This window comes from Cetorhinus maximus, chromosome 14 (genome assembly GCF_964194155.1).
Source record: "Cetorhinus maximus chromosome 14, sCetMax3.hap1.1, whole genome shotgun sequence".
In the NCBI taxonomy this organism is placed as follows: Eukaryota; Metazoa; Chordata; class Chondrichthyes; order Lamniformes; family Cetorhinidae; genus Cetorhinus; species Cetorhinus maximus.
Window position 1 is genome coordinate 3,037,195 of NC_135892.1, and position 144,179 is coordinate 3,181,373.

At 44.4% G+C, this 144,179-nt stretch overlaps 1 protein-coding gene and 1 long non-coding RNA gene across 3 annotated transcripts; both read right to left on the reverse strand.

Moving 5' to 3' along the window:
- Positions 1–19,100: 19,100 nt before the first annotated feature.
- LOC144689354 (uncharacterized) lies at positions 19,101–93,758 on the reverse strand. Its single transcript, XR_013578639.1, has 3 exons — positions 93,585–93,758; positions 91,818–91,939; positions 19,101–25,188 (listed from the first exon to the last, which is right to left on the reverse strand). It is a non-coding gene; the product is annotated as an uncharacterized LOC144689354 (long non-coding RNA).
- A 6,037-nt stretch (positions 93,759–99,795) lies between these two features.
- Positions 99,796–102,541, reverse strand: foxa2 (forkhead box A2). 2 transcript variants are annotated; one of them, XM_078556393.1, is made up of 3 exons: positions 102,306–102,541; positions 100,379–101,546; positions 99,796–100,054 (listed from the first exon to the last, which is right to left on the reverse strand). In XM_078556393.1, exons 1-3 carry the CDS (start codon positions 102,390–102,392, stop codon positions 99,990–99,992), a joined length of 1,320 nt encoding a protein of 439 aa, XP_078412519.1. In that variant the 5' UTR covers positions 102,393–102,541; the 3' UTR covers positions 99,796–99,989. The 2 variants fall into 2 exon arrangements, with proteins under 2 accessions (XP_078412519.1, XP_078412520.1); XM_078556394.1 differs by lacking the exon at positions 99,796–100,054 and having other exon boundaries at positions 100,277–101,546.
- Between the last annotated feature and the right edge of the window lie 41,638 nt (positions 102,542–144,179).

The window sequence follows — 144,179 nt, forward strand, 5'->3', positions numbered from 1 at the left end:
CCCTGGAGTGCTTAATGAGTGTGTCATACCTTGTGATCTTTTCATAAGATACTTGATAGAAAGGGTTTGCAAAAGGAGTTACCTTTAATGTTGTGCTTTAAGGCATAGGCTATTCATGCCTTATTTTTAAAATAATAGAAGTTTGGAATAATATTTAGGATGCTAATTTTCTAGCATTGACATTGCTTTCCCCATTAATAAGGAATTATTGGATTGCCTTGTCAAATTGAATATTTCACACCCACTATTTTGGAAAATGTTCGATCCTTTTTTCTGCCTGTGAGCAGCAGGGTTGGAATTTTCCGTGCCTGGTCATGATGGGTGTTGTTTGACGCCGAGGTCAGAGAATCTCGCCAGAAGGCCCTAGTCACGTTTTCCTGACAGCGTAAATCCAGGGTTGTCCTCCCAACCCCTGCCCCCATCTCAATGGTGGGCCCCATTTCCTGCCGTCGAATGTCGGGAACTTAATTTTAATAAATTTGCATCTCATTATTGTGGCCACACGTCAAATTTAAAGCCCGCGTTGGCGTGATTTTACATTGGGCGTGATTCACAACTGTCTTTCAAACCTGGCGGCCTGAACTTCGAGGGGAACTCGGAGGTGAGCGCACCCAACTTTGCGCAATGCTCGCAATGATCTTAATGGCTCCGCAGATTCAGCGGGGGCACGGGCAAGTCACCGCAGCGGCTCCTTTGTGGCTGGCTTATGGTGCCGGGACAAGGATAACAGTGCCAGGGAGAAAGGAGCCTCGGGGTAAGGGCGACAGTGCCGGGGTGGGTGGGTCATAGCAGCACTGACTGAAGTTTGAGCACAAACACAAACAGCTGGGCTGATGGTAACACATGTCAAAGATGAGCATTCCACCACAGCTGAGAGTGCTTAGCTTGAGCTCAATTGACATGCTTGGAGTCAGCCTAGGCAAGTAATTGTGCCCACTTAGTGCCAGTGATTGCTCCTCTACTGTTAACCCCTTGAGTGCATACTTCAAACTCTAATGAGTGCCATGGTGCTGCAGAACCATTACTGGGCAAGCTTGAGGATCCTGTTGGGAAAGGTGGCCATCGCACACTGATGGAGGGGGCTGCTCCTAGTCCCTTGCATTGTGCTTAAGTTGACATTGAAAAGTCACCCTGATGGTCCAAGCAAACCGCGAAGCCTTGGAGCACAGGTTAGGAAAGTGTCTGCGCCTGAGATAAAAGTTCAGGATGCAGTCGAGTGGCTGAAGCTGCTGCCACTCGGTCATGTGGTGCGGGGCGGTGCTGGGTGTGGGCATGGTGAACCATCATGTGCAGTAAGCACTGGGCATCCATGTGGTGGCCTGGACTCTCCTGCATGCATTAAGGAGCCTTGAGAGGCAGCCGCAGGCTATGGCTTGACCAAGAGTGGACCTTAGGAGACAATTGTTGACCCTTGCGTCTCTCTCTTTGACACTGCAGTGAGGAGGCCATCAGGAAAATGGAGTCTGGTGATCTCGCTGTCTGCCCAATTGTTTATAGGCAGGAGAGAAGAAGGAGAAGAAGGCAATGGAGGCGCCTGGCTCACCAAAGTGAGGAGAGAACCCTGAAGACCAAGGGATGGCACAGCATCCTCCGCACACAGAGGATGAGCCCCACAGAGCTGTCGTTCGTAGGCACATTGCTAGACCCAGGGTCTACAGGCAGCGCATGTGCTACCTGCAGATAAGCGAGAACCAGTGCTGCCAATTCCCACAAATGTCAAGGGAACTGGTCACGCACGTATGCCACTTTCTGCAGGGTTTGGCACCACAGGGACTTGGAGGGCATCCACTGCCAGTGTGGCAGTTAAAGTTACTGCCGCGCTCTATTTCTACAGCAGTGACTCATCCCAGGACTCCCTGGGGGACCTTTGTGGGATCTCACAAGCCTCCACCTACAAATGTATCCAAGAGGTTATGGACTTCCTTTTTGCCACGGCACGTCACAAACCAGTCTGACCTCTGACAAAGTTGACAGAGTTGTGTGCCTTGGCAAAAAGGGCAGCCGTGATCTCCTGGCACTGGCAAGAGCGCTGGGATTTGCTGAGATTTCCGGATTCCCAGAGGTGCAGGGGGCCGTCGACTGCACCCACGTGGCTTTTAAATCTCCCTGGCAACAGGCAGTCCAGTATGGGAACCGCAAAGGCTTCCACTCTTTCAATGTTCAGCTGCTCTGTGACCATAACAAACAGACCATGCAGGTGTGTGCAAGATACCCCGGAAACGCCCATGACTCGGACATCCTCAGCAGGACTCAGATCCCAAAAATCTTATAGGGACCACAGGGGGATACAGGGTTGGCTCCTCAGGGACAAAGGCTACCCACAACGGACGTGGCTGATGGCGCCCGTGCGGTGGTCTCAGACTCCTGGTGGGAAAAGGTACAACGAGGCTGATGGTGCAATCTGGGGTTTGGTTGAGCACACCATTGGCATCCTGAAAATGAGGTCATAGAGTCATAGATTTTTACAGCACGGAAAGAGGCCCTTCATCCCATCGCGTCTGCGCCAGTCACCAAGCCCCTACCTACTCTAATCCCATTTTCCAGCACTTGGCCTGTAGCCCTGTATGCTACGGCATTTCAAGTGTTCATCAAAATACTTCTTAAATGTTGTGAGGGTTCTCACCGCTACCAGCTTTTCAGGCAGTGAGTTCCAGATACCCTCCACCCTCTGGGTGGAAAATATTTTCCCCAAATCCCTTCTAAACCTCCTGCACCTTACCTTAAATCTATGCTCCCTGGTTATTCACCCCTCCACTAAGGGGAAAAGTTTCTTCCTATCTACCCTATCGATGTCCCTCATAATTTTGTACACTCAGTCAGGTCCCCCCTCATCCTTCTCTGCTCCAAGGAAAACAACCCCAGCCTATCTAGTCACTCTTCATAGCTAAAACGCTCCAGCCCAGGCAATATCCTGGTTAACCTCCACTACCCTCTCTAGCGCAATCACATCCTTCCTATAGTGTAGCAACCAGAAAGGCACACAGTACTCCAGGTGTGGCCTAACTAACGCTTTATACAGCTCCATCATAACCTCCCAGCTCTTGTATTCAATGCCTCACCTAATAAAGGCAAGTATCCAATATGCCTTCTTAACCACCTTATCTACCTGTCCTGCTGCCTTCAAGGATCTATGGACATGCACACCAAGGTCCCTCTTATCCTCTGTACTTCTTAGGATCCTACAATTCATTGTGTACTCCTTTGCCTTGTTAATCCTCCCAAAACGTGTCACCTCACACTTTTCAGGATTAAATTCCATTTGCCACTGTTCTGCCTATCTGACCAGCCCACCCATATGCCCTGTAGTTCAAGGCTTTCCTCCTCGCTAGTTACCACACCATCAATTTTTGTGTCATTTGCGAACTTACTGATCATGCCTCCTATATTCATGTCTAGATCATTGATGTACACTACAAACAGCAAGGAACCCAGCACCGACCCCTGCAGCATGCCACAGGACACAGGCTTCCAGTCACAAAAACAACCTTCGACCATCACCCTGCCACTAAGCCAATTTTGGATCCAATTTACCAAGTTGTCCTTGACCCCATTGGCTCTTACCTTCTTGACCAGTCTTCCATGCGAGACTTGGTCAAAAGCCCTACCTTAGTCCATACAGACAACATCAACTGCACTACCCTTATCCACACACCTAGTCACCTCCTCAAAAAATTCAATCCAATTTGTTAGACATGATCTCCCCCTGACAAAGCCATGTTGACTATCCTTAATTAATCCCTGCCTCTCCAAGTAGAGATTAATTCTGTCCCTCAGAATTTTTTCCAAAAGTTTCCCTACCACTGATGTTAAACTCACTGGCCTATAATTCCCTGGTTTATCCCTACCATCCTTCTTGAATAATGGTAACACATTAGCTGTCCTCCAGTCCTCTGGCACCTCTCCTGCGCCAGAGTGAATTTGAAAATTAAGGTCATGGCCCCTGCAATCTCCTCCCTTGCCTCCCACAGCAGCCTGGGATACATCTCATCTGGGCCTGGGGATTTATCCAGATTTAAGCCCACTAAAACTGCTGATACCTCCTCCCTCTCAATGCTAATTTGTTCACAGACCCCTTCCTTGATTTCTATACCTACATCGTCCTTCTCTATAGTGAATGCAGATGCAAAGTAGTCACTTAAAACCTCAACTACATCTTCCTGCTCCTCACACAGATTACCACTTTTGTCCCTAATGGGCCCTACTCTTTCCCTGGTTATCCTCCTGTCCCTAATATACTTAGAAAACGCCTTTGGATTTTCCTTTACTTTACCTGCCAGTGGTATTTTAATGTCTCCTTTTCGCTCTCCTAATTTCTTTTTTAAGTAATCCCCTGCACTTTCTATACTCCTCCTGGACTTCTGCAGTTTTGAGCGCTCAGTATCTACCAGAAGCTTCCCTTTTTTCCCTTATCCAATCCTGTACATTCCTCGACATCCAGGGTTCTCTGGACTTGTTGGTCCCACCCTTCACCTTTTATGGGAACATGTTGACCCTGCATTCTCACTATTTGCTTTTTGACTGACTCCCACTCCTTTGATGTAGATGTTCCTACAAGTAGCTGCTCCCAGACCACTTTGGCCTGATCCTGTCTTATCATATTAAAATCGGCCTACCGCCAATTCAGAACCTTCATTTCCGGTCCATCTTTATCCTTTTCCATAACTACCTTAAATCTTACTGAATTACGGTCACTATCACCGAAATGCTCCCCCATTGACACTTCTACCACTTGACCAGCTTCGTTTCCTAAAGTTAGGTCCAGCATTGCCCCCTCTCTTGTAGGAATTTCTACGTGCTGGCTTAAAAAGCTTTCCTGGGTACATTTTAAGAATTCCACCCACTCTGAGCCTTTCACACTTTGTCTATCCCAGTTATATTGGGGAAGTTGAAATCCCCTACTATTATTATCTGATTATTTTTACACTTCTCTGAGGTTTGCCTCCACATCTACCCATCTATCTCTCCCTGACTGTTTGGGGGTCTATGGTACACACCCAGCAATGTGATTGCCCCCTTTTTGTTTTTAAGTTCTACTCATATGGCCTCATTTGTGGAACCTTCTAAGGTGTCATCCCTCCTTATTTCAGTAATTGGCTCCTTGATCAATATTGTGACACCAACTCCTCTTTTACAACCACCCCTCCAATCCCGTTTCGCTGAAGATTCTCCACCCCGGAATATTAAGCTGCCAGTCCTGCCTCTCCCTCTTCTTCTATGCTTGTCTGTATATCACCCCCTATTATACCTCCACTCTGTATCCCATCCCCCTGCCAAATTAGTTTAAACCCCCATCAACAGCACTAGCAAGCCCCTCCGCAAGGATGTTGGTCCCGTTCCAGTCCAGGCGCAACGCGTCAGACAGGTCCCACCTTCCCCAGAAATGGAACCATCGATCCAGGAATCTAAAGCCCTCGCTCCTGCGCCAACTCTTCAGCCACACATTCATCTGCTCTATCTGCCTATTCCTGCACTCACTAGCAAGTGGCCCCAGGAGTAATCCAGAGATTACAACCTTTGAGGTCCTGCTTTTCAATCTGCTACCTACCTCCCTAAATTCTTGTTGCATGACCCTCATCCCTCTTTCTGCCTGCTTTGCACTGATGTCACTTTCGTCAGCCCTTTCTCATCCTGGCGTTGTTCCTGTTGGGGTTAGCTGCCGTTCCGACTGGCTCAATCTGGCCCTCAGCCCTCAGGCTTTTGTTGAGAAGCTCCACTGGTGCTGTTCACCCCCAGGTTTGCTCCACTCCGCTCCCACAGCTGCTCAGGCTGGCTCCAGGGTGACATCCAGGGCTCCGGGAGACAGCCTGCCGCTCACGATCAGCCCCTGACTGCGCTTTCATGCCGGTTGGCCAATTAACAGCCAGGCAGCGTGAAAGGCGCTCTGAGGAGCTGCTGGGGTGGGGGTGGGGGTGGGAGGAGCGCGAGCATGGAGGTCTGCGTATGTGTGGGGGAGCTCGCGCTAACAGCTCCCTGAGGGCACAGAGCTGCCTTGGGGAGCTGAAGAATTGTGGCAACCAAAATAAAGAATTTAAAAATGAGAGAGACATGTTCCCACATGTGACTCAGTCACGTGAACAGGGACATTTTAAAAATGGTGTTTAGCTTTTTAAAAAAAATTATTGTTGGAAACCTCATCCACGGGAGGGATGAGGGTTCCAAAAAAATCCAAAAAAATCCGCTTGGCCGATTCGCCCACCCACCAACCATAAAGTTGGACGGGCAGCAAGAAATACTGCTTAATTAATTGATTAATGCGCTTAAAAGCCCTCTTAATTGTCAGCGGGTGCGCTGCCGATTCTCGTGAATGCCCACCGACCGAAACATTGCACTAATGCACGATGACATCAGGATGCTTGCCTGACATCATCACGCACTATGTTACGCCCAATCAGGTTGGGCACGTGACTGCCCGCGGAATGTAAAATCCTGCCCCCGGCTCCAATGCCCGGACAGATCTGGTGGAGCACTGCAGAACACTCCCCAGAGGGTGGCACGCAACATAGTGGCTTGCTGCGCGCTACACAACCGGGCGATGCAAAGGCAGTAGGAAGGGGGGACCCAGGTGATGAGGAGATGCAAGAACTGCACGTCTCCTCCGATGAGTGGGAAGCTGAAGGGGATGAGGGTGATGAGTCCTGGAAGGTGAAGACTCAGGCGATGAGGCCATTGCACTGGTCGGATGAGACAGGCAAAGTCATGAGGTCCCCATTGCCAAAAGATTCCAGGAGGATGGTGATGAGATGCAGTGAGGACACTCCTGAGACCTTCACGTTGCATCTGGGAACGTCTGACACCTGTCTGGCTGAGGGCAGCGCACACGCTTTGGGAAGGGGCTCATATCATCGAGACGCTGCTGAGAAACAGCGGTCTCACGGACTTTAAGACAACTTGATCCTTTGGCAGGCTTCATCACCTGTTCCCACCAGCACCACACCTTCACCTGTCAGGAATGGTGATGAGATTTGGGGGAGTGGATCCCTGCCTCAAAGGTGCTGAGAGCACACAGAGAACATCACGGAACCCAGTAACGCTTGGGTACGAGATTCTTGCAGCAAACACAAGCCACATGGAGGTGCAGACATCACTGATCTGGAGAGTGACTTTGAAACTGGACAATGACTGTGCTCAGAAGGTTACACAGTGCACAGGGGAGAGGCCCTGGATTGTGACACTAGCCTTCACTTTGTGCAGGAAGCAAGGTTTCACACCTGATTGACACGAACACTGCTCAACTATGTCTTGATGCTACCCCAACATCCACAGTGGAGGTGGAGGCAGCCTGCTGACTGCTAGCCCTGTTGTCTGTGGTGACCTTGGCAGACATCCTCTGGAGGTCTGAGACCTGGAGGGCCCTGGCCTGCTTTTGGGGTTCTGCTGTGTGGCAGTGGCACCCTCCTTGGCCTGTTGAGCTGGAGCTGCTGGATTCACAGGAAATGGGGATTCGGATGGGCCGGACACTTCCGGAGTCAGCTGGTGGATGTGCACATGTTGATCCTCCTCCCTTTGGGTGCCCGAGGGCCCCTGGCTGACCTCTTAAGAGGAAGGGGCACCTCAAGTGAGCTCGAGATGCCCCGCCCACTCTCGAGTAGACACTGATGGATGCCTGCAAGTGCCTCAGCAATGGAGTGCTGCTCCTGCAGCAGTGCAGGATCAATGTCCTGGACTAAGGCCTTCATGGCAGCTGCCATCTTATCAGTATTGACCTCAGTCCATTAGCATGTCGGCACTATCACCTCAGACTAAAGGCAGACGGATTCCTCCATTCTGCCTCGCAATCTGAGGAGTACAGCGGACATCCCTTTCTGATGTTCCCGAGTTTGCCTTTGCTGCTCCAGCAATTGAGGTATGACCAGGTCCAGAGGCTCCTCATCTGACTCGGACTCAGCAGATTTCTGCCCTCCAACCTTCCTCTGAATGCCGGAAACCTGGGAAGTCCCAGCTACCATCTGCTGTGGATCAGACAGTGCAATGTGCTCACCAGATGTGACCCCAAGGTTACTCTAGAGCTAGGCCCCACCGAGGTGTGTGTCGCTGTGCTAGTGAAGGATGTGGGTGAGTGCCTGGATGGGTCTTCAATGTCGGTGTCTCTGGATTCTTCTTCTGTGGTGTCCTCAGGACTAAAGTCAAGGACCTGGCTTCTGGACCACCTCTTCTGCTTCCTAGCTGTGCCTGAGAGATAATTAGTGCACGGCAGGGGACTACAGTACAGGGGATCTCACTCAGAGCATGGCTGTCTGATGGATGTTGCACTGCTGGATCCTCACTTGGTTGAGCACCACCGACCTTGCTGTCAGCACAGGAACGGTCCAGATTGTTCCCGGCCAGCTGGATGGCTCTATTTTCAAAGTCTGTGAGGACCTTGATGTTGGGCATTCCCCCACCAGTGTGTGACCTCTCCCTGATGTTATGTGCCAGCTTGTCCTGCATGAATACAGATAGAGTATAAGCAGGAGTCGTGCAAGGCCAGATGATAAGGTTGCCTGGCATGTGTGGATGGTGAGTCGCACCATGGATGGGATGAGGACAGGTCCGCAGGTGTGTGCGAGAGAGTGAACGGTGCTGTCCCTTGCACTGGCAGTGAGTGAGATCCCTGTGGATGTGTGATGGGTTTGTGAGCGTATGAATTGAGAGTGATGAGAAGAGTGATTTACTCTGGTGGAACAGAGGAGATCATTCATCATCTTTCAACACTGGGTGGGCTGACCTCTTTTGGATTGTGTTGGCACTGCCCATGGCTGCCACTGCCTCCCATGCTGGACTGGTGACCTTGCTTGCTGGCCTTTGCCCAGAGCAGGGGCTAGAAGACTTCACGACGGGCCACTGCGTCCAGTAGGCACTCGAGGGAGGCGTCGCTAAATTCAGGGGCAGCATGTTTCTTACCTTTGGCAGCCATGACTTTCCAGCAGCTTGTGATCCCTCAGAGAGTGCTAATTCTGTACAGGGCACCCTTTCAACACGGTGCCCAGATTACTGAAGGCCTGTGGTCATGGTGGGGCGGGCAAATCAGAGGCCAACCCACCAGCGACCTGCGCGAAGCTCGTGCCTCTGCATTTTTTCAACCAAGTGCCGCACAATACTGCAGAAAAAGCCGCCATTGCCATCGGTGGGTCAAACACCAATTTCCCCACCTAATATCGGACTTTGCCGATTTCTGGGATGATTCCACCCATAGCGGCACAGCAGCTCAGTGGGCAAGTATTGATGTAGATGCTGTGCAAGCAGTCAGGCTCCTTGCAAGAGAAAGGCCCAGAGAGAAAGTCTGTGAGGAGGTATAACATAAAGGAAGTGGATAGAAATTAGTTTGTACAAATCAAGCAATACAATCTATTGATGCAGGAAAGCAAAGCGTGCTCATTATTTTCATATTATTATGTGAGGACAAGTTGTACCAATTGAACTAAGTGAATTGGATCAAAGTTGTTGCTCTGTAGATTTACTTGCTTTGAAGTAAAGCAGCTTAATGGTTCACATCAAATCCTTATCGCACAAGCTTTTGCTCAGTCCGTCTTTGAAGAAACATATATGAACGATATAAATATTTGTTCAAGTTACAAGAGGGTGCAAAATTATAGACGTTGAGATAGGACAGTGTGAGTCAACTTCCACTAGGTGACACTTAGACCACCTAATGCTACTGAACCTGAGAAATTATCTAGAGCAGACACAAATTTGTACAAGGATGCAAATAATGAACTGCTCCAACTGCATTTCTTCACTTATTTTTCAGAGTGAGATGCACAAAATTGCCCACTTTTTTTAAAACATATAATGGTCTTTAACTACAATCTCAGGAGCTAGCCTACTGTGTAAATTCTTCCAATTCTTCCAATAATTTTGGGATAAGAACTTGGCAGGAATCATTGAACTGCGCTGCTTTACTTCCGCCTCTCCTTGAACATTCCGGAACGTATCCTGTCAGGGTGCCAGCGCTTGTTTCTCCTTAAACTGCATCCCAGAGTGAATTTTCCATTCCGGACCAAGTCCTGTATCGGAGGTGAGGACGGGGAGTGTTTACCGCCACAGAGGCTGGTGGGAATTCACGTCATATCACACAACGCCAGCCTCATTAATTATGCAGTAAGGGGGCTTCCCGACGTTTCTCGCAGTGGGGTGGGCTGGATGGCTTGCGTCCCACCATCAGGTCCGGGTGCCATATTTAAAAGGATATCAACTGACCCACCAATAAAGATAGAAGGTGGAGCTCCTGAACATAGCGGATGGGACCTCCTGGGAGACTCTGAGGCTCAAAGATCCACCTGGTAGATGCTCCACCCACCCACTGCTGCGTGTTCCAGGGTCCATGGTCGCAGGAGGCCTCCATCCCAATCTCCGCAGACTGCCCCAAGCCTTCTTCAGGTAAGTACCGACATCTCTAAGCCACGTTGGTCCAGACGTGTTCTGGACCGGTGTGGTATCCCGCTGGCCAAGCGGACAATCAGGCAGGGGGAGATGATTCAGGTTGGGCCTTCATCTGCATCCCATCAACGGGATGTAAATTGGCTTCACACCAGCCTCTGCTGATCCCGCCGTTATTTTACGCTGGTGGGAAACTGAGTTTTCAGCTCCCGCTACATTGCTCCCCCCTTCCACCTGCCATCAAACCTGCTGTGGGGGGCACTGGAAAATTCTGCCCAGGACTTGAGCACAAAAATCAAAGCTGACATTCCAGTGCAATACTGAGACAGTGCTGCACTGTTGGAATGAGATGTTAAAGGAAGGCCCCAAATGCATCACGAGGTTTGGCTGAGAGCCCAGACATCCATTAGTCTGTTGAAACAGTTGCACACAAGGGAAAACATTATTTGATTGCCAATTTTCTCCCTTGGATATATTTTGTTAATTGCTCAATGTTTATTTGTATAAGATAAAGTGGTGTCAAGTGTTTGTAGTTTCTGCTATTGATACTTTAAAGGTTTGGTTGTTTGACACTTTCAAAGGGATGTAGTAACAGCAGGTTTTTTATAAATGGCTGTTTTTAAAGTTTTTATACACTTGTCATTGCTACTATAGCGTTCATTGGTCCTGTACAGTGTGTATATTGGATGAATGGGAATGGAAGTGCTATGAGTTGGCATGGAGGGTATGAGGGACAATTGGGGTGGGTGAGGAAGCATGAGTTGGCCTGGGGTGGCATGGGTAAGATCTTTTGAAGTTGTCTCTCAAAAGGTTCCCTCGCCCAGACTATGGTTCATGACGCCTCTGAGGGGCAGTGAACCACGGGTCCTTGAAAAGCTGGTCCGACTCCACAAGAATTGTGAGAGAGGAGGAGATGCCTATCTCCACAGTGGAGCCAGACAGGTCAGGAGTTCAGGATGTGTGCTTGCTGCCCAGCCCCTTCTCCCGCACTGGTGAAAATTAGGGGCTTCGAGAATGGGGGTAGGGATCCCGCAATCAGGTCCCATCTGCCATTTTTAAAGGTTCACTCAGCCTCGCCAACTCTGTAAAAATCCAGCCCAATATTGTCAGTCAATCTCAATCAGCAAGTTAAAATTGAAGGATGAGCATGAATTTAAGCATCACTCAAAATCCTCAGCGATGACCTGTTTGCTCCTGTTCAGCTGGTTGCTGTTCAGAAAGGTTATTAAACAGAGCGTTACCCATGAAAATGGCATGCAACCTCATTAATGAGTGTTAGCAACCAATTTAATTGTTAATCAGTCCCTTAAAAATCCTCCAGGTATGCATTCCTATTATACCTCTTAACCAAGTTGATGTTTTGAGCTAAATGTGCTAAACTGGCGATGCAGCTTAAGACCCCATATTGGAGGCTATTTAATGCCTGAAGTATTTGGAGAAAATTGCTCTCTTTGATCTTTAGCTATACTGACTTTGTCTGAATCTCTTTATTACGTACACCAAATTTCTCGACTGCATTCTCTCCTTCACCAATATTGCCACTTCTCCTTTGATCCCCAGCCTTTTCACTCCTAAAAATATTCTATACTGCTGTTTATTTTCTGCTACTGCCAAGTTTGTCGTCAAGTCTACTTAAGGTCTATACAATCTATGCCTTCCTGTGACATAATTGGTTCCAATTCATTTCCTGCAATCTGAACAATTCATGTACTTTTTCTTTTTTCTTGTTGGTTTTTATTTCTTCATTGTTGTTGTCCAAGCTAATGCCTTATTCCATTATCCCAGTCTTTTCCTTATCTACAACTGGTTGATTGATATTACACTTGTAATTTTTCTGCAGGTTGCTTGTGTATTAATTTAATCTATTTCCACCCATTCTGATTCGCTTTATTTTCCCAGCCCCTTTCCTTCCTTCCTAATCTAAATGCTTCCTCACTTCCCTATTAATCCATTTTGCCAGGACATTAGCTCCCTGCCTGCTCAGATGTCACCCATCCTTGTTGATTAGGTTCCACCTTCCCCATCCAGTACTAATGCTAGCACCAATAAATGGAAGTCCTTTTCCTGAGATCATCCCTTTAGATGCTTGTTTCAAGACACTCTGAATGTTCTTCCACATTCTGCCCTTCTTAAACTTGAGGTCATCCAAAACTCCGCTGCCTGTCTTAACTTGCACCAAGTCTTGTCACCCATCCTTGTTGACCTACGTTGGTTCGCAGTCAAGCAGCACCTTTATTTTAAAATTCTCATCCATGCTTTCAAAGCCATGCCCTCCCTCCCTACCTCTGTAATCTCCTCCAGCCTCACAACCCACTGACGTATCATATAATTTTGGCCTCTTGACCATCCCCAATTTTAGTTGTTCCAGCATTTCACCCTCCCCCACCCCACGCCCCCCCCCAACCCTTTCCATAATATTTTCCGATCTTTCCAAAATGTCCTTTACCTGTGAGATGTCAAAGCAGCTGTGAAACTTAGTGAAGACAGGAACACATAGTATTTGCCTTCTAAACTATCTAGTCTCCTAGTGGCACTGTGTTCCTAACTGATTTGTTAATTCCCCCAAGACCCCTTCAGTCATTGGTGGCACTGTATAAGTCATCTGGTAGTCTTGCTCAGAGTTCTTATCAATCCCATAGAAAGTCAGTGATTCAAATATTTTGGTGAGGATTATTTTGCACTGGGCTCAAGCCTTCCTCTCCTCTCTTTTCCATATATGTAGATAGCTACCATTTCTTCCTCTACCACTGCTATTTCTCTCTGAAACCCTTGCTCTTAAATATGCTCTGCCACTGCGTGTTGGATTGCCTCCAGCACTGCCTGAAGTCCTGAAATGTTCAGCTTAAGTAATTTCAGGTAGAGACACTTCCCCCAGGTGTGTTTGTCCAAGTTAACATCTAGTCAGTTGGTAGTACAGAACTTGAGTATTGCTGAAAAAAGATACATGTTTAAGTCTTGCACTCACCAAGACACTCGCAAGAATACTAATATAAGGGGAAAACAACAATTTATACTGCATGTGAAGAGAGTGCTGATTGGTTGGCAAGTGGCATTGCCATGGGGAATGCATCATTGATGGTGACTGACAGTTACCTGCCAAGCATTGCTTGAAATTTAAACTAGGTGATGCCTTGACCAATCAGGGTAAAGCTGCCTGGCTTAAATTTCAAGCAATGCTTGGCAGTTAACTGTCAGTCACTGGCAGTGGTGCATTCTCAATGGCAACACCACCTGCCAACCAATCAGCACTCTCTTCATGTACAGTATAAATTGTTGTTTTCCCCTTATATTGGCATTCTTGCGAGTGTCCTGATGGCCTGATGAGCGCAAGATGAAAAGCTTAGACATGTCTCTTTTTTCAGCAATACTCAAGTTAACAACTGCGATTCCAAACTCCCACATTCTGCAGGAGAAACATATTACTGTCCTTTCTCATGCTGTCAGTCTTATTAGAAATGTTAGTTAAGTTATAACCAAGTCTTAAGTTTACAATCTTTACCTGGTTAAATTATTCTGCTCTTCTCGCCGCCTGTACTCTTTATTTCCACTTTTCCATTTTGGAAGCTCTCACTCTGTTGTCTCTTCACCACGTTACCATATCATTCTGTGATGGGCTGGCAGCTCAAACTGCTGTAAAAGATCTCTTGGCACTATTTGAAGAAGAGAAGTGAGGTTCTCCCAGTGTCATGTCCAACATTCTTCCCAACCAATACCACCAAAATGAGATTATGTGACTGTTCATCTCAATACTGTTTGTGGGACACTGGTGCGAGTAAAATGGGAGCTGCACTCACCTACACATGAACATTGAGTGCACTTCATTGTATGTGAGGTTCTTTGGAACATGCTGAGTGATGTATTAAGACAGTATACAAATACAAGCAGCATAATAAATCCTATAAGGATTCAGCTGATCACCCACCACAACTTCAATGAAAGATCTGCACAAACCCTGGACAGATTGTCATTGTTTCCCAGTGTTGTCGCCAATCTTCTGCTGATGTTAGGTGGGAGATCAGCAAAAAAGAAGCGGCAGAAATTCTGCCCCTAGTTTTTCATTTCCAAGAGTAGCTGCTATGATTATAAACTATTACAAAGTACTATGGCACAGAAACAAGCCATTCGAACCCAATTGGTCTGTGCTGATTTTACACTCCACACAAAGCTCCTCTACTTCTCTTCACCTAACCCCTCAGCACATCCTTCTGTTCTTCTCCTCCTCAAGTGATTATCTAGCTTCCCCTTGAATGCATCTGTGCTAGTCACCTCAGCAACTTCCTGTGTTAGTGAGTTCCTCATTCAGACCGCTCTATGGGTATAGAAGTTTCTCTAGAATCCCATTTTTGATCTATTAGTGACTATCTTATATTTGCACCCCTACTTCTGATCTCACCTGTAAGTGGAAACATCAATTCGTATAATTGATATTAATAAGAATATCAATAATCTTTGATATTCAAGGTTGTCAAATCCTTTCATAATCTTGAATTCATGCCTGAGCCTTCCCTTTTCTAAAGAATCGAGCCACAGCCCGTTCAACCTTTCGTGATAGGTAAAGCTTCTATGTCCTTGTATCATTCTATGCCCACTGCTACATTTGGAGAAGTGAAATTTAAAGCTCTGATATATAAAGATGATAAATTTATTGTTGAAGATGCACCCACTTTGAGAATAACTGAGCTGCAGTCACCCTACAGAAGATTACATTACCCACAGAGAACAGGAAGTGTCTCCCAGCAAAAACAGAATTACCTGGAATAACTCAGCAGGTCTGGCAGCATCGGTGGAGAAGAAAAGAGTCGACGTTTCGAGTCCACATGACCCTTCAGCAGAACAATTCATGTGGACTCGAAACGTCGAATCTTTTCTTCTCCGCCGATGCTGCCGGACCTGCTGAGTTTTTCCAGGTAATTCTGTTTTTGTTTTGGATTTCCAGCATCCGCAGTAGCTTTTTGTTTTTATCTCAGTGTCTCCCAGCAACTCTTTCCAATACAAAACAAACCTTCCACGGAAAATGTACAGGGAGCTATTGTGGCAACGTAGGTAGTGGCACCAATCACTGTTCAGTTAAAGTTACAGCATCGGCCCACAGTATGGTTACAATGTTTATAGGTAATCCAAAAATCAACAGAGTGTTTCAAAACACTGGTAGCTCTGGCATGGCATGACTGCGAAGAGTGTCTGTTGAAATACAGCAACAGCTTAACCAGCACAATGTAGCATTTTCACACAGGAAAGATAGTATTTTGTCAGATAATTTCCCAGATCACTTACAGTGCACACATTAAGCCATCAAGCCACTGCTTACATGTTGCTGAATGATGTGCATTCTTTTTGGCTGTAATAATGTATAATTATTCGAGGTACCATGCAGCAATCCTAACCTCATGGTGAAACTAGCTTTCATATCGGGCCCGCGTACATGCCATCAAACTAATTTATATTCTTCCAGATCTTGGATATTTAATTGCATTTGGCCATCTTATTGTACTGAAACATCAGGTTTAGTGTGCTAATGGTATCTATAATTACAACAAGATTAACAAAACCAGATTTTAACTGGTAAAATACAGTCATCAAAGCATGTTTTACAATGAATGCTACTCTTTGTTTTCATCTTCTGACTTTTTTGTTTCCTGTCACCAGCCCATTGTGCCGATCTGATCCAAGGAGGTGAGCAAACGTGGCCCATAATGACAGGTTTGATTTTCTATTTCCTGGAGGGAGTGCATGGTTTGTGCTCAGTGTGTTGCTGCTGACACCAGGGCCTACTTTTCACGGTTGGTGGGGGAGGAGCATGAGTCCTTAATCTACAGTTCGATACAACAGAATTCCAGGGTCTCCACTGTTTGGGGCCAAAATTCCAATGGCTCTGTTCTGTGGAGAGGATCCTGAGTGCATGCAAAGCCAAACGTGCTAGCCCTGTCCCAGATTGTGGAGAGGGAGTCATGTGTCTAGCTAGTTAGGCCACCAGTACCTGAAAGGCAGCATCACATGCACCCAGCATAATAAATGTGGAGTAACCACATAAGAATCATCTGAATGAAAATGTGAAGCAGTGGAACTATTTGACAATTGACAAGTAATTGGTTGACCAATAGGGCCTAGAGTATTGTGTTACAGGGATTTTTACCAACCTGGAAGAATATGGGGCCCCAGGAGAGTCAGCTTTGGGACCTCTTTTTTAATATCTTTATAAATGATCTGGAGCCAGGAGGCACAAACTGAATGATTACTTTTGCAGATACACAAGGCGAATAAAGAAAGTAGGTTGGGACTTTGTCAACAGTCTTCCGCTCCTGACCTCGTAACTGGAACTATGTGCCACTTGGAATTCTCTTCCCCAGAAAGCAGGAGGTTGGCTCATTGAATTTATTCAAGGCTGAGTTTGATAGATTTTTAATAGACAAGGGAGTCAAGGGTTATTGGGGGGGCAGAGAGTAAAGTGGAGTTGAGACATAACCAGATCAGCCACGATCTTATTAAATGGTGGAGCAGTCTCAAAGGGCTGAGAGGCCTACACCAGCTCCAAACCCCTATCTCCCTATTATGCTCTCTCTCTCTTGTGCTCATTTCCCATGTAATTACAATTAAAATTCAAAGTGCCAGGGCGTACATCGAAAACGATTCAGCGGCAGAGGATGCTTTTCATTGGTGAAACCCGCTATCAGCTGACAGTGTAGCAGCTATGGGTGGGCGACAAAAGAGCCTCCTGGTCAAAAGGGAAGGCTCCATATCACAGCCACAACTTTCCTGCCCAAATCCATAGCCATTAACATGAGATTTGAGAGCACAAAGATGTTTTTCAAAATTAAATTTCACTTGCAAGTATTTCACTTTACATTGGTTTTACTTTGTTCATGTGTGCATCATTGTTATTGGTTGAGACTAGCTTAGTCAGAGAGATAAATGTACTGACACACCACATGTTTGCCATATATTGATGTTTACAGGGGAGTTGGGACATTTCAGTGATTGTGGAAGAAACAATGTTGTGTTTTATTGTTCACTCTTTATTGAATGTTCATGTTAATGTCCAGTATTATACTCACCACTCTGTGGGATGGAGGCTGAACTTCCAGGCTCAGCTGGCCCTCCCTTCTATGCATTGCAAAGGACATTGTCCAAGATCACTCTGAGCAGGGATAATTGAAATGTTTTTTGTGAACTCAAAGCCCTGTAAGGACTCTGCCAGCCAACAACCTGAGATGGACCCACATATGGACAATGCCGACACTGCCCTTTAGATGTCTCATTTGTTGACTTTGACTGATTGCTGCCAACACCAACCTCCCACCACACTCAGGATGCCAGGCCCTTCCCACTTCACTCCTGCATTCCCCTGACCCCACTCCGCAGTGCCCCTCACCACTGACTTACCTTCGCCGGTCCCAAACCTCCATGCAAGAGTCCATCCTCCTGCTTCCCTCCCTTGTGCCGTAGAGTTAAACAAGGAAAACTGCTGACCTTACAACTGCACAAAGCCGACTGATGCACGCTACCTTTAAACATTCGAGAACCGGTGCCACGAGATTCCCGTGTGCCACTTACTTTATCCTGAGGATAGGACTTTATTAAAAACTGGTTCATGCTATTGAGCATTCGTGGAATTCAAATGTCTTACAAGTACAAAGCTGCCGCAGGTCGGTGTAATGTTCGACATGCTGCTGGCTTTATCGTGTTTTTATGCATGGGATGTGGGTGTCTCTGGATAGGCCAGCATTTATTGCCCATCCCTAATTGCCCTTGTTCAGAGGATATTTAAAAGTCAACCACATTGCCGTGGGTCTGGAGTCACATGTAGGCCAGACCAGGTAAGGACGGCAGATTTCCTTCCCTAAAGGACATTAGTGAACCACTACGACAAGCGGCAACGGTTTCATGGTCATCATTAGGCTTTTAATTCCAGTTTTTATTGAATTCAAATTTCACCATCTGCCATGGTGGGATTTGTACTCGGGTCCCCAGAGCATTACCCTGGGTCTCTGGAATCTCTACGTCTCAACCCACCATCAGGAAATTGAACTTTCGCATCCCACCTAATTACATAACCCCACACACAGCATTTCCCACTCTTGTGGGCTCCATAAAATGCCCCCTGTACGGCATAAACCTGAACAGGGTAATCTAAAGAGGGGGATTTGAATATACTTTGGAATTGGTAAGTCAGGTGTCAGATGGAATTCAGTGTGAGGAAGTGCAGAGTGCTTCACATGGGAACAGAAAATCCAGGAATGAACTATTAAGTGGAAACAAAATAATGTGGATAGAAATCAGAGTTTCTGATTGGCAATAAGTTTATGCCATTGTAACAATGCTCATTGGCAATGAGTGAAGCAAATCAGATATTGAGGTATATTAAAAGCTCAATATTAAGCTGAAATGCTGAGGCGATCCTGTCCCTTCACTACCCTGAGAATAGCATGTGCCGTTCTGGTCTCCACAATACAAAAACTGCTACTTCAGCTAATCAAAGAGTACAGAAGAAAACAAAACAGAATGATTGAGAGAATGGAGGGATTGGATTACGAGGAGCGATTGTGACAATTGAGAATGTTCTCAAAGGAAAAGAGCAGGTTGAGTGAGATATCACTGCTATTTTAGGATTCTAAAGTGACTAGGTAGTATGGACCATGGATAAACTGTTTTACCTTGTCCAAAACAGTAAAACCAGAGGCACAGATGACATTTGAGTTGGGTTAAATTCAAAACTAATTTGCAAAAACATTGAGATTGATATTTATTTCCCAATGATGGGTAGAAATTATAAATTGTGAAATACGACCCAACTCTGTTGTGTAAGCACCTTTTACCGCAGAAGGGTCCAAGACTAGTCAGCTGGGCTCCTCATTATAATATTTAAACCATACTCCCAAAATATAAAAGGGAACCAGATTTCAAATTAAGAATTAGTAGTCCGATTCCCGAGGAAACCTGACAGCGAAATGGAACAACTGGACAAAGTAGGTTAGTGCCTTTTATAGTGTTCCTGGGTCAGGAAAGAGCAAGAATGCTTCCCTGATGCAAGTTTTCATACTGATTACAGCTTCTCCTCATCGACCTCTGTCCATATTCTGCTCTAAGGCCCAGATTTGCCTTCCTCCCAATTGCTGAGCGCGTCTACACCATGCACTCTGACTGCACCTATAGTGCCCCACCTGTGCCTTCCTCTAGTCAACACGTGACTCTTAAAACAAGGTTGCATTGTCTTGAGGCTTGTTTCGTCCGTTTCGGATCTTCTGAGAAATGAGCAGGAGGCAGGCACCATGGTTCTCAAGAACCTCCCTGGAGGTGCTGCGGGAAGAGGTGAGGGCAAGGGGGCATCTCCCATTCTCCAGTAGTGCCAAGGGGATTTCCAAAGGTGTTCTTCAGCAGATATGGAGTGCAATTGCTGAGGTTGCCAACTCCAGGATTGTCACTTCCCCACCCGACCTGGAATATAGTGCAGGGAGCTCTTCAGTGGGGGCATAACAAGAGTTTCCAGTGGACCAAAACATCACACTTGCCTTGTTAAGGTTGCTTCAGGCTTTTAAATCTCGCAGCAACAAGCAAAAGTTCCCAATTAAAAATAGGTGACCTCCCTACCACAATTGTTTTCCATGCAGAGAGCCCACTCATTTCATTCAAATGATGTTGAAGCCAAAAACATGCAGGTGCAGGTCCAATAGATTCCATTATTGCAGTGTTAAACATCTGGCCAAGTTTACCAAATTAGAAAAATTAGTCTTATGTGTTGAACCACCGATCATAGCACAAAATAGTCATCAAAGTTTATTTGATGTGGTAGCACATAGTGTATTGATATAGCAATATACATATAGACATTACAATTGCGGCCTGTCTTAGTCTGTAGTTCTCTGGTTTCTGACTCAGTTGTGGATCTAAAGACTGCTGTGGACTCAGTCACAATGTTCTAAGGCACCATGAATGCTGCATTGTCGGTAGTGCCACTTTGAGTGAGAAAGGGGCCCCGTTTTAAGCATAAATAGATTGAAAAGATCCCATCCCAATATTTGAAGATGAACAATGAGTTGTTCCAATCAACATTCCTCCCTCAGATAAGACCTCCAAAAACAGATCATCCTGTTATTCATTCACTTGCTGTCTTGGGACCTTGCAGTATACAGATTGACCATAGCATTTGTCTGTATAACAGTTGTAATGACAGCTAGAAAAACATAATCTGTTGGTTTGAAAGCACTGAGGATGTGATAAAGTACTACATAAATGCAAAATGTTTCTTTCTCGTGATTGTACCACCAAAGCTATTATTTTGACAGTTGTATTAGGCATTAAATACAGGGCTATGGAACAAAAGCTGGACAGTGGGATTATATTGAATAGCTTTTTCCTGGCTGCCAAAGACACAGTGGACTGAATGGCCTCCTTTAGTGCCATAAATTTTCAATGTTTCCATGTAAATGGTTACACAGGCCATTATGTGGCATAACTATAACCACATTGATATTGTTGTGAAACCATGCTTTATGGAAAAATGACTTTATGAATTTACAGGCTGGAAACAACTAATTGAATTTTTAAAACGACTAAAGCCACGTTCCAGTGATTTGAAATCACAGTCAAAGATGGCTGGACATTTGCATCACTGTACCTTCTACATTCCAAGGCCATTAAATGGAGCCTACCTGTCTGCAAGAACCCATCATGAATGAACCACAACTCCTGTCTCCATTTGCAGGACACCCAGACTCAACTGAGTGGGGAACCAACATTAGACATAATTACTTAAGACAATGGTCTCTGGCTGAGAGAGGAATTCTCAGTCATAATCTAATCAAGGTACAACTGGAGTAACCATGATTATATTTGGGTCACTGGGCAGGTGTAGAGAGATGATCATGTGACAAGCCAGCTAACATTTTATGTGTTTCAGCACTTGTTTCTCTGCAGACCAGCACAAGTAACACTGAAAAACCAAGGTCCCTGTGTTGGTCTCTCTCTCTCTCCAGACAACTTAAGGGTTTCAAACCCTGGCTGCTGTTGTCTGACTCTTCATGTGCTGCAGTCAGAGATTTTAAAAAGAGCTCAACCCCACAGCTGCGATCATCAGACGAACAGATAAATCATCCATCTACATCTATAAACTGCCTCAACGCCAGCCCAGGACAACCAAGCTCAGCCTCAAACCAGCCAACTCACCAACGTTCAAGAACTGTATACCCCTTTAACATTGCTTGATTTTAAATTGCTTAATCTATCCTCCCATTCTGTATTCTATTTGTAAGTGCGTGAACTTTGAGTGTGTGTTTAAAAACCAGTGTTTTTATTTTTTTTAACCGGATTAGGTACAATAAATAGTTCTCTTTTCTTTTTTAAAATGCAAGGAAACCTGTCTCTTTGTGTCCTTTACAGTCACAGCATGTTAACAGTTAAACAGTCACTGAATTGGTAAATATGCCCTTTAAAAAAAACCCTGTTGCAGTCAAATAAGAAGTGGGAAAAGAGGGGAGCCATTCAATGCCTAATCTGATCATAATAATATTCTCTCTGTTTTGGAAGCATATCATTTTACCTATGTATGTATGTGTGCATGTAACTGTGCATCGGTATAGTGAGTGATCTACCTATCTGCTTATCTATTTGTCTGTCTGTTGATCAATCTATCTATTTGTCTGTCTGTCTAACTATACACAGGGGATGGGCCTACGTAGGGATGGAAATGGACAATGTTGCAGAGGTAAACAATCTTGGATTATGGATTGCATGTGGGGTTTAGAGCCTAGCTGAGAATTGAACAGAATGTAAAGGTTTCACACAGTCTGGTTCAACCTGAGTGAGTGCATGGGCAGGGAGGAGGCTGAAGGAAGGGAGATTGCAGTGACAAATGGTATATCTGCTCTGCAAATCATATTCTGATCAATCCTTGTTACCACTGGACAGACAGGAAACCATGTAACTCAAATGTTTTTTGACAGTGTATTTTTTATATTTATTCTTTCATGGGATGTAGGCATCACCAACAAGGCCAGCATTTGTTGCCAACCTCTCAGTGCCCTTGAACTGAAGTGCTTGCTAAGCCATTTCAGCGGCCAATCAAACACATTGTTATCAATCTGGACTCACATGTAGGCCAGACCAGGTAAGGATGGCAGATTTCCTCTCCTGAAGGACATTAGTGAACCAAATGTTTTTTTTGCAACAATCCATGATAGTTGTCATGGTCACCATTACTGAGACTAGCTTTCAATTACAGATTTTTATGAATTGAATTTAAATTCCACCAGTTGCCAGAGTGGGATTTGAAGCCATGGCCCCAGAGTATTACCATGGAGCCTTTGGAATACTAAAGTTACCACTTGTTACCACTAAGCCACCATCTCCCTAATTCTATCTAATGGAATAACAGTATGAAATGAGTGTACATGCTATAGTGATGCAGAGGCACCATCTAGTAATATTGATGAATTATCCCCCTTTGTTGAACAGTGCAATGTGTAAAATGAACCACTATGGTCAACAAATTATATTAATGTGTTGCTCAGAAAATATCAGGCTGATTTTCCTCACAATTTCCTCCAGGGAATGCCCTATGTCCAGGTACAAAGATCGGGAAACTGTGACACATTAACCCAGGGCTTCCAGGAAGTGGGGGGTGGTCGAGCAAGTCTATATACTGGCATGAAACAGGCCACAAAGTGCTGTTCCTGGGAGTTCCTGCCTTTTCTTCCAGTGTTAACAATTCTGGAGCATTCAGATTCATGGGTGTTCCAAGAAACTGGAGGATGACTTGTCTCAGGACTCCTTCCAGCTCAGAGGATCTGAGTGGAACCTGGCAGAAACCAGAAGACAACCCAGAAGGAAAACTTCAAAAAAAATTTACGAAGCTTCAAGCCTTTTGGCAGCTGAAAGGCTTCGAGGCTGCTGGGGCATATGTGCTCAGCTTGTCAGTGGCACTCAGCTTTACCGCCCTGTTGTTTGTTGTTGCAAGGCCTCGTCAGGGGTTGAGGGGTGGTGACAGCGGGGCAGGTACCGTGGAGGTGGAGGGCCTGGGATGTGTCCCATAACCTGGGACAGGAAATTACAGATATACCTAGGCGTGGCACAGCACACTTTCAGTACTAACCCAGGAACATTTGCCCTACCCTTCTAAAGTTGGTGCAATACAACATTTGCAAGGAGAAAATAAAATACTTGTGATTGGCACAGGACAATATGTCAATGACAGGACACACTATAGGATCTAAGAGTATCCCACACAACTGACCATTTAACAAACATCGGGCAGTGCATTCCAGCTCACATATTCAAATCTAACTTAAATTAACAAACTTACAAGGAAGTGGAAAAGAAGTGGAGACAGCAGTGATTAAAAAGATATTCTTTACTTGAAGAAACAGGAGAATATTGCAGGGTCAAATACACTTTGCTTGCACTTTCAACTCAGTGACCTTGACTATATTTTTGGTAAATAAATAGGGAAATGTTTATACTTCCATGTGCAAAGCCTGTAATACAATGATACTCAAGGTATAACTGGATCACTTCATTAAATGTGATTAAGAATCAAAAGTACTGTTTCTTTTATATGATGTACCATCTTCACAAGTACCTAGCCAATGAATTTTGTGTGAGCTCTGATTTGAAAGTTCCTCTACAGACTGATTCCTTGGACTGGGGGCCAAAAACAAACAGGTCTTTGCTCAAGAACTCATACACAAAATCCATGAGAGGACTCAGTGGAGCTCTGAATGGCAGCACCCCTTTTAAATGTGGTTTTCTAGTTTGAAAGCAGTGTGGGAAGCAAATTGATTACTTTTCTGAGGAACTTCGGTGAATGAGCAATGTAAGGTGCAGAAAACCTCCAAGGTTTAAAATGGGAGAGCAGAGGTCAGAGTGAAAGGGTAGGAAAAGTGTGTTTTTTTTATTCATTGGAGGTGGGCATCGCTGGCTGGGCCAGCATTTATTGCCCTTGAGAACTAAGTGGCTAGGCCATTTCAGAGGGCATTTAAGAGTCAACCACCAGCTGTGGGTCTGGAGTCACATTAGACCAAACCAGTTAAGGACAGGAGATTTCCTTCCCTAAAGGGCATAAGTGAACCAGACAATCAACAGTGGTTTCATGGTCATCATCAGACTTTCAATTCCAGAATTTTTATTGAATTCAAATTGCCTAGGTGGGATTTAAACCCAGATCCCCATAGCATTACCCTGGGTATCTGGATTACTAGTCCAGTAACAAAACCACTACTCCACCACCTCCCCAGTAGTGCTGTTTATTTTCACTTTGAGAGGATAGAAGGAAATAAGTTCAGGGGAGCAGTGGCCAGTGTGATTCCAATACCATAGATATATGAAAGGTTGGCATGGAGAGATGATGTCTGCCTCGGTTCTCTTGGTTTGGGGATTGATAGTGTTGTTCTATCAGCAGAGAAGTTAATGATCTTTGGTGCCTTTTCTTGGTAGCTCAGGAAGTGCTGTATACCAGATGTTGCTATATACTTGCTGCATACATCATGTGTTGTATACCAGAGCTATAGTGACAAGGAAGAACCCAGGGGTGATGATAACTGGCTTTTGCCATTCTCTGACCCCCAAGGTTCCCAGGCTAAGGAAGAGAAAATTCCTGGCTTCCATCATTATCCAGTGATCACCTACTGGAATGTGAATGCTTGTGACTGAGTGACAACAGAATTGGATTCAAAAACTCCAACCCTTCTGCGATGGTCCACTGATCTGCTGGTCTTGCTAGTCACTGATCAGGGTTAGGGAACTGCAAATCATGGCTCAGCGTGGGGCAACACCTTACGGTAAAGAAGAGGGAAATATTCACTTCATTTTAACATTTCAATTGTAGCTGTGAAGCTTCCAGTCCTGTAAAACAAAGAAAAAGAACTTACATTTATATAGCGCCTTTCACAGCCGCAGACATCCCACCATCTCTGGTGCACGTCCCCGATGCTGCCTTGTACACACTGACAAGCACGCATTACAAAGAGTTACTTTGAGAAAACCTTTCATTTGTATCATTACTAGCAAGGATATCAGTACTAGTGTTATTTTGACATTTGTTACTGTCAATAATATAAACACCTAACTACAATGAACAAAGGTACTGTTAGCCTCACACAATTTAGTAGAAAAACAAATAGCATTTCCTCACTATATCTTGGAGCTGGACAATAAAAGTATAACATAATTATCTGGGACTCACTGTATACTTTTTCATTCAGCCAAATGACAGTCTGTTGTTTCCAAAAGGAGCTCCCAGCTGAAAGGTTGACTTTGAATGTTGAATATATTTGATTATCATAGGCTTTATAGAGCACTTTTTTTTTTGTTGTTGCCGGTTTGTTAGGGAGACACTGTTTTGTGTGTGTGTGTGTGTGTGTGTGTGTTTTGTGTGATAAATGGGGTATGGGCGACGAGCAAGGATGAGCAGCGGATCACCAGGGACAAACAGACAGGTGCTTGTCTCCTTTGGCGACACGCGAGGTCACTTCTTAAGGCTACACTTTAGACAATGTGAATCCTTTGGCTTTTCATTGCTTAGCCTTTGACCACCCAGCAAGAAAGAGATACTAAAGGTTTTTTTTTAAAGGGCCCAGGCAGCTGACGAGAATTGGCCTCATCTTCCTGTCTGCTTTCAGGTGTATTTCTCCTTTTATTATTTTATCCTTAACAATAGTTAATTGGATTGCTTTATAACCAGGCATGACTAACTTTTTACCTTCTCATTTTAAGCATGCCGTCACTTGCAGAAAGGGATCACTGAAACCCTATGACCGAGACTGATAAGGCGATATGCTTATTTTAGAGGCAGGATGGAAAAGGGCTGAAAAATTTAATGGCTTTGCTTCAGATTTTTACTGATTTGAACACTTGGTCGGTCTTGCGGAGTAACTTGTATGTCTATCCCACCGGGTAGCTTTCCCACTGTCTCTGTTAGCTGCTTTTAAATGTCTTTCACCGCCCCCTCCCCAACTCAGAGGGCAAACTATTCCCCAAAGCACCCACTCCCTGAAAGAAATTGCTTCCACCGTGGGTGTGTTTCTCCAACACGTCGTGGAAGATTTCGGTGCGAGCGAAGAGAGAAAGGGAAGAGAAAAGACGGGCAAACCATTAAAACAAGGGGGCGTGGAGTGGGGGTGTCTGCAAATATGAAATAAGAAGAGAGCAGTGTGGAAACACAACATCAGCGGCTGAAAAGGAGAGATAATTGTTAGCCTTTTGGGTGGAAATATTGCCATCACCTCTCCCCCCGCCCCCAAAAAAAAATAAACATGAATCTGTTTTTCCTTTCAGAAATTGGCTGACTGTTCATGCACTATTACCAGCATTTCCTGTGATCGGTGAAGTCACCTTGGTTGAAATAGCAAAGAGGAACAAATGAATGGATTCTGGGCAACTTCAAGTTTCGGAGTCAACCATTTCCCCATCCCTCTCAGTCCTCGGTTTGTCAGGATAAGCTCCAGTTAACAGCCAGTGTGAATAGCGGAGGCTGCTTTGCTCTCGTCCTTTATTCGGTGGCGAGACACCCATCACCTCTGTTTCCATGTCTGGCTAGTGCGAGACTTCTGACCTGGATACCCCTGCTATTTGGCCCAAAAAAAATGAGAACCCAGATCACAAGGAACGGTCCGGTAAACATCAGCTGAATATCTCTCTGCATCCAAAAAAAATAGACATGTTCTGCAAACTTCTGATTGGAACGATCCTGAGCAGAATTAAAGCAAGTGGCATTTCTTCATTTACAATATTCTTCCAATAAACTTTATTTTGTCTTTCAGGGGGCCAAGCCTAAACAGGGGGAGGATAAAATGCTTTCTATTTAGGAAGGTGGTGGAATCAGAAACAGTTGTGTGTCAGTTCAGTCTAAATGATCAATCCAAAAAGTGTCATTTTGACAATGATATGCACCATCACGGCGCTTGCTTTCAAAAAGAAAATAGCACAGAAGGGCCGGCGGTGCGTGTTTTGTAGGGCGGAAGATGTCATCAATTTAAATGGCAGGCTTGTGGTGGTTTTTGCTTTGAGGTGGAAAAGTGCTATTCCAAACCTCAAAGGGTTAATGCCTCCTAGTCTGTGAGCTAAATCAGGGCAGAGGTGAAGGTAGATGCTGCAAGAGCACATGCAGTTCGGATCATTGTGATCTGAAGTGATTGCAATCTCAGATAGGGCTGCAGTGTAAACAAAAGTAAAGCTAGCCTCACCAGCGCCAGGTTCTGCCTTGCATACCACAGCCTGCTAGTTACCTAACTTGTGGGATAATATGCCCCTCTGGCCAGACATATAGGACCGCTGTTTTGTTTTCATTTGGGTCTTTACATGTTAATAAAAAAACACAATTAAGAAATAATCTCCCCCATTTAGAATTTGGGGACGTATTCAATCGAGCACTCTCCCGCAAAACTATCATTTCGATGCTATCCATGGAAATGCTTTCAATTGGTAAATCATAGAAAATGTCCTCCCAAAAGTAAAGATAATGCAATCAACAGCTAGGAGTGCTGAGTAAAATGTCATACAGTAAATGAATTAAGGGAATTAAAGGGGAAAGTATGAGGCCTTGCTCACCGCAGCTTGGCAGCTGTGCTCTTATCTGGCCAGAGAAGGTGCTTAGCAACAAAGGGGCCTAAAAAGCCCTGTTGATGCATGGGAAAGCCATTGGTCGAGCATTGTGGCTGCCCTTCTGCTGAGCAAATAGTTCAAACTGTTCATTCCCATCTTCTATTCTCTCCCTGGTACATTGTTTGTGTCCTTGCATTTCATTCCGCGAGGAAGATTGCTCCCTGGGCCTAAGAGCAAACAGTCCAAAAAAGAGCCAACTATCTTCCCCCCCGTTCCCTGGAGAACGAGCATTTTTATTTCAGCTTCAAGCTGTCAGAGAGCTGAAGAGTTGATGTCAGCATCCTGAATTAATTGCCTTAAGTAGGGACAGACCGCATTTGTCACCAAATGTCCAACAAAGCGTTTTCCAACATTTTTCCACTGTTTTCTTTTTCAGCGATGTGCTCCCTCTACCTTTTACCTAACCGACCACTATGGATGAGAACGAGGCTCGATTTATTCATTTTCATCTTGCGATAAATGATTTTTTTTCCCTCTCTTTTGTCTGCCGTGCTGTGCTTCCTGTCTAATGTAAATGAAAGGAGGTGGTGGGGGGTGGGGGAGGGGACAAGGGGTGTTGCGGGGTGGGGGGGGTGGGGGGGGTGAAATTTGCTTCGGTTAAACTGTTTGAAGAAGTTCATGATGAAGACAAACATTGAGGACAAGCCTGCAAAGCAAGAACATCAATGAGAAAAGGAATCTAACCTAACCAACAGCAAATCTGACAAAAAGCATTCCGACAACCAAACACATCCATAATCAAATTCATTTGCAATGTTGCATTTTATAGATTTAATTCTCTCATTTGACCCTGCAATACTTTTTCCTGTTAATTCTGTGAATTAAAAAAAAACTTGTTAATTTAAACAAGAAATTAGGTTAAAGTAAAGTATCCACCATCAAATATAATCAATGCGCCACCACATAAACACCTTCCAGCTAGGTTACTTTGACATTGTTTAATGATCATTTCTTTTTGTAATTAAGCTACATGATTCAAATCCATCTTATGTTCAGTTTTATAATGATCATATGCTGACTTACTGCAGCCAACACAAGGTAACATCGCCTTGTTTGTGGAGTTGCATAAAAGGCATGTTTATTATTTTGAACTGGTCTGTGATAGAATGGTTTCTGCTCTACAACTACTCCCTCCCCACCAACCACTGGTGCACCCTACCCCCCCACACCACCCTCCAGCCCCGCACCCACCCCAACACCCCCTTGACTCAGCAGCTGCTCATTTGGTTTTATCCTCAGTGTGTAGCTGTCCCACATTAAAATGCAGCACGCAAATGGTGCAGATTTGTTTGCTGCACTGTTACTGCAGGGTAAAGATGCCAACCTCACGCTGCCAGTTTTAAACCAGCTGTGAATCAAAGTAATTCGAATGGAGCTTGAGTAAACAGCCTGCCTCAAATGCCTTCTGCTTCCTACCGCCATCACTCCCCACTCCCGCCACCTTACGTAACACAACGACGGTGCAAGTGTAAACCGTCTTCAGGTCGACGCTTCTGATCAATGTCTTGCATGAGGGCCAGACTAAAGGGTGCACTAAAGTCACCTATGTAAACAGGGAATGAGTGCGAGTAGCAGTACTGGGGTGTTCTCATGAATATCGATGTGTTTCTTCATGGATGGCACCCATCCCTTGGCTCATAAATGCCACATGGGTAAAAGTGGGTGAAGCTCATTGGGGACATGCTGTTTATTCTACAGGTGGGAACCATAGCCTCATTTCTTCCCATGACTAGAACATTCTATGCCCTTCCAACTCTCATACCCTTTTTCCCAATTTCCATTCGTGTATTCCCTTCAACTTTTGATTTTTCATCCTCACGACCTTGTTAACCCATTAGTGAAGATGGCGTTCATTCCAAGAGGCCAGGGGGCATTCGACCCACTGTCCCATGAAGAGCCAGTCTGTTGTTGGACTTGAGATTAATCATTGAACAAGGTTTTCTGAATTCCTCAGTCACCTTGTGCTATGAGTCCACTCATTGAAACTGGCCAGTTGTTCGATAGAGTTGAGCATTAGTTTTTTTCTAAAATTCGCTTTGCATCTTTATGCAGTGGTGTTAGCGTTTGCTTTATGAAAAAAAGCAATACTGCAATGTTGGGAGCTACATAACAATTTTATAGCTCAACTTTAGTCACTCCTCTCAGAACTAGATTTGGAAGAGATAAAGCTGATTTCAACTCTGATAGAATATGGGCTCAAACCACTCATGCAACCAAGATCAAAGTTTCAAACAATCAGCTCAGAACTGTATTAATCCCTTCGAGTTATTGAATGATCTCACAGCATAGAATTGATCAGTTCAAGGAGATTAGATAGACCAATTAGTGCCTGCATAGAAAAGCCACCCACAAGTCTAAGTTCCTAAATGCCATTGTGTAAAGTTTCCACTTGACTTTTCATTGTCCACCTGAACAAAGCCAAGTCTTCTGTACTATTCGGATTGTCATACAATAGCGGGAGATAAATGTAGAACTTTAAAGTGCTTTAAATATCCTCCAGATAAAAGAGTCCTGCTTCATTCTGTTCCTTTGTTTTCAATGGCATTTCTGAAATGAATTACCTCATGAAGGGGAAAAATGAGGCTTGCGGACAGACATAAGCGACTAGAGAGATTATTATTCTTAGCTGGAAATATTGATTCTGTCAAATGAACTGTAGTTAATCAGTAACTATTGAGAGGTATCAGCGAAGTCGCCCGAATCAGATAAGCTAGTTTGAGGCAGGCTTTGCCTTCAGGTTTCTAATTGGGAGTTGAGTCGAGCAGCAGCCACAATGACTAATGTCCCATTTGCAGCAACAACAGCAACTTACCCTTGTATAACATCTTTAATGTAGATAAGCACGCCAAGGCACTTCACAGAGACACACGGCAAAATGAACACTGAGTTAACAAAAAGATCGGGAGTGGTGATTAAGGGTTTGATCGAAGAAGTCAGGGGTTCCCAACTGTGATTCAATGTATTCCTGGAGGTTACATCACATGACTTGTCTTCGCACTCCAGTCATTAGTCAGCCAACACATCCATCCTTGTGCCGCACAACCTTCCTACACCAATTGAAAAGCAAAAAGACTCATTACCCAATTGGATGACCCTCGACTGTCAGCCAAACAGCCTTTCCCTCCTCCCAAATTCATGTCCCAATGATTTTTCTCCAGGGTTGCACACAGCAGTGTCCTGAAGATTAATCTTCAATTCCTGGAGACTCCAGGCCAATCCTGGAGGGTTGGAAACCCTAAAGGTCAGAGGCACGAAGCCTGAATGTCAGGAGACTGTCGCATTAAGGTAACACATAATCTTTGTTAAGAACAGTTCCAAATCAGACTGGCCTGCACCGAGAAGACTTTCAGGTTTTACACTGTCACCCAAGAACTAAAAGGCCTGATTTAACCTTAATAAATCTCCTATTTTATACTTTATAAAGCACTTGTGCAAATACAGCTAAAAGATAAAGCATGGTTGTTGCCCTAATATGAGTTGAAGATCTTGGTTTTTCCCTCAGCGTAGTGCGCTAGCTACTCCACTGGGTATCTGGCATTTTGCCCTGAATTTAGTTGGTGGAAAATCTAAATATTTTTTGTACAGTGGCACAGGAACACATTGGTTGTGTTACTGGATTAGTAATCCAGAGGCCTAGACTAATAAACTAGACATGTGCTTGGGCCTAGTTTTAACACTGTTTAAGTGAATGGTTTTTGAGTGTGGCCATATGAGTTTAAATCCTACCACAGCAACTGGGGAATTTTAAATTCATTTAATTAATTAAATGATTCTGGAATCAAAAGCTAGTGTTAGTCATGGGTGCCCTCATACATCTGATATATGAATCAGAAGAAGTTATGCAGGTACAGCAAGTAAGGCAAATGGACTGTTGGCATATATTGCAAGGGGAATGGGATATGAAAGTAGGGACGCCTTACTGCAACTGTACTGGGTCTTTGTGAGACCACATCTGGAGCACTGTGTACAGTTTTGTTCTCCTTATTTGAAAAAGGACATAATTTCATTAGAAGCAGTTCAGAGAAGTTTCACGTGACTCATTCCTGGGATGAAGGGCCTATCTTATAAGGAAAGGGTGAACAGGTTGGGCCTATTGGAGTTTAGAAGAATGAGAGGTGATCTTATTGAAACATATAAGATCCTGAGAGGACTTGGGGGACACATTTTAAGAATAAGAGGTCTCCCTTTTAAGATGAAAATGAGGAGAAATGTTTTCTGTCAGAGAGTTGTTAGTCTGTTGTTAGTCTGTGGAATTCTCTTCCCCAGAAAGCAATAGTAGCGGGGTCATTGAATTTACTCAAGGCTGAGTTCATTGGATTTTTGATAGACAAGGGAGCCTAGGGTTAAGGGGGGCAGACAGGAAATTGGAGCTGAGACCACAACCAGATCAGTCATTATCTTACCAAATAGCAAATCAGGGTCAATGTGCCAAATGGCCCAATCCTTCTCCTAAGTCCAATGCTCCTATATAACCATTGGATTGCTGTAAAAACCCACCTGATTTACTCATGTCCTTTAGAGAAACAAATCTGCCATCATTACCCTATCTGGCCTATAAGTGACTCCAGACCCACAGCATTGTAGTTGGCTCCTAATTGCCCTCTGAAATGACCTAGCAAGCCATTCAGCTGTATTCAAGAAAACAGCTCACACCACCTTCTCAAGAGCAATTAGGGATGGGCAACATTCATTCTCTGAATGAATGAAAAAAACCTGATCTTTTCATACCTGGGCTCCAATCCAATGCAGTCAGTCAGAAAGGTTTTCAGTCTTTAACTGCATTCAAATGAAACCACAGAATTTGCTTTGATATTGGTTTTGTGCAGTGTTAATACAATTGGCTCTTGACGTGTGGATCAAGTGCAGCCAATGTTAAGCTGGTTAGATTCAGTAAGACTGGCAACGAGGAAAACAGGTGAATCTTTCTGGCCACTGATCTTAGCATATGTGGCAAGTTGCCTATGGTCTTGCCAGCGGCTGCCCAAGACCCCGATCTTGAGAGGCTGCAGCCCCACTATGGGTCAAAACCGGGATTAAAAATAGCTTTAGATACACTCTGCATATGCATTCAGACGTTTACAGTAATCTACCCTTCCCTCCTGTACACCCCCTCCCCAAAATGCTCTCCCATTCAGTCCACACATTTGCTTGCCAGCTCCACTGGGCATCTGCCGAGTGTTCTTCATTTAGTTGGCAGAAAAATAGCAAGTGATTTATCACAGGGCTTCTGAATTAACACTGGTCTGGTCTGAGTCACCTGTGTAACACCTCCGAATTGTTATTCTGATCTAGGACTGGAATAAATAAATTCCCACTGTTTACACTCGGGAATTTTCAATAAATCGGCTACAGTTTAAAATCACAGGAAATGTTAATGTCCAGCTGTAGTGGAAATGGGGCTTGCGAGGGCTGTTAAGGGTTCTAAGCAAAATGAGTTTGGACAATCTCATACATGTTCCCAGTGGACAGGTTTACAGCTGAAAATTGCTCTCAGAGTTGGCACAATTGGCACTAATTTGGCAGTCTTCATCGGAGTTGGCATAGGGATGGACCATTTGGGAGGTGGAAATTGCTCTTATAATTATATAAAGCTTGCTACGATCAGACCAAAAGCAATAAATAGCCGATGTTCATCAAGGTGCCTGTTGCCACAGATACACTTGTTCACCTTCTCCTTAACCATTTGGAGTGAGCACACCATCAAATCTAGAAAGTAGAGGCCACTAACTGATAGGCACTAGCTCATCTCCTTCTATTGAAACTATATGGGGTGGCTATTTGTCGCTTTTTCTCCACCAGTTTTACCACACCTCCTGGACAATACCCACACATGACAGGGCCTTAGTTTAACGTCACTACCGAAAAACGACACCACTGGCCATTCTTCAAGTCTGAGCTTAGAGGGTGAGGGCAGGCAAGCTATTCAACTGTGGAGGGCACACCAGGAAGCCTTAACCTGCCCTCATACCAATGTCACAAATTGAGGTCTCATGACATACATAGGACCTCGATTACCATTTCTGGCCTAACTTGGGCAGACTGTATATCTTGCACTTTCTGATCAGCATCAGCTAATAGCCCAACTGAAGAGGATCCCAAAAGTAAGGACCTCTTTACTTTGGTGGGACTGGGAGGATCAGGAGGCCTCCTCAAAGCTGCACAAGACTAATTTGTGTATCTGCTACTCTAATTCCTATTTCAGAGATCTGGACAGCCCCATGGGCTTTCCTTCAATTATGACTCAGTGATAGCACTCACCTCTCAAAAAAATACTTGCATTTATATAAGGCCTCTTACAGCATCAGGATCATAGCCAATGAGGTATGTTGGAAGTGTACTCGCTGTTGTAATATAGACAGCCAATTTGTACACAGCAAGCTCCCACAAACAGCAATGTGATAACAACCAGTTAAACGTTTTTTTATTGCTGTTGGAGAGATAAACAGTACAAAGCAGATTGTCCTGGGCAATACACACATGTGACAGGGCCTTAGTTTAATATCACTTGTGAAAACCAGCACCCCTGGCAGTGCAGGACTCTCTCAGTACTGCACTGGAGTGTCAGCCATTTTTCTGTTCAGGTATCTAGAGTAAGACTTGAACTTACAACTTTCTGATTTAGAGGCCAGATCGTTATCTATTAAGCCACTACTTCCATGGTCAACAGCTTGTGGGAGAAAGTCGCATTGTAAAAACTTAAGCACAGGCTTAAGCTGAATCTCGGTTGACTTTCCTGTGTTGCATTGAGGGAGTGCTGCACTGTCAGAGGTGCCTTCTTTCAGATGAGAAGTTAATCTGAGGCCCTGTTTGCTCTTTCAGGTGGATATTAAAGATTTCCTGGGACTATTTCGAAGGAGAGCAGTGGAATCATCCCCATGGCTCTGGCTTATATTTATTGCTCAATCAACATTACTGAAATAAACAGATTATCTGGTCACTGGCCCATTGCTGTTTGTGGAATCATGCTCTGCACAAAATGGCTTCCTATATTACTAATGGCTATAAAGCACATTGGGACATCCCGAACTTTAAGTGAAAGGTGCTACTTAAGTGCAAGTCTTTCTTTCTTCTAGACTAGAAGCTGGATACTGTGATGGCTCAGTACTGACGAACAGCTCCAGGGAAGTTCATATATGGCTCAAGCCCTCTGCTGGGAGTACGGGTAGCCAGCTGTCATGTTCTGCTGTCGGGTGGCCCAAAGTCCACACTGGAGAGAAAATTAACCCCACTGGATTCTCAGGTTGCTTGACTGATTGAAGAAAGAGGAAAAAAAGATTTGCATTTATATAGTGCTTCTAACTACTGGGGGTCCTCAAGCACGTTACAGCCAATTAGATACTTTTGAATTTTTAGCACTGTTGTCACGTAGAAAACATGGCAGCCAATTGGAACACAGCAAGCTCCCCCAGACAGCAGTGTGACAATGGCCAGGTAATCCATTTGTTGTGATGGTGATTGATGGATAGATTTTGGCCAGGACACTGGGCATAACTTGCCTGCTCTTCTTTGAAATGCCACCATGGACCTTTTATGTCCACCTGAAAGGGCAGACAAGGCCTCAGTTTAATATATCCTTTGAATCTTGGCACCTTTGACAGCACAACACTCCCACAGCACTGCACTGGTATGCCAGCCTTCATTTTAGTGCTTAAGTCCTGAAGTGCAACTTAAACCCACAACCTTCTGACCCTGAGGCATGAGTGCCAGCAACTGAGGATAACCAAAATAAATAGGTTCAAATGAGGGATCTGAGTGAGCTATCTCCAGTGAGGTGCCCAAACTGCTAGTTTCATTGCCATGTCATGAAATGATTGTCTATATACCCTATCTCCAGCATTCAAAATTTAACTTCATCAGTGATTACACTAAATTTAGTGGGTGCGGGAAGTCAAGAGACAGGCTGTGAAATTGAAGTACAGACCGTTAGACATTTGGAAAAATCACACATCTGTGGAGAGAGAAACGGAGTGAGCGTTTCAGGTCAATGACATTTCATCAGAACTGATCAGGTGCTGCCAGACCTGTTGAGCATTTTCCAGCATTTTCTGCTCGTACTTCAGATTTCCAGCATCTTTTGTTTTGGGAAAATCAAGTTTTGCCCAAAGATGCTCAGATCAAAAATGAGAAAAATTCTATCCCTAATTATACATGACCAGCAAACTTTTAATGCTATCACTTGGGTTTAGGACTGCAGCATCACTAACTTCTATCGGGAGCATAAAATCTTTCCAAAAGTGAAGTTCCTCTGCTTTTTTTTTAATTCATCCAAGGGACATGGGTGCCACTGGCTAGGCCAGCATTTATTGCCCGTTGCTAAGGGGGCATTTAAGAGCCAACCACATTGATGTGGGTCTGGAGTCACAGGTAGGCCAGGCCAGGTAAGAACAGCAGATTTCCTTCCCTAAAGGACATTAGTGAACCAGATGAGGTTTTTAACAACAAAAAACAGTGATTTCATGGTGATCAGCAGACTTTTATTGAATTCAAATTGAATTCAAGTGTCATGATGGGATTTGAACCTGGGTACCAGGACTATTACACTGGGTCCCTAAAATGCTAGCCTAGTGACAATACTACTACATCACCACCTCCCCCTTCTGCTCCAACACACTGCCATATCTTTTATCCTACAATAAACCCATGTTAATGGGTACAATGAAGAACAGTTCATTGTTTCTGTTTTAAATTCCATAATTACTTTACATTCCCCTGGATCTTTTATTAAGAAGTGACAATTTAAATTTTCCGTTCCCGATAGTCCTACTTATAAATCAGCCTGAATATACAAATTACTGGTTGGTTGATTTTGAATTTATTAAACTGGCAAGGTTTTAAAACCATTCTGCAGTTTAATATGTAAGTGTCATTACGATCAGACCTGAGGGAGATACAGTAGAGTATATTCCCATATGGTAAAAATGATAAACACTGTATGATAATTCGCTGCCTAGTTTTTCGCTGAACCTTGTGACTTTAATATTTATGACCTTTTCCTCTTGGCTCACAAAATGAACAAAGGGTCCATGTGTATATCTGGCCCCATCCTGGGTGTCTTGGTAACCAGGCTTCAGCACATTGGACAACTGTTATCCAGACTCTGATGCCAACATTCACTTCAGATCTGTATCCGGATGCTCATTTTTCACTTTAGATCTGGATTGTCACTTTCAGACTTGGATTAGGGCATGAGTTTTAATTTTCCAGCTAGTTTCTGAGCTGCATATTTTTTGTATGATCATTTTCAACACAGACACACTCAACCTTCGAACAAATAGTGACGACATAATATCAGCAGGGAGGCGGGCAGAAGCACGTCGGGTGGAATTTCCCCAGATTTGCACCAGGTGCGGCAGCAGGTGGGTAAAACGACGTTTTACCCGCTGGCTGCAATGGCGGCTTTTCACGCCGTATTGTCCTGAACCTGCCACATTATCTATGCACTCCTGGGAAACACGCCGCTTCCATGGCGTGCGGGATCTCATTTGCCGCCCCCCACCCCACCCCCCCACCCCGCCCCGCCCCCCCGCCCCCCGCCATCACCCCACCGCTGCATCACGCCGGGCGCCATGTTTAAAATCCAGCCGTGCGCACACAGCTCAGTGCTCCCAGACCGCCGCTGCTGCACGGAAGACACGGCCCTGAAAATGAAGAAAACTGCAGCCCCCAGGTTCAGCCACGTGCCCCTTGAGCACCTTTTGGATGCCATAGAGGCCCACCGGGATGTTCGTACCCCTGTTCTGCCCGCAGGATGGGCAGCAACAGCACTAACTCAGCTTGGGAGGTGATGGCAGTGGTGGTCAGCGCCAACGTCATTCAAAAGAGGAGAGTCACCCAGTGCCGCAAGAGGACGAATGATCTCCTCTGTTCCGTCTGGGTAAGTCACTGTTCTCATTACTCTCAACTCACACACACTCACAAACCCATCACACATCCCCAGTGATCTCACTCGCTGCCAGTTCAAGGGACATCACCATTTGCTCTCTCACACACACTTTCATTGCCCTCATCCCGTCCATGGGATCACTCACCCACACAGGACAGACATACTTATCATCTGATTAAAACAAAAAGCTAAAAGCTTATCATCTGGCCTGGCAAGCACCCTGCTTACACTCTCTCCATCTCTATTTATGCACGGCAAGCTGGCACACAACAAGAGAGAGAGGTCACTGACCGGTGGTAGAATAAGCGAAATCAAGGTCCTCATAGACTTTGAAAACAAAGCCATCCAGCTGGCCGGCTGGTGAGAACAAGATGGGTGTGCGCTGTAGTGGCCCCGCAGTCAAATAGATAGACAATCACCATACAATTATACATGAAGTTTGAGACCATGGAGAAGGCACCAGAGGGCAACAAATCACCAATGGTCTAAGAGTTGCGTATGAGCCAGGGGTAGATCTTGACTTTGTGCAAAATAGTAAAATGAATGATCTATCAATTTGCAATCAGTTGTTTTACATTATCTGCCTCAGTGCCTGCAGGACAGGAATAGAGAGCACTGTGACTGAAAACAGATGAAGAAGAAAGCTGCTGATAATGTTTTCTCTTTATGCTATTGGACTTTTAATTAAAGTTCCACATGGAGGATTCAATACATTTTATACCTTTCCAAGCATTGAACAATTGAGCTGTCATCCGAACAGGGACATCTCCAGTCACTCTTTACTTAAGTGCTCACAGTTCGGAGTTATGGACAACGCATATTAGAGTCAGGTTGACACAAGCCGAAGAGAAACAAAGGTTAAAGATCACAGAGCATAAGTGTACAGTGACTGAGCTGAATTAGTCCAAAGGGACTTGGAATGTGATCTTGAGGCAATGATAGGCTTGTCGCTTTCAATACTGAGGTAACGTGGAAAAGCCTTTTTTTTATTCATTCACAGAAGGTGGGCGTCACTGGCTAGACAGGATTGCCCATCCCTAATTGCCCTTGAGAAGGTGGCCGTGAGCTGCCTTCTTGAATCGCTGTTCTCATAGGCCATATGTGGAAGGGAATGATTGCACAGGCTATTAAAAATCATTAAAACGCCGCACTTTAATTACAGGAGAAGAGGACGTACAATGCCACAGAGAGAAGCACGACTGGCAGCGGTGTGCCAAACCTGGCTATCCTCACGCCCATAGAGGAGGAGGTGCTGGAGCTTGCAGTGGATGAATGGATTCAATCCATTGGGAGAGGTGAGATAGGAGGAAGGACCCGGGCTGGTGAGATTGCAAGGGGCATTATTTACAATTGGAAAAAGGATGTGTTAAGGGGGCTGGGGAGGGGAGGGTGCATGGTGTCTGGTGTACGGTTAGGAAGGCTGTGATTTTAAAGGCTCTCGTGCACTGGGGAGTAAAGATTGACTGCACGGTGAAAGTTGTAAAATGCAAACAATGAATAACATCTCACCATGCTAGCCGTGGCACCAATGAGGAATTTTGTCTCTGCATACACACCTCGAAGGTAGCACATGGTCTTAACCATCCCAACTTTTGTCTCCTGCACAGGTGCAACATTGACTGCTGCTGAAGTGAACCCCAAGGGTCACGCATTGACCTCTGAGGAGGAAGAGGAAGCCTCAGAAAGGGCAGCATCACACTCTTGCTTTGCATCCAGCACCAGCGCAGATACATGCGCCTTGGTGCGTATGCACACCTCAGAACTGAGGGAAACACAAAAGGGTGAAGGCCCATCACGGTTGTAAGTTACAGCTGCTGGAGACTGAGGTGGTACAAGCCTCTGGCAGTCAGAGGAGTGCTGGAGGTGAGCAAGGTGCTGAGTCCCATTGGGATGACGAGCCTCTGGAGTCATCCATAAGGCAGCAGATGCTGTACGTCCAGCGTGAGGCGCGTAGAGATGTGGTGGACATATCAGAGGCGTTGTGTGATCTGTCACAGACTTTGGAGGTATCCATCGAGGACATGAGCTCATGTGATCACCCACTCTACAGAACGTACAGCTTCCTCCATTGACAGACTGGCGGCTGTCAGTCATCAGCAAATTACTGAAGCAATCATGGGTATGCACTTTGACCTTCACTCCGTTGCCTTGTCTCTGAGCTTAGGGGCCCAGAGCCTGAGCGATTGTGGGACGAAGAGCCTGGTGTCATATCCAGCTCCTTCTCCCTCTTTGGAAAGCAGGGTGGACCAGATGGACCTCATGGAGGAGGGTGAGCAGCAGTTGATGCCACCTGGGTCATCCCTCAGGGCATTTCTGTTGGGGGCAGACACTCCTCTGCCCCTCAGCCACTGGCACAGATACCTTTGCATGCCCTGTCGACAGATGGGCCTCCTGCAATTGTACTGGAGACTCGCACCATGTCTGGGCCCTCATGGCCTCAGTCAACCAGAGGATGGCCGCCAAAGCAGACAAGGGGCCCAAGGATCAGTAGCCTGTCTCCATGGCAGCTGCCAATGAGGCGGGGTAGTACCAAGCTGCAGAACCCAGAAAGGAATCAACAAAACCCCATGGTAGTCACTCTTGTGTGCACATGGGTGAATTTATAATTTGTATTATTTGCACAAGTTAGTCAGTTTCTGTGTACATATATGATTTATAGTTTCAACGTCCTCCAGAAGATCGCTGGTTTATTCAGTGTGTGTGGGAGTGCCCGGAGATGGATTTTAATGATGGTACTAATTGAAGATGTAATAATGTGCATCCAAACAAGTGGCATTGTTTGGATGTCTCAATGTGTCCAGGGTGACGATCTGGTTTTCTTCTGATGAAGGAGTGAGAAGGAAACACTGGGCCTAATGATAACATATTTGGGTGGACTCACCAATTGCAATCTTCTCAGGATGAGAACCTCCCCTGTCTCACACCCATCAAGACCCTCCCTGGCAGGGCCTTGCACATCTGGCTGTAGCAGTTCACACCCCCCTCTTCCTCTAACTCCTCATCAGAGGAACAGTTGGACTCCCGCGATTCATCGTCCGAAAGGGGATCCCTTCTCTGTAGCGCCAGGTTGTGGAGCGCACAACAAACAACCACCATGAGGGGCACTCTTGATGACACATACTGCAGAGATCTGTGGAGTAAAGGGTTAACTCTAATGATAGCTACTGAGCATTTGCGTGAGGAGTTATGTCACAGTGACGTCACTCACTGAGAGGAAGTGAATGTGAAACATCTCAGAGAGTAGCTCCAGCTATGTATTAGTCTTATTTAACCTTTGTAAATCATTAGCATGTAAATAAATGTTTTTGAAGAAAAGACTATTGCCTCCAACAAGATTTCTTCTAGGGTAAGAAACCAACGAAACTCAAGATAAATCCACAATAACAGAAGATTTACCAGATTGGTCCAGGCATCTGAATCTCATTTGGAGAAGACCAATGCCCTGCTCCATGATGAACCTGGACAACCCACGGCTCTCATTATATCTGAACTCACCTTCAGTTCTGGGGCCTCTCACAGGTGGCATGAGCCACGTCTTTAGAGGGTACCCTTTGTTACCCAGCAGCCATCCTTCCAATGCACCTGGCCCATGAAACATGCCCGGCACCTGGGAGTGCCTGAGGATGTAAAAGTCATGGCTGCTCCCCGGGTACCTATGTACACACCTGCATAATACGCTGCTGGACCTCAAAGACTATCCGGACATTGATTGAGTGGTAACCGGTTCTGTCAATGAAGGCCCCTGGCTGCCCTGCTGGTGCCTTGATAGTGACATGGGTGCAATCAACGACACCTTGCACCCTTGGGAAACCCGCCATTGCCGCAAAGCCTCTGGCTCTTTCCATCTGGCTAATGTTATCAGTAGTAAGGAAGTGAATTGCTTGGTTTGGTGAGACATGGCACATGTAGAAACTTTAACACAGTGGTGTGTGGCTGGCTGATTTATGCCACTCAGGTCTCCACAGGCGGCCTGGAATAATCCTGATGCAAAGACGTTTAGCACTACTGTGACTTTCAAGACCATTGGCATCGGCTGGTCACGCACACGGCTGAATGCAATTTCTGGGGCCAGATGTCACACAGATGTCACAGTGGCTTGCGAAAGGTGAAGTCTCCTCTGACACTGTCTCTCTGTTATTTGTAGATATGTCATATGGACCCTACACGCACAATTGGCAGGGTTTGGCCTTCACCTGCACCCCTGCTCCTGCTGCAGCCTGCCCTCAGCAGCGCCTCACTCCTCATCAGGATGTCCACCATCCTCTACTTCATATGGCTCCTGCCCCTGCTCAGCTGGTCTCCTCCCTCTTCTTCTCTTCCTCTTTCTCCTCACTGGAAAAGGTATCTTCAAGAGAACACACTCTTCCCACATTTGCCTCAGCACCAATGCTGCAGTGATGTTGGCTTACAGCATCGGCTAGTTTGCAGACACTGTACCGAGTAATACCCCTGAAACTAACAGATGTTCAAGCACATCAAAGATCTGCCAGTGAAATGCCTGTCAGCAGCCTCCCCTGCAGACATAGACGCACCTCCAGCCTTTATATCCGCCCCCTCCAGTATCAATGAAAGAAAACGAGGCTCCTGCCTGGCACGTTTCATGTGTAGGCAACATATTATGGCTTCGGGGATGTATTATTGCAGTCAACTGGACTGCTAACAAGCTTTAACAGGCATTAGTTAGAACATTCAAAATGGCGGGCGGGCTGCCCACCTTATTATTGCCAACTGGCATGATGACGTTAGGGTTGCATTCCAACGCCATCACACTGGACATTATGCTTTTGCAGGAATACAACAGTCCCGTTGTTAAGGTGGCAGATAGTCAGGGAGAAGACTGATTTCTCTGCTTTGCAATTTGCACCATAAAGAGCCCCAAAAGGGGAAGCCGCATTGTGGAATTGAAGTCTGCATAATTCCAGCACTTAATGATGTTGCCTGTGGAGTAAGGAAAGTCTCCTTGTGCTTGGGAACATCTGGTTTAACTTGTTTGGCTATTTAGTTGTTTGTTGGAAAGTGAGAGTAACTTCCAATCTCAGCAAACACGGAGAAGCACTTTGGAGAACTCGATTATGCCATGTCGGGATAAGTAAATAAATGATTTTCACGTTTTTGGACTGTAAAGTTCAGCCACTGGGTTGGATGACTGGAGGGCTGGAGGCTGCATAGGTCCCCACAATGGAGCCTTGGGGTATGGTTGAGCTGGGGGTATCTCACTCCAGTGGAGTGCAGGCATAAACTCAGCGGGGAAGGCTATTACCTCATGGTTTCCCTGGCCAGGCATTGTAAAACTCAACTTTAAACTTGTTTTCTCTGTGACTTTTTAGCTTCAATGAATTGTTGGGAGTGGGGTTGGTAATTAAATCCAAAGGAGACTTTGTCCTGGATTTGTAGATGGCCCATTTCCATTGATTGGTTGCGTGCAGATTGTTGGGATTTGTGGGGCCTCCAAACGATCACGGCTGAAGACTGATTACTTCTGAAGCTGATAAGCTTCCATTTCAAACTAATTAAAAAGCTGCTGAATGCTGGCTGTGGCGATGGCTTGAAGAAATGTCAACATCTCGCTTCCTAGAAACACTGAAGTTGATTCAAACTGCAAACAGGGAAGTGATATTTCTGTGAAGCTGTTGCAAGAGATATTTTCCACCAACTGGGTCAGGCTGTGAAGTAGTCTGCTCAAACAGACGCGAGTGCAGTTCCTGAGTAGCTTCTGTTTGCAGTCCAAGTGTCTGCATAATGCAACAGTTACAGGCTGCGAATGCTGAGTTCAGAGTAATGTACATGTTGTCCCCATCAACACTAGTTCCTTATTGTCTTATTGTCCTCGACGGTGAGGTTACGGAGCGGGGGCGCATGGGGGGTGGTGGTGGGGGGGTGAAATTCATTATGATTAAAGTGAAAATCATTTACTTACTTATCCCGACATGGCATAATCAAGTTCTCCAAAGTGCTTCTCCGTGTTTGCTGAGATTGGAAGTTACTCTCACTTTCCAACAAACAATTAAATAGCCAAACAAGTTAAACCAGATGTTCCCAAGCACAAGGAGACTTTCCTTATTCCACAGGCAACATCATTAAGTGCTGGAATTATGCAGACTTCAGTTCCACAATGCGGCTTCCCCTTTTGGGGCTCTTTATGGTGCAAATTGCCAAGCAAAGAAATCAGTCTTCTCCCTGACTATCTGCCACCTTAACAATGTGGCCCTCTTTAGTGTCACGGGAAAATTAAATTAAATTAAACTGGGAAGTCATTTAATTTTTCCTGGTTAATGCACTCAAGAAAATTGCAGCTACCAGGGGAGTGTAAAAGAAAAGGCAAATGTTTATATATAAAATAAAAGTCAGCCCATGTGCAAAAATGGAGGTCCCTTTTTAATGTAATTGTATCATGTGTGAATGTGTAGGTCTGCCACTGTTAAATGCTGTTAACACACTGCATGTGGTGTTGTCACTGTGTTGCACAATGTCACAACATAATTCTTCTCGTTAGTCACGACACAGGGGTTCTTGCTCCCTTATGTTGGAGGTGGAGATAAGTAATCCATTGATTTGTGATGTAGGAAGCACTGCTCATGTTACTTCATTCTGCTTTTGAAGTGGTGCGTGGGCCTTTGCTTTATGATCTTTGCAATGCCATCTCTCTCAGCGCACAGCGATGATTCACATATGATGCTTTTAGACCATAAGACCATAAGACATAGGAGCAGAAATTAGGCCATTCGGCCCATCGAGTCTGCTCCGCCGTTCAATCATGGCTGATAAGTTTCTCAACCCCATTCTCCCGCCTTCTCCCCGTAACCTTTGATCCCCTTACCAATCAAGAACCTATCTATCTCGGTCTTAAATACACTCAATGACCTGGCCTCCACAGCCTTCTGTGGCAATGAATTCCATAGATTCACCACTCTCTGGCTAAAGAAGTTTCTCCTCATCTCTGTTCTAAAAGGCCTTCCCTTTACTCTGAGGTTGTGCCCTCGGGTCCTAGTCTCTTAACAGAACTGCCTGAAAGCTCCCAATGCTGTGGAAACTTCACACCTTACATTGTGGGCCGATTTTTACAGAACTGAAGCACCTTTAAATAATTAAAAGAATTACTCTGGTCACTACGTCTAAATACATGGATGAAGATTTATTTCTCACTATCTCCTTTTTTGACCAGGCTTTTGATCACTTGCCCTAATATCTTCTTTAATATAAAAGCAAAATACTGCGGATGCTGGAAATCTGAAACAAAACCAAAAATTGCTGGAAAACTCAGCCGGTCTGACAGCATCTGCGGAGAGAAAGACAGCTTCTTTAGTTATTTCGTGCAAAACTTTGTCTGAATGTGTCCCTGTGGAGTGTTTAGGGATGAGTTACTAAACTAATGCAGATTGCTGTTGTAGTCAAATTTTCAACATGCTCTTTCGGAGTCAACATTTTTGATGGATGTATATACCTTCCCCAGTGATTATAGGCTTCATACAGACCAGCAGAAGTAAAGAAAGACTTGCATTTATATAGCACTTTTCCTGACCAGTAGACGTCGCAAAGCACTTTACAGCCAATGAAGTATTTTTTCGTAGTGTAGTCGATGTCGCGATATAGGAAACAGGGCAGCCAACTTGCACCCATCAAAATCCCACAAGCAGCAATGTGATAATGGCCAGTTCATTTCTTTTATGTGATGTTGACAGAAGGATGAATATTGGCCAGTTCATCGGGGATAACTCACCTGTTCTTCAGCACTAAGATAAAGGCAAAATACTACGGATGCTGGAAATCTGAAACAAAAACAAAAAATGCTGGAAAAACTCCAGCATTTTTTGTTTTTGTCTTGCTCAGCACTACATTGGAGAAACAGGAGAAGCCTAGATTTTTGTGCTCCTGCTGTGTTGTACATACATACAAACATACAAACTAGGAGCAGGAATAGGCCACTCAGCCCCTCGAGCCTGCTCCACCATCCACCATTTAATAAGATCATGGCTGATCTGATTGTAACCTCAACTCCACATTCCCGCCTACACCCTATAACCTTTCACTCCCTTGTTTATCAAGAATCTATCTAGGTCTGATTTAAAAATATTCAAAGGCTCTGCTTCCACCACCTTTTGTGGAAGAGAGTTCCAAAGACTCACTACCCTCTGAGAGAAAAAATTCTCCTCATCTCTGTCTTACATGGGCGACCCCTTATTTTTAAACAGTGACCTCGAGTTCTAGATTCTCCCACAAGAGGAAACATTCTTTCCACATCCACCCTGTCAACACCCCTCAGGACCTTATATTTTTCAATCAAGTTGCCTCTTTCTCTTCTAAACTCCAGCAGATAAAATCTAGCCTCTCTAACCTTTCCTCATAAGACAACCTGCCCATTCTAGGTATTAGTCTAGTAAACTTCTAAACTACTTCCAAAGCATTTACACCCTTCCTTAAATAAGGAGACAAATACTGTACACAGTACTCCAGATGTGGTCTCACTGATGCTCTGTACAACAGAACCATTACCTCCCTACTTTTGTAATCATTTCCTCTCACAATAAATGATAACATTCTATTAGCTTACTGAATTACTTGCTGCACCCACATACTAACCTTTTGTGATTCATGCACTAGGACACCCAGATCCCTCTGTATCTCAGAGCTTTGCAATCTCTCACTATTTAGATAATGTGCTTCTTTTATATTCTTCCTGCAAAAATGGCAATTTCACATTTTCCTATATTATACTGCATGTGCCAGATCTTTGCCCACTCACTTAATCTATCTATATCCCTTTGTAGCCTCCTTATGTCTTCTTCACAACTTACTTTCCTATCTATCTTAGTGTCATTGGCAAATTTAACAACCATTCCTTCAGTCCCTTCATCCAAATCATTTATATAAATTGTAAAGAGTTGAGGCCCCAGCACTGATCCCTGTGGCACACCACTTGTTACATTTTGCCAACCCGAAAATGACCCATTTATGGCTACTCTCATTTTTCTGCTAGCTAGACAAATCTTCTATCCATGCCAATATGTTATCCCTACATCATGAGCTTTTGTTTTCCACAATAACCTTTGATGCGGCTCCTTATCAAATGCCTTCTGAGTACAGTACGTCTCCAGGCTCCCCTTTATCCACAGCACATGTTACTTGTTCAAAAAACTGCAATAAATTGGTTAAACATGATTTCCCTTTCACAAAACCATATTGACTGCCTGATTACCTTGAATTCTTCCAAGTGCCCTGCTAATAATAGCTTCTAACATTTTCCCGAAGACAGATGTTGTACTACGCCTTTAAGAGATATCAGTGTGACATCGCTAGAAGAGAAATGTGCCATGTGATCCAGTCTTAGTTTCACTTTTGTTTTGAGCAGAGCACACACACACAACTCTGATGCCTTCAAGCTTTATCCTTACGGGTAACTGTGCTCATGTGCCTAATCTTAACAAGTGAACCCACAATGTGTTTACCAAATTCCTTATGAGCAATTGGTGCCTTGTGTCTTACACATTAAATAAGATCAAAGATTAAGTCATTATTATAACAGTGCCCTGGAGTAGGATTTGAACCCAGAATCTTGTAATTCGGAACGCTACCAGCTAAGCCATAGCTGACAATTTACATAAACCCCTTTAGAGGCCAGTATGTAACATGCATGTGTGTTCTACCCACTCAACATAGAAGAACATGATTTCCCTCAACAATTTGCCTTTGTGCCAAAGGGCTTCAGAAAGGTGTAAAGATGGCGCAGGGCCGTGGGGGGTGTGGTGGCAGGGTTGGCAGTGGTGGAGGGGAAAGGTAGTGGAATGGACACAGAGCCAAAGAAGGAAGTAATTAAAGAGATAGCCAAAGAGGTGAGTTTAAAGAATGGCCCTAATCACACTGAAATGCAAGGGGAGAAGAAAGATCACGAAATACCAACTCTGACAAATCCACTCAGCTTGTAAGCCATGAATGAAAGTCCAGAGACAAAACCCTACACTGATGATTGCACGAGTCCTCGGGGCCTAGGACCTCCATTCCTCTCAACATGTGATGATTGAATCGATGCTTGTTGATCTCCTTCATACCTCATTGATAAGCCAATAAATATTTTACTTGTTTCACGGAATAATAGAAGGTTATAGCATAGAGGTTGGCCATTCAGCTCCACATAGCCCCACGTTCCTCCTCACTCCTCACCTATTTGAATATTCCACCTTTTTCCAAGCAAGAAATTCCATTTTAAGTTAATTTGTGGCCACTACTTCAATGTCATAGTGCAAGTGTAATAGTTTGTAGCAGAGAATTCCATATTTTAAACATCCTCTTGTGTAAAGAAACTTTTGCTAACTTAACTTCTTTTCCAATTATCTTAAATGTGTGATCTCTTGCTACTGTCCTGGGAATAATCTATCTTAATTCTTTATCACCTTGAAGGTTTCTATCAGGTCTTTACTTCCTCAGCTCTAGCAAACAGAAACTTCTCATAATTGGATGCCCAAAAGTGTACACCATGCTCACACACTGGCCTAACTCAGCTCTCATTCAAGTTCAACATCACTCCCTTGTTTTTGTATTTTATGCCATTGTGTAACCATGGACTCCATTTTCCTTTTCAACACCTTGGCTACTTCTGCTGTCACCTTTAATGACTCGTGTCTCTGCACACCAAGGATCCTCTGTGCTTTTGCTCCATTTAACATCTTGTCACTTAAGTCCTATTTCCTTTCCCTAATCTTCAAAGTTTCAGTTCTTCACAGGTTCTTCACAAATCCAATTAACAAATGCCACTTTGTTTCCTTGATGATTTTTCATCTGCTGACACTTGTGGTTACATTACAGTTATCCTTCAGACTTAGATGCAGTTCTGATATCTCCTCCATTGTTAAAATTGCATCCAAGAAGTTTGCTTTCCTTTTCATGCCAGGTACTCATCTTTCCCCTCCACAACTCTGCATTTTCTTTGGAGTCTAAGCTCACGCAGAACTCAAATGCTACTCTAATATTTTCCTAGTCAGAAAAAAAAAGAAAAAGATTATTATCACCTAATGTCCTAATTTACCTCACCTTTCTGTGCTATGAACCTTTTGTCCTTCAATTTGATTGTTCAATGTGAGAGAACAAAACGCATATGGGCCAGGCAGTCCTGTGGTTACATGTAAAAAGAATTTGGTAATGGAACAATCTAACTGAGAATCTCTAATTGACAGTTGGGCCACATTATCTGTGCACTGTTCACCATCAACTGATGATTTCCCACAAAGTAGCACTCCATACATTCAGCCATTCACAAAAGGAATCAACTTTGAGATTTCCTCACATGTAGGAATAAAAATACATTACGCTGTAGAGCTTGGCAAGATATTTGAACACACTTCAAGTGCAACGCTGATTTAAAAAAGTTACATGGCAAGACTACTGATAATTAAGTAAACAGTTAACTGTGTTTAATCGGATTCTTTGCTGGTGAGTGTAAGTCATACTAGCCACAGAAATGTGGATTAAAGGATTGGATACAGAGTCATGTTTTGGACCAATGACAGTTAATTACTATGTAATTTGTTCAAAAAATTATATACATAATTTAGTTTCTTAGTTTTTATGGTCCCTAACAACTTTCTGCCTGTCATAATATTGAACTATTTGCATATTTTGTTTGAATTCTGTGGTTTTAATTAAGAGCCATTTTTAATGCCTGTGTTGTGTCACAGTGATTCACAGCAAATAAAGATATCAAAGTTAAATAACAAACAGCTGTTACTTTTTATCTTCTGTGTGCAATATTGGATGGATATAAATGCCATCCTTTTCACAGTTATTACAGCTAAGGCTTTAGTTCTCAGGCAGCGCAATAGGTTAATGCATGCTATTGAAGCGATGTTGATCAGGAATATAGCAGGGTTTGACTCCTGCCCTGGGCTATATTATCTGATCTCAGTCTGGGTTTACAGCAGGGTTGTACTTGTTTTTTTATTGTTCACTGGCTAGCAGTAGAAACATTGGCCAGGGGTTTCCATTTCTGATCATTATCCAATGATGCCCATTTGGGAAATTGTCATGTAAGGAGGTTGAGTTGAGAAAAGATTGGACTGAGCTCACAACTGCTCACAATCCACCAACACTCACTGTCTGGATTCACCCAGGTAGGCACTCGGGTGAGGTGACCTTAGCCTAGTGGAGTTGACAGAAGGGTACCATTAGTCGCCACATTCAGAAGTGAAAAGAACTGGAGAGTTAAATAAAGTAAGAATGAAAGCGTGCATCAATGCCTGTTGGAAGAGGAAAGATTAAAAATATCAGGACTTTAAGATAAATTTTGTTCAGATTCATTTATTATCTGTGGTGCTGTACTTATTATTGTAATCTTGTTACAAATGTTGGATCTGTCCTAAATATCCCCTACTCTTCCCTGTAAGAAGACCCAACACTCCTTATGACCAGGAGCTTATCCTCATTACTCAGCATCTAGATCTTTTTCATTATTCTTTCTCAGGTTGTTGTTGTTGCTGGCGAGCCCAGCACTTTTGTCTATCCCTCCCTGGCCCTGAGAAGGTATCGGTGGGCCTCCTCCTGCAAGTGGTTTTGTACAACTGAATGGTTTGCTGGGTCACTTCAGAGGGCAGTTACATTTCAACCACGCGGGTGTATGGTAACATTAACTCACTCAATCAAAGCCCATTCATTTGCACAAAGTTAAAATCTGGCCATAGTGTGACAGAGACGACCATTGGTGTATGGGATACTGTAATCCTCTGCAGATGTTCTCACATGCAATTCTGGAAGGCAGACTAATTTACACTTTAAGACAAGGCTGAAAGTGTGCGCATAAATGAACTTGTTTTGCAATTGTTAAATGAATGATTTGCAGAACATTTGAAGTAAATCTCAGTAGCATACAATTTGATTCTGTAACCCTCCTCTTAAGAAGATTGGTCTTGCTGATTTAGCAGGCTAGACCATTCAGTTTTGATGCACAGTACTTATTCTGAAATCTGATCAAGCATAGATCAACTTTGTTCTGAAGAAATGCTTGCCTCCATCCTGATTCATTTGGCAGTCTTGATGAAGATAGTGCAGTAGATGTTGTATACATGGAACGGCATCTGATAATGTACCTTATTAGAGAAGCCGGTATCAAAACGACAGTGATAACCTGGATACATAATTGGCTGAGGGAAGGGGGTTGAGAGTCATGGTGAACAATTGTTTTTTCTGACCAATGGATCACCACAGGGATCAATATTAAGATCATTGCTTTTCTTGTTTTATATATATATGTAAGCTGGTAGTAATAGGGAGTAAAATTTTGAAGTTTGGGGATGATACAAAACTTGGCAATGTAATAGATTAGCGAGCAGGATAGTAGAAGACTTTAGGAGGACATGGACAGATTGGTGAAATGGGTGAGGCAATTTATTGAGGACAACTGTAAAGCAATGTACTTTGGAAGAATCAACATGGAAAGGCAGTATAACTCCAAATGGTACTATTCTGAGGGGGGATTCAAGAGCCGGAGGACCTGGATGGTGGGTGGTGAGGAGGCGCGGAGAGTGCCTACCCACAAATCATTGAAAGTGGCACTCTTAAAGTGCAGTTAAGAATGCATGTAAGATGTTAGGCTTGTAAATAGGACAAGGGAGCTGTACTAAATTTTAACAAATGACTGGTTAGGCTGGAGTATTAAGTACAGTTCTGGGCACCACACATTAGAAAGGATCTCAAGGCCTTTGAGGGGGTACAAAGGAGATTTACTAGGATGATACTTTGATAATATGGAGAGATTTGAGAAGCTGGGATTATTCTCCTTATAACAGAGAAATTTAAAGGGAGATTTAACAGAGGTGCTTAAAATGAGGACAGTTTTTGGTACAATGGGAAGGGAGAAACTGTTTCCCCTGACAAATGGATTGACAACCAGTGATCATTGATTTGAGGTGATCGGCAAAAGAACTAGAGGGGAAATGAGGAAACATGATTTCATACCAAGGGTTGTTATGACATTCAGGTTATGAAACTCATTACCTGAAATGGTGGTAGAATCTGGTTCCATAGGAGCTTTCAAAAAACTATTGCACATGCCTTTGAGGAGAACAAATTGCAGTTATGAAGAAAAAGTGGGACGTGGGACTAAATTAGACAGCTCTTTTAAAAAGCTGATACAGGCATGATGGGCTGAATGGCCTCCTTCTGTCCTGTAAGATTCTGTAATCCAGAACATGTTAAACAACAGCAATACAAACAACTTGAATTTACCGGGCATCTTTCACATAGAAGGCACCCCACAGGAGAGTTATCAGACAAAATGCTACCAAATCACCTGATGAGATATTGGGACAGGCGACCAAAATCTTGGCTGAAGAGGTAGGTTTTTGGGAGTGATTTAATGAGGAAAGAGAGGTTAAGAGGCAGAGATGTTCTTCATCTTGAGTTTCCTGCCACAGCACCACAACCTCCACCATGGGTAGAGCAAGGAGGCAGTACCTGAATCCACACCACCAGAACAGAGATCAAAACCCCTGCTATTGGCACCAATCTGATCCACACTGGCCGTCCAACCAACTAGGCCCCCAAGAAGTCTAAGTTGCTGCAGCAACATACACTTTTACATGCATGTTGTAGCCTGGAGCTATGTACAGTGATGGTACAGGCACCAATTTCCCTTTGATCACATGGCTGACCAGGAATCTCTCCCTCACTTACCACCTGCCAAGGATTTACAGGTTAATAATCAACCTGTTTGGCCACATTATGAATGCACCTTCCTTGGTCACCAAGTCCTGGAGTGGGACTTGAACCTGGAGTTTCTGGTTCGGAGGCAGGGATGCTACCCACCCCCCACAAGACAAAGGTGTTAAGGGAGGGAATTCCAGAGCTGAGAGCCTGGGCAGCAGAAGGCACCAGTGGAGTGATGGATATTGGAGGAAAAGTCTCCAGGGGTTGTTAGGCTGGAGCAGGTTAAAGAGAGGGAGAGGGGAGTGATTTTGGAGGGATTTGAACATGAAGATAAGAATTTTCAAATCAATGCATGTCAGCGAATGCAGTAGGATAAGTGGGACTTGGTGCAAGCTAGAATATTCAGTAGAGTTTTTCTCCTATTCTGTTTCCCTCTGGCCAGCAAGTTGAGAGCTTGAAATCTGACCCACACCCTGCCTCAGGTTCAAAACAAAAACAGAAACAGAAATACCTGGAAAAACTCAGCAGGTCTGGCAGCATCGGCGGAGAAGGGAACAGTTGACTTTTCGAGTCCTCATGACCCTTCAACAGAACTAAGTAAAAATAGGAGAGGGGTGAAATATAAGCTGGTTTAAGGGGTGGGAGGGGTGGGGGAGAGAGAGAGAAGGCGGGGGTTGTTGGGACAAGCAAGAAGTGATAGGAGGAGATAACCAAAAGATTTTATTCCTGCCTCAGGTTGCTCTGTAGAGAACTGTCAATTAAAGACACCCACTGCCACCAGCTCCCCTGGGGTGGAGACCTTGAGGAACTAATTGCTGCTGTTCTCAAAATTAACAAGGTTATCCCAACACAATGAGCCTGGCTGATTCACAAGAAAGACTTCACAGCTCTGATTGTTTGATCAGAAGACAGACCACATTCTGCAGATTGGTTTATATGTCTTGGCTTGAATATACATCTGACCTGCCCATGGTTTAATCCTGCAGAGGGTTTTCTTCTGCACGTGGAGTAGGGTATCAGCAGCCATCATGTGTGGCCGTCTTGCATTGGCAGGAGGCAGTGGATTTTTTTTTTTAACTGTAATGAGCACAACTTAACTTATCAATTCATTATAAATGTTGCTTGGACCCTCCGCTACAGCACTAAGCACAGGAACAAGCCATTCAATCAGATTGTGGCTGATGTGCAGCCCAAAATCCGTTATCCCACCTTTGCTGCATATCACGCAATATGTTTAAAATGTCACTGACCTCATCTCCTCTGGAGATCTTCCTTCCACAGCTTCCAACCTGATAGTCTCCCAACCTCGGACGGCCCGCTTCTACCTACTACCCAAAATCCACAAACAGGACTGTCCCAACAGACCGACCGTGTCAGCCTGTTCCTGCCCCACGGAACTCATTTCTCGCTATCTTGACTCCCTTCTCTCTCCCCTTGTCCAGTCCCTTCCCACCTACATCCGTGATTCCTCTGACACCTTACGTCACATCAACAATTTCCAGTTCCCTGGCCCCAACCGCCTCCTCTTCACCATGGACGTCCAATCCCTCTACACCTCCATCCCCCACCGGGATGGTCTGGTGGCTCTCCGCTTCTTCCTCGAACAGAGGCCCGAACAATCCCCATCCACCACTACTCTCCTCCGTCTGGTTGAACTTGTTCTCACACTGAACAATTTCTCCTTAAACTCCTCTCACTTCCTTCAAATAAAAGGTGGCTATGGGTACCCGCATAGGCCCTAGCTATGCCTGTCTCTTTATGGGGTATGTGGAACATTCCTTGTTCCAGTCCTACTCCGGCCCCCTCCCACAACTCTTTCTGCGGTACATCGATGATTACTTCGGTGCTGCTTCATGCTCTCATTGGGACCTGGAAAAATTTATTAATTTTGCTTCCAATCTCCACCCCTCCATCATTTTCACATGGTCCATCTCTGACACTTCCCTTCCCTTCCTTGACCTCTCTGTCTCAATTTCTGGTGATAGACTGTCCACCAATATCCATTACAAGCCTACCGACTCCCACAGCTACCTCGACTACAGCTCCTCACACCCCGCTTCCTGTAAGGACTCCATCCCATTCTCTCAGTTCCTTCGCCTCCGTTGCATCTGTTCTGATGATGCCACTTTCAAAAACAGTTCCTCTGACATGTCTTCCTTCTTCCTTAACTGAGGTTTTCCACCCACGGTGGTTGACAGGGCCCTCAACCGTGTCCAGCCCATCTCCCGCGCATCTGCCCTCACGCCTTCTCCTCCCTCCCAGGAACATGATAGGGTCCCCCTTGTCCTCACTTATCACCCCACCAGCCTCCGCATTCAAAGGATCATCCTCCACCATTTCCGCCAACTCCAGCATGATGCCACCACCAAACACATCTTCCCTTCACTCCCTCTGGCGGCATTCCTTAGGGATCGTTCCCTCCGTGACACCCTGGTCCACTTCTCCATCACCCCCTACTCCTCAACCCCCTCCCACGGCACCTTCCCATGCAACCGCAGAAGATGCAACACCTGCCCCTTCACTTCTTCTCTCCTCACCGTCCAAGGGCCCAAACACTCCTTTCAAGTGAAGCAACATTTCACTTGCACTCCCCTCAACTTAGTCTACTGCATTCGTTGCTCCCAATGCGGTTTCCTCTACATTGGAGAGACCAAACGCAGATTGGGTGACTGCTTTGCAGAACACCTTCGGTCTGTCCGCAAGCATTACCCAAACCTCCCTGTTGCTTGCCATTTCAACACTCCACCCTGCTCTCATGCCCACATGTCCGTCCTTGGCTTGCTGCATTGTTCCAGTGAAGCTCAACGCAAACTGGAGGAACAACACCTCATCTTCCGACTAGGCACTTTACAGCCTTCCGGACTGAATATTGAGTTCAACAATTTTAGATCTTGAACTCTCTCCTCCATCCCCACCCCCTTTCCGTTTCTTCCCCCTCCTTTTTGTTTTTTCCAATAATTTATATAGATTTTTCTTTTCCTACCTATTTCCATTATTTTTAAATGTATTTCCACCCATTGTTTATCTCTACCTTTTAGCCCTTTTGGTATTCCCCCACCCCCACTAGAGCTATCTGTACCTTGTCTGTCCTGCTTTCTACTCTTAATTAGCACATTCCTTTAGATAATATCACCACCTTCAACACCTCTTAGTCCTTTTGTCCGTGACATCTTTTGGTTATCTCCCCCAATACTGGCTGCTTGTCCCAACAAACCCCACCCCCCACCCCCCCCTTAAACCAGCTTATATTTCACCCCTTTCCTATTTTTACTTAGTTCTGTTGAAGGGTCATGAGGACTCGAAACGTCAACTGTGCTCTTCTCCACCGATGCTGCCAGACCTGCTGAGTTTTTCCAGGTATTTCTGTTTCTGTTTTTGTTTTGGATTTCCAGCATCCGCAGTTCTTTGCTTTTATTTTTAAAATCTATTTCAGTATTGAAAGGTCCAACTGTCTTAACATTCACAACCTTCCAAATTTCTACTACCCTTTGTATGAAAATGTGCTTCCTAATTTTTCTCCTATGTGGTTGAATATCCCCAAAACATTCCAAGACTCAACTAATATGATTATTATTGTGATTCATAAATACCTATTGATAAATAAACTCATTAAAGTATCTGCTGCAGGAACTTCTGTCCCTAATAATATTGCTAAGGAGTTATTGCCATATAGGCCTCATGAAACAACGTTTCCTCATCAAACTGAAGATATCCCCCAGTGTGCAGTGTTCACTGCTGTCATGTGGGGAAGGGAAGATAAAGGACAAATTTAGAAGCCCAAACTGGGCATCTAGAACACACTCTGGACCTCGGCAACTCAGGATTATATACTACCACGCTCAGTAACATTATGACCCTCACTCCTCCATCAGCATCAGGTTACACGGCCAACCCTACAGGCAGAGTAGAAGGTTATTTCACTAGGAGCACCAGCCATGCCTTAGAATGAAGCACCAACCTAGTGAAGCTACAACAGCCAAAAGCAGCAAGGCATAAATAGAGCTAAGAGATCCTACAACCAATTAAATAAAAAGAAAGACTTGCATTTCTATAGTGCCTTTCATCACCCAAGGGCCTCCCAAAGCATTTCACAGCCAATAACGTATTTTTGAAGTGTACTCACTGTTGTAATGCAGGAAATGCAGCATCCAATTTGCACACAGCAAACTCCCACAAACAGCAATGTGGTAATGACCAGATATTTTCTTTTAATGGTGATGGTTGAGGGATAAATATACAGGACTCTGGGGACAATTCCCCAGCTCTTCTTAGAAATAGTGCCGTGGGATCTTTCATGCCCACCTAAAAAAGGAGATAGCTTTGGCTAATGTTTCATCCAAAAGACAACACCTCTAATAGTGTTGCACTCCTTCAATACTGCACTGAAGTATCAGCACAGATTTTGTGCTCCAGGGTGAAACTTGAACCCATAACTTTTTGCCTTAAGGGCAAGATTGCTACCACTGAAGTACAGCTGATAGCCGAGTATTTCAGATCAAAGCTGTCTAATCCTACCATATCCAACTGGGGATGGTGGCACAACGGTAATGTCACTGGACTAGTAATTCAGGGGCCCAGGCTAACACTCTGGAGGCATGGGGTGGAATTTTATGGCCCCATCACGGTGGGGGTGGGGCCATAAAATGTGGTGAGCCATTCAAAAGTCCATTGACTTCAGCAGGACCGTAAAATCCTGGTGGCATAAAATTCTGCCCATGAGTCTAAATCCCATCAGCTGCCGTAGTGGAATTTAAATTCAATTAGTAGACCTGGACTTAAAAAGCTAGCCTCAGTAATGATGATAATGAAACTGTTGGATTGTTGTGAAAACCCATCTGGTTCACGAATGTCCCTTTCGGGAAGGAAATCTGCTGTCCTTACCTGGTCTGGCCTACATGTGTCTCCAGACCCACAGCAATGTGGTTGACTCTTAATTGCCCTCTGAAATGACCTAGCAAAGCCACTCAATTGTGCCAAGCTGCTACAGAAGGGCTGAAAAGGAATAAAACCTGACGGACCATCCAGCACTGCCCTAGGCACTGGAATTGGCAATGGCACACCCAGCCCAGTCAGCCCTGCAAAGACCCTCTGCCTTGTGCCAAATGTGGGAGAGGTGTCCACAGGCTAGTCAAGCAACGGACTGATATAACCATACTCACCAAATCATACCTTACAGACAATGTCCCATACTCCTGCATCACCAGTGGTCTACAGCCACTGAGTTGCCCTGGGAGTTGCCCTGGGAGTCCTCAACGTTGACCCCAGACCCCATGAAATCTCATCGCATAAGGCCAAACATGGGCAATGCAACCTCCAGCTGTTTACCACTGCCCTCCTCAGCCAATGAATCACTACCCTTCCATGTACACCAGTTGGAGGAAGCACTGAGTGTGACATGGGCACAGAATGTTCTCTGGGCTGGGGAGCTTGGGGAGCATCTTTCACCAAGAGTGGCTCAGCAGCATCATTACTGACCGAACAGGCCAAGTCTGGAAGGACATGTCTGCAAGACTGGGCCTGCAGCAGGTGGTGAGAGAACCAACAACAGGGGAAAATCTACTTGACCTTGTCCTCACTAATCTACAGGCACATCTGTCTATGACTGTATTGGCAGGAGTGAGCACTGCACAATCCTTGTGGAGACAAAGTATGTCTTCACACTGAGGATAATGTCCATTTTGTTTTGTGGCCCTACCGCCATGCTACATGGAATAGACTCAGAACAGATCTAGCAATGGGCATCCAAGAGGCACTGTGGGCCATCAGTAACAGCAGAATTGTATTCAATCACAATGTGTAACCTCATGGCCCAGCATATCCCCCGCTCTAACATTGCCATCAAGCTGAGAGATCAACCCTTGTTCATTGAAGAATGCAGGAGAGCAAGTCAGGGACAGCACCCGGCATACCTAAAAATGAGGTGTCAACCTGGTGAAGCTACAACACAGGACTACTTATAGGAGTACTAACCAGAGGAGGAGGGTCCACAAATATCCCCATCCTCAATGACAGGGGAGCCCAGCACAGCGGTGAAAAAGGCGAGGCTGAAGCATTTACAGCCATCTTCATCCAGAAGTACTAAGTGGATCATCCAGTTCAGCCCCCTCCTGCAGTCCTCAGCATCTCAGATGCCAGTCTTCAGCCAATAAAATCACTCCAAGTGATATCAAGAAATGGTTGAAGGCACTGGATACTGCAAAGGCTAAGGGTCCTGAAAATATCCCAGCAATATTACTGAAGACTTGTGCTCCAGAACTAGCTGCACTCCTACCCAAGCTGTTCCAGTACAGCTGTAACCCTGGCATCTACCCAGCAATGTGTAAAATTACCCAGGTATGCCCTGTCCATAAAAAGACAGGATGAATCCAATGAGGCCAATTACCGCCCCATCAGTCTACTCTCAATGATCAGCAAAGTGATGGAAGGTGTTTTCAATAGTGCTACAAGTGGCACTTACCCAGCAATAACCTGCTCACTAATGCTCAGTTTGGGTCACTCGGCTCCTGATTTCATTACAGATTTGGTCCAAGCATGGACAGAAGAGCTGAATTCAAGAGGTCAGTCTGAGTGACTGCCCTTGTCTCTGAGATATGAGTCGCTGATGACAGCACTGAGATCTACGAACTTGAGGTTGTGGTTCTATGTGACCACCTCAGTGAGGTTGATGATCAACATCACAGTCACATGTTGGAAAAGGAAGTGTGTTCTCATAATCATCGTCCTCGAAATATCCTGGCCTGCTCCCTATCAAGCCTCTCCTTCTGTGTGTTCACCTGTCGAAGTACATTTTTGCTTTATCTTGTTGCTTGTGATTCCTTCTGTTTTCACTCTGACATTCTTATTGGATAGCGGTGATAGCTTAAGAATGGTCAGTGGCATGCAAAAGTTACGGCCAGTCATAGATTTGGCCAGCATCTTTGCAGCCAGAGAGTGTAGCATGGACCGATATGTGCAAAGTGGGATATGAATGGATTGTTCAAATGTTTTTCCCACCAGCTTACTCACGCTCAGACTGTCCTTGATCAGGCTGTTGAATCCTTCGATGCCACCATTTGATTGTATGTTGTACCGTGATATCAGATAGTGGCCAATTCTGTAGCTTGCTAGGAACCCCATGAACAGTCTGGACACAAACTGCAGTCCATTGTCTGTAGTGATAGTCTCCAGCAAACCCCATTTTGTAAACAACTTGTCTAGAATGTCACTGACTGAAATGGTGGCTAAGGGATTGGTTGTTGTAGTTATTTCTGACGATTTTCTATGTAGACCATGAGCAGCAACAAAAAACATCCATTGCTCCAATTGTTGCCATGGTTTTGTTGGTCATGGGGTTGGTTGTAGAGGCGTGGGACACAGTTTAACAGATTTCTCACTGAGTGTGCAAGCTAGGCAGTTTCTGAGGAATTCTTCCATGTGGTGATCTATTGCTGACTATAAGACTACTTCACAGGATCAACATTTCACCTTAGGAACACCCAGATCCCCTTCATGGGCAAGATGCAATATGCATTGCTGTAGTACTTTCAGGATAACTGCTTGAGCTCCATGTGCGTTACAGTTGTCATCAAACAGTGCAAGTTTATAGTGTATAGAACCAGTTCTTCTATTTCACGAGGCCACTCGATTTTCAGGTACTTTTTGCACTACACTGCCTGTCGTTGATTCTGCCTTCAACTCCTCTCACGTAACAAGATTTGTGTTCTCCTGTGAAACAACCATGATCGTGAAGTCTTCAATGTCACAAGCCGCTTCACTATCACTGATGCTGACCACAATAGGAATACAGCCAAGCATGTCAGCCACTCGGCTGTGTGAGCCTGCAAGATATTCGACCATCTGTATATACATAGAGGTTGATGACCCAATCCTGTTGTGGCTAACAATGTAGTCAGTGCTTGGTGCGGAGAGTGAACTTTCTACCATTGAGATACTTGCGCCAATGTTCAAACAAATATAGATGCAGGCTAGTGCTTCCCGCTGTCCAGTAGAGTATTTGAGATCAGTTTCTGACAATGGGCGTAATGTGTAAGTGATTGGTCATTCACTTCCTTCAATGTAATGTGAGGGTACAACTTCTATTACATTTCCTGTTGTATCAATTGTGACATATGTTTCCTCATGTGGATCGAAATGTGCAAGGATTTATGGAGATGCTACTGTCAGGCAACAGATCTTCAGATGCTATCTTCAGATATAACTAACGGAGCAAAACTGATCTCTTGCAGCTTTTGTTACTCATGACGCTGTGTTTCAGTAGCGCAGAATGCTCTATAGACTGTGCTCAGCACCTAGTGCATTTCAGATCATTTCTTCAGTCTTGTCAGATATAAAGGGCATTCTACTACATTGACCTTTAATGTGTCGAATGCAGTTTGCTGTGTGATTTTCCATTCCAATTCCGCACCTTTGCACATGGCTTTTGAAAAGGCTCTGCAATCTCCGCTTACTTAGGAGCAAATTTGTGATAAAAGTTAGTACTGAGGAATGATGCCAACTCTTTCACATTAGGTGGGTTTGGAAGCACATGAATGGCTTCGACATTGTTGTGTGCAGGCTTTATCCAGCTGCTGTCACTCTGCACCTTAGGAAGTCAACCTTAGATGCTAGAATGTGCATTTGCCCTTGCTGAGCATCAAATTGTGTTGTGTGGGTTGAGTGAGCACCGCTGATAACCGCTGATCACGTTCTGCTTTGTCCCTTCCGTGGATAATGATGTCATCGAGTAGGTTGAGCACCCCCTCAACGTCTGACAAGACTGAAGAAGTGATCTTCTGGAATGCGCTAGATGCTGAACGTAGTCCATAGGCTATTCTGCAGTACTGAAACACAGATTCATGAGTAACAAAAGCAGTAAGAGATCAGCTTTCTCATAGGAAGTGGATTTTTGACTGGAATGATTGTTTTGGTTGACTACATAAAGTTCAGTGCATAGCCTAAGTTCACCATTTTTGAATCATACAATGGCTCGGTTCGACATCCTTGGGAATGCGTCAATTCACTCAGCGATATTGTCTGCCTCTAGTCGTTTCAGCTCCTGTGACAATTGACTATGGAGTGCAAATGGGAACCACCTCAAATATTGCAAAACTGTCGGAATTGATGTGTGACAGTACCCCTTAATCTCCCCAAATGCGATGAATAAGGAAGGATACTGTTGGGTATAGTCAGAGTCATGGGTCGCTTTAATGTGTGCTCTGATGGGGTCTTCAAGTTTGAATTCAAGCTTATTGAAAAGGTTTACCCCCATAAAGTTTCTGCCTTTGACTGTGTACAACATGAACCTGTCTAGGGTGAGGTTTCTGCAGTGCACTGGAACTGTGATCGACCCCAAAACCAGAATAGTAGAGTCATCATAGTCTTGAAGGATTTATGACATAGGAATGAGAAGAAGTTGTGAAAAATAACGACGGCAGAGTTTATTGCTTAATATAGATTCTTTTCCGCCAATATCAGTGCGAATTAACACTGAGATACCAGCGATCTCAGCTGAGCATTCCTTAAAATGATCCCATGCTTTATCATCTGTGATGGTATATCCACGCTAAATTTCATTCTCGAACATACATACAAACAAACGAATTCGGAGCAGGAGTAGGCCACTCGGCCCCTCGAGCCTGTTCTGCCATTCAATAAGTTCATGGCTGATCTGAATGTAACTTCGACTCCACATTCCTGCCTACCCCTGATAATCTTTCACCCCCTTGTTAATCAAAAATCTATCTAGCTCTGTCTTATTCTCGGGAAGAGACTACCCCATGTGCCGAACTGATGAAGTCCTCTTCTTTGATGACCTGCACACCTTTGCTAATTGATTTCATTTTAAACATTAGTTACACATTTTCCCTTGAGCTGGACATGGCATTGTGAGTCGATGAGCACTTCCACAACTTGGGCATGTTTCTGGGGGGGTATTTGACTGTGATGGGGCACATATTGAGGTGTTCCCAAATTCGTTGAATTGATGTCTTTTCAATTAATTGCTCACAAAGTATTTCATTAGTTAGAGTGCCAAATTTACATGTGGAAGCCAATTGCTTCAACACTGCCACATATTGTTTTACAGGCTTGTCATTTTCCTACATCCATGGTGCAATGTATATCATTCAATCATCACACTTTTCAAGAGCATTTACCACCATGTCAAACATAGACATGTCTTCTGTGAGCTGGTCGAATACACATTGGCCTTCTGCTCTGAGACAATGTACAAGAATTGCCTTCATGCAGGTCACAGAATCATAGAATTGTTACAACACAGGAGGAGGCCACTCAGCCCATCGTGTCTGCACTGGCTCTGTGAATGAGCATTTCACCTAGTGCCACTCTCCTGCCTATTCCCCGTAACCCGACAAGTTGTTTCTTTTCAAATAGTTATCTAATTCCCTCTGGAAAGCCTCGATTGAACCTGCCTCCACCACATTCTCAGGCAATGCATTCCAGACCCTAGCCACCCGCTGTGCGGTAAAATATTTCTCATATTGTTTTTGCTTCTTTGACCAATTACTTTAAATCAGTGCCATCTGCTTCTCAGTCCTTCCACCAATGGGAACAGTTTCCCCCTACCTACTCTCTCCAGGCCCCTCATGATTTTGAAGACTTCTATCAAATCTCCTTTCAGCCTTCTTTCCTCAACGAAAAGAGTCCGAGCTGCTCCAATCTATCTTCATAACTGAAGTTTCTCATCCCTGGAATCATTCTCATAAACCTCTTCTGCACTCTCTCCAATGCCTTCTCATCCTTCTTAAAATACTACAAAAGGTCACTGCTACATCTGGATTATCCTACCCTGCAGCAAGCCAGCAGGTTTTGAACCCCGAAACCCATCAACCCCATGGCATGGGTGGAACTCCTGGCGAAGAAATGAAAGGTCCTGGAGCTGGTAAATTTAAACGATTCTGCATCTTCCTTGCCAGTTGTGGTGTTGCATGCATTTATGGAGATATGCAGGGATTACACCAGTTTCTATGTTATTTACAATGTTTTTAAAATGTCTGCTCTCTTGCTTCCAGCTTCTTGCTTCAGTTTAGTTTCTCTTTCTCTGTAACCACACCCAGGCTTGACTAACAGCACAAATAATAGAGAACGGATGCCAGACACATAATCAAACACCAAACTGAACACTGCACTCTCGACCCAGTCACTTAAAGCAGGAGGAAGATAGATTCAGCACAGGATGATGCATTGAATGGATTCAGATTAATATACAAGTTATGGGTGTAGGTTGCTTGAAAATTACAAAACTGAGGAAGCCTTAGGAATTGAGCCTCAAGTTGTCTTTTAAAATCAAACACTTACAAAGAGTTTTATTAAACTAATGTTAGCATATCTTGAGGTCTGCCCACGCTAGCTAATTTATGTTATTATTAGGGGAAGGTATGGTAAAGCAGTGGCTGAGCCCGAACTGTATTGGAGGTAAACTGACATCAAAGATACATTCACTCTTCCAGCAGTGCTCCTGTGAACTTTATCAATTCGGGCCCCTTGTACTATCAAGCTTAATGCTGTTCCCAGTCAGTGACTGCTGATGAAATTTTAGAAACTGAAAAAGGTCATTTGACTCAGCAGCCATTGATCTCAAACCCTGACCTCTGACCTGCATTTTCACCCCATTCCTTTTCCTCTTTCTCAAGGAACATTTCCAGCTGAATCCATTTGTCCTACTCACTTCAGTCGCCATTTCGGGTGTATTCCTATTTTGAAAAGAAAAACAAATTCCACCTTATTTTCTTGCTGCCGATTTGTAATATTTAACTGGTGTTCACTAATATTTGAGCCTTTTGCCTTTCTGGGACAACTTGCCAAGATCAACTGTTTCAATCCCCTTCATAGTCTCAAAAGCTTCAATTGGGTGATTTCAAAGCCTCTTTCCTAGGAAAAGAAGCTGAATTTTCCTCCTCCTCTTAGAACTCAGATGTTATCGTCACTCACGAAAGATCGTAAATGAAAATAAATCAAAATACAACAACTTGAATTTATATAGCTCTTTAATGTAGTAAAACATACCAGGGCACTTCACAGGGGCATTAACAAACAAAAATTGACATCAAGCCCCATAACAGGATATGAGGGCAGATGAGCAAAAGTTTGGTCAAAGAAGTGTTTTTTAAGGAGTGTCTTAAGGAGGAAGGAAGAGAGAGATGGGCGGAGTGGTTTAGGGAGATAATTCGTGAGTTTGGACCCTTGGCCGCTGAAGGCATGGCAGCGAACGCTGGAGTGATTAAAATCGAAATGCACAAGGAACCAGAGTTGCGGAAACTGAGATATCTCAGAAGGTTGTTGGGCTGGAGGAGGTTACAGAGATAGGGAGGGGTGAGGCAATGGAGATATTTGAAAACAAGGATAAGCATTTTAAAACCATGGTGTTGCTTAGCTGGGAGACAATATAGGTCAAAGAATGGATGTCAAAGTTTCTCAGAGGACCTTGCAAATTATTTTAAAGGGTAGTGATGGCTAGACTCCCACCACAAAGCCCAATCTTGCCAACAGTGCAAATCAAAGTAGTGTTAAAGTGAGTTTCAGAAGTTTGTCAACTGGAAATGTACTGTACTGGATCACGGTTCTGAAGAGTTTTCTGAGATCTTCCTGGCTGCTAATTGTGCATAACCCACTATCATGTGAGTACATGAGAAATAACAGTCTGGGTATGGCACCTGATGTCTGTCAGCCTGACAGAAAAACTGTGCAAAGCTTTTCAGGGTTTCAAGAGATTAGCCATAAATCTGTGTAGGCTTGTGTAATTGTCCTGTGGAATTTGCCTATCAAAATCTTTCACTTACAGGGTTTTTATGCCAAATGGGTGCCTAAGAAACTGTACTCCAACCTGGGACAGCAACTTAGGGAGAGAAATTTGGAGAGTCAAAAGAGAGGGGAAATTCAGCACTGTAACCCTTTCCATTTTTGCTTAATGTAGCTATTTTCAGAGTCCGAACAATCACCTCTTTCACTGATACTGAAGCAGTTCCTCAAATGGATCAAAGAGATCATTTCTTACCTGTCACAAAATTTTTACATTATTAATATTGTAACGCCCAGGGGTAAGTATGAATCAGCATCTTGGCAGTTTCAGTTTGTTGTAGCTCATGAGGGAGTGACTTGTAGTGCACTAGTTGCAGATATAACAGTCTGCGTTCAGAAGAAAGGAGACAAACACATTCTTTGTTTTGTTATATACTCAAATATATTTGATGTAGACAAAAAAGGAGTCATCAGTTTCCAAGAAGGAAGTTCTTGGACCATTGAAAAAGTTGGCACTAGTATGTGAGAGAAGCAGGTTTTCATGATTGCAGAAGAGAATAAGAAAGAGGAGGCTTGTCTTACTGGCCACATGTTGTTTGCTAACACAGACTTGCTAGGGCTGTGAAGGTTACACAGACTTAGAGAGATTGGTAGAATTGTTCAGGCCAAGGACAAAATACACAGTCTTGTTGTTATCATGAGAGGGGGTTACACTGTAGTAAATGCTGCTTTTTTCACTGTTGGCTTTCTTTCTTCTGAAGGATCTCTCTAATTTCCCCCAGTGTCTATGCATCATATATTCGGAAGGTGGGCGGAAGGGCAGCTTACATAAAACCTCGTTAAGACTATGGTTGGGAGTATTATGTGCATTTTCACTCCACATTATAAGAAGGGTGTTGAGGCAATGAAAAGGATACAGCACAGATTCAGTAGGATGCTATCTGGAATGAGGGAATGCAAATACAAAGAAAAACTTGAAAAATTGTACGCGTTTTCATTAGAATAGATGAGTTTGCGGGGCTATTTAAATGAAGCGTCTGAAATTATGACAGGTTGGATCACAGTAGGTTGAAACACACTGTTTCCTTGCTACAAGGAGATGGAGTTTAATAGTAAGAGATTTAGGATAGAGATGAAGATTTTTTTTTATACAGAGCGTTGTGAGGCTGTGGAATGTATTAGCAGAGATACCAACTGAAGAAAAGATGATGCCCAATTTAAGAACAGGCTAGATGGATTGCTGAAGAAAAAGAGAGTAAAGAGATAATTGGGACATAGTGATCAAAGGTCTGTTCCTTGTGTGGAAGATAAATGCCAACATGGGATAGTTGGGCTGAACAGCTTATTTCCAACCCTATGAAAGAAGACTATAATAAAAGAAGAAAAGACTTACGTGTATATGAGGTCTTTCATGGACACAGGACATCCTAAAGTACATTACAGTTAATGACTTGGAATACCTGGCAAAATGACATACACACCTTTCACACCATTTCTCCAGGATTTCTGCTCCGCTTCTGCCAAAGTTCTGGCATACAATTGGAAAACATTCCCCCACCCCGGCCTATCCCTATGGAAATTCGACTGCTGTGCGCTGAAATCCTGCTGTTGAAATTGAACCCACATTCTGGAGAAAAGAATGCTTCCACTGAGCCAAGCCGTCATGGCCAATGAAACCTTGAAATCTACTCATTAAAAAAATGTTGAACGGGTCCACACATGTAGCATAAAAAAAGGAAGCTGCAAGCTTCCCATAACATGCCACTATTTGGTTACCACATCATTCTTCTGCACACAATGCCCCATATTTTACAGCCAGTGGTAAAGCAATGTCGCTCATTGCTGACCTGATCAAAGCAAGCTGCCATGAAGATCTCGTGATCTCTGTGATGTGGTTTCCTCTTTCCTGATGACAGTTTAAATCTGGCACCAAGTCAAGGAGATAGCTTGATGTGCAGGAGTGGTGATGTCAGCAAACAGGTAATCATTGAAGTGCTCACATTGAAGTGTTCATATACAGCAAGCCAGAAGGCAGAAGCACTTAACATCCCTCACTATTAATTTAAAATTTCAGGTAGCGAAAAAAATGATTATGATTGAATTAAGGTAGAATTACAATATGCAAAAATAAGCATAAACAAACTTTTGAAAAAGGAAAAAAATACACATATTTTAAAAATGTGTTTTTTTTAGCATTGTGGATAAAGCTGACATCCCACAAATCTAAACTGAGCTTTTCAGGGCCAGAGAGGGTGTTTAACAGTAACTATGAAGCTAACACAACATTAAAGACCCAGTTACACCTCATTTAACAAGCTGTAACTTTTTCAAGGGTTTTTACAACAAGAATAACAGAATAAGAGTAGGTGTTCTCCTTAAATCAATTGATTTTCATGATTGAAGTCTGGGGTGGGGAGTGGGAGTGGCTTGGCGCAGTGCCTCAACAGCTCACCCAGTAAAGAAATATAGAATCACCGACAACAATTTCTGGATCGGCATGTTATTCTGTGCATGGGCAAACTCCAGAAGTTGCTGAGAGTTTCAGCAATAATGGTGAAGGCTGACAGTTTGGCCATCATTAACACAGCAATATTTGGGCCAAAGTGGATCATTGGAATAATGGAATAAAAGGAAAAGGGGCCACAGATGCTGTCATCTTGAAGTTCAAACAAAAAGGACTGTAAATAAACAGCAATTCTGACAGCATCTGCATAGCAAAGAGGCAGATTATTGACAATGTGGGTGTACAATCCTTCACCTACCAGTATTCAGCTACTATGAATGGGTTACACACATCCAAAATTTCAATAACCTGTTCTGGCTCTCCTGGAGCCCGAGGTTTTGTGTTAGAAAGTAAACCGATCTCAGAATTTCAGTCTCAGTCCCGAATCTGTAACCTATCGGGCATTAGTGTTGCTTAGCAACATTGTGATGGTAGCCAAACCCCAAGAGCACGGGTGGCTCAGGTTTTCCAGAAACCGCAACATTATTAAGAATGCAGATTCTTGCACCATCAGTGTATGTGGAGTGAATGAGCCTAAAATGTTCTTCTCATTGCCTGAGATCTCAGTGGTACCCAGAATGAACTTTACTGGAATCTAAATGCTAGCATAAATATGACATTAATTATACCATCTTCTTCTTGCCTCCCTCCTATCCACACTCCTTAATGGGATGGGCGATTCTATTAATGAGCAAGAAAATGCCATAACAATCTTTCTTAAGCAATGTGCTTCTGTCAAGTTGCTAATTGGTAGAATTGTGTATTTGGCTTAGTCTGACTGCAGCTTGCAAAAGGTGGAAAATTTGAAGTGTTTGTGAAGTCTGGCGGGATGGGTCACAATTCCAAAAGGTGTATTGCATGCATTAAGAAAAAAAACCATCATTGAATAAGAGCTTGATGCCACCACGAGATTTTTCCTCTCACCCCACATCAAAGATTAAACAGGTTCTGCAGGCCACACTGTGGGGGGGGCAGCTTTGGCCTATTTCAGGCAGGGTCCAAGTCACATTGTTTAAATCCAGTAGGTGCTTTACTTGGCAACGGTGAATGCATTCAGATTGCAACTGAAGCATCAATATTAAAGTTTTACTTGGCACCGACTCTGCAGGCTATCGTGTAAATGCAGCCCAAATCCAGCATCAGGTCCCCAGCAGGAAAAGAGGAGCAAGACTTGCTGGAGGAGTGGGTGTCATTCCACTTGGCTTTGGTTTTCATTCCAGGCTTATCATCCAACTTACACCCCACAGAGGACGATTTTGACAACGGTGGAAAATGTGTACTGTAGTGTCAGTCGCCCTTTAAACACCTCTCCTGATTTTTGCTTCTGTTGATATCAGAATGAATCCCTCCTGCAGTGCCACTACATTGGCGTGAAGTTGAAATCACTTTTCGCTAATATTGAACTTATTTCACCCTGAAGACATCACAGCTGAAGTCAGTCCTGTCCTATGCTGACACCCATTCTTGTGCATTGTGCAGCAAGTGCGTTCCATTAGAACTGGGAGTGATTTATGTTGATATGATGTAGTGAAATGGGACAAACCAGTCTATATCCAGGGCTAACAGCTCACCTCACAAACATTCACTAATAAAAGTAACATTGAAAATTAGCCCAGCTGCCCCTGAACATACTGGGTGAGGCTTGAGTGGGACTCCAAATACATCCCTCCTGTACCTTGTGCGAGCAGCCATTCTTCCTGTGTGGGTCTAGAAAGCCAGCATGCTGATTTTACCATGAGGGAAGCGCACATCTGACACCTATACCCATCTATTGTCCTGCAGTGAATAGTGATCTGGAAGAAGGTCTTCATAAGAAATTTTTTTTCCCCCTCGTCTGGCTCAGTTACACTGCGGCCAGGCACAGTGGGGCTTGCCTGCACCCAGCTGAGATTAGCTAACTCAACACAAGCTACGGATCAAATTGAGAATCTTCCTGGACTGGAGGGCTCACTATCGCTCCAGGTGGTACATTTCCCCACTGAGCACCAGCAGAGTTAGAAAATCTATTTTCTCTTTATGATGTGACAGTGGTCTGACACTGTTGACATTTTGCAGTATTACAGTTATAATGCCTGTACCAGTGAACTCACAAAGAATTAGGGAATTCTAAGAAGGCACGGTGTGAAGGACAAGGTGACAGGCAACACAAACCAGCTTCTTACGATACAAACATATGATCATCCAAACATACAAAATAAGAGCAGAAGGAGGCCATTTGGCCCCTTGAGCCTGCTCCGCCATCCAATAAGATCATGGCTGATCTGTTTGTGTTTCAACTTCCGCATTCCCATCTACCCCCAATAACCTTTGATTCCCTTTCCAAACAAGAATCCATCTACCTCTGCCTCAAAAATATTCAATGACCTTGCTTCCATCGCCTCCTGAGGCAGAGTTCCAAAGTCGCACAACCCTCTGAGAGAAAAAAATTTCTCCACATCTCCATGCTAAAAGGGTGACCCCTAATTTTATAACTGTGCCCCCTAGTCCTGGACTCATTCGCATAAGGAAACATCCTTTCCACATCCACCTTGTCAAGACCATTCAGGATCTTACATACTTCAATCAAGTCACCCCCTCACTCTTCTAAACTCCAGTGGAAACAAGCCCAGCCTGTCCAACTTTCTTCATAAGACAACCCGCTCATTCCAGGTATCAATCTAATAAACCTCCTCTGAACCACCTCCAATGCATTTACATCCTTCCGCAAATAAGGAGGCCAAAACTGCACACAGTATTCAGATGTGGTCTCACCAATGCCCTGTATAACTGAAGCATAGCATCCTTACTTTTATGTTCAAGTCCTCTCTTAATAAAGGACAGAATTGCATTAGCCTTCTTGATTACATGCTGTACCTGCATACTAACTTCTTGTGACTCATGCACTAGAAGACCTAGATCCCTCTGCTCCATTTAAGTAATACTCTGCTTTTTTATTCTTCCTGCCAAAGCGAACAACTTCACATTCCCACATTATACTACGTCTGCCAGATTTTTGCCCATTCATTCAACCTATTTATATCTGTCTGCAAACTCCTTATGTCTTCTTCACAACATACTTTCCTATCTATCTTTGTGTCATCTGCAAATTTAACTACCATGCCTTTGCACCCCTTATCTAAGTTAGTGGTGTAAATTGTAAAACTTTGAAGCCCCAGCACTGACCTCTGCGGGACCCCACTAGTCACATCCTGCAAATCAGACAAAGACCCATTTATGCATACTCTCTGTTTTCTGCCAACCAGCCAATCTTCTATCCATGTGCCAAAGTAAATTGTACTCAACACTGTTCAGTGCAAACCTCAGCTGAGGTCAATAGAAGAATGGTTGGTGGTTTGAATTTTGTCAATCCTAAAGGAACACAGGCTTGACAATATGGACCAGTCCATGAGTTTTCCTATGTCATATTCCCACAGTTTTTATCATTCTTTCCCACGATGAAATGGTAGCATCATTTGGCCCCTCCCTGTAGCAGGGTTGAGAGAGGGAACGTACATGGTATAGATAGTCATTGGCTTGGCACTGGCTTGTGGGGAATGTCTGCTCTCCCATTGGCAGTCCTAAGCAGGCAATTAACCGCCAATGCAGTGATCTGTCCAGAGCTTATTTGTCTGAAGTTCAATGAAAATATCTGCTGGCTTGTATTAGTGTGTTTAAACACTCATCAGAAAACCATGACTCTCCTACCAAACACTCACTCCTAGGGTTGACATAATTGCCTCACCCAATTCAGTGATCCACCTTTCACCTGCCTTTCTTAGATCAACATTCAACTTTAGCCCATTGGAGAGCAGCTGGGTGTAACAGAGGTATGAGGCGTAGCTTTCCGTGACACATACCCATTGGGTCTGCCACTGCTTTTGTTTTGTTCTGCCAACGTTGCATGTGACTTGGCCATTTCAATAGCAGGTACAAGCCTGTGTGGGACCATAGAAGAGCATTGTGCTGCCCCTCATTCCATAGACTTTAACATATTAGGGAGTTCGACCTGCAGATTCTCCCCCAGGGGCATACACAATCCGGGCACTAATAATGACATAGCTTAAAGAATCGTAGAATTTTGGGAGTAAATGAGTAACTAAAATACACCCAAGTCGCTTCAAGCTTCTATGTCTGTCCGCCCAACCTCCTGTTTGAATAAATCTCTGCCCACAGAGCTGGCGCCAGCTCCAATTCTCAAATGCAAGCATCCTACAATTGTGCTTACTCAGAGTATGCTGGTGTGGGGAGGACTCTCAACCATGTGACCGGATTAACAGGCACAGCAAGGAAGAAACTCATTTTTCTGGTCCATTCATTATAATTTTTTGAGCCTTTTTAAAAAAGAAATTCTTCCTCACTCAGGCCTGCCCTATATTCCCCGTTTCTTATAATGCACTTTTATTTTCTTTTGTGTATTATTTGTGTGGGCACTGCGGGCTGGGCTAGCATCAATTACCCATCCCTAATTGCCCCTGAGGAGATGGTGGCAAAGTAGAAGACTTGCTAACAATTGAAAAGCTCCCCTGATTCAACACACTGTGCCAGCTGTGCGAAGATAATGGTTAAAAGACCTGGAACTTAAAATTGCAAGACTCAAAGGTGGAATGTCATGGAGCAAGTTTGCCATTTCCTTGGGCCTCGATTTGATTAATGCCTATTTATTTCCACTTTAAGTTTTGGCATATTCTAATGAGATTGAGAGGACACTTGGGTGTAACTTGACAGCTTTTGGGTACAATTTCAGGCGTATATCCCAAGGAGGAAATTCCAGGCTTCTTGCTTCAAACATGTTTTAGCGTTTTGGTTACTCACTGCATTCAGCTTCAGTACTACATTCCCCCAGTTTATACAGTTCTTAACAGCCTGTACTGGAACTGCTCTGTTCAAGCTATTCTGAGGGAAGTTGACTGATCATCCTGACCATGTGGAGCAGAACAGATGTGTCCAAGTAATAAGCACACGCCATCAGTGCCATCCATTATAGAACCTGCCAGTTCTTGCAGCATTGGGTGAAGGGCAATTACCAAGTCAACTCTCACAAGGAGATGTGACTGCCCAGAATAAGACCAAGAACGTAAAGTATGAGGCAGCTTTTTTTAACAAAACGCTGCAAAGCAGGAATGCAGTTCAAAGAGTCAACTCTCCCATTCTCAAAAAGCTCAACAGAGCAACATTTTTCCACAATTCATCCACATGGGGCGGGTAGGGAAGCAGCAGGCAGAAAAAGCAAAGCCGAGAATTTTACACCTCTCTGCAAGACAGCCGCACAGGAGACAGGAACTGAGCTGAATCCACAATACCAAGAGAAACTGACCGATTACCCCTAAAGATTCCATAAGCAACACATTCCCCTCCCCACAGCCCCCCCCCCACCCCCCTTTTTTTAATATGCTTTAGTTTCCTTCTTCTGTTTCAGAATGTAGATGTGCTGTGCATGCTTTCAATTTTACTCGGTCGAAGTATTCAGGCTCTTCTTCGGTCGATAAGTGAAACGGCCAAACCAGGCCACGGTCTAATTGCGCTGGAGTTGGAATAGAGAGAAAAGCCAGGTTGAGAGAGATAAAGAAGAAATGAGTTAATCCGTCTGTCATTATCAATCGGCAAGTGCAGGTTACAAATCACCTGCCCATTTTAAACTATCAGAAGCTAATCAGATTGGATCAGGTTACAGAGCCAAACTTTTTCAATAAACCTGACAATCTGTAAACAGAAATCCAGGGCCTCTATTTGCTGAACGTGTGTGATTGTGTCCTCCCCTCCCCCACAGTCCGACTTGTGGCTAAAGAGTGTGTAAGTTCTTTAGACCTTCACAATAAGGTTACTTTTCATTCCAGTGTTTTCCCTGTTCTCTGTTCTCTCCTAAAGACACTGACTTTTGCAGGGTACAGATAAGTGCTTAAAGTGAAGATTTTAATTGGGGTCCTGAATACACCAAGTTATTGTAACCTTTGACATCGACATTATCAGTTTTTTCTCATAAGAGTTCAATCTTCTTTCTCCAAATAGCAGGTGGATGGGAACTAAGTTTTAAAAATTAAACACAGTTGAATTGTTACTTTTTAAAAATCACTTAATAGCAAATGTAGAATTCCACCCTTGGCCTTTGATAATTCATTGGGTCCCAATCCCTATTCTAAACATATTGCTTTAGACTACTATATTAACAGCTTTTCTAGCTTGAAGATTCCATCCCACAGTACAAACCAGGCAGGTTTGGCAGAAAGGGAAGCAGGCTATTTTATAAGCTACCTTTTTAAAATGGTTTGTGGTCCATTGCAAGCACACACTGATGCTGGACAAAGGCTTGCAAGGGTGATTGAAAAAATGGCATTTACAACACAAACATCAATATTTGCTGGGTGGATGGTGATTCACTGAGATGCACCTTATGCATAAGATACACACAGTATGTGCTTTTTTATTAGCATGTAGCTAGTTTTAAAGTTAATATGGTACTAATGGTGCTGGTCTGAGTTGACAATTTTTTTAATATGACACATACCCAATGTACATTGTGTTTACATCAATCCCATAAAATGAAACTGAAAACATAAAGAATGGAAAACCAGTAAACATTTTTTTTTGATATGGGCACATTTAGCCCAGGAACTGATTCATTGCCCTTTGATCCTGTCACTTCTATGCGAAATCTTAGTCGTCTGCGTCTGGCAAATCAAAGGAACAAGAGCAGGCGAATCAATCCCACAAACCTGTTGTGTGCTATTCAGTTAAAACATAGCTGATCTGCAACCTTAACTCCCTTTACCAGCCTTTGCTTCAGCCAACAAAACTCTATTGATATCAGTTTGAAAGTTTCAATTAAGTTAGCATCCAAAATCTTTTGGGAACAAGTGTTTATGTGTGTTTGTTCTGGATTCCTCTACAACAACTAAGACTTCTATTTATATAGCGGCTTTCAAGTAGTGAACTATCCATAGGCACTTCAGAGGAGCAGAATCAAACAAAATTTGACACTGAGCCACATGAGGAGGCAGTAACACAAATGGCCAAAAGCTCGGTCAAAGACCTTAATTTTAAGGAGTATCTTAAAGGAAAAAGTATCTTAAAGAAAGGCAGCGAGGTTTAGAGGAGGAGCTTAGGACCTTGGCAGCTGAAGTTAAGGCAGCCAATGGTGAAGAGGGATTAAAATTGGGGATGCTCCAAAGGGGCCGGAATTAAAGGGGTGCAGATATCTCAGACGGTTGTGGGGCTGGAGGGGTTTTTTTCATTCATTCATGGGACGTGGGTGTCCCTGGATAAGCCAGCATTTATTGCCCATCCCTAATTGCCCTTGAGAAGGTGGCGATGAGCTGCCTTCTTGAACCGCTGCAGTCCATGTGGTGTAGGTACACCCACAGTGCTTTTAGGGAGGGAGTTCCAGGATTTTGACCCAGAGAGAGTGAAGGAACAGAAATTGGGAGGGAGTGACTGGTGGGCTATGAGGGGATTTGAAAACAAGGATGAGAATTTAAAATCAAAGCATAGTTTACCTCTCCAAGGCCAATACATTCTTCATAGAGTGGGAAACAGGCAAGGTATGGAGAAGGTAATATACAAATCCTATCGTAAAAGCCAAATACTGCAGATGTTGCAAATCTGAAATAAAAATAGAAAATGCTGGAAAAACACAGCAGGCCTGGCAGCATCTGTGGAGAGAGAAACAGAATTAAAGTTTTGAGTTCAATATGACTGAAGAGTCATATTGCTGTCAGGCTTGTTGAATTTTTCCAACATTTTCTGTTTTTACTACTAACCCTGTATCTTGTGCTTCATTTTGATACTATTGCACCTTCTCACATTTTAAATTGATCTTTACCCTTTGATTCTCAATTATTTCTGTTTTCCATCTCTCATGTGGACACATGCTGTTTTCCTGTTAAAATATGGCAGGTGACCAGCTCTTTTTTATATCACTGTTGAAATCATAGTTAGGAGTGAGAAACACTTGTTTATTTTACCTCTATCCGAGGAAAATACTTGGCCTCGATTCAGCACCTTCCATTGACAGAACACCGAAAATAATGAACTCTGCACATCTGGAGAAGTGTGGGCACAAACTTGATTTGGCATAGTGCCATTCTCAGATCATGTATAGCCTCAGGTTGAACGATGGAAATGCTACAGGGATGTGTCTACAGGAAATTTGGCAAGCACCTCTTGAAATTGGTGTCTCCTAAAACATTCATTAAAATCTGTGCTAGGTTCAGCAACTTAAAAACCCCAAATAAGCCAAACATTTATTCAGCAATGTTCTTTAAAAGAATTCTTGACTGGTTCTCTTTATGAGCTGTCTCCTTTTTTTTTGAATAATTCAAAGCCTTTTATGTCATTATGCAGAGGCACTGTTGCAAAATGTATTGAAAGTAAAATGACATATTATTCCTGCAATGTTCTTTGGAGCATCTTCCTTTTGAAGTCCCTTTCAAAAAGCATTCGGTGGCTGCAGCAGTTCTGTTGTTTGTTGCTATGGCAATCTTTCTTGATTGGATTAATAAAATCAGTGTGGAACCAAAGAAGCCTACAGATTGTGCCCAAAGTTCAAACATGAAGCCTATCTGTGGAGTCAGCGACCTACTTCTTCTTTACAACATTGACAGCTCATTTCAATGTAGAAGGAAAATTTGTTAATAAATATATGGGTTTTTTTTCCAAATAGTTTACAGGAATGCATCACCTTCAGTTGCATATGCTGCCTTTTCCCACAGAAGGCAATTTATATTATATTATGTAATGTCTCTCAGGTCTTCAGTTGTTCTAAATAATATTTGGTATTTTTATAATCTGGATATATTCTGAGTCAATAAAGTATATTCAAATCAATTTAAGACCTATTCTGTGAAATTAACATATGTTACTGAAGTTAACATCGAAGATGTGTTCTGTTCTATTAAAATGCAATTGAAATCTTTTGCTGAAGAGTTATGGTTTAGTCCCTCATCTTTGTTGATTCAGCAGTGAGTGTTTGAAAAAGTCGACTTGAAAACAATCACTAAATGGACTGCAGCTATTTAATGATTCTGCCTGATCTTTAAACAATCTATTTCTCTCATGGTTCTTTGAAAAGTGTTTCAGACGCGCCTTGGCAGCTTCATTCCTATTCCATTCTATGAGCAGAACACAGAGCTACTAAGGCAAATGTTCAGGGAGAACAAACAATAACAGAATATTACTCAGGATCATATATAAAAGTGTTTCAGATACCAAGGGGTGATAACAAGCCAGTAACCTAAATTAACAGGCTAAAGTGACAAACTTTGGGCAATTTACAGCCACCGCCAGAAACCTGGGGTGAATGTGGAGTAAAAGGAAAATGGTAATTCCTAGAAATTAGAAATAAAAAAACACAAAAATTCTGTCAGTGCACAAGTCAGTTAGCATCCCAAAGAGACAATGTTGGGTTGGACTATCAGGAGTTGAAATAATAATCAGCTAATTACCCAACATATGGGTGGTTTTTGCATAATATATTGTGGCAATGCTCACAGATAAAATAAGAAACCTTCAAGAAATAAATACATCTGTGTCATTTACCTGCTCCCATTCATGATTATGTTGTAATTAGAAATGGAACAATTGCACATTGAATATATCGTAGATCAAGTTATATTTAATACTAGAAATATATGTAGTTAAAAGTATACCTAAGTGCATTAATACATTAAATTACATAATCTAATTATATCGAATTAGTTAACTGTATAAGATTATACATTTATGTTGCAAGATGTAAAATGTGATTACACAAATCAAAAGGTTTAAAATGTAGAACATATCTAATTGCTTAACAGAAGAGCAGCTGTAATACTGAAGCATAATTAACTGAAGTATAATTAACTGAAATATAAAGGTAGTTGTCATAAATTAATCTTTAATTGTCATTTCTGATTATATAGATATAAGAACAGGTAAAAGATGATGTTGAGCTACATGATGAGCCAAGACTTTATTTATTCTTTCATGGGATGTGGGCATCACTGGCAAAGCCAACATTTGTTGCCCATCTCTAATTGCCCTTGAACTGAACATTTCAGAGGACAGTTAAGAGCCAATCACATTGCTGTGTGCCTGGAGTTGCATGTAGGCCAGAAGAGGTAAGGATGGCAGATTTCCTTCCCTAAAGGCTATTAGGAAACCAGATGGGTCTTTACAATAATTGATGATGGTTTCATGGCCACCATTACTGAGATTAACTTTATACATGAATGTTTTTACCACAACTCATTGAAGTGGCAACATAGGTTTTATAGAGGCAGAACCAACCTCAATGGCAGTGAGCAATAATATACTGGAAAAGAAACAGTACCTGTAGGTAAAAGCAAAATACTGCGGATGCTGGAAATCTAGAACAAAAACAAAAATACCTGGAAAAACTCAGCAGGTCTGACAGCAGCTGCGGAGAGGGATACAGTTGACGTTTCGAGTGATTGGTACACAGGACAGCTTAACATCCCTATGTATTTTGCCAACCCTCAACAAGAAGTGAAAACAATGGCTGGAAGCACTTAGTTTGCATATCATTGACTTATTAAGGTACAGAAAAAAAGCTACCTCTGCACGCACGTGCTTTCGTGTAGGCATTTCTCCTTTTGGGGCTCAGTTAGGTGGCTTGGGAAATATTAAGGACAGGTGGAGCCAAGGTTGATGAGGCTTGTCTGGCATAGCTTTGATTCTAGGATGGAGAAGGGTTGTTTATAATAAATGGAGCAGGTTTCCTGGCGTTTCTTTTTTCTGAATTTTTGTGCACCTGCTCTTTTTATAAATAGTTTCCTTTTGGTGGGAGCGGGGGGGGGTGGGGGGAGGGTTGAATTTGGTGATTGAGAAATTGACCTGACAGCTGTAGCGTTGAGATGTTCACGGGAATATGACTGGGGAGAATTTGTTTTCGATATGATTGGTGATTTTTTTCCCCTCTCTCTCTTCTAAAGCGATTGGCGACGACCTTTTGTTATTGTTACAGCCTGGGGAGGGGAGAAAGGTGCTTGTTTGCAAAATGATAGATCAGATGCTGCATGGAGCAAATAACCAGTTAGAAAGCGGAACCGGTAATTAACAGAAAATGTACAGATACTCCCGGTCTTAAACTGCTGGCAACACTTACGGCGAGGATAGGCGGATTAATGAATTGATTGACTACAATATATGGATTGGTTTTCCTGTCTTTTAGGGCAGGGTTTATGCTCTTAGGGGCTGTCAGTCTGACGCTGACAGATCGTGTACCACATGTCATTGATTCTGAAGGTACTCATATTCAATGATTTGCAAAGATAAGCCGAAACGATTGAAAGATAATGCACGCCTGATCAGCAGCATTTCACTCAGACCCTACAGCTGCACGGGTGATGGTTATGGGATTGAAATGTATATAATGATTCTGCTCGTGTTGATTTCACGGGGGCCAAATTGTGCCTTTAAATGTTATGCATTTCTACAATGCTGTCCATACTTATGGATTGAGGCATCCGCTCCTTGTGTGGAAAAAAAAACACGTTTTAAAAGTTCCTGTGTTGTTTTTTTTATTATTGCGGTACCAACATAGCGCCACATGGAATTGTCAATCAAGTGGCTCCCTGTGACAAAGTGTAATTGGTGAAATTCAGCTACTAAGGAATATTGCACTGTAATTTATGCCTTTTTGAATTTTTTTTTATTTTGGCAAGCGTTGGTTCATTAAAAAGAGAAGAAATGTCTCGATGCCTTGATAAAAAAAATAGCGCACGGGTAATGCAGTGTCCGGACCCGAGGTGATCAGTAAGCACCCCGCCCCCCGCCTCATGTGTGTCGGTTGTGGAGTCGGGTTGATCTCAAACCGAGTGGGAGACGAAGCCGCGAGGATCGGGAGTTGGGGCGAAAGTTGGGAAACACATTCCAAGGCCGTTGTGGTCCATCGCTTTCTTGACTCTGCCAGCACGCGCGAATGTGGATGCTGACCTATACAGTCAGCAGTATAACTTGAATCTGCCCGCTCCCGTGCTTTCTGGACGCCGCACTGACACCAGGAGCAGCGAGATTTAGAGGCTGGCTCCCACCTCCTTCACCGTCAAATCAAAAGCGATCAAAGCTACCGAATAAATTCGATTTAAATCTACCAGAGGGCCATGCATAATAACCATTATGATAGAATGATGCAGCACAGTGGGACGCTATTCGGTCTATCGTGCTTTTGCTAGTTCTTTGAAAAGCAGTCCAATTAACCCACTCCCCTGTTCGTTCTCCAAATAGCCGTGCAAATTTCCTCCTACAAATATTTATCCAATTCCTTATATGTATGTATAATATGTAGTGTAGCAATTACCTATGTATACTATATACGGTTTCCGTATCGTAGCAATGTTATATATATAAATATATAGTGCAGCAGTTATATATAGATATATAAATATAGTGTAGCAGTTTTATATATATAATATATATAACTATATAGTATAGCAGTTATATATGTATGTACATGGATAAATATATAGTGTAACAGTTATATATAGAGAGATATAAATACATAATGTAGCAGTCATATGCGGTTTCCGTAGCGTAGCAATTTTATATATATAATATATTTAAATACATAGTGCAGCTGTTATATATGTAAATGGATAAATATGTAGTGCAGCAGTTTTATATATATATATATATATAAATACATAGTGTAGGAGTTATATACGGTTTCCGAAGCGTAGCAATTTTATATATATATATAATGTATATAAATATATAGTGCAGCAGTTATATATAGATATATATGGATAGATATATAGTGTATCGGTTATCATATAGAGATATATAAATATATAGTGTAGCAGTTATACTATTCCGTTGTGTGTAGTTAATATATAGTGTAGCAGTTATATATATGTATATATGCACACAAAAATGTAATATATAAAATTGCTACACTATGGAAACCGTTTGAATGATCGTGCATTCTGGATCACAACAGCTTAACATTCATTTTTTTCTCTCGTGTTGACCCAGCTTCATTGGTCCATTTGCCAGTTGCCTTAAATCTGTGTCCTCTGGTTGCCGCCCCTTCTCCCAGTGGGAGCAGTTTCTCCTTATTTACTCCATCAAAATCCCCCATGATTCTGAACACCTTATAGTTCTCAGAACCACGTCTTGGTCAACGAAGGCAGGGGACAATATTTTAGTTTAACATTATCGCCTAAACTCTAGTTTTCTAAAAGGGGTCAGAGAGGAATACTCCAGACATGACCGCCCCTAATTGGCCCCGGCTTTTAGCTATGGTTTTTTTTTGCGCCATTCTCAAAGGAGTACACGGATATGAATGAAACTTATACTATAGTGCACATGGCATGACACATGTCTGGAACAGACTATGCAGAGATTGTAGGTATTTTCCTATCGGTCACTTTTCATATCTTCATCAGAAGGGGAAATTATAATCTATAATACCGAGATGCCCACTGCATTTGCCATTTCGTATGTGGTTAGCACACGATTATACACATGGGACAACATACTTAACACACAAGGAACTTCTTTTTAAAAGCACAGTTGAGAATTCCCCCTTCTTCTCGATCCCTTAGAGGGATCGGTAAACGAAAAGCGTGCACGGAATTAAATCGTTGTTAAGTTTATCAAACAGGGCAGAACAGTATTTGGTTATAGGGCGTGAAGGTGTTGCCTCAGGTTGTAAGAAATGGACCACACACACACACACACACAGACACGCAGGGCGAATAAATATAGCTGTGTCAGGACACGCCAAGACCCTTTCCTTGGTTAACAAGGTCCAGAGAGACGTGGAGCCGAGCAGTAACTGGGTAACACAGCAGGTGTTTTAAACAGTATCCGGGTGGAGCCCAGTTTTTTCTTGGAGTGAATGAGAAAGCCAAGTTCAGAACTGAATTCCATAGTCTGACGGGCATATTAATTATGGAGGGTTTTGATTACAGATTGTGCAGCCGACATTATGATTGCATTTCGCACCAACGTGTGAAGTTTTGTTCACGAAATCAACAGTTGTGGCGGGGGGGAACCTTTGCAGTGCATCAATGAGTTTCTCGCCGAGCTATTTATCCCATTTTAAGGTCACTACTAATCATCTTGGGCAGCCGGCCTATTCCGTTCTTTGTGAAATGATTCCTGACATTTCATAAAATGAAATGACAAACGAGATTACAAGTTGAAACGAAATGAGGATAAGGTTCTCGGTATCTCTAATGGGAGGTGACTCTTCTGTTTACAGGTGAGGTCACTCCGAGGTCAAAGACAGGCCTGCTTCACCTCATTTTACTCGAATAAGCGGGCAGAAATTTTCCGCAGAGAAGCTATATATATATATACATATAAGCTATCGGTAAGGGCAAAATGTCTTGCTGAGTTTTTTGCTCGTCCCTTACCGAATACCCTACCCGCCAATGCATTTGCCATTTCGTATGTGGTTAGCACACGATTATACATGGGACAACATACTTAACACACACAGAGCAAACAGACTCAGATACAAAAAACGCACAGTTACACACATACACAAGCGCTCCTTACACACTAGAATACACACTCTCGTTGAAACACACTCAGAACATACAGTTATGTGCTAAAATACACACAGCAAACACATTCGCAAAAAATCCTAATTAAGCATGCAGCAATCACTGATGTTTATACAGACAGAAACACACACACACACACGAATCCGAAGCAGATTTTCATTAAAACAGGCCAAACACTCGAACGTTTACTTTCAAACGCACAGATCACACTACGTTCACACCTAAACGCACACACAGGCAGCTTTAAACCAGAAACTACACACACACACATTCACACACACACATTACACTTTCACATTCAAATACTCAGAAACAGCGAGTATACACACACACACTGCGCAGGCAAACGCACAGGTCATTATTCAAATACATACACAAGGAACGAACTCGCGCACACTTAGGGCACATAGCCACACTCAAACACACACATCGAGTGCACACTCCCACTAATCACAGAACATACATAAATATAAACGCCCTAAAGTACACGTAAAGTGTACACACACGCATTTACACACTAGCACAGGATCGCACACTATCTACGTGTACCGACAATCAAAATCACACACTGCGCACATACTAGTGCAAACATTTGCATACGACTTACAGACGGAATCATAATTGCACCCGCACAAACATCAGCATCCATATAAACACACGGGGCACATGTTAGAGCACACGGAAATCAGATACAAACACACATGTCAACCCGAATATTAGTTCATTCACACAGAGGGATAATATTTCAAGACACACCATCTCCTCAGATACAGGCATAACACCCATTTGCACACGTGGAGATGGTCACACACACACATACACACTCACACCACATGCCTCACACACACACACACTCACAGCACATGCCTCACACACACACACACTCACAGCACATGCCGCACACACACACTCACAGCACATGCCACACTCACACACACACACACAGCACATGCCACACACACACACACACACAGCACATGCTGCACTCACACACACACACACAGCACATGCCTCACACACACACACACTCACAGCACATGCCGCACACACACACACTCACAGCACATGCCACACTCACACACACACACACACACGCAGCACATGCCTCACACACACACACACACTCACAGCACATGCCACACTCACACACACACACACACAGCACATGCTGCACTCACACACACACACACAGCACATGCCTCACACACACACACTCACAGCACATGCCACACTCACACACACACACACACAGCACATGCCACACACACACACACACACACACACAGCACATGCCACACACACACACACTCACAGCACATGCCACACTCACACACACTCACACAGCACGTGCCTCACACACACACACAGCACATGCCTCACACACACACACTCACAGCACATGCCTCACACACACACATACACAGCACATGCCTCACACACACACACTCACACAGCACATGCCTCACACACACACACTCACACAGCACATGCCTCACACACACACACACACAGCACATGCCTGACTCACACACACTCACACAGCACATGCCTCACACACACACACACACACAGCACATGCCTCACTCACACACACTCACACAGCACATGCCGCACTTACACACATACACTCACAGCACATGCCACACACACACACACACTCACAGCACATGCCACACTCACACACACACACTCACAGCACATGCCACACACACACTCACACACACACTGCACATGCTGCACTCACACACACACACTCACAGCACATGCCACACTCACACACACACTCACAGCACATGCTGCACTCACACACACACACACTCACAGCACATGCAGCACACACACACACACACAGTACATGCCACACTCACACGCTCACACACACAGCACATGCCACACTTACACACACACACTCACAGCACATGCCGTACACACACACACACACAGCACATGCCACACTTACACACACACACTCACAGCACATGCCGCACTTACACACACACACACACACACACAGCACATGCCACACTTACACACACACACACTCACAGCACATGCCGCACTTACACACACACACACACACAGCACATGCCGCACACACACACACGCACAGCACATGCCACACACACACACAGCACATGCCGCACACACACTCACAGCACATGCCGCACACACACACACACAGCACATGCCGTACACACACTCACACACACACAGCACATGCCATACACACACTCACACACACACAGCACATGCCGCACTTACACACACACACACACAGCACATGCCACACTTACACACACACACACAGCACATGCCGCACTTACACACACACACACACACAGCACATGCCACACACACACACACACACACACACAGCACATGCCACACACACACACAGCACATGCCGCACACACACTCACAGCACATGCCGCACACACGCACACACAGCACATGCCGTACACACACTCACACACACACAGCACATGCCACACTTACACACACACACAGCACATGCTACACTTACACACACACACACACACACAGCACATGCCGCACTTACACACACACACAGCACATGCCACACTTACACACACACACACGCACAGCACATGCCACACACACACGCAGCACATGCCGCACACACACTCACAGCACATGCCGCACACACACACACACAGCACATGTCACACTCACACACACACACACAGCACATGCCGTACACACACTCACACACACACAGCACATGCCATACACACACTCACACACACACAGCACATGCCGTACACACACTCACACACACACAAACACACAGCACATGCCACACACACACACACACACACACAGCACATGCCGTACACACACACACACACACACAGCACATGCCATACACACACACACACACAGCACATGCCGTACACACACACACACACACACAGCACATGCCGTACACACACTCACACACACACAAACACACAGCACATGCCACACACACACACACACACACACAGCACATGCCGTACACACACACACACACAGCACATGCCATACACACACACACAGCACATGCCGTACACACACACACACACACACAGCACATGCCGTACACACACACACACACACACACAGCACATGCCATACACACACACACACACACAGCACATGCCATACACACACACACACACACAGCACATGCCGTACACACACACACAGCACATGCCGTACACACACACACACAGCACATGCCATACACACACACACACACACACACAGCACATGCCGTACACACACACACACACACACACAGCACATGCCGTACACACACACACACAGCACATGCCGTACACACACACACACACAGCACATGCCGCACTCTCACACTCACACAGACATGGGCACAAACCTATCTACATGTTCCAACAGAACATAAATCCGTGCACATCTATATCTAACTGTAACACTTATAACTGCCTGCTGTAGCCCTGCTGTAGCCCTGCTGTAGGTTTTATACTGTAGCCCTGTTGTAGGTTTTTGCGCAGAAACAGAGTTATTTGGAGCGGAATTCGGTTATGTTGCAAAGTTAAAGGTGCTAAATGCGCCTCTGCCTTACTAGACTACCATCTGATAGTCCGCTGTGTCCTGCTATATCATGTAATGCAATGATTTCTAAGGGGTTCACAAGTCACGACCTGTTAAATAGGAACAATTTACAAGACCCATTCATTACTCATCCCTGATTTTTATAACACAAGCTTTTGCAAAGATGGAAAATAAAACAGAACTTGGTGTCCGCGAACCGGGTGGGTGGCGAATTAAAATATTAAAGCAAAGGTTGGCTACCGAGGAGATAGCGGGGATCACTGCGAAATTCGAATGTGACATGGTAAAGGGAGTGTGGATATCCCCGGTTAAACTTTACGAATTATCTATCCCCTGGAAATAAAAAGGACTGAGAATGACTGGAAATGGTTTCCTGGGGTACAGAACTGGGGAATGCCCAATTGATTTGCTGTTTATAGCATCTGTGAGGTCTGAAGACCATCCGGGAGCGTTTTCTCCCCTTCTAGTTGGGAGGGATTTTTAAAAAAAAATTAAATTCCGTAAACGCCAGGGTCGAGAATAAAGTCCAAAAGGACATGGGCGAGAGGGTTTTCACTATTGATAACTTGCAGAGTCGTTATCCGTATCCAGGCCGAATAGAAACAGAACAGGTCAAACGCCAAGAATTCAACAACAACAACAACTAAACATGTTATGAATGTAGTTTTAAAAAATACGACAATTGCCGCGCGGCGCGAGATATCCTGTTTTATTGCGTTAAAGTTGGAACTTTTCGATGTCCTCTCGTTCCAACCTGCACTTTGTCGCTGGACGCACAACAACAACAGAGCCACGTTATACCCGGCACAATTCATCCTCCCCCCTGAAACAAAACCAAAAATACCTGGAAAAACTCAGCAGGTCTGGCAGCATCTGCGGAGAGGAACACAGTTAACGTTTCGAGTCCGCATGACCCTTCGACAGAACTAAGGAAACTTAAGCACTAAACTGTGCTCCTCCCTTCCACAGATGCTACCAGACCTGCTGAGTTTTTCCAGGTATTTTTTGTTTTTTGTTTTCGATTTCCAGCATCGGCAGTATTTTTTTTTTTTTTGTTTTTTTGCTTTTTATCTTCATGTTCTCCTGAGACGCGTGCAATATTTCTTTCCCGGTGCGAAATCATTCGTACGGAGAAAATAAAAGACGGGAGGATATATAAGCCCCCGACTTGTAACGTGAACACAGTTTATGAAATGCAGCCAGCGTTCCGTTAGAAAATACAGTCCCGTTTATTTAAAACAATATGTGTGTGAATCGCCCTCTGCATATCTGCAGCAATATAACAATTAGAGGCAGTGTTTCCAATTTCATTGCTGGCTTCCATTTAGCCTTATCAATTAAAAGCCATAAATTGAGAGGGGTGAAGGTGGGGTGGGGTGGGGGGGAGGATAAACTGTATATCATGAAGCGATATATTCCGGCATAATACAAGCTGTTTTTAATGAACATATAGAAAATGTGGCTCTGCAGATTTCTATAGGGGTTGTAATGCAGATCAGTACTGAGTCGCCCGATGTTAATAGCTCCTTTATTGCAATCTGACTGCGATTGCTTTTAAAGGGCTCTTTCTCGTTTGGTAACAATGGGGATCCAACTGTGTTGCTATTACTTTATTAACTGGTAAAATTAACTTACTGTTTTTTATTTGCAATAATGATATAATATCTAACTTACTATGAATAACTGAAATGTAAACGGGCATTTCCCCTTTCCTTCGTGTTCTATAAACGACATTTGAAAAATGTGTGGATTATTTTAAAAATTTAAGCAAAACAGAACGCCTCCCTCCAAGCGAAAAAAGAATTGACTGCTGGAATTGCCTTTAAAGAGTGGAGGAAGGGGACGAAGAGGCGGTCGCAGGTGGTGGCGGGGGGGCGGGTGCTATCCTGTTCTACAGTCTTTCTCCTGGGGTCAGGGCGAACATATGAACAATTCTGTCGAATTCAGATTCACCGATCGTGGTGCGTTTTGCTCGTGTTTAAATTGTAGCAAATTAACAACTCCTGCTGTACGATTTTTGTCACTAGGCTTCTCATTTAAACTCTGCAATTTTTAGCTGTGCGCCATCTACACTGACCCCGTTCCCCGAGTTTACAGCACCACGATGCTCAAGAAAGCTGTCATAGATTTCAGCAGTTTGGGCTTAAAGGGCGATGTTGTTCCCCGTCTCTCTCCGCCTGGTCCTCCTTGCCTTTGTTATACCATTCTCTTTAAACCCATCGGGACTTTAATAGTTCCCTTTATCGTCCTACACAAAAATTGCTCTTTAATTACCTTATTACCAGAAGGTCAAGTACAGTAGGTGAGGCAGAGAAGCCTGGTCCAGACAAGAGCATATTGCAAGTTGATTATTTATGTGTTTACAAAACGGCCTTAAAACGGTTGTTTTTTTTAAATGAAGGGTTGTGTGGGTATAAGCGAAGGTGGAAGGCTGAGATACAGTAATTCGAAATATCAGCAACTTTCGATTATGAAACTCGCAATCTCATTTTAAAAATCTCCCTCAAGAAAGGGGCTACGCCGTAAACGATTGTGACCCTCCCACCCTTACCAGAAATCGGAGAATTCATTACTTTTGGATCTAAGCTCACGTTGTGATATTGTGCACGGACTGTTATCGCTATTTCAAGTTTTGCACGTGTGTGTGTGGGGTGGGGGAAATGGACAGAAAAAATTTGCGTGAAATGCGGGACGTCCCGAGCAGTCCCAGTTCCCTGCCGAGGTTTCTAATGTACTGCTTGTGTGTCACCGGCTGCTCCTGCTGCACAGATAGAGGATTAACCATATTTCAAAAGAAAGACCAGTTAATGCGGTATAGTGTGAACTGTCCCGCCCCTGCAATAGGCTAATGCAGAATTACAGCTTGTACGAATCGTCTCCCATCAGTCTCCCGGGAGACTGCCACAACTTGGGTGTCCCCGAGCACAGTTTAACCAGTTATACCCTGTGTGTGTGTGTATCCTCCGAATGGGCTAAACTTTGGGATACAACTCTCAACGCCCAGTGACCAATGTCCATCTCTCTCCTTCTTGGGACTGAGCTTTATCTGTTTTGTTTTTAAGCGATGCAACCCTTTGGTGGTCAGAAGACATGACCAAATAAGTCGTCCAAAGAGGGGGGAAAATAGTCTAAAAATGTGACTGTTAACTTGGTGGAATAGAAATTGTTACTTGCGGGTTAATTACGTTAGGGTGACCCCCCCATTGTCGGGAATCCAGACATCCTGACTGATGATTTCCAAAATGAGACGAAGGTTTTGAGAGCTCTGCTGGTTAGGGGTCTGTTGGTTTTAGAGGCGAGTTAAGTGACAGCACTGAACATATGCGAGTGGCAAAGGTTGAGTCTCGGTGTCCTTTGGCTCCTTTTCTGAGGCATCTGCCTGGATCCAGAGGCCCTGGGATTTCTCACCCCATAACCCAGGCGAGAGGGAGAGAGGGAAAAAAATGTGGACGACGTTGACTAATTACATGCAGATAAAGTAACTTGTACCAAATGTAATTAAATTGTCCCGCAGAAGTAAAGGGATCAAGAAGACCCCCATTATAGGCGGGAGCCGCGTCCCGTTGTCAGGACAACGGTAAACCGTCCGAGCTAACGGTCTGTAATGTACCAGGTCTTAAACCGAAGGCATTTTGCAGCCTCTGCCGATATTTGCAATTTTCTTTCTCTCTGGGAGAATCTGTGTAGATTTGATGCTGAGGCGATTCACAATGTCTTCTCTTGACTGACCTCGCCCGGCGATGAAAAAGAAATCCCGCCACATTATAACCTAATTAACCCCCTCCAACCCCTTCAACCCCTGCAAACTCCCCCTCAGGTCGCTTTCTGTTTCATTTAGCACCCATGGTTTCAAGTTATGTCTGTACAGAAATCCTCTTTTTGGTGCACTGAGGGGTTAAAAAGGAAAGATTCTTCTTTTGACTTTGTTATTTTCGTTGGCCGGGATCATTCTGTTCTTTCTCTCTCTCTCTCTCAGTATAATTAATGCAATCCCCATCAAAAGGTATTAGGAGTCCTTTGGCGTTGGGTCGAGGATGTGCTAGCCCCATATAATGTGAAAACAATCCCCACCTTGAAAAAAATGTAACGTTACCCTCATGTCACAAGTTCATTGCTATAACCCTTCGCCAGATTTATAATCTTGCCGCATTCTTTTCCTTCCAGAATGTGGGCGTTTGATTCTATCGCCAATTTATTTCGAAAAGCCCCATGGCCTTCTTTACTCATTCCCCGAGATAATTTTAAGATGAAACCCCGCGAACAAGATATTACTATGAATTCTGTGACGTTAACGAGAGGGATTCTTTTTTAGATATAACATATGGAATGCGGGCCTACTTTGAACCTGAATATCAAAAGGCCAGCTGCATTTAATTCAAAACTGGAGTGGGCTTGACAGAGGCTATTCCCCATCAGGGGATGTGAAATGAAGTACGTGGGTATACACTCATTTAATGACAAGTAATTGACAAATCCGAAGACTCGCATTACTAGAGGAATAGAACTGTATTAATTATTTAACAACGATTACCCTTTCAGCGTGTCCTGAACAGAACTGGTCATGTATTGAAAATATAACAAGTTAAATCACACTTAGATCACAGAGAGGGGGGAAAATCCAGGCAATATTCTTCAAATGGAGGAGGATTGGAAATTTCAAAACAAATCCTAAACGGTATGATGTAAAAGCTGACCTCGCTGAACCTTCATAATTCAAATATATACTTATTATAACACATCTGTAAGTAAATAGATAGCGAGATAGATAGATGGATAGATAGATAGATAGATAGATAGATAGATAGATAGATAGATAGATAGATAGATAGATAGATAGATAGATAGATAGATAGATAGATAGATAGATAGATAGATAGATAGAGTAGCATATCCGTAAGTAGATAGATAGATAGATAAACAAACAGATAGACAGACAGATAGATCGTTGGATAGATAGATAGAGTAGCACACCATAAGCAGATAGATGAACAGATAAACAAACAGATAGATAGATAGATAGATAGATAGATAGATAGATAGATAGATAGATAGATAGATAGATAGATAGATAGATAGATAGATAGATAGATAGATAGATAGATAGATAGATAGATAGATAGATAGATAGATAGATAGATAGATAGATAGATAGATAGAGTAGCATATCCGTAAGTAGATAGATAGATAGATAGATAAACAAACAGATAGACAGACAGATAGATCGTTGGATAGATAGATAGAGTAGCACACCATAAGCAGATAGATGAACAGATAAACAAACAGATAGATAGATAGATAGATAGATAGATAGATAGATAGATAGATAGATAGATAGATAGATAGATAGATAGATAGATAGATAGATAGATAGATAGATAGATAGATAGATAGATAGAACGGGGCACATGAACAAGACTGAGCCATTCGGCCCCTCTATTCTGTTGTTCGGCCATTCAGTGACATCATGATTGCTTATTATCCTTGGATCCATATCCCTTAATACTTTTGCCTCGCAAAAATCTATCGTCTCGGATTTGAAATAGCCCATTGACTGGCATTGCGTTTTTGGGAGAGTTCCACACTTTTACCACCTTTTTGTGTGAATAAGTATTTCACACGAATTTTTACCCCATGCCCCTGGCCCGGATTCCCCGCACCAAATAGTTAGGCGAATGGATTGAGTGATCGATATATATAGACAGCTTCTAGACATTTCGATGATTCCGTAAAAAACTAACGTTTTATAAAGGCTGCCTTTTCTCAGATGTGTTCAGTGATACCACATTCACCGTTTTCGCAAACAATACGTCGATTAAAGCTAGATTCGCCAATGTATCAGTAACTTCCAGAAAATACGAACAATATTCCAATATGATTTCCACAGAGTAAACATGGATATATATATATATTTTTTAAAATAAATTATTTTCTTTTCTGTCCATAAAACACGGAAAAGAAAGGCGCAGAAGGATGTTGCTGTATGAGTGAAGGAGAAGGATCTGACTGAGAATAGAAGGGGTGATTTATTCCAGTCTGTTACCTGGGTTTGATGAAAACTGCCAGGGATGGTAGTGTGGTGCAGCGACTGATCTGGACTGGGTATGTTAGTTGTCTGCAGACGGCCCATCCATCTGTGAAAATGCCGTAGTTCACATGCGTTGTCTGTGGCCGACGGGGAAGACATTAATTTAAGTTCATATAGGCTGGTGTTTTAACCACATTTTAAAAAAAAAAAATCTATGAAATATTAAACTAAATCGAACTGGTATTTCGGAAAGCGGGTGTAACATCCTACAGGCTAAATTCCAATAACTTGCCAGATTTCGTTGAAAGTGGCCGGAGAGAATAAAACATTGCAAACCCGAAATAAGGTGCTTTTAAATCTTTGAACTACAAGGGCGCTGAATATATCGATGGCCTAACACAGCGGCTGAAAACAAAAGATTTTGGCACGAGCAGTTGATGAAGTAGCCTTCCTGGTATATAACCCCATGCCATCAGACAATTGCAGCTAAGTGTGGAGTTGGAACCAAATCCATTCCTTCACAGATGTTTTGTTGTTGTTGTTGTTGTTTAAATCGTTTTAACACCGAATTGAAGTTATGGTGAGAATCAGGAACTCCTTGCAAGCATTTTAATTTATTCAAGCTAACCAGTTTCTGCTAATTTTGTACGTTCAAGATGTGGCTGTAAAGTGTGTCCTATTGTCAAAACGACGCATTCATTTGAATTAATAAAACTGATATGGTTGGAGAACATGTGTCGGAGGAGGTCGGGTTGGGTAGGGGTGCGATTCGCTCGTTCATTTGCCATTCCCGGTATATTTTTGGCAAACATGATCTCTTCCCCCCCCCCCACCCCTCCCACCCATCTTTTTTTTCCCCTGTCTTTAATCTTCCCTATTTAATTTCGGTTTCACCGTTATCACATGTCGGTTGCCTGAACTGCTTTCTCAAGTCATCACCGGGAGGTTGGTCAAAGATAAGCGAGATTCGAATTCCCCGTACGCCACTTACTTGAAACAATGTACTCGCATCGTTTCCCGATTCATCAAGAGATAAATGCCCAGAAAATCTGTTATCTCCAATTATCTATGCATCCATCGTAACTCTTTTGATCCGATCTACTATTTTCCCCTATATATCTCGATCCCCCGTGTTTATCCAGCAATATATATCTTTATTCGTCTTTCATTTAACCATTTATCGATCTGTCAAATGTATCACACGTTTGGTTTGCGCTCCTCTGTATAACACTAAGAAATGAGAATCTACCAGTTCATTTAAACGCCGTGTCCTCTCCCAGTTAAAATGAAAATACATGAATTGTCTGCCTAACAGCAGGCGGTTCATTCAAAGGGGAAACAGCGATTGGAATTTTCCTTTCAAAAAACAAGGAGTTATTTTCGGTACAAATATGCAAAATAGGTTAAAAGTTGACAGCCGTCAATTTAAAATAATGGTTTTATTTCGGGGCCACAAGTACATTTACCGATTGCCCTCTGGTTGGTTGAAACTGTTTTCCAACTTAGTCGCAATCCCCATTAAGTCAAAAAGAAACTGAGAGAGAGAAAGAGAGAGAAAGAGGCATTTCTTCCAGTTTCCATCCGAACTTAATGCTGTAATATCATCGCGCTTTCGAATTACAATCCAGATACTCTGGACTTTAGCCACAAGTCAGCTCAGGTGAGGCTGCCACAATGGCTCTCCGGTTTTACGGCTCGCATTATCCGACATCTGCCGACATCCGTTCTAAATTTCTCTTTAAAACCTCAGATGCGGGCCCCCGTCCCTTGCAGATAACGTACCTGAAGCCCCTCGGTCCAGCCGCTCCGACAGCCCAGCTCTTGAAGCCGCTCCATGATTGTGAAGAAGTCGAGGCATCGGTGGATTATTTGAGCTCAACTCTGGCAGTGTTGACTTTAGCACAAAGCAAAGATTTCACTGCCCGGCCAGGTCCAAAATGATTATTTTACCAAGATATTGATCGATGTCATAAAACTCCTTTAAACACAATGCAGGGGGGGGTGTGTGGGGGTGGGTGGGGGGGGGCTGTTGGGGGGTGGGAGAGTGGAGTGGTGGTGGTGAAATTAGGGGAACAGATACCTGTGGAAAATGACTGCAGTACCAAGAGCGATTGACAATGTCCCCCCGCTTGGAAATTGTGAATTTTCTTATTCGCTTCGGCGAGTTTATTCGCAGATCGAATGTGATATTTTATTCATAAAAATCAGCATTTAGGACGGGATTTTGAAATCAGGGGGAAAATAAACAACGAAAAAAGCGCAAAGCTTTAATGTTGAAACTCGGGGTATAGATGGCAGCGGATTGGGGAATTTTATAATTTGTATATATGCATGTTATATATATTCTATAGGTCCATTCACTACATCCATCTGCTTTTATACACAGAACCATCAAATATGTTATTTGTAAATTATATATGTATACAACCATCAAATTGGCCTGCTGTAGTGTATAAGTATGTATACATGTGTGTACACAGCCATCAAATATATGTTATTTATATATTATGTGCAGAACCATCAGATTGGCCTAAAATAAATGCAAAATACTGCGGAAATCTGAAACAAACATCAAATTGGCCTGTTGTGATGTGTATGTATAAATGCATGTTTTATATATATATGCATATTATATATATAGGTTATATATGTAGCTTTATATATATACCACAGGCTGTCAATTTGGTGACTGTGTGTCTATATATATATAGCCATTAAATATATGTTAGATATATACATATACACACACAAAACCATCAAATTGACCGCCTGTGATGTCATTGTGTGTGTGTGTATATATATGTGCATGTTATTTATATATATGTGTGTATATTATATATACAAATATATTTATATATGTGCACAATTATCAAATTGTAAGCGTATAAATGCACATTTGCACAACCATTGAATCTATATATATATATATATATATCATACACACAACCATCATATTGACCTGCTGTGCTGCGAGAGAGTTTCATACAGTGTGACAACTTATCTTGCCGGATCAGTGCAGTGAGAGACACTTTTAAGTAGTTTTAAAACCATCCCCTGACAATGGTCCTGTGATATGGAACATGTAGGTTAGAGCATCGCATTCACACGTCTTTTGTCACCGCCGCTGGCTCATTTCTCGCCGTATTCTGTCTCGCTCCGGGAGGCTTTTATGTGCTAATGAAACAAATTTCATGGTTGGCTCGCGACGTGTGTGTCCTCGGAGCGAGAGACAAGTTGTTCCCGGGCGATTGCAGTTGCAACGGTGTGTTGGGACAATGCGGAATTAGAAGGGGATTTAATGTTGTTATTTCGCTCAAACAGTACTTTATACTCTTCTCTGACGCGTGGGAAACTATATCCGGGATTGGGAAATGCCAGCAATCTGGCCCAAGGTTTTTCCTGACTTAAAACATTACTGAATTTTCCATGAATTGTTGTTGGTCTTTTGAAATTCACTTAGTTTTTAGTTTAAATGTCGATATAACCCCTGCTTTTGAAGGCAATTCCTTCGATGTGTTGGCACACACTGATTTTGGAGGTTTCTCTGCGATCGCTGCTCTGATCGTCAATTCACACACCTCTCAACCTTTCACAATGCACAACATTGGGGATGTGAGAGGGGCGTTTAATTTCAGCACAGTCTCGACTGAAAGAAGGCTCGGGCCCAATCCCAGCTCTCCCAAAAACTAACCTAGTTAAGGAACTCGCGAAATCTCGTTAAGCCTGGCCAAGGGGAAACCCAGAGCGGTTAAAAGCAAGATCTGCAAAATGTTGTGGGGCACCATTTGAACTCTTGCACAATTCATGCTGTGCCGGAATTGTCCTTGATGTCACTAACACCCCCACCCCCACCCCAATCCCCCTTCCCAACTTTTTTTTTGATTAAGTTGCTTGGGAGCAGATGGATGTGGTGACTAAACAGACACAATCATACAGCATTGCCCGTTCCGCTGTAGATCAGCTGCGAACAGCGGTGTGTGTGTGTATTGGCCCTGCTGCTGCCCAATGGGACTGAGTTCCTCCGCTGAAATATCCGCTGAAAGCAATATTTTATTTTTTAATCGACCCGCCAGAATCAGCATCAGCCTCCTTCCTCCGACCTGAAACTCAGGACAACGCTTTCCGTTTCGACTCACGGCCGACTCGGTCCTAAATATGGCACCGAGTCGCCGACCATACCCTAAATTAAAGTATGCTCTACCTTAAGCAGCGATATTTTAAATCATCTTTTTTTTGTTTATAGCCATTCCCCAGCACCTTACATTTCTTTGTGTGGTTCCTGACATTTTGATATGATGCGTCCACCAGGCACTCGCATTTTAAAATCCTCATTTGGAAAGGGAATCAATGGACATTTGGTGTCCAGTGTTGCTAACTTGCTGTGGCTATAACAAATCAGTCTAAATAAGCACAGGACACGAGGAGAACTGATGCCCCCATTATCTTACCCAGCACCGCTGCGGGTCAGGAGACAGGAATATAACGTGCCCCTGTCTCTCCCCCCCACCCCAATCGCAAACTTTTAGCAGCTCCAGAATTGTATGTGCCAAGGAGAAAATCATTTTACAGCAAAGCCCCGATTTGAACATGAGGCACTTAGGGCTGCAGGGTGCCGAATTCAGTCCCCAACATTACTGTATTTAGCGGCTTTATGTTAAGCATTGCGAAAAAAAAAATGGGAGAAATGGCTATTTTAATAATTCAAATGAGCGCCACGCCTTGCACGGTTAGTGAAAAGAATACAGTTGTAAGTTACTGAGACGAAACAGGTTGCCCTATCTAGTTGGCTCCGACAGTTGGTTAAACAGGAAACTTGCCAAATCAATCCGACATATTTCGTAATTAAATTAAATGAAAAGTCAGGGAGTATAATGCTGAAATTGTAATCGGATTTAGGGATTCAATATCCGTGCATTAGGGCTTTTCAATGATGACCATATTCCTTCTGAACATTATGAACGCGGCCTTAGTCAAACGACGGCCTCGTTTTAATCGTTGTCCTCCCGGCCGCTCTATCCGCGGGACTGAACCGAAATGTCACAGGATCAGGAGTGTTATGGGCAGACAGCGAAAATATAGAGTTTAATAAACTCGAATAGGCGCCTGAGAAATTGGTAATTTCTCCCCCCCCCTCCCTTCCCTCCCCAATTGTGTACAGCAGCGCCCGCTCGCTCTTCTGGGATGGACGTGGGAATATTGGTGGATGCGCTGTTTTATTTGTGTTTGGAAGAGCAAATGTTAGCTAATATAAATTTGCACGGAGACTAATAGGGAGCCCAACAGCAAAAAGGAGGCGTCAGTCAACACTGACTCGTTTCGGCATGGGTGCATGTTAGACATTCCTTTCGAATACCTCTCTTCGCTGGAATAGCAGTAAAGCTTTTCAGTGCTGGCGAAATCTACACCATTTTTGCTTTTGTAACCGATCAGAGACAAGAGACAGGGGGAGACCAGACCGTCCAGCCCCTTACCTGGCGCCACTCCACACGGTTGCAACAAGCACCGTGACCCAGAAAATACTCCGCCGGTCCTACAACGCTAATCCCCCTCCCACTGCCCCCTTCCCCCCCAACCCAAAGAAAAGGTACCGAAAACTCTTACCTGTGTAGCAGCACAAAAACTTATTAAATCCAAAGTTCCCTGCGCTCAGACTATCCAGTTAGGACTAGGACTCACGAATTCGACTATTCTCTCCAAAAATTAAATAGTGCTACTTGAATCGCGTTACTTGGGTTAGGGGTTGGGGGTGGGGATATTATTTGAACGAATAAGTCGTTGGGAAACATCGAGTGCATTTTAACATCGACTTGGGCGAGGGGGGTGGGGGGAAATGCTCTTTAAGCGTTGCTCTTTTTTTAAAAAAAAGTAACTAGACCACGAATGTTTATTTCCTTTTAAAATTGCTTCAAACGCTTAATAAGTATAGAATTGGACAGGGCGAACGGTGTATATGCAGCTCTTAAACCAAGAATAGGCCGCTTAGCCGGATCAAAATATGTTCGTTTATTTTGTCTCTGTGTGTATGTGTATGTGTGTGTGTTTAATTACATTTTCTCCTTATAAAATGTTAACATTTCAATCAAAGGGAAAGCGATCTCCAGTCTTGTTACAACCACAACAGCAGCAAAAAAAATATATAAAACCAAATGAAAGCGCAGGTCGCCCACACCTATTAAAATCGAGCGCTTTACAGTAAATTTCACCATCAGTTTTCCGAGTTCCCGTCGCAAGTGGGGAATGTGCAAGTGCCCGGACTGCCCAGGGTCTCCATGAGCTCGGGACGGGGTTTTAAATGGAGTTACCAAAAAGTGCAACAATTTTTGAAACAATTAACCTTTCGCTCATGGGAACCCGCAGCTTTCTCACCCCCCACCCCCCCGGTACCGCAGCTCTCTCCCCCCCCCTGGTACCGCAGCTCTCTCCCCACCCCCCGCCCCCCCCTGTACCGCAGCTCTCTCCCCACCCCCGGTACCGCAGCTTTCTCCACCCCCCCCCCTGTACCGCAGCTTTCCCACCCCCCGCCCCCCCCTGTACCGCAGCTCTCTCCCCACCCCCGGTACCGCAGCTCTCTCCCCACCCCTGGTACCGCAGCTTTCTCCACCCCCCCCCCCTGTACCGCAGCTTTCCCACCCCCCGCCCCCCCCTGTACCGCAGCTTTCTCCCCCCCCGTACCGCAGCTTTCTCCCCCCCCCCCGCCCCCTGTACCGCAGCTCTCTCCCCCCCCCTGTACCGCAGCTTTCTCCCCCCCCCCGCCCCCTGTACCGCAGCTCTCTCCCCCCCCCTGTACCGCAGCTTTCTCCCCCCCCCCCGCCCCCTGTACCGCAGCTCTCTCCCCCCCCCTGTACCGCAGCTTTCTCCCCCCCCCCCGCCCCCTGTACCGCAGCTCTCTCCCCCCCCCTGTACCGCTGCTTTCTCCACCCCCCCTGCAGCTTTCTCCCCCCCCCCGTACCGCAGCTTTCTCCCCCCCCCACTGTACCGCAACTTTCTCCCCCCCCTGCAGCTTTCTCCCCCCCCTGCAGCTTTCTCCCCCTCCTGTACCGCAGCTTTCTCCCCCCCCCGTACCGCAGCTTTCTCCCCCCCCCACTGTACCGCAACTTTCTCCCCCCCCTGCAGCTTTCTCCCCCCCCTGCAGCTTTCTCCCCCTCCTGTACCGCAGCTTTCTCCCCCCCCCCGTACCGCAGCTTTCTCCCCCCCTGCAGCTTTCTCCCCCCCCTGCAGCTTTCTCCCCCCCCTGTACCGCAGCTTTCTCCCCCCCCCGTACCGCAGCTTTCTCCCCCCCTGCAGCTTTCTCCCCCTCCTGTACCGCAGCTTTCTCCCCCCCCCGTACCGCAGCTTTCTCCCCCCCCCACTGTACCGCAACTTTCTCCCCCCCCTGCAGCTTTCTCCCCCCCCTGCAGCTTTCTCCCCCTCCTGTACCGCAGCTTTCTCCCCCCCCCCGTACCGCAGCTTTCTCCCCCCCTGCAGCTTTCTCCCCCCCCTGCAGCTTTCTCCCCCCCCTGTACCGCAGCTTTCTCCCCCCCCCGTACCGCAGCTTTCTCCCCCCCTGCAGCTTTCTCCCCCTCCTGCAGCTTTCTCCCCCTCCTGTACCGCAGCTTTCTCCCCCCCCCCGTACCGCAGCTTTCTCCCCCCCTGCAGCTTTCTCCCCCCCCTGCAGCTTTCTCCCCCCCCTGTACCGCAGCTTTCTCCCCCCCCCGTACCGCAGCTTTCTCCCCCCCTGCAGCTTTCTCCCCCTCCTGCAGCTTTCTCCCCCTCCTGTACCGCAGCTTTCTCCCCCCCCCCGTACCGCAGCTTTCTCCCCCCCTGCAGCTTTCTCCCCCCCTGCAGCTTTCTCCCCCCCCCTGTACCGCAGCTTTCTCCCCACCCCGTACCGCAGCTTTCTCCCCCCCCCTGTACCGCAGCTTCCCCCCCCCGTACCGCAGCTGTCTCTCTCCCCGCCCCCCCCGTACCGCAGTGTGGAACAACTGTAACCGGCTGAATAAACTCGTGAACAACGAACACTTAACAATTCTGTTTAATAGAGTTTCTGAACATTCGGTAGTCCACTACCAGGACAGACGTTTTTTTTTTACTAGCCATAAATAAAACACACAAACTATAAATTACTTGTAGAATTTTTTTTTGTTAAAATGGTAGCAACATTCCTTCGAGTTTTTGGGCTCGTTTTGATTTTGGTCCTTTCTGGTTAAGCTACAGGGGAGCATTCCAACTGTACACAGAAATATCTTGGAAAAGGTTCCTTTTTATTGCCCCCTCTGTATTTTGGGAAGAGAAAAAGAAAACATTTAAAACGGCGCATCCCCGCAATAAGGAAACAAACAGAAAAAAAAAAAGACCAAACAAAATCTCTAAACAACTGGACATATCTAACAGTTTCAAAAACACAACCAAAATATATTTCCGGATTCCTGGCCCACAAACAACGACTTGTTGCCCCCCCCTCCCCACCCCCCACCCCCCTCACCCTTCCCCTCCCCTTCCTTTAATTATCATTATTACAAATGTACACAGGCGGCGGAGTCCATTTGTGCATGGATAGCTTTTTTAAGAAGAGTTCATAATAGGTCTGGAATACACACCTTGGTAGTAAGACGTGTCGTTGGAGATGGACGAAGAATCTAAGACGGCTTTGGAGCTCATGGGCAGATTGGTGGACATGGGAGAACTATAGTTAGAGTAATGCATCACCTGTTCGTAAGCCTTTAAGTCCATTTTGTGGTGTTGCTGTTCGGAAGACATTAAATTGTTGATTGAGAAGGGGTGGTTGAATGAGTAGTGGTGTTCTGGTTTAAGCTGGGCTTCCGAGGGGATGTGAGACAGGACCGAGTGGTGCGGGTGCATCAAGTGCTGCTGGGCTTGGGATACCGCGCTGCTGGCGTGGCTGTGCTCGGGGCTCAGGGTCGAGGCCGACTTCATATCCACCATGGGCCTCTTCTGGCCGCTTCCCGGGGAGCCGCTGGAATGGGGCGACTCGTTGCCGGCGCTGCTGTCCGAGCTGCTGCCGCTGCCGGTGGAGCCCGCCTCGCCGGACGCTTTCCTGGTGGGGTCCTGCGAGTTCTTTAGGGCTTGCTTCTTCTCGCACTTGAAGCGCTTCTGCCGCCGGAGGTAGCAGCCGTTCTCGAACATGTTGCCCGAGTCCGGGTGGAGGGTCCAGAAGGAGCCTTTGCCCGGCTTGTCTGGCGACCTGGGGACCTTGAGGAAACAATCATTGAAGGACAGAGAGTGGCGGATGGAGTTCTGCCATCGTTGCTGATTCTGCCGATAGAAGGGGAATAGGTCCATGATCCACTGGTAGATCTCGCTCAGGGTCAGCATCTTGCTGGGAGATTGCTGGATAGCCATGGTGATGAGCGAGATGTAAGAGTAAGGCGGTTTAGCATGGGTGTAACTGCGGCGGTAAGTCTTGGGGTCCCTCGACCTGTTGAGGTTGGACTGCCCGTACATTGGGCTCATGCTCATATTGCTGTAGGAAGTCAAGGCGTTCATGGAGCCAGCCTGGGCACTCATCGGGCTCATGCTGGGGCTCAGGGCATTGCCCATGCCTGTCATGCCAGTTCCCATGCCATTCATTGCCCCCGCTCCAGGAGACATGCCAGTCATCGCCGGGCTCATCCCGGTGCCCACATAAGACATGTTCATGGATCCCGCTGTCATGTTGGCCGTCGTACCCATTGCGGACATACTCATGTAGGTGTTCATCCCGTTCATCCCAATCCCTGGATTCATATTGCTCACGGTAGGGTAACCCTAGAGAGGAAACAAAGATACGAAACGGTGACTATAAGAAGCCGCCCAATGCGTTGACTATAACCGGGTTAAAAGTTTTTTTTCAACATTTCACGAGCCGTAATACAGCAACAAATGATCCATTACCATATTATTCGCAATGAACAAAGTTTGACCTTTCTTGGGTTTGCTTGTTCGCTGCTGGTAATAAAACTTTTCACTTTATGATTTAATAATCTAATGATATATTTAAAAAGAACGCCCAGTGGATAGTGGGTCTTGTGGCTTTGGCTGTGGGTCTAAATTATAAATCCTGCCTGGAATTTAACGAACTCCCCAATAAGAATTTTTTAAAAAATAAAATGAGAAATAATTCAGCCAAAACAAGCAAGTCTATTTAAAAAAAATTCAGAGGCAGATTAAGAAAAGCAACTCCAACAGTGGAGCTGTGAATAAACTTCCGACAAATCCGGTCAGAGTCAAGGCAAAACTCAACATCTTGACTTTCCGTGAATAATACTGAATTCAATCATCGGCCTCAAAAAAAAAACAGGAGTTGAATAAAGTTAATGTCTCCAGCGCTTTCGAAGTATTTAAATGTACAACAGAAACTTTATTTTAACCAAATAGAACATTGTTTAAAGACTGTTACGGTGCAAATCGAGGAGGAATTGAAGGCGCCACAAGTCAATATTTGATGACAAAGTTAATATTATCTTAAGGCTAATATTATCTTGTACATAAAGAGGATTGCTTTTTTTTTTAAAAGCAGAAGCCTACCTCAGACTCTCCATAGTAGGAGCTCCAGTCTGTGTGCTCGTGCCCTTCCATTTTCACTGCGCCCAACATGCTCGAGGTAGAGTGCATTATAGAGCTCGGGAGAGAGAGAGAGAGAGAGAAAGAAGTTCCTGCTCATACAAGATCGTGGGCGATGGATCTCCCCCGTGTCGGATTGCGGAATGTCTTATTTGGAGAGTGCTGGGTTCTGCAGGCTGGCTGTAAACTGCCGCCTAGAAGCGGTCCGACGATGACAGTGGCTTGAAGTGACGTGGGTGGCTGGCGGTGCACGGTGATATAGCAGTGTGGAGTGTGCGCGCCACACCAACCTCCAATCCCCAATTTCCTCGCAGCCCATTTGAATAATCATCTCACACCTAGGCGTGAGAGCATTCGGCTTTGCCCCTCTATTGTACACCTGCCACCCAGCTTCAAAAGGGAACATTTGAATAGATTCATTAACCTTAATCTGATTTGTTCCATTAATGGGAGGGAGAAGGGGGGGTGGGTGGTGGGGGTGGGGGTGGAGAAACCTCTATGCAAGTTTTCCAAAAAAAAAAATAATGTAAAAATAAAACGGGGCCATTATAATTGACAGTGTTGCACCGTAGCCTGGGTTAGATGGCTATTTTGTTAATTAAATGAACGAATTGAGATTTATTTTTTTTTTGGAATGGGAGTTGTGTTTGATTGTTTTTCTTTTCTGAACTGTTTGCTCATTCACGTACACGCTGGAACGAAAACTTAACCGGTAGGGTTGTCACAAGAGATTTAAACGCTGAGGTGGTTGGTAAAAGGACTGACCTAATGCTTTCAGCATGCCCGGCCTAACGCCAGTGACAGATAGGGGCCCAGTACAGTCCGGTTCAAAAGGTTCCGGGAGTCTAAAACGGCTTCTTTCTCCTACGTTTTATCACAAATATAAACTGACATTTTTTTTTTAAAAAAAAAGAAAGATAAGGAAATTCGATCGAAAATTAATGTGAACGCTTCACTCCACGATTGGCCTGGTCCATTTATTGTGAGTGTACGTGTTGAGGAGGGGGCGGCATACAGCTTTTCACTGGCATGGATAACATTGTAAATACTGTGCTGTCATGGGAAAGTGCAAATGTTAAAATCCTTTGAGAAATTCAGAGAGATCCGCGACTTAAAATTGCCCATGGGAGATAATTCTAGTATGAGTAAAACGGCGAAGTGACAAGGGTTACTTGGAATGTTGAACACACCTACACACAAACATACACACGCACATAGACACACACCTACACACAGACACACACACACATAGACACACACCTACACACAGACACACACACACATAGACACACACCTACACAAAAACATACACACACATATAGACACACACCTACACACAGACACACACACACATAGACACACACCTACACGCACAGACACACACACACATATAGACACACACCTACACACAGACACACACACACATAGACACACACCTACACACAGACACACACCTACACACAGACACACACACACATAGACACACACTTACACGCACAGACACACACAGACACATACCTACACGCAGACACACACACACATAGACACACACCTACACACACAGACACACACCTACACGCAGACACTCACACACATAGACACACACCTACACGCACAGACACACACAGACACACACCTACACACGCAAACAGACACACACACATAGACACACATCTATACACACAAACAGACACATACATATAGACACACGCCTACATGCAAACAGGCACGCATGGACACACACACATAGACACACACCTACACACACACACACACATAGACACACACCTACACACACACCTACACACTCCAACAGACACATACACACACACAGACATACACACAAACAGACACACACACACACATAGACACACACCTACACACTCCAACAGACACACACACACACAGAGACATACACACAAACAGACACACACAACCAGACGAAACCAGACACACACACACACATAGACACGCACCTACACACTCCAACAGACACACACACGCAGAGACATACACATAAACAGACACACACACAACCAGACGAAACCAGACACACACACATACAAACAGACACACAAATATTGTCCTATTGAATTATTCAAAACACCACTTAATTGCTATCTTATGTCAGGTAAATTTTGTAGATTAAATCAGTTCCACGTGCATGTGTTTATCAACAGACATTTAAACTCTCCTTTAGGGCAAAAAAAGTTTCCCAAAGCATCAATTTCTTTTCTGGCGCAAGGTTAACATGTCGGTTTGGTAAATGGACCCAGAGCAGACACACTTTGGGATTTCTGAATCACTGTGCGGATTTAGCTGAAATTAATAAGCAAAATGGTACCCGTTGTCTTGACCGCCTCGCAAATAGTTCCGCCAATTTTAATTTGGGGAGGAAGCATTGAGCCGTTTTAGTTTGCCCTCACCATTTAACCCCTGCAATACACCCACAGCCGGGGTAGTGACCTGTGCCAGAATTGCAGAGCGCGAAGTCCTGCGGACAAAAACCAGAGTTATACTGCAGGCTGCAGTTTGTACTCAGCCAGTCGATAGGGGGGCGGGGGTGGGTGGGTGGGTGGGGAAGGGAATGGTGGGGGGGCTCAATAGGAAGGCTGTTGCCTTTTTTTTAGCGGAGTTGAGATTTCTCCATCTCAACTGAGGGGCTCAGGATGCGGCCATTTGACACACACACAAAATCAGCCTGAAGATGTTCGGGTATCTCCCAATCCTAACACATCCAAGACTGGAATTATTGAATGCCAAATCAGGTAGTGTGAGACGGCTTCCTGGCAGGTGTCTCCCTGCAATTGACATTAATACCTCCCCCCTCCCTGGTCGCCAGACTCCTGCCCAATGTGTCCCCTTGGCATCGAGGAGAAACGGGTACAGAACGAACCCAAGACACAGGCACACAGGTCTTTTTGAAAACAAAACATTGGTTGTTGAAAATAATGGCACATATTTGCAACCCCACCACCCCCCCGCCACGTCATAACACTGCGTGACCCTTGATAATCTAATTGTTTCTTCCCAAATACCTATGAAAAGCAAGAATAGTTTTGGATGCTCCTCTACTTTGTCTGCAATGTGTAACTTCATGTCAATGAGGGAGGTGGGAGGTGAGGAGATGTTTAGCTCCTAACATCTGATCACATCTAACGGGTGGGTCCAACCGATACAAACAAGGTTGATGTTCTGTGTCTTCGCTGTCAACCCACAAAGTCTATAAACGCCTTTTTTTTGCTCTCTGTATAGCGAGCTTGGGGGCTCTTGCTCCAGCAGCAGTTACTACGCGAGACCAATGTTTACTGCGGGGCACCTCGTCTAGCCACAGCCCTGAAGCTGCCCATGTTTGTATTTACAGTCTGGGGGTAGGGAGGGTGTAACTCAAGTTTTTTTCTCCAGCACATCTGACCTGGACCCTCTACGCAAAAGAAAAAAAATGCAACTTTAAAAAAAACAACATTGCTGATTCTCTCTCTCACTGCCCAACTAAGGCACTTGTGTCCAGTGATTGTTCTAATGAATACTGAAGCAATCTGTGCAGCATATCAGCAATATATATATATATATATATAACTTTGCTTGATGTGCAAATGTCCTAAATGGACCGCGACCTGAACGGTGTTAGTTTGGCTTATTATGCCTGAGTGCCTGCATCATATTAATCAATAGACCAAAATAAGCAGCAATAAAGTTGGTCAAGGGCTCCCCCTGATGGCCGGCTCCTGGTGATTCTGCCACTCTGGCCAGCCGGGCGCGCCCACTGCCAAAATTTACATCTCAGATGTGGTGTGAATCCGACTTTCCAGGGCTGGAAAGTTGTGAACGCGGCGTGTTGTTGGAACACCAGCAAAGGGACTGGGTCCGGGTTGGGGCGAGGAGGGGGTGGGGGGAGTGGAGAATGCAGAGATTAACTGTTGAAGATGGGAGCAGTTCATGGAACTGTTCACGCGCATATTAAAGAGGGAAACTTTGCCATCCATTCTTTTTATGGTTTAAAAAAAAACGCAACAAAATTCCTCGTGGAATGAATGCTTTATTGATGTAACAACTGGGAGACTTTTACACCAAATGTCATGACCGGGACAGACACAGGGAGCTTGGTTGATGTTTGCTGCATTCACCGGCTTCCTTAACAAAAATAAAAACACCTGAAAAACAGCAGGTCTGGCAGCATCTGCGGAGAGGAGCACAGTTAACGTTTCGAGTCCGTGTGACTCTTCAACAGAACTAAGGAAAAATAGATGAGAGGTGAAATATAAGCTGGTTTAAGGGGCGGGTGGGGACAGGTAGAGCTGGATAGAGGGGCCAGTGATAGGTGGAGATAACCAAAAGATGTCACAGACAAAAGGACAAAGAGGTGGTGACGGTGGGTTTTGCTTTTATCACCGGCTTCCTAAACTGCCTCCAGTGCAGTGGGGACGGTTTTTTTCATTGTCTGGGCATGGAATCATGCGAGGGGACTGTGTGGCCCAAGCGCCCCAGCTTTTGGAGCGAGTTTTACAATTGGTTCCAACAGCCTGCCCTTTACACATAGCCGTGCAAATCACTCTTTTTAAAAACATGTAGTCAACAGCCACTTTTGGGGGTTGCAATTGAATCGACCGTCACCATCCTTTTCAGGCAGTGCATCCCAGGTCACAGCAACTCCTGTCAATGGATCTCAGATCGATGTCTTTTGGCTGCTAGGAGCAGTTTCACCTTCATTCCTCTCGTAATTTGGAAAAATTCCATCACATTTTTCCTTAACCATCCAGCGCTAAGGGGCACGATCCCCGCTTATCCGGTCCCTCCACAAAGCCGACGTCCCTCAAACGCCGGTAAAGTTCACGAATGAATCTCCCCAAGGCTTTGACACCTTTCCCGAAGCCTCAGGCACAGATTTGGACACAATATTCCAGCGGGAAACGGATTGTGAGAAAAACACCGCGGATGCTGGAAATCTGAAACAAAATCAGGAAATGCTGGAGAGACTCAGCAGGTTAGGCAGCCTCTGTGGAGAGAGATAGACAGAGTTAACATCTCGAGTCCAATATGACTCGTCTTCAGCCCTGAATCAGCTGGTCTCAGGGTCAGTGGGAGGAATGTTACAATTGGGCCTCTGGCTGAAGAGGGGCTGGGGAATTATCCGGGGGAGGTCGGGTTTCGGTTGCTATTGCTGCAAGCGTATTAGAAAGTTCAGGCGAGGGCAGGGAGAGGCTGGGTTGCCGTGGCCTTCAATCTCGAGGGGCCTCGCCATGTTCCACCTGCCCCTCAATGCTGTGGAGGCAGGCAGGCCTCTCCCCGTTAGACGACCCCCCCCTCGCTGTAGGCAACGGGAGAGCTGACCAGAGTCACAAGCCAAAAGCTGGTAAGGGTTTGGTCAGCGTGGTAAATACGTGAGAGTATTTACCCAGCCATTCGTACCCTCTTCAGTACATAGCGCAACCCACCAAGCACAGAGCGTGTGCTCCCACGTACAGTACAGTACAGGAACAGGCAGGAGAGTGTCAGAAACAGGGCTCCAACGCACTATTGCAGGAACACTGAGGCCAATCGGCCACAATCAGTCTTCCCGCTTAGATTCCCGATATGTCAGGGAGCCGCAGGGATCGCGTGTCAATGCTTTCATTGAACATCACTGGATAAGGGGTGACCGCAATGTTAACGCACAAGCTCAACATATCCCACCATATAATCAATCCGAAAAGCAATTACCTGGTTTGTTGATACAAGGGAAACACTGCGGATGCTGGGAATCTGAAACAAAAACAGAAAATGCTGGAAAAGCTCAGCGGGTCTGACTGTCTGTGGACCCACAGAGATGCTGTGGAACCTGCTGAGTTTTTCCAGCATTTTCTGGTTTTTGTACCTAGTTTACTGACCTCACACAGAACGAAACTCAACTTTCTTTTTTCAGTATGATTCTTCTGGAAGTAGAGCGGCAGCTACTTGTTTTGACCCTGGGGGGAGGGGGGTCGAATGTTTTGGAAATTTGGGTCAATCAGATTAAGTGTTTTTTATTGTTTGTTCCCCCCTCCCTCCCCCCTCCTCTTTTAACCTGGGCGTGTCCTGGGCTTATGGAACTCACCGAAGTTTCTTATTCGAAAACCAGGCAAGATTTAAGCAGCCGGCCGCACCCGCGACGTTAATCTCGCTTCCCCCCACCCCTTCCCAATAGTTGAAGGGCCATTGATTTCAAACATCGTTTTAAAATGTTTGACTTTTAAATTTGCTGCACCGACAAGAGCTGAGAATCCTCAAGTGGAGGGGAGCTGACCCATCCCGCTGACCCCCTGATACATTTCAAACACCCAAACTGTAATTCTCCAGCTTTCGTTTAATTATCCAACAACAGTCAACAGAAACAAATTTCCCGCTCTGTACCCACGCCACAACGATAAATGGATAAGCGTTTAAACCTGAAGGATATAAAAGGTGTCTTTAAACCCGTACAACCTTCAGCGTGAAACCTGTGTGAAGCCAGGAAAGAAATCTCCAAAATCGCCATCTCGAGTCCCACCTGTCACTCGGCCTGGGTCGGTCTGCCAAGGCTCACTTCGGTCCAGCATCGTTCACTTGCCCGTGAGCAACACATTATGTAAACTTCCAAATGAATGGCGGGAAATTAATTACACCCTTATCCAACTCAAAGGGAGGCAGTTTCAATATCACTTTCAAAAAGGGAGTTGGATAAATAGCCGAAGGGGGGAAAGAAAGGTGGGCTATGGGGAGAGGGTGGGGTAGTGGATAGTTCATTCAAAGAGCCTGCACAGGTGTGACGGGCTGAATGGCCTCTTGTGCTGTATCATGCTATAACTGGGTTCAAAGGGTTTCTAATAGAGACTGCCCTATTGGCAATAATGTGACTGTAGTGTGGAACATAATGTCAGTTCTGCTGTGTCGAGTGTATGATTGCTAGTTTTTGTCCAGTTTCCTTTTGGTATTTTTTTTAAAAAGAACTCATGTTTGTTTTAAGAGCTTTTCTTTCCTTTTCTTGGCAGCCCTTTTGCTGCACTGATTGCACCTTGAAACCAGGCCTCAATTCCCATAAGATATGATTTAATTTAAAAACAAGCTCCAGTAAAAACACTCCACTCTAGTGACTACTGAAGGTCACAATATATGAAATAAAGGCAGAAAACGCTGGTCAGTCAGCATCTGTGGAGAGAGGAACAGAGTTAACGTTTCGGCTCGATGACCCTCCAGCGGAACTGGAGAGCCGCTGTAATAAAAATGATGTGACCGTTTTTAAGCAGGTCCGGCGGCAGGACATGGAGGGAGGGAGGGCGGGAAATACTTCGACATGGAACAGCTGGCGGGGAATGAACACAGGGGAAGGCCTGAGAGAGGCTGGAAGACTAGAGAGGTTAAATAGTAGTCCTTATGGTGTAGGTACACCCACAGTGCTGTTAGGAAGGGAGTTCCAGGATTTTGACCCAGTGACAGTGAAGGGACGGTGATATATTTCCAAGTCAGGCTGGTGAGTGACTTGAAGGGGAACTTACAGGTGGTGGTGTTCCCCATGTGTCTGCTGCCCTTGTCCTTCTAGATGGTAGTGGTCGCGGGTTTGGAAGGCGCTGTCGAAGGATATGCACTGTATAATTTATTAAACCCCATTGTGCAGTGTAACAAGTCATATGGATTTTGGAGTTCACAATACCCACAGTTCTCGCTGCAAATATTTCGTTCTGTTAGCAACCTGAAGTTTCTGGTTGTTGGGTCTTCCAGCTCCACCTGGCGGTGTCTGGCACGGGGATCATTTTTTATCATTTCATGTCAGTTATTTCTGTCTAAAAGCAAAACTGTGCTATTAAACACCACGAGGAATGAGAATTGCTTCTTTTTCTCCCCAGGTTTTAAATCAAAATATTGTTCACTTATTTAATTCCTTTACAACTTTATCATTGCCGCCTTTTTAAAACGTAGGGTATCAGCACTTAAACTCCGCTTGGATTGAACTGTCTTTTCCCCTTTCCGCATCAAGTAACTCTCCGTCGCTCCAAGCAACTACTTTGGAATATTCCCAAGGTTTTTTTTTCTGGGTTGAAAGGTTGCAGTTTATGAAATGTGTACATATTCATCTTAAAGCCTATGGATGTGTGGTCGTTGAGTTGCTCGTAATCTCAAACTGTCATTGCCCCAATATGAAGAAAATGCCTCTCTTTTACACTGGGATGTGCAGTAACATTAAAACACGCTGTTTGCAAAGAACATGAGCGATGCATTTCTGTGAGGCGGCATTTAATTAATTAATTAATTATCCTTACTTACGGCTGCCGGATAATTTTGTATTTTTCTTCTGGTCTTTGCTGTCACACATGACACTGAAGAAGGTTGGGACATTCCAATAACAAACCCAATGTGCTAATATTTGGGCGGGCGGGGGTTGCAATTTGTTTGGTTGCTCTGGGCAACAATATGGTAACTGCGTTAAATTGTCTTCGAATGCATTTGCCATATTTCTCAATGTATACCAGAATTACTCCCAATGGTCACTGCTGACAAAACAAAACAGACAGTTTTATTCATCCAATAAATTTGGACAATAAATACGGAAATGACATTGCAGTCCACCCACCATCACCCACGATTGCCCAGTAAGGTAAAAAGCAGTTATCACTTTTTCTTTATTTGTCGAACAGTAATCTTTGTTACTGCAATACAGTATCTTCTTTCTTATAATGTAGACATTAGAGTTTGACTCTGGAGAGCAGATTCTGACTTGGATTTATTTGTTATTGTAATAGTGCTTCCTAGACTATCAGCCACATTTGGATATATGTACCATCATCGCACGTTCCAGCCTCTCACACCTGGGTGCCAACAGCACAACGTCATTAAAAGCTTCTCTCCTTGTCTCTCTCTCCTTACTGCTTCGACACAGTTTTCCTTATAAACGTCTCACCCTTTCTTTTTTTTTTCTACATCTCGCTTCTATTTTAAAGTCTTTCTCATCGACCAGTCCCCAAGTGCTCTCCTCACTCACTGAGATCTTCTCCTGGGGTTGCCAATTGTGATTAAATGTATTTCTGTAGGTTTCGCCACATGACTTGCCCCCACGCTCCAACCATTACTTGGCCAACACATCCATCCTTGTGACACACTGCCTTCCTATGCCAATTGGAAAGCGCAAAGACTCATTACCCAATTGGATGATGCTTAGCTGTCAGCCAAACAGCCATTTTTTCCCCACATTTTCAATATTTTTATATCTGGTAAAGAGAAATGTTCAAAGAAAATGACAAAACAAAACTATCTTTTTTAACGCCCTGATAATCCTTCTCCGGAGTTGCACACAGCAGTGTCCTGGAGATTGATCTCCAATTCTTAGAGACCCCAGGACAATCCTGGAGGGTTGGCAACCCTATCTTATCCTCTCTCCCTCTTTCAGCCTTTGCACCCTGACTTCTCTGGACTCCCACCTTAATTGTCTTGCCCTCTCTGCTCCGACTTCATGGACAAAATAACCTCAGAGATTCTGATCATGGATAAGACTGGATCTGAGCACAGAGGGTTGTGTTGAAGGACTGTTGGTTGGTATATAGGAGGAAATGATCTGGATTTATGCGTTAAGGCAATAAAAATCAATATTTATTGATGATATCAAATTGGGAAATATGGATTGCAAATTGTGAGGAGGATTCGGAATGGCTCCTGATATAAGAGACAAATGCTTCTGACATAAGAGACAAATGCCACTCAATGTAGAACAGCGTGAAGTAATGTATTTTGTAATTTGAAACAAGATTTAAAAAACCTAAATATTAACATTCCAAATGGGAATCGAGGAGCAGAAGAAGCTCGATGTGCAGGTATACAGATTCTGATGGAAGATCATTGACCTGTAATCTGTTGCTGCCAGTCCTGCTGAGTATTTCCAGCATTTTCTGTTTTTATTTCAGATTTCCAGCATCTGTGGCATTTTGCTTTTATTTTAAATGTCTATGTTGTTGGGGAGCACGTTGAAAACCACTTCGAAAAATTTCCTATGGAAAGTCCAATGTTAGAATATCTGCACTTACCTGTTGCTCTTACCATTACATCTCCTCTAGGTGAAACTGTAAAAGCATCCCAATGTTAATCATGGGATTTGCCAACTATAATACACGTAAAATTATGTCATGATCTTCTCCCAATAAGTAACTCAAGATGATCTCTGAAAAAAATTGCTAACTGGAATGTCTAATGTCCAAGATCAGATATTTTTAAAAATTAAAATGATCTATTTCATCATAACATGATTGAAGATGTCAATTGAATTGTCTCTTAATGCTTTCAATTTAAGACTTCAGCCTTTCCTAAAAAGCTGGATTTGGGCTTAATATATTTGCCTAGATGTTGTTACCTGAACGCAGATTGTGCAATATGAACATGTGCCATGTACCCAGTTTCCCAGGATTTATTAGCACCACTGACTCAGTTGAACTACTGAAGAACTTCCTTTTGATTTTGCTCCTCATTGGCTTTCCAAAATACTCTGAAGAAAAGCTAGAGGATGAATTTTAAAAACATTATGCAGGTAAACATTCTACTGATGTTTTTGTAAGAAACCAGTGGATTTTGGGGGGTGTGAGTGTGTGCGTGTGTGTGTGTGAGAGAGAGAAGGACAGGCTGTACTGATAACACTTCTATTGGAGAAAGCATATTAAGCTGAGAGGGTCAAGGTATCTTTCCTGAATCTAATGAGCTTGTTTTCCAAAAGGTAAAAAAGGAGTTGATTTTAAAGCAAGAACTTATCACCTGAATCTTGTTGACCATTAGAAAATGCTAATTATTCAAGCCTATGAGAATGACAGGGAGAAAGATTAAATATTTCAGTGTGACAGGGATCTCACATCATTGACACTGGGTACCTACTAGCTGTAGGTATTTTCCACGACAGCTATGTGGAGAAGATAAAACAGCTACAAAATGGAAAGCAATTGCCTCCATAAGTTTCATGGTATGTAGAGCAAGAAATAACGGCCAGGATTATACCTCAACTATCCGGGTCCCAACAGCAGCTGGAAACGTGTGTCAGCAACATACAAGGCTGGCCTTTTTTTTCCACGTGTCACCTTTATCTTAAAGTCTTTCTGAGCGGCCAGTCCCCAGGCTTCAAAGTGCTGTCCTCACCCACAGGCTTCTCGCTCAGCTTTACGGCAGACGGCACTGGGTTTCCTGTCCTGCCCGAGGATACCAGCCTCCCCCTGAGAGCCGCTGGCCCAATCGGGGGGCAATGGCCCAGGAGCCCCACCAGGAGTGGTGGCCACTGCTGTGTCAGGCAGGGGCCCTTGCAGCCTGCTGCAGGTAGGCCAAAGAAAATTATTTTTTTAAAAAAACCATAAAAATGCCGTTGATGGAGGGGAGACCCATCGTGGCAAATCCCTGGGGCCACAGGCTACCTTCCTCACCCATGGCACCACCCCCCCCACTCTCCTTCGATGATAAAACAATCGACCCCTGGCTGCCGCGTTTGGAAGCTGCCCCCATTAAGGTGGCAGCCTCCCTACGGGGCCAGGGGTGGGTGGATCAATCCTGCTGTCAGCAAAACAATGACAGCCTGATAAAATGGCCCCTGACAGAGCCTTTGTATATTCAAACTGGCTGCCCGCTGTCTTGTGTGGGCAGCCTACCCACACCCATCCCCCACTATCGGTAAAACTCCACAAAGGCGGGACACGGTTGGGGGGGGCTGATCTGACACAGCTCCCTGTGATTTTACTGGCCCCTCCCCCACCATGTTCCCACCTCCTGGAGGGCCGGTAGAATTCTGTCCAATGTGTGCCCTGATCTGAGAATAAAGCAGTAATTCAGATGTCAGTTGTAAACTGCTCAGGTATTGAATCCCACCTTGACCATTAACTCTGCCCTTCGATGTGATAACTGCATTTCAGTCTACACCTATCCCTAACCTCCTTGAGCCTTGCAACCTCCCCAGATCTCTACGTTCCTTCGTCTTGGGCCTTTAATGCTTCCCCAATCCCTTCACCTCACCACCGGCTGCCATGCTTTCAGCTGTCAGCTAAGTTCTGAAATTCCTTCCCTACCCATCTTTGCCTCTCCACTTCTATCCCCTTTAAGAATGTCCTTAAAACTGACCCCTTAGATCAAGCATTGAGCCACCTGTCCTAATGTCACCTCCTTTTGTTTGGTTTATTATGTCTGATTATGTTCCTGTGAAGCACCTTGGACATTTTACTATGTTAAAGATGCTATATAAATGCAAGTTGTTATTGCTGAAATATATCCACAGTAAAATTATTACTGGTGGTACTTTTTAGCTGCGAATACTTTTCCTCTCATTTATCCTTACATGGAGAAACTGTTTCCTAGCTTCTGCAGTTGTTTTACTATACAACGCTTCTGATCAGCAAATTTTGCTGGTGCATTCAAAGCCCTAATGTTTCAGCTAAGCTCTGATGTTCTTCATTATGCTCCCTCTTTGAAAAGCCAGCTGTGTGAAAATTGGCTCTTTAAAGATGAAACATCCCTGATAATCTGTGCTTGGAGGTACAATCCACATCCTGGAACTCACACTTCACTGCTAACTGCCCAAGCAGTGCACAAGCCAGACCCATCCAACATTTTTTTGGATGAAAAATAATGGTTTCAAAGTGTGCATTTTGTGCTATTTTACCTCTGCTGAAATCTTCATTGTCTCCCATGCTATCCAACAACAGCTTGCACTTGTATAGCACCTTGAACAGAGTAAAATGTCCCACAATGTTTCACAGGATTATAAATCAATCAAGAGAATAGCTGACCAAGGGCTTGGTCAAATGAGAAGGTTTAAGCAGAATCTGAATGGAGGATTGAAAGGCACAGAGGTTTGAGGAGGGAAAGATTTATTGTAGCTCATTGCCTTATCATGGATGAAGACATCTTCAAGCACAATAATGTCAAACCTCATCATTGTTTTGTCAAATCTTGTGAGCTACACTGACCAACAGATTGTAACGAAGGAATTTTGGAACACAATATGCAACAGATATGGGCAAGATAGCCATTGCTGAACTCATGTTCATGCACATGGACCAGATATATTCACAAGTGTGTTTTCAAAGGCCAATGTGCGGGTGGCTGTGGAACTGCATCCTGCACAAAATTAAAGCAGTCCTTTCACAAAATCACAGCTCTCTACATTTATTCATGCACATCCATGATCGTACCAAATGAACACCAGTGTTACATGCCTGGCTAAATATTTAGGATGAATAATTTCAATGCATGGTGAGAAGCATGTGGTCAGGGGCTGAGGTGGATGCACACTGATCTTTCCCTCTGCAGTGTGATGTCCGGGAGATTTTAACATTTTAATCAGTCCATTGCGTGAACGCAGCTAAAATCAGGCTGGAACATGACTTTGGGTGGGTAGGAGGCCACCAGCGCTGGACACCTGAAGGGACCACTCAGAAAAGTAGTTGGAAGGAGGGATGGGGGGCATAGCGGGGAAGGGATCTGGAACCCAGAGCAGGGGAGGCTCAAGGTTTCTGTGTAGAAACAAAGAAACAAAAAAAAAACACCATTCCTCCCTGGACCTCTTCTCCCCTGGCTCCCCTTCTCCCCTGGCCCCATTTCTCCCCTAGCTCCCCTTCTCCCCTGGCTCCCCTTCTCCTCTGGCTCTCCTTCTCCCCTGGCTCCCCTTCTCCCACGGCTCCTCTTCTCCCCTGGCTCCCCTTCTCCCCTGGCTCCCCTTCTCCCCTGGCTCCCCTTCTCCCCTGGCTCCCCTTCTCCCGCGGCTCCTCTTCTCCCCTGGCTCCATTTCTCCCCTGGCTCCTCTTCTCCCCTGGCTCCCCTTCTCTCCTGGCTCCATTTCTCCCCTAGCTCCTCTTCTCCCCTGGCTCCCCTTTCCCCTGGCTCCCCTTCTCCCCTGGCTCCATTTCTCCCCTGGCTCCTCTTCTCCCCTGGCTCCCCTTTCCCCTGGCTCCCCTTCTCCCCTGGCTCCATTTCTCCCCTGGCTCCCCTTCGCCCCTGGCTCCCCTTTCCCCTGGCTCCCCTTCTCCCCTGGCTCCCCTTCTCCCCTGGCTCCCCTTCTCCCCTGGCTCCCTTTCTCCCCTGGCTCCCCTTCTCCCACGGCTCCTCTTCTCCCCGGCCCCATTTCTCCTCTGGCCCCATTTCTCCCGCGGCTCCATTTCTCCCCCGGCTCCTCTCCTCCCCAGGCTCTATTTCTCCCCTGGCTCCTCTTGTCCTCAGGGTTGATAGGCAAGGAAGACATGGGATCCTGTCCAGTTAAAATTGCATTCAGGGACAGATGGTGCTATTAAAATCCAATCTGCATTCTGAAGGGAGGACCTCCAGCTCAAAAGGGCAGGTTAAGAGTGTAGCCCTGCGGGAAGGCACCAGCCATTTTAACTTCCCACTTTCCTCGTTTCAATAAAACATTTTTGGCACTGGATTGCTAAAGTTGCTGTAAAAACACAAGTACTCCAATGTCAATTAGTGAAAAAAACCTCATGTACCAACACATTTCATGAATTATGAATGCATTACCTGACTATACCAACCCTCATGTGAAACTGTCTTGACAGGGGACATGTCTGAACACTTTCAGAACTATTAGCAGTTCGTTTGATTTGTCTCAGTTCATTCCTTCCTCTCCAAAAGGTTCTGCCTTATGATCGGGTCTGATTTCACAGGTAGCAGGAGATATAAAATGACTGTTTTATATGTCTTGACAGAAGATCTCTAAGGAGTGCCAAGTTCAATCCTATGTTCTCTCATGTATGTATACGTATTTTTTTTAATTCATTCACAGGATTTGTGGGCATCACTGTCTAGGCCAGCATTTATTGTCTTTGCTCAGAGGGAAATTTTAAGAATCAACGCCGATATTGTGGATCTGGAGTAGGGCCAGACCAGGTGAGGACAGCAGATTCCCTTCCCTAAAAGAAATTAGGGAACCAGATGGGTTTTTAATGACAATCGGTTTCATGGCTATCATTAGACTTTTGATTCCAGATCTTTATTGAACTCAAATTCCAACATTGTGGGATTCAAAGCCAGGTCCCCAAAGCATTATCCTGGGTCTCTGGATTACTCATCCAGTGGCACTACCACCTCCCCCTCTATGCATGCTATTCATCTGGAATCACTTCAACAGTGATGTGGAGCTTGACCTGTTGCTCACCTTTCCTCTCCCTAATCCAGAACTGCTCCACACCCGCCCTGGTTGAAGTTACATAAGAGCATACACTGAAGACCAAATCTCTGATCTTTGCGTCTTGTCGTTGTACCAGGCAACACCAGTAAACCTACCCAGTGAACTACCGGAAGCTTTTGAAAGAGCTTTCTTCACATTTCTGAGAGGTTTTAGGTCTGTGGGAACTTCCTGATGAGGAGATCACCACCCACCACCACCTGCACCCTACCGCCAACCACCCCCATTCTGCAACTCTCCCTCTCTGTCTCTCTCCAGTAAAATATCCATGACAGTAATGCAGTGTGGATGAGGAATTCACAAACTCCACTTTGTCAAAATGATTTGTGTTAAAGAGAAAGTCAGGCAGCTGTGCTATTTTAACACCAGGAAGCTCCCCTCCAGTGTGACTGTATCACAAGTGGAACGTCATTTCCTAGGCGAAGAAAGTCAAGTTTAGCCATGGCTGCAGGGAGTCAATGAGGTGTAAATCTGTTCAATGTCAGCATCATTCTATTACAGTCCAGTAGCTCAGCAAGCAGTCAGCGCTTAACAGAAGTACAATCCACATCCTGCACTGGGGGTGATCTAAGAGGGCTCTAGGCTATAACAACAGCGTATGCATACTTAAAAGTTTGGAGTAGACAGGGCCCCACCACCACCACCCCCACCTCAGTTGGACCATTTTATATTTTACATTGTTAATGATGGGTGCATTAGTTTGATCCAACCCCACACTGTTAACCACTAAACAGTACAAGTGGATAATCTCCACATCGATGCAGGTCAGAGCCATGACAGGAAGGAAGTGGTTTCTTAAGGAAATCAGCACCTGAGATGCCACCATTTTAAATCCCTTCAAACCAATCTGAACTGGATTATTCGAAGCATGTTCAGGAAAGGTTTTAATTGGCGTAAAACAATACTGGGACGACAGTAGATTAGCATCTGTTAGATCTTTCCGATTAGACTAATTTGAGTGCACAGTATGTTTGCTAGCACAAGTCCAAACTAGGACTGAATGACCAACTTTTAATACCATCAGCAATGGATGACATGAAGAACAGAGCCAGATCCGAGCTTTAATTCAAGAACTAAATATCGTTTTAAAAAGAAATTTATCCCGGAAATCACTGTTGCTGCTAATAGCGATTAAACATTTAATGCATTTGTAAGGTATTGGTGGGCCTGTTGTTTTAGCAAAGACTTCAAAATAAATGGATTAAGGCCAGCAGAAGAATAGTAGATGGAGGAATTGCACACAAATATATTATGCATTTGGCTATCCCTGCCGTCCATATTAATTTCAGGGCCTGTACGTCCTCCTCCTGTCCTTGGGGTTCAGTGGTGTAATATATCACTCTCTATTTAAAGGTAGCCAAATGACCTGCACCTAGGCCTTTTGTAATTCTGCTGTGGTACTGATCAATGAGTGGGCAGAATGACTATTACCAACCTTAAAGTTCTCTGCCCTTCCTCCTTCACCTCCAACAACTGTGAGGAACACGTGGACGTCTTTGTCAATAGAGATCTCCCGTTCTGTCTGTGCCGCTTCCCCTCTCCCCTTGCCAACCAGGTCAAACTCCACATGCCCACCCCAACGCCATCCTAGGCCGCACCGTGTCTTTCTCTAGTTTCTTTCCTACCTCCCTTCGTGTCCTCCCCAAGCCCATCTTGCCTATCTCTCCTGATCCATTGACCTCATTTCCACCAAATTGACAGACTTCCCTTCCCTGTCAACCTTGCTGGCTGATACTTTCAATTATTCCCGTTCTTCAGGTACCATCCTCTGCTTTTTCAAAACTACGGTCACTTTCCCATGCCCAAAATCCCATCTGCAACCCCAGTCCTTAGAAACTACTGCCCCATCTCCATCCTTTCATTTCTCTCCAATGCCCTTGAAGGCGTTGTTGCCTCCCAATTCCGTGCCATCTTTCCTTTAATTCCAAGCTTGAATCTTTTCAATCAGGATTCTATTCAGCATAGAAATAGCCCAAAACAGTCTTAAAGGGCATTCTCTGACTGTGACCAAGGTGCACTTTCCTTTATTGTCCTTCTTGACCTCTGTGCAACCCTTGACATGGTCAACAACACAACTTTCACGGCCTCTCCCACTGCAATAGGTTGATATCAGGGCCTCAGTGGATTGAGGGAGGAGAGCCTATAGTGGTGTTACCTCTCATTCCTGAACCAAGTCGGATGCTGTATTTTGCAATTTGTTGAGCAGGTTACAAACCTTTTAAATATTGAGTCACTTTTGCAGGTTTTTGGAATCCTATCCCCATCTTAAGGTTGCTTAGCTTTAAAAACATTGGCATGATGTTGAATCCTCCCTCCTATTTATTCCACAGCTCGAATCATTGAGCATTATCCTCAACATCTGGACCAGAGATCACATTCTTACCACTCTCAGTGCTCCTCCCTCAGTATTGCAGTTGACTTGCTTCCACTCCAGCTCGATGGGTTCTGAGATTGCTGATAAATTCAATGCACAATCTGCAGATTCTGCTACATGCTGATGCTTGAAGGATCAGGTAGATGAGATGTTGGGAAGTTTCTACGCTCCCTTCGAACCCTCGACTTTGCGTCTGTGCGTTCCTGATGAAGCGGCTCGATGTATTCAGTGTCTTCTAGAGTGAACCTCCTCCATTTTGGTCAGTCACAAGCCAGGGACCTTCCATGAGTCAGTGGAGATGTTTGATTTCTTCAGGGATGCGTTGAGGACATCTCTAAAACATTTCTGTTGTCCATCTTAGAGTCGCAGGCTGCCTTGAGTTCTGAGTAGAGCAGTTGCTTCATCTGGTGTCAGGTATACAGATGATCTGTCATACCCAGAAGGGCTGATTTTAAGTGATTAGTGCCTCAATGCTGGGCAAGTTGGCTTGGGAGAGCTTGGATTGCCTTTTTCATCACTGGATTTTGCAGAGGCACCACTCCTGGTACTTCTCCAGGTATCTATCTGCTGTAAGCTCTCCAAGTCTCTGAAGCATGTAGTAGTGCAGTGATCACTGCTGCCTGGTAAACAATACCTTAGTCTTGGGTTTAAGTCTTAGTCTTGGGTTTAAGTCTTAGTCTTGGTGCTGCTGAATGACTGGCTAGCAGATATAATGTTCAAGAAGAGTGCAGATCTTCTCTTCCAGTGTTTCCAAGCTGCAGTCTGTAGTAATGACTTTGGTGACAGCACTGTGAAGTAAATGAGCTGATGATTTTCCCTGGGCAAATTGGTAAGTATCAGGATCAGTGTAAGCAAATAGAAGAGGCAATTGGAAATAAATTGGCAAAAACCAGTTGTTTGTCTGCTGTCACCGGTGATGTACAATCAGACCCACCATGTAGGATATTATAGACCAGCTCTTCTATGGCAGCTGTGGGTCATGGTAGCATTCTTGACTCTGAGTCAGAAGGTTGTGGGTTCAAGCCCTGCTCCAGAGACTTGCACATCAAACCTCAGCTGATATTCCAGTGCAGTACTAAGGGATTGCTACACTGTTGGAGGTGCTGCCTTTTGGATGGGACTTTAAACCAAGTTTGACCTCTGAGGTGGCTGTGAAAGATACCAAGGTAATACCATGAAGAAGAGTATAGAAGTTCTCCTGTCCAATATTTATATTTCAGCCAACATCACTAAAACAGATTATCTGCTTGTTGTTTGTGGGACTTTGCTGTCTGCAAACTGCTGTGTTTCCTACATTACTTCCGACTACACTTCCAATGCACTTCGTTGGCTGTAAAGTGCTTTGGGATGCCCTGGGGCTGGGAAGTTTTTCTATATTTTTATCGTTACAAGTGGATACCTGAGAAAGGCAATGCCTGTTTTCAAGTATTACTTACAGTTCTATCAAAAGATCCTCCGAACTCCACTAGTCTTCCCCCCCACACCCCACCCCCCCCACCCCCCCCACCCCCCCCCCCGAAGGGGATAACTCATTATACCCTGCTTCTCGATAGGGACCAGAAACCTTCTAGCATCTCACTCAGATGGCCATTTCCCGTCGTAAAGCTAGACAGCTCTTCGACTGTGGAATGCGTCGCACCAGTCCTCTCTATTCCTAACATCCACAAGTTGCAAGATTTTGTTTGTGCCTCTCTCCATGTGGTGACTAAAAGCTGACTGAGGGTGGGGGGGGGGGTGGAAAAAAATCATTCAGCTGAGCAAATGAGTCTGAGTGATCTTTAGTGGTAGAGGCTGATTTATGACCTTCAGGTTGGGAAATGTCACTTGAAGCAGACGAGTTAACAGTCGCTGCAATGTGTTTTCATTGTAAGGCATCCAGTCAGACTCATTCTCTGCAACAATAATAATTCAAACATTTTTTTAAAGTAAAAGAAAACATCGCTTTGATGGAGTGTGTGAAATGCAGTTCAGGACAGGAGACATTCATGACCTTATAGCCAAAGCATTTTTTTTTTTGGTGGCAATTTTTTTGGATCCAATCAAACCCTGTTTTTTCTTTAAATCCCAATAAGTGGCCAAAACATGCCAATACCGTGCAGCATTTTTTAAAACATTGGTTTCCGTGATTGCCAAAGTGCAACACAAGTAAAATCCACTTGAATGGTAGGTGACAAATGTTTTGTCTTATTGCCAGTGTTGACAGGGTGGTGAGCTGCCGCTGAGAATTGGGGCAAGAGTTTAATGCAGTTGTTTCTTGTCCGCAATGTAAACAATGGGGGTGATTTAAATTGTGGGGATGGCAAACATTTAACCAGGTTCACAGGGACGCTACTTGTATCTTATTCGGAGGTAAGTGCTTTACTTACTCATTTTAACTATTGATGAACATTTGGGTTAAATTCGACATTTAACCAGTTCCAATAAAGCATTTTGTCAAAAAAAAAGGTAGAAAACTCGCCGTGAGACATTAGCATACAAATGTTTAACGGAGTCATACAAAAATTTTAATGGAGGTGTTAACCCATTGAAAATAATTGCGCTATATCTCGTCATTAAGATAGCCAACAGCGGAATTTCTCACAAATGTGTTAAGAGTTCCTACGCTAATCTTCACTCGGGGCTTTGGTGCTATCGGACTCGTTCGCCACGTTACAAACGCACAGAACCGATGGGAAGCAAGCCAACCTCCATACTGAGACACTGCCTACGAAGAAGGTAATGATGATTCATATGAACAGCTCCAGCTTTGGTCCCTGAGTTTGCTCACGACAGCCAGCTGGGGGTTGGCTCACCACAATTGGTCTCAGCACCTCCTAAGCCAGGAAGGGGAAAATCAACGCAGATTCCAGCTCACGATCACAACCTACTGACGTGCGCTGGAAATTCTGCAGCTTGCAGGTGCTCGGGGAAGAGAGCACGGTTGCGATGAGCTCAGCAGTCGAATAGCTGTCTAGCTTTGCACACCAGAGCCAGATGCTGGACTGTCGCTGAAATCTATAGAAACCCTGGGCAGAAGGAATTAGCCGCTCCAGGGAAAGAGGGAAGGATACTGCTAGTAGGAGAAACTTCTGAAAATTAGATTGTAACAACTTCAGGTGTATTACATATTCTTCATGAATCTCATAAATGGAAAAAAATACAACGGCAAATTCAGAAATAACAGTGAACAGACCAATCTGTTGATTTAAAAAAAATTCCCTTCAATGTACAATATGGTAAAAACTGCTAATTCATTAAGAGAGACATTAAACCTATTGCAATTAAAATAATAAAAAAAGTTGAACAGTGTTATCTGTAATGCAGATTAATCATTTCAAATATATTTTACAAAGCAATTAGTCTTTAACTAATTTTCTTAAATGATTTATAACACAGCCAGCAACTTTCAGGAATGTTCGACCAGCTGGGATGAGATAAGGACCCTTTATTCAACAGCCATTGTCCCCTCCAAAGTGCCCTGAATCTTGGCCAAGTTGCACTATCCTGGTCACATGACCCTGGAGTGCACCTGGGTCAACTTAAGGCAGGAATAAAGATTTGAAGGCACTTTAATGGTTAAGCAGTGAGCCTCAGCTGTTTGTCCAGATGAGAATGGGATGGCTTTGCTAAAAGGGCAAGCTCCGAATCGAATACTTTCAAAGGTCAATGAATATTTATAAATGTGGTCGGGACGCAAATACGCTGTTTACAACAGTTGTAAGCAAAGGTTTTACATTTCAAACACAAACAACAATCCTTATCCCATAATTTCGTTCGCAAAACATTTTTAAAGGCAGAAATAGATCCCTGACTGACCAGGCAATCAGAGGATATAAGGGACAGGCAGGAAAATGGAGTTGAGACTAGAGTCAGATCAGCCACGATCATACCAAATGGTGGAACAGGCTCGAGGGGCTGAATGGCCTACTCCTGCTCCTAATTCATATGTCCACTGAGTTTGGCAAGATGAATGCTATTACTCATATTTAACTTATCACACTGAAAGCCCTTTGAGTTTGTCTCGTTCCAATCCAGCACACACACAACATGCACGTTCAACTGATAAGGTTTTCTTCTCCTGACTGAAATAGTTGGAACATAGGCCCCAGTGCTGACAACTGAAAGCGTTTTGTGAGGTTAGTTCATCTAACAGGAGTCCTGCTTTAATATCTGTGTTAAAAATAAACTTGCTGTCCCCCTCTTGTGAAGGCGCATTTCAGCATTTTTTTTTAATATTCGGGTTGATTTTCATGGATGTTTTGGAAACCTGGTCCAACCCAATTACCTGCGTCACCATTGCTATGTGGGTGGTGCTCCAGTTGCATGTTTACGATGGTCATGCTCGAGCGATGCTTTATCATGGAGATTGCCAGATTAAAGACAAAAAGGATAAGGTGCACCGGGATACTGTGCATTATTATATATAAAGAAAAGACAAGGAAGGAGTAGACGCTTTAAAACAAAAACGGGTAGGTTCAGAAGTTAGATCTTTCACACTTGTGCTAGTGAGATTAATGCAACCTCAGAGTTAAAACTGTTGGCAAAAAAACCCAAGGGGGTAAGAAGAGTAGACATTTTTATTTTACTTAGTGTCTTGTTATGATCGGGTGTGCACTCACTGTTAGGGTGGCGGAAGCAGATTCAGACTTTTTGCCAATGATGTTAACTCTGCTTGCTCTAGTTATATACCCCCCTACTAGTAGAAACAGTTTCTCCCTATCTATCCTCTGAGTGCCTTATATACTCGTTCTGAGGTTGCATTTATTTCACTAGCACAAGTGTGAAAGATCTAACTTCTGAACATAACCGTTTTTTTTAAGTGTCTACCCTTCCTTGTCTTTTTTTATATGTAATAATGCAAAGTAATTCAAAAATAACTTTTGAATAAACATTGAATATGTCCTGAAAAGGGAAAGATTGTTGGGCTATGGGGAAAGAGCAGGGATGTGTGGGGCTCGATCCTTTCAGAGAACCCTCAACCGCACAATGGGTCATAGGGCCTCCTGTGTTGTCTCATCCTGATTGGGAACTGAGTTTAATTGCAGACTGCATTGCTCCCCCACTATTTTTGAACTGGGTTTCACTTTTAGAGTCCCTTTAGCTTTTTTTAATGTTGTTTTTATGTCAGCTAACGGTGAATGCACATCTTTCACTTAGTTGGCTGCACATATTGGTACAACTTGTTTGTTATTCTATGAAGCCATTGCCTGTACACACAGAACCAAGGACCATGAAAACCAATATATGCCTGTCTATTGTGACTTGAAGTCATTATTGCACAATTTAAAAAATCTCTATTATAAACATGGACCATTTACAAACACAGTTTAAACATCAAACAGGTAGATGGCTCCAAAAATGCTCCTGTGTAGCACCTTGGGGCATTTTACTACATCAACAACAACAACTTGCATTTATGTAGCATCGTTAACATAATAAAGTATCCCAGGGGCATTGAGGACCAAAATTGGACATCGAGCCACATAAGGAGATATCAGGCCAGGTGACCAAGAGCTTGGACAATGAGGTAAGGCTTTAAGAAGTGACTTAAAGAAGGGATGCGAGGTAGCGAGGCGGAGAGGTTTAGGGAGGGAATTACAGAGCTTAGGGCCTAGGCAGCTGAAGATATTGCAGCCAATGCTGGAGGGTCTAAAATTTGGAGTTGCTTAATAGGCGAGAATTGACACAGAGATCTAAGGTGGGGGATATGTGTTGTAGGCTGAAGGAGATTACAGAGATAGATTAAAGATGCTATATAAATACAAATCATTGTTGTTGAATGAACCAGATAGAGGCAGAACTCAGTTAGTATACAAGGGGTGGAATCATCCATGCCTGCTGGCGTCGGGCATGTTCGGCGACACAAGCGGGCAATATGGCAAGAGGCCAAAAATTGGTTTCACGACATTGTGAAACAAGGTAGCGATCGTCTGCTCCACCCGCCCAAGGTGGGTCGCGTTTCCTACCATTGGGCATCAGGAACCTCATTGTAATACATCTGCAGATCAGTGTAAGGCCAACCTGCCGGAATTGCTGCCCACCCCCCCCCACCCCCACCCCCACTGCTGGATCGTCCGCCCACATTGGCATGATTTCACGCTGACGTGTTTCACAACAGCATATGAAAGGCGTGACTGGGTGGGCTGCATTTTGAGGGGAACTCAGACGTGAGTGCACAGTAACATTGTGGAGTGCTCGCCTGGTCGTCTGTTGGACTCCAAGGTTGAGGCGCGTTGTGGGGGTGGGGGGGGTGCAGGGGCTATTCTGTGGTTGAAGGTAGCGCACAAGCACGTGCAGGGTGGGTGGGGGGTAGGTGAGGGAAGCGGCCATGCATCAGGGACACTGCAGCTGAGACAGTTCAGGCGCAGCCACATTGATGTGATTGGAGTCGGGCCTCTAGCTTCTCTGCCCACTCGAGCAATGCAGAGGCATCAAAGTGTCAGCAAATGCTCCAGACTTTTTCACCCCTCAGGCACAGACTGCAAACTAATGAGCGTTTTATTGGGCTGCAGAACAGTTGGACAACTGGGCACATTGTACAATCTCCTCGCTAAAACTGGCCATGGAGCAGTCACTGGTGGAGGTGCTCACAGCCCCTTGCAATGTCATCATCCCGGTTTGGACCAGTCTCCCCTATGGTTCAAGCTAACAGCGCAGCCTTGCAGTGTGGGTTAGGAGAATGCCTGTGCCTGAGCTGAGAGCATAGCCTGCAGTCCAATGGGCAAAGCTGCCTCCAATCGGTCAGGTGGAGTGAGGCAGAGGTGGGTGAGGTTTCAGGCAGCCATTCAGCGCACTAATCTCTGGCCATCCAAGTGGTGGCCAGCACTCTCTGGTGTTAAGGCATTAAGGCGCCTTCAGACTTAACCAGGTTAGGTTCTTAGTGCACCCATGCTAACCCACGTGTCCCTCTCTTTCATCCTGCTGGAGAAATACATCAGAATCATGGAGCCTGGTGAACTAGCTGTAGGCCTCATGGCGTACAGAGAGCAAAGACAACTGAGAAGTGCTCAACTGAGGCACCTGACTGCACAGAGGGAGGAGCAGCACCCTCAGGAAGAAGGGGCAGCTGGGGCTCCCGCACACGCTGCTGAAGAGCCACAATGAGCCGTCGCTGCTCAGTGTTTAGCGAGACCCAGGGTCTATAGACAACACCTTTCATTCCTGCAGATGACTGAGAACCAGTGTTGCCAAGGACTGCGCATCTCTCAGGAGCTGGTTGGACACACCTACCAGCTGCTATTTGGCACCACAGGTACATGGAGGGCATCCACTGCCAGTGGCCCTGAAAGTGACCGTGGCGCTCAATTTCTATACCAGTGGCTTCCTTCAGGACTCCACGGGTGACCTCTGGGGGATCTCATAAGCCTCCACCCACAAGTGCATCTATGAGGTCATGGACACCATCTTTGCGAGGGCACACAACTTTGTGCATTTCGCTCAGGACCAGGTCAGCCAGGGTGCAAAGGCAATTGGATGTGCCCAGATCTCAGGTTTCCGACAGGTGCAGGGTGCCATCGACTGCACTCACATGGTGCTCAGATCTCTGTCGCACCACACGCTCCACAATGTCAACCACAAGGGATTCCATTCGCTGAATGTGCAGCTGGTGTGCGACCACCACAAACGCATCCTGCAAGTCTGCGCATGGTTTCCAGGGAGTGTCCACGACTCCTACATTCTCAATTGGTCTCAGATCCCTGACATCTTCCAGGGTCTGTAGTGGCTGCAGGGATGGCTCCTCGGGGACAAGGGCTCCCCACAGAGGACGTGGCTGATGACACCCGTGTGGTGGCCTCAGACTGCAGCAGAGCGACTCTATAATGAGGCTAATGCTGCAACTCGCAACTTAGTGGAACAGACCATCGGGATGCTGAAAATGAGGTTCCGGTGCATGGACCGGTCTGGTGGAGCCCTGTAATACAGTCCACAGAGGGTGTCTGCATCATCATTGTCTGCTGCACCCTTTACAAACTGGCATTGCAATGGGGAGAGAAGCTGGCTGAGGGGGTGATGGAGGAGCTGGAGGTCTCCTCCGATGAGGAGGTTGCTGACGGGGATGAGGGTGAGGGGGTCTTCGAAGATGGGGATGAGGCCCTCACGCTGGCTAGCTGAGGCAGGTGTGCTCAGGAGGCCCTCATAGCTGCTAGACATGTGAAGGATGATATGGGTGAGCGCTGTGACGGGACTTCAAGGAGGGTGCCTCCAGTTTCCTCTTCAGAGGTTTCTTCAGGGCTTGGTTGGAGGCCCTGGGTTGTGGACTCTTTCCCAGATGTGCCTGCGAAAGCAAGGAGAGATAATTAGTGCATGGCAGTGGCCTGTGAAACAGGACACATCACTCACAGCATGGTTGTCTGATGGATGTTGCACTGCTGGATCCTCACTTGGTAGAGCATCGCCGACCTCACCGTCAGCACAGGACCGGTCCCGGTCATCGCCGGCCAGCTGGATAGCTCTGTTTTCAAAGTCCGTGAGGACCTTGATTTCAGGCATTCCCCTACCAGTCTGTGACCTCTCCCTCTGTGTGCCAGCATGTCCTGCATGAATAGAGATGGAGAGAGTGTAAGCAGGATGCCTGCCAGGCCAGATCATAAATATGTCTTGCATGTGTGGGTGGTGAGTGGTCCCATGGACGGGATGAGGACAATGAAGGTGTGTGTGAGAGAGTGAATGGTGATGTCCCTTGAACAGGCAGTGAGTGAGGTCCCTGTGGATGTGTGATGGGTTTGTGAGTGTGTGAGTTGACAGTGATGAGAGGAGTGACTTACCCTGGCGGAATGGAGAAGATCATTCATCCTCTTGTGGTACTGGGTGGCTGTCCTCTTTTGCAGAGCTTTGGCACTGACCACCGCCTCCCAAGCCGGATTAGTGAGGTTGCTGCCCATCCTGCAGCCAGAATGGGGGTAGAGGACATCACAGCCTCCACTGCGTCCAAAAGGCACTCGAGGGATGCATCATTGAACCTGGGGGCTGCAGTCTTTTTGTATTTCAGGGCCATGTCTTCCATGCAGCAGTCGTGGGCTGGACACTCTGAGAGGTGTGCGCGCAGCTGGACTTTAAATACGCTGAGTGGTGAGGTGATGACATGGTGGGCGAATGAGAGCCCACCCACCATGGGAACAGCGTATTTCCTGGGAATGTATCATTAATGTTTGGGACGATACGACGTGAAAAGCCGCCATTGCGGCTGGTGGGTAAAATATCGTTTTACCCGCCCGCAATGCACTTAGTGCAAATCTGGAACGATTCTGCCCTCAATATTTACAGTGTTGCATAACCAATCGCATCCTGGCCCCATAGTGATTTCAACTTGATTTAATTTGTCTTATGTTCTGTGCCTGTTGCTATTACGATGGCAGGAGACGTTGAACTTTCAGAGGGATGAACGATGTCTCACCAGAGAGCAGCCTCGCCAATACTTTCAGGGCAAACAGAGTTTAAAATGAAGCTGCCGCAAGGGAGCTTGTTTAGGTCAGATTCTGGGAGACCAGTCTTATTGTCATGTTCACATGATCCCAGTGGCAGGATTGTTCAACCATGTCAAACTGGGGCTGCCATTTTATTGCTGGGATGCTCGTGATATATATATATATATATATATATATATATATAGTCACTTGGCAGTACAGATCTTGAATATTGCTGAAAAAAGAGACATGCTGTCAAAGCTTTTCATCTTGTACTCATCAGGACAATTCACAAGAATACCAATTGCAAAGGGAACAACAATTCATGCTGCATGAATACTGCATATATATGAATTACACTATATATACATGTTTATCTGCACATATATTTGTGCATGTCTATATGTATATGCATTTAAATATATGTATAATGCTGTACAAATTTGCATATAGAGATATTTGTAGGTGTGTCTGTGTGTATCTATATATCTATATATCTATGTATATTTGTATAGGTATTTATGTATGTATGTGAATATGTGTGCGTGTATGTGTTTGATGCATTAAAGAGAAATCCAAATATGAGGCGGAAAAGAATAGAATGATATGATGATAGGATGAAGGGAAGTAGGGTGGGAGGAGGCGTATGTGGAATGTAGACTTGATGAGTTTGTTTCTATGCTGTAATTTCTACAAAATGAGGGATTGCGTGACCAATGTTGGGAATCTGCTCAAGGGCAAGGCCTCTTGGAATTTGACCTCAAGCAAATTGCACCCAGTTTAGAAATTCTAAGTGCAAAATCCCATCTGTTTTTTGGTCACTCCAAACCCTTCCAAACCCATGACCACTACCATCTGGAAGGACAAGGGCAGCAGACAAATGGGAACACCACCACTTGGAAGTTCCACTCCAAATCACTCACCATCTAGACTTGGAAATATATCACCGTCCCCTCACAGTTGCTGGGTCAAAATCCTGGAACTCCCTCCTTAACAGCACTGTGGGTGTACCTACACCACATGGACTGCAGCGGTTCAAGAAGGCAGCTCAACACCACCTTCTCAAGGGCAACTGGGGATGGGCAATAAATGCTGGCCCACATCCCATGAATAGATAAAAGAAACTTCCAGCAGTTTTTTTAATCCGCCTCTTAAGCCAATTTCCCACTCATTTTTACTCATCACAGACATAGCCCCAGAATTTATCATCATCTTGGTGCTGCCACTGCTGCGTGTAAATGCTAGCCTCTTGGTGCATAATTCTGCCAACTTTGCATTGAAGCAAAAAAACACTTTGCAAACTTGAAACACTGTTTACAATGAAGGAGCAGACGAACAATAAAGAAACATTTACTCCCAAAATTGAAAACAGGCTGATAATCCGAATGCAAGTGTAATCGTTCAAGCAAATGGTTTGGTGTCATTGGAAATCTGCAACATATTTCCACACTTACCTTTGCTCAGCAAGTCCCAGTGGTAGTGAGAATACTGACTTCTGAATAAATCTGAGTGCTAACCAATCGGTTCCCCTTGTAACCTCTCACCTCAACAGACTTAAACAAGCATATCAATCACTGAGAATAATAATCTAAAACAAATTGTTCACATTTGTTCATAGACAACTTCTACATTCTGCCCCTACAAATATAAATCTCATTACAGCACCCTGGTTATAATTAGCCTTATAACAGGGTATCATTCAGAACCAATGTGGTCGCCAGTACACGCAAGTGGCTTCTGCAAGATTAGTATGTTACTTATGAGTGAGAACATTCCCTTTTAACCTGTTGTATGCATACAGCTGATGATATTTTGTCCCACATTGAGGAGGAAAAAGAAAAATATTTTAGCAGCAAAACCAACTAATTATGAATTGCATGCCTGCTCTTGGTTAATAAGATAACTGCTATTAATGAAAGGTAAGGAGATTGATTTCCTGTGTGTTCATGTCACTGTATTTACCAACCTTTTGGGCCATTCAGCAATAGACTCAGAAAGAGCAAACATACCCCAGCAGGATGTTGGGAGGCTATTGTCCAAGAAATTGCAGAGTTAACAGCTCCCCTTTTACATGAGATTCCTGGGTTATGGCGTAGTCATGAAGGATGATTAAAGCAATCTTCAGCTGCAAATGAAAACATGTTTGAAACAAATGAGAAGTGTAGTGCTTTTGAATGGGTTTACCCTGATCTTATATTTCTTCAAAAACAATTGGCTAAGTGGATATCAAAACTAAATTGTTCATTGCTAAACCAATTTGCCTGAGAAAATGTTTAGGGGCGATGCTTTAAAAATATGCTCAGGTGAAAATGATAAAGTTATGCTCACATACTCACCATCTTCTTTAGTTTTTTTTAGATAAGCTGCCAGAATGTCTACGTCTGTGCATTGATGGCCATTTTGAGTGCTCATTTGGTTGCACAAATATGTGACAATGTTGAGGAAAAAGATGCAGAGAGCAGTGGAAGAATTTGGGGCTTATAGACTCCGATATGCTGGCTTCCAAAGTCTTGGCTCTGTATTGTTGCATGTCAGTGACACCAGGAGCATAATTCACAGCAAATGCAGACTTGTGAGCCAACCCAGCATGCAACATTCTGATGACATCATCTAGACCAGCTTGTTAGTTTTCCCATGTATGCTGATGATACCCAGCTCTACCTCATCACTCCTCTCTCGACGCCTTCACTGGTGCTAAATTATCAGACTACCTATCTGACATCCAGTACTGGATGAGCAGAAATTTTCTACAAGTAAATATCAGGAAGATTGAAGCCACTGTCTTCATTCTCCACTCCAAACTCTGTTCCCTAGCTACCAACTCCATCCCTCTCCTTGGCAACTGCTTGAGACGACACCAGTCTTTTCGTAATGGTGTTGTCATACTTGACCCTGACATGAACTTTCAACTGCATAACCGCTCCGTGACTAAGACCGCTTAATCCCATCTCCCTAACACCCCCCGACTTCACCCTGGCCTTAGCTTATCTGCTGTTGCAACCCTCATTCATGCCTTTGTTACCAACAGACATGGCCATGCCAACACACTCCTGGCTGCCCTCCCACACTCTATCCTATGTTCACCTGAGGCCATCTGAAACTCTGCTGCCTGCGTCCCTTTCTCCTATCATCTCTGTGCTCGCTGACTTACACTGGCTCTTGGTCAAACAACACTTTGATTTTAAAATTCTCATCCTTGTTTTCCAAATCCTCCATGGCCTCACCCCTCCCCATCTCTGTAATCTCCTCCAGTCACATAACCTTCTGAAATATGTACGTTCATCTAATTCTGCCTCTTATTCATCTGCGATTTTAATTGTTTCACCGTTGGTGGCTGTACCTTTGGTTGCAAAGGCCCTAAGCTCTGGAACTCCCTCCCTGAAACTCTCCACCTTTCTACCTCACTTTCTTTCTTTAGGACACTTTGTAAAACTCTTTGGCCAAACTTTTGATCATCTGACCTAATAATGCCCGTGCCTCGGTGTCTACTTTTGCTTTATAATGCTTCTTTGAAGCAGGTTGGCATGTTTTATTCCATTAAAATTGCTACATAAACGCAAGGTGTTGTTGTGTTCCATTTTGGCAACACTAGACTCTAGCACAGGCACCAGCACCTAGTTGCAGCTCGAGGGCTCAGCAAAGCAGACCTCTGATCCAGTTCAAGAGTTAAACCTACATGATCCTGCTTCACCTATGGAACTGGATTTTCGATCATTTTAGAGCCATTGCAGTTCTAAAAATGTGGTGAAAGCAAAGTGTGTAAGCTCACAGTGGATGATGGCATTGAAAAGCGTCACGTTCAATCCTCAGGTTTTGCTGTTAGCTGATCACAGCAGAAGTCAATAATGCAGAGTTATTTTACGCCGCTGTAATTTCTTCCCTAATTCTTAAATTGGGAGATCTATTTGAGGCTGGCAGTAATGCTGATTCTGAATGCATCATCTTTTTCTGCCTTTGTTGCCATTGCAGATGTCGATTAACTTGGCACAAACCGAGGACAAAACTTGATCTGCTTCATACCACACCAGGTGCCTTTGCCCAATGAGCAGTGCTGTCACGCCCTGTGCTGCAGTGTCCAGCCATCCTGCTTTCAGTGTTCGTTGCTTGTTCAAGAGGCCACACGACCCCAAAGAATCCAAGTCCCTCTGTCTTCTCGTCACAGTTGGTGCATGGAGTTGGGATCCCCTCTTGATTTAAGGGAAAATGGTAGGTTAGTAATATTAAAATATTGAGTGACCCCCGCTTACACTGGACTTGTAATCCAGAGGTCCAGGCTAATCCTCTGGTGATACCGGTTCAAATCCCATCACAGCAGCTGGTGGAATTTAAATTCAAATTACTAAGTCTGGGGCGGGGTTTTGCCTTTGGTGGGGGCGCTCGGCAGGGGCGGTCAGGAAGCCTACCACTGCCCGCGGTCAGCTCCGCACCGCGATTTCACGCTGGCCGGCCAATCAAGGCCTGTTGCGTGGATCACAAGCAACAGCGCTGCCTGTACGGGCGGGTGAAAGAGGGCGAATGGGCCTAGAGCGCAGTTAGCACATGTGCGAGGAAGAGAGCTTCAATCTCCCTGAGGCACGGAGCTGCCTCCGGGATATTGAAGCGCTGTGTAAAAGAAAATGAAGAGAATAAAAATTTAATAAAACATGTCCCCTCATGTGACTGTGTTACATGAGCTGGGGTATGTTTTTAATTCAAAGATAAATTTTTTATTTAATGGTTGTTTGCTTTAGGAAACCTCATCCCGCTCACTGCTATTGTGTAGGAAAATGTGACAGCCAATTTGCACACAGCAAGGTCCTTCAAACAGTAATGAGCTAAATCATTCCCCATCTTCCTTGTAATGCTGTTCATTATTTTAGATGACCCAATTAGACCAGCATTGAACCTTCTTATCTCCTGGGAACATATCCCAAGGCTACACAGCCTCAAATTGTAGCTAAGCTTCTTCAGCCTTGGCGCCATTGCTCTGAATCATGGCTGATTCCTTCCAAGGTCAGTATATCGTTCTTATGAGCAAGAACATGCCTGCGTACAACACTTCATTACGCATCTCCGAAACATCCTGGAGTACTTTACACAGAATGAATTCCATTGTGAACTTTCTGTCTCAATTTCTGGTGATAGACTGTCCACCAATATCCATTACAAGCCTACTGACTCCCACAGCTACCTCGACTACAGCTCCTCACACCCCGCTTCATGTAAGGACTCCATCCCATTCTCTCAGTTCCTTCACCTCCGTCGCATCTGTTCTGATGATGCCACTTTCAAAAATAGTTCCTCTGACATGTCTTCCTTCTTCCGTAACCGAGGTTTTCCACCCACGGTGGTTGACAGGGCCCTCAACCGTGTCCGGCCCATCTCCCGCGCATCCGCCCTCACACCTTCTTCTCCTTCCCAGAAACATGATAGGTTCCCCCTAGTCTTCACTTATCACCCCACCAGCCTCCGCATTCAAAAGATCATCCTCCGCCATTTCCGCCAACTCCAACTCGATGCCACCACCAAACACATCTTCCCTTCACCCTCTCTGGCGGCATTCCGCAGGGATCGTTCCCTCCGGGACACCCTGGTCCACTCCTCCATCACCCCCTACACCTCAACCCCCTCCCATGGCACCTTCCCACACAACCACAGAATGTGCAACACCTGCCCCTTTACTTCCCATCTCCTCACCGTCCAAGGGCCCAAACACTCCTTTCAAGTGAAGCAGCATTTCACTTGCACTTCCCTCAATTTAGTCTACTGCATTCATTGCTCCCAATGCGGTTTCCTCTACATTGGAGAGACCAAACGCAGACTGGGTGACTGCTTTGCAGAACACCTTCGGTCTGTCCGCAAGCATGACCCAGACCTCCCTGTCGCTTGCCATTTCAACACTCCACCCTGCTCTCAAGCCCACATGTCCGTCCTTGGCTTGCTGCATTGTTCCAGTGAAGCTCAACGCAAACTGGAGGAACAGCACCTCATCTTCCGACTAGGCACTTTACAGCCTTCCGGACTGAATATTGAGTTCAACAATTTTAGATCATGAACTCTCTCCTCCATCCCCACCCCCTTTCCGATTTTCCCCCTCCTTTTTTGTTTTTTCCAATAATTTATATAGATTTTTCTTTTCCCACCTATTTCCATTATTTTTAAATATATTTCCATCCATTGTTTTATCTCTACCTTTTAGCCTATTTCGATTCCTTCACCCCACCCCACCCCCACTAGGGCTATCTGTACCTTGCTTGTCCTACTTCCTACCCTTAATTAGTACAATCCTTAGATAATATCACCACCTTCAACACCTCTTTGTCCTTTTGTCTGTGACATCTTTTGGTTATCTCCACCTATCACTGGCCCTCTATCCTGCTCTTCTTGTCCCACCCCCTCCCTTAAACCAGCTTATATTTCACCCTTTTTCTATTTTTCCTTAGTTCTGTTGAAGAGTCATACGGACTCGAAACGTTAACTGTGTTCCTCTCCGCAGATGCTGCCAGACCTGCTGAGTTTTTCCAGGTATTTTTATTTTTGTTTTCCATTGTGAACTTCATGTTGTTACAGGGTCAACATGGCAGCCACTTCACGCAGGGGAAATCTTACAAGCAGCAATGAGAAGAATGGCTGGTTAAGCCAACGCTGGCTGAAGGGGGCATGCCAGTCAGCACACCTGGAAAACCCACTGCATTCGACTAATGCCATCCAGCTGAGCCATTACAACGGTCAGACAGACCCGTGGTTTAACGCTTAGTTAAAGGACTTCACCTCCAAGAATGCAGCATAACCTCAGTATTATGCACCTCCCCTTTCCTCAGATGCGACAGTCAAAACTGAAAAAATGAATGCTGCATTAGCACTTTGTATAATCATGTTACTTATCTGCATTCGTATGCGCCAATTGTAAACATCGGAAGGCAGAGTTGGGTGGTTTTAGAGAAATGGGGATAATTAGACCGTGGTATGCAGATATAATTCAATTCCCGTTTTAATGTCAGCATCCTGAACAAGTTACTATATAATACTTTGATGTTATATTACTATATATAGTTAAAATGGTAAAACTCAAGGAATTTCAGAATCAGAGATATAGGGCAGTATTTAATCCAGGTGACAGGGGTCTCACCATTGGCCTCAATTGGCGACGGGTGAGAAGGTCATTCACGGACTTAATTCTGGCAGAGGTTGGCACCCTGCACCCAAATAAAAGCCCGCCCCGCTCCCAAGCCTGCCTCAGGAGAAAGCATTAAAATCCATCTGTGGAATTGATTGTTGCATTGAAGTTTCTTTGTTGTGAGGCTGAGGCACAAAACCACAGTGCTGCAACTGGCAGGAGGATGTAATTACAGTGTGACATGTATACATATGCTGTTTCCATTATAAAAATGGACATAAGAGCTTATAGGCTTAAAAGTTGATGGGAAGTGTTGTAAAATTTAACAATGCAAAGTAAAGTTTTGAAGACAGGAAGTGTATACAGTATGCAAAATTTTTAATACATTATGATTTGGCTTCATTCATGCTTGCGATGTGAGCATAGCTGGCAAGGCTTGAATTTATTGCACCTCCTTATTTATCCTTACAGCTCAATACAAAGTGACTTATTCAGAAGGCAGTTAAGAATTAACCATGTTGCTGTGGGACTGGAGTCATATACAGCCCAGTTTGGTTAAGGACATCAGAAAAGGTTATTTGACAACTAGTTGGGTATTTACAGCCCATCCAAAAGCTTCACGGTCACTTTTAATCAATACCTGTTTTTATTTACAATTTTTTCCAATTCCCAATTTTTTTTAAAACAACTGACTCCAAGTTTTCAAAAGTGCCATCATAAGATTTGAACTCCCTCTGGATGACTACTCCAGTAATATAACCACTTTTCTTTTAGCTTTTATGATGATGACCAGCATCTGATTAGCCTTTTTCAGTATTTTTCACCTGCTAAAAGACTTTTGTGCCTAACCCATTATCCATGAAATCCTCCACCCCACCCACACCAACCCCCACCCACCCCACCCCAGGGTTTCTCCATTTAAATGCATTCCAATCTACCATTCTTCTCACCACACACTTTGTTGCATCAAACTGTATTTGTTTGATTACAACCACTTGTTTGACCTTATCCTTTAAGGAGTTATTCCATTTTCTTCTTGATTCATTATACAAGAACAAATTCCACTCTATTCCTAAATCTAAATCGTCTATATGTTGACTGAGAAACTTAATTCCAGCACTGATCCATGGAGCAGACCATTTGCAACCTCTAGTCACTGACTGCTAACCAATGGATATACGTTCCTCCTATTTATCTTGATAAATTCCTTCATAATTTTGAACAAATCTCCTCTTAACTTTTCATGTTCTGGTGAAAAGATCCTCAATTTCTTGAATTCCTTTTCATAACTGAAGCCATTGTAAATCTCTTCTGTACCCTACTCTTAGCCTTGACATCCTTTGCAATTACAGAAAGGATAGTGAGATGATGAGAGGGTGTTACCTCTTATGAGGGAATCTAGAACTGTGGGGGGAGTGGGGGGGGGTGCAATTTCAAAATAAGGGGTCTCCCATTTAAGACAGAGGTGAGGACAAATTTTTTCTCTCAGAGGGTCGTGAGCCTTTGGAATCCTCTACCCCAGCGAGCAGCGGAGACTGGATCATTGAGTTTCTTCAAGGCTGAGTTCAACAGATTTTTGATTGACAACGGAGTCAAGGGTTATGAGGCACAGACATGGAACTAGAGTTAAAGCCACAATCAGATCAGCCATAATCTTATTGACTGGTGGAGCAGGCTCGAGGGGCTGACGGCCTACTCCTGCTCCTATTTCTTATGTTCTTATAAAGAACAGGAAAAATTATATTCACCAGGATGATAGCAGATTTGGCAAACTAACATTCTGAACAGATACTTGAGATATTGCAACAGTTTCCTTTTGAACAAAGAGAGCTAAGAAGGGTTTTAACTGAGGTTTCCAAAAGGGCTTTGATAAGCTGAACAAAAAAATACTATTTCCTCTGGTTGGAGAATATGTGATGAAGGGATTCTCAACTTGAAACTCTTACTAAAGAAAGAGAGAAGATAGGTTAGGAGAAATTTGAAGAGGGTTGTTCATGCGAAAGGGGCATCCATTACCGGTCAGGACTAGTCCCACTGCACTGGCACCTGAAGAAGTCCATTTTCATCTGCAAATTGAAATGAAAGAGGGAACATAACAGAGCACCCTCATCCGCTCCTCCATGGATACTCCTAGCCCCTTCCTGCACTAAAGAAATAATTCTAATCCGGTTTCAACTTGCACTAAATAACACCTCTCAGGGCCTATCTCTCACGCTCTGTCTTGCTCTCTCTGCTTGTAGCTACTTCTACCAGAAGATCTGTTGTCATGGATGTCACGCCCTCAGCTATGACCATCCATGACAAGCACTGGGCCTTATATTGTGTGAGGCCCCAGACCCTTTACAGGTGACTGGCCATGTACCTCACTGAGCATCCTGACTGTGTCCTGAAAAGGTTTCAGCTTTCTGAGCCATTGTCCTACTAACTTATAGGATACTCTGCCTCTTCCACTGTTCCCAATCTTCTTGCATGTCTAAGGGGTGTTGTACCCATACTATACCAGCTGCTCACCTAGTTATGCATGGCTGCCAAGTTGAGATCCCAAGATATGGCCGCTAGTTTGCACAACCTACCACTTGGAGTCATAAATGAGAGAGTCGGGGGACACTGAATTCCCCTAACCAGACCCCTTCTGACATGGATGTGTGGCTTGGAAGGGGATCAGGGGTACAAGCCCTCACAAACATCTCCCATATACATAGGATGTCAGGACACCCCAAAGTATGTTACCTCCATGAGTTATTTTTGAAATGCAGTCACTGTTTTCATGTAGCCAAACATGACAACCAATTTGCACAGAGTGCCCTGGGATCTTTAACAGGAAAACAGGCCTCAGTTTAGCACTAAGATGAAAGCAAAATACTGCAGATGCTGGAAATCTGAAATAAAAACAGAGGCTGCTGGAAAAACTCAGCAGGTCTGACAGCATCTGTGGAGAGAGAAACAAAGTTGACGTTTCGAGTCCATATCCGGACTGGAAACATCAACTCTGTTTCTCTCTCCACAGATGCTGTCAGACCTGCTGAGTTTTTCTAGCAGTCTCTGTTTTTGCCTCAGTTTAGCAGTTCCTTTGTGTGACAGAAAACCTGACAATGCCGCGCTAACTCAGTACCACACAATGCTCTGCATGTCATTTTACAGAAAGGTTGAATGACAGCCCATGTGCTTGCAGGTGACTTAGAATAAAGTGACCAATGCCTCACCAGCTGAGCATGGAAAAGGGGAGTAACTATGTGCAGTCAGTTTTAATTGGGCATAAGGTTAGTTAGTATGCAAACATCCCCCGTTGTTGGTAAGCAGGTCTGTCTTTTTACAGCCAATGAAGTACTTCTGAAATATAGTCACTGTTGCAAGGTAGTAAACAGTTAAGAAATGGCCTCCCTGTCACTGCTTTATTCCCAGTAACATACTAACAAATCGAGGGTGACAATACAGTTATATGAAACTAATCAAGCGAATATGGTTGACTCTCGCAACCTCTTTGAATAGACATTCTACAATGTAAGATAATTGATACACCTATCTGTATATAGAAATATGATGTCATAAGAACACATCACAATCTCAAATATTTGACAGTCATAACCTGATACAATAGTCCGGGATTTAATGGAACCTGTCCGAGCGGGCTATACAGTGGACGGACCTGCATAATCTCAGGGGTGGCTGTGAGGCCCATTCCCGCCAACTGACTTTCATTTAGTCAGTGGCTGGAACAGGCCAATGCAGGCAAGCTGCCCGCTAACTAATTAGGCTAATTACTGAGCCACTTAAAGGCCATTATCCCTGAGGCCGCCGGAATTTAGTGGTGGTTCAGTGATTCTCCCAAATTCGGGCAGGTCTCCCGCGCCTCCTGAAGGCCACCCAGTAAACCCTATTGGGTTTGCCAGCTGCCCCCCAGGCACTTGGTACATGATCGAGGGGCCTGACGTCGGAAAGAGGGGGGTTCCTGCTGAGAGTCATTCCCCGCCCTTGAATCCGACGCACCACCCACCCACCCATCCACCCCTTACCAGTGACCCCCATCCCCACCACCCCCAATCAGCCCACACTCACCTGTCTCCAGGGATCCAGTGATGGTCCCTGCTGAGGGACTCACTGACCCACCAGCAGCCACCGGTCCTGGAAGTGCTGGCGGCACCAGAGAGCTTATTGGCGAACAGCTCTTGCTACCCACTCAAGTGTATCAATACACTTAGATAGCTTCATGGGGCCTCCCTGAAGGGGTGACATGGGTTTCCCACCTGTTTTCCCATTGATGGACTAAACCCTGTCACCTGCACTAAATTCCACCTATAGTCCATGATGACCTTGGTTGCTTCCTTTTGATGGCTCTCTGCGATTTGAGCACCTCCATCAACACCTTGTTCTCAGCACAACAGTTTGTGGAGGCCGCCCATGTGATTCACACTTGTGCACGCTTGACTCTGCTCAGCGATGAGTTGTTCTTCTGACCCACAGAATGCAATTATCTGTTTCCTCACATTGTCCACAATGGGCAGATATCTAGAACCAGGGGGTCACTGGCTAAAAGTAAAGGGTCACCCATTTAAGATGGAGATGAGGAGAAATGTTTTCCTCTCAGGAGGCAGTGAGTCTTTGGAACTCCCTTCCTCAAAAGGCAGTGGAAGCAGCATCTTTGAATATTTTTAACGCAGAGGTAGATAGATTTTGATAAGCAAGGGGTGAAAAGTTATCGGGGGTAAGCGGGTGGTTACAATCAGATCAGCCAAGATCTTATTGAATGGCGGAGCAGGCTCGAGGGGCCGAGTGGCCTACTCCTGCTCCTAATTCGTATGTTCGTAATGATCTTGTAAGTAAAGTGAGCCTTCTTACACCATGGCCCCTCCATCAGCACTCCAATTTTCACATTCAACAACAGCAACCTGCATTTATATAGCAGCTTTAATGTAGTAGAACATCCCAAGGCCCTTGACAGGAGCAATTATCAAAGTTTGACACTGAGCCACATAATGAGATAGAGAGCCTGGTAACTGAAAGCTTGGTTAAAGAGGTAGGTTTTATGGAGTTTAAAGGAGGGGAGGTAGAGAGGCGGAAATGTTTAGGGACAGAATGCTGGAGTTTGTCAGCTGAAGACATGGCCATTAATGATGGTGCAATTAAAATGGGGATGTGTAAGGGGCAAGAATTGATGAAGCACAGGTATCTCAAGAAGGTTGTAGGGTTGGGGGAGATTGTGGAGATAGGGAGGGGCAAACCTGGGGAGGGATTTGAAAACAAGGATAAAGGTTTTACAGTCGGTGTGGCTGCATTTGTAGGACTGGGGGGTAATTAGGACTTTGTGCAATAGCGTGAAACGGATTGAGTCAGCAGCTCATTTTCTACCTTACCCAATTTTAACTGGAGTTGAAAACAATAGCAGATAGTTGGCACTCATGGTAGCAATCCTGCACTCACTACTTCCCAGAAGCAGTAGTAAGATAAATAAGCAGTTCAACCTTTCAGACTGATGTTGGTTGTAGCCCTCACAGGTATAACTCCCTCCACCTCTTCAGATAGACGACCAGATGGAACTTTGGTTTAAAATCAAAAAGGAAATTAAACTTTACAGACGCTGAAATATACCAGGTGCTCAGGTACACAAGGGAAATGCACAGCATTTTTTCAGATAAAGGAGATGTTTTCACGTATATCTCACATGTTGGGACTGAGAAATCATGTTGGGTCACAGTGTAAATATATCAATGCCACACCATTTTGTCCATTCCAGTTTGCCTGCATTGAATGTTAGGAATTACATTTACAGCAACACAGGGTGAGGCTTTGCTTTCAATGTCACTGTTGGCTCGTAATTACTCCTCACAGCCTGCAGTGAGAACAAACATGAGCAGAAAGCGCAGGACCTTCAGGGTAATATCACTTGTCACAGCTGTGACAACTGAAGTTAAGAATGAAGGCTTGTTGCTTGTCGAAGTTTGTTTGCCCATTGGATGAATCTGAAAGACACCAGGACTGGGAACAGTTACAATAAGGGCTCAATAAAATGTCTCCAAGTGTGGGATCTGTAAGGACACCTCCACTGCTTCAGATCACATTGATATGTACAAATACACTACTGCACGCAGTAAGAATGCCCTCAGATAAATTCCTTTGATATTGAAGGATTCTCCCCAAAGATATTTCGCCCAGTGTGTACAGAGAGCAAACAAGACTAGAATCCAGGGTGTTCCTCCCGAGATTTCCATCTGGCTGTTTTGTGCATTTGGAATTTCTGACCTAGTATTTTTCCCTTGGAGACTTTTTCATGCTAATGGACTTGTCTTCGCTCCCAACACCTGCTTCGTATATATCAGAGGCCATGTGAAGGAGAGTCTTAGCATTCTGTCACTCACCACCAGTACGAATGGGACCAGCAGACCGGATGTGACATGAGAGAAACTTCAACCTTAGTCCTTATTTTTTTCACACTCTCTCTTCCTCCTGCTTTCTCCCTCCTAATTCTTTCACATTTGAAATGAGAGAGAAGATTAATTGAATTGAACGTCAGGTATATTTGAGCTTCTGTGAAGTTTAATTTCCTCATTGACGCATCCCCATAAAATTCCTTACGGGATTGCATAAATTTCCATTTATGAGGATAATGATTTTGAGGAAATAATATGCAAAGGAATTTTGCATAAATGGCTGAATGTATGCATGAGCAGAGAAAATTAATGCCGTTTATAAGTCCAGAGTTGATGTGCAACCCAACTATAGGCATTCTTTAAAAGGATAAACTATTATTTCATAACCAAAGGAAGAAAAAATGATTTGCTCCAGCCTCCAATTTTATCATATATTTGTATATATTAGCGTTTTCTACTTTAAGCTTCTGCATTCAACCTATGTACCTCATATTTATGAGTGTTTTTAAAATACTGCATCACTACCCACCTCCCCCTGCACTCTCCTAGCCCACTCACTCTAAGGTACAATGAATTATAACCTAAGTCTCTGCATATGATTACCTCATGATGGTTTTGAATGTTCATGTACAATAGGGATATTTCCATTTTTTTCCCCAAAAATATACCTTATTCATAAAATATGTTGAGGTCCATTACATAACAGTTTGAATATTACATTACAAAAATTGCAAAGCAGATCAATTTCTTTTCATACAGTTTGTGCCAGTTTGCGTAGATGTGCATCACTACACTTAAAATTACAGGTTATAATTCCAATAATCATTTCATGTTAAATATACAGTTTTACAGACTTTATAGCGCCTACTGTGGCAGTAGGGTTTGGGGTTGTGGGGGGAGGGTGGAAGAGGAGGAGGGTGTAAGGGGGGGACCTTAGACTGTGGACTTTCTTCATTGAGCCTTTGCAGTGGCTTCTCCCAATAGTTGGAGCATCCTTCAACACACAGTCGAGGACCTTGGAATGTGCCAGTCTGCAACATTCGGTCGTGCACAGCTCTTTGCACTGCTAGACCAGCAAGTTTCTGGCAGACTAAAGAGCATCTTTCACCACATTCCAAGGTCCTCCAGCAGCTGATATTTTCTTGGTGTCTGTCCCTGGGAATAACCCGTGGAGTGCAGACTCCTGTGTTATGGACAAATCTGTTTTCCCATTTGGAGTCATGCTCCCTCGAAGTCAAGGTAGGACAATGAGGGCTGAAATGTTGAATAGACCCAGTCATTTTAATCTCTTCTTTGCTCCATTAGCATTTCTGGCATTTATTGCTATGCCAGGTCTAATGATGCACTTGAACTCTTGTTAGTATTATACTTTGTAGGTAAATGTCTGCCTGTGCAGACTAGTTGAGCTGAATCACTGTTTCTATTGCTATACATTCAATGTAATTCTATGTTGGCCAACAATGTGCTTACATATGTTTTTACACCATCGCACAAAG

Excerpts from the sequence above, each read along its gene's own strand:
- foxa2 (XM_078556393.1), bottom strand. The coding sequence starts at position 102,392 with ATGCACTCTACCTCGAGCATGTTGGGCGCAGTGAAAATGGAAGGGCAC. Across the intron at positions 101,547-102,305 it reads CCTACTATGGAGAGTCTGAG|GGTTACCCTACCGTGAGCAA; the intron begins GTAGGCTTCTGC and ends TTTCCTCTCTAG. Across the intron at positions 100,055-100,378 it reads CGACACGTCTTACTACCAAG|AGGGGGCAATAAAAAGGAAC; the intron begins GTGTGTATTCCA and ends CCCAAAATACAG.